Source organism: Oculina patagonica, chromosome 2, assembly GCF_052425735.1.
Source record: "Oculina patagonica isolate OP01 chromosome 2, crgOcupat, whole genome shotgun sequence".
Taxonomy (NCBI): domain Eukaryota; kingdom Metazoa; phylum Cnidaria; class Anthozoa; order Scleractinia; family Oculinidae; genus Oculina; species Oculina patagonica.
Window position 1 is genome coordinate 31,836,962 of NC_135759.1, and position 141,023 is coordinate 31,977,984.

Genomic DNA, 141,023 nt, shown 5'->3' on the forward strand with positions numbered 1-141,023 from the left:
TTACTTTCTCTTCATCTGCGGGGAAAAAAGGATGAGTTAAGGTTAAAATGAAAGCAGTCTATGGTCAAGAAAATATGACTTAGGCTAATATACCAATTCAACAATATTACTAGAAAGTTGTATATTTCATCTCGAACAGGAAGTTTTTGTCACCAAAAAGAAATGGCACTAAAAGTACCTCCTCAGCCAAATAGATCTTGATGTGCGAATAAGAGAAAAACAAAATGGGCTTCTTGCCCCCAACTTTGAATCTCTCCCATAACATCACTCAGAACTATCACAAGAACATAATGCTCCCTCGAAAGTCTACTCTCGGCACAAGCATAGCAACGTCGCAAACGGCGGCAAAAGTCGCCTGGATACGAAGTGTTGAACAATTCCACTTAAAAACTGATATAAAAGCCAGACACACTTGTAAATTAGGAGTTGTGGCACAAACCGTGACAACTCGCTCGGCTCGCCCAGGCTCGCCTCGCTCCTTGTCACAATTTGTGTCCACAACTCCTAATTTACAAGTGTGCGCGGAACGCAAGACGCCTTTCTTACCCCCCTCGCGAAACTAGTTGCAAAAAAAGACGTTTAATCCCAGAAAACTTAAGAAAAAGAAAGCTGCAATCGTTATGCAAAGCATGGTTAAAACTAACAAAAAAATCGGGAAAGCAGGCGTGGAAATGGTAAAAAAAAGGAGGAAAATGTGAGTGGCTTTCACATTCCTAACTTCCTGAAGCAGATTCGCCGGACCCGACAGTGTACCAATCGTTGTATGGCGCCATGTATTAAATTACAACCAACCTTTAATTCTGCCAGAAACAACCAATACAATGCTCTTATTGAGTAAACGAAGATGGGAAGAGGGAGAATGGAGAAATAATTGTTGTAAAGAAATAAAAGATCTCGTGGAAAAGCTTTACAACATACAAAAAAACTAAGGAAAATGAAAAACAAATAACAATCTTTTTAACAGACGAGCTGATTGAAAAATTAAAAAAATTAGACAGCAGTTTGTCGCAAACGTTTTAACAAGCTAAACAAGACTTGCACGCTCCGGTGAGTGCATAAATTATTGCAGCAACACAGAAAGTCACAACAATGACTTTGATTGCGTGGGTGTATTGCTGTCAAGAAACGGAAAACCCCCTTGACGTAATCTAATTTTTTTTTTTAGGAGTTTTTAGAGGACAGAGCTAGTTTAGAAATGCCGTCATGGGTGCATTTTTAGAATATAAACGATAAATAGAAATGGCGTCAGGGATGTATTTTTTAAGCAAACACCATAACAAATGAACCAAAAGCCAAAAAAATAATATTTTATAAGATAGATCATATTAAATTGAACTTTTTAACAACCAGAAATGAAAAAAAAATCCTGCGTAAAATTATTTTTGCTTATACAGCACATTCCAAATCGCACAATAGAAGGCATTCCAAATCGCACCACACATTCCTGTTCGCTTGTGATTTTTTTTTCACGAAAAAAAATTTTTTTTAAAAACGCTGAAAATCAATGGCGAATCGGCATGTTTGGCATGTGTGTGTGACGTACCGGAAGTCCAGAATATTCTAAAGCGACATGATTGTAAACAAGCCGATGTGTTAATCAAGCTTTAAACGGCTAAAGCAAAAAATTCGATAATCAACTTGCAAAAGATCAGAAATTGAAAGAAAAGACTCCTGATTAAAACAGTCGTAGAGAGGGAATTTGACAAAAACCACAGCCGGTGTTTGTCATTGGCGATGAGTCATGATATTACACCGTCTAAAAATATCATTCGGGTAATACCCCGACTTTGTACACCCACGCACGCAAACACAAAAAAAAAATTTCTGCCGCTGTGGTCCGCAATTTCTCGCTGTTCGCTTCAACTTAATTGTATTTTTTGCACACTCAGATTTAATCCTTTCGACTCGGCTAAATCATTAACACTTAACCTTTATTTTCCTCGTTCAGGCAAACAACAACCTCTCTTGTATGTCTCGAAATTTTTCAACTCGAACGAAAGCTCCACAAAAGTACGAAAGATGAGCGAGACAAATTTTATAAAATGAAAAAATTTTTATTGGACTAAATTTTTTTCAAATTCGGTGGCACTTCGAAGTTTTTTTTCAATCTTTTGCGTTCTTCTCTCTTGATTTCTTCCCATTTTCCGATTCTGGCGAATATTTTTTGTTTTTTTGCAAATTTGAGCGTAAAGTATCTTTAAGTTGGCGATATTTTTGCATTTCTCGTGTGATCAGTTGAAACTCTTTGTCAGAAACAAGATTATCATTCAGAGCTTGTGAGACAGAGCTGTTTATCGAGTCATGTTTTGCAACAGCCAGAGCGAGGATTCTTGAGTGCTTATTAACTTACGTTCAAGCTTTTTTTGATAACTGACAGGCCAGTGGAAGCTGCGCCAGATATACCTGCTACTGCTGCAACAGGAACGCCGATAACAATTCCAACACCAGTAAGTGAAGTGGCACAGCCCAGAGACAGAGCTGCCGTACGGCGCCAAGACAGACAGGGTTCTTCCGACTTTTTTATATTTTTTTAACACAAGCCTGTAATGCTCAGCTTCAGCGGATTTTCTTTTTCAATTTTACTTATTTCAGTCAGCCGAAATCTCGGATTTTTGGGAGGCTTGGATAAAGTTTTTTCTTCGCGATCACCATAAGCAGGGGCACTCGGGAGAAAACAGTGACATGTCTCGTATACATAAAAGTTATTTTTTATTAATTTAATCAATCAACTCAATTAAATTGCCGTTAAAATCGAAGCTCCATCTCATCTTAATCGAAAGAGTAGAGATGATACATTCTTCAGCAGAAACGTCGCGCAAGACGTTAAAATTGTATTTGGTAATAAACTTTTTCATACGGTTTTCCACGTATGTCAAAAAACGCTAAAAGGCTTGATGGCTTACCATTTAGCAAGCTTTGTTGCTTGTCGATAAGGTCACAGTTGATGAAGTAATTTTTAGGATTTGAAACATTATTTACCTCAATTGTTTCAAAAAATTCCTTTTCAATACTTGCGTAATTCTCAAACCCAGGCAAATTAAAGAACTTAATAAGACTTTCATTCAGTCCAAAAGTTTTTAAATTGGGCTCTTTTGCTTTTATTATCAATGAACGGCCTGCAATGCCTTTTGTTACAGAAAACATGTTTTTCTCTGGAAATATTTTCAAAAATACTCCCAATGTCATCGAGTGAGAAGTTTCCTTGCCGTATATAACGCGCCTTCTCTTCCTTGTTCACTTGTTTATAAAAAACTATTCCATCCTTTTCCAAACTATTCCAGCTGTTGTAAAGAGAACAACTTAAAAGCCGGATATAGCTTGGTTTTGGAATAGGCTGGTCAAAATAAACAGTGTTCGGATTTTCTTTTGTGGTAACAGTCAGCACAACCATTTTTATATTAAATAAAAATAAAAAATTTTAATATAAAAGAGGACCATGGATGCAAAAACAAGAGGTTTTATGAAGTGGATGAAAATCCCAGAAGCAACTACAATTTCTAAAGCGGCAAAAGACAATGCATGGAAACCTTTTCTTGCAAAATATCCAAACGCTGACCGAACAAAATTGTTGCACAGGTTGAGTTCGCGTACAACCACACGCAACGGCAGACATTTATTACAAGGCAGGGCAAGGCCATTTGATAAATGTTTTTGGCTCTGACAGCAAATATTGGAGCCCAGAGATGAAAAAAGCACTGGGGGTGAATCAAATTTCAGGCGGTTTTCCACAACAGCTGTCACCAAGCGGCGCAAAAGGCTCATCTTTGCCAATTCCCGCGGTTGGATTTCACGAAGCCGCACCGAGTTTGAAAAAAATATTTAACAGCCAAATCAACATCTACGTCACACCAGATCAATATTCACAACGAAATTAAGAGATTTTTCAAAAAACAAAACTGAAGCATACATCAGGAAAAGAGTCAAAAAGGTGGCTTGCTAGCCAAAATATGGGCTATTGGCCACAGCAACTTAACTTTGCGGTATGGTGCGCGACAACAGGCTGCGGTATAAGTCGAGATATTTTCGATGAAGAGCACTCAGCTCTTAGCTTGCCACCGATTGTGCGTAATTTTTATCTTTTTCACGTTTATTTCACGATAAGGCGAATATTGTTTCAGATGGGGGAATTCAGAGCGTAAGCGCCTTGCCAGGCGACCCCACTTTTAGCCAGTTCGACAACAAGTACGACGTGGCTTCTTACAAAAGAATATGCGCTGAGTTCGGTGTCGACCCGTCAAGCGATTTCCGTTTCACAACAGGCGCAAACCACGGACTTGGTAACGTTTATATCTGGATTACTAACATTGGACCAAACAAAACTGGAGCAAAATACCCCGATTACGATAAATTTTCGGACGAAGGGGGAGCTGCAAGCAAAGGTAACTTGATTCAATACATCGAGCCAGACGACGCTGCATATGCACAGGCAGACTGGTTTTGTCCTAACGGCACTGAAGGGCTTACTCAGGCAGGTTTGTCGAGAGTAAACCAGTCGATAGAGGCTTTTGTCTACTGTATTCTCGGTTCGCAGGTGAACGTTCGAAGTAGCATACTTGGAACAGGCGGCCGTGCAAAGGAAGCGCAAAGTGAGTTCCTCGTGTTGGTTGAAGACGCTATAAGGCAACCTGATCTGGCAAAGTCGGTCCAAAGATACCAATTAGCCATCGACGAAGCTAAGGTTCGGCTTAACCTTGCAGTCTGCCCAGGTGCCTGGCTGATGCCCGCTCGTATGGTGATAAACACAGAAAGCGTTGTTGGTTACAATAACCAGCTTAAGCAGGCTGTTGTTGGGATGAAATTAGGAGTGAATGATGAGGTTAATAAAGCTACAAAAAAAGCAGCTCTTAAACTGATGGCGGGAGGAAAATCAAAAATCAACCCACCAAACAGCCACCCTTCAAATCCTATACACAAGAGCGCCACAGCAAAAAAAAATCAGGCACCTGCAGCAAGCGCTGCTGAAACACAAGCTAGGGACCTTTACGGTCCCCGTCCAAAGGACGGCAACGCGCAAAGCGCTAAACCTACGAAGGCCGTAGCCAATGATTCACACGAAATAAACAAAGCAACTGTCGCTGTTGGCGCGGTTGGAGCAGCAGCTTTGCTCTACACCCTTATGCGCTAACGTCTCTTTTTGATGTATTTTTCAACAAGAAAAGCAACCACAGCAAGGATAAGCAGCCAGGTGTGCTCTGCAAGAAATCCAATTACTTGACCAGCGGTTTTGAAAAGAAATTTCGCAATCGAGCCAATGAGACCAGGCAGAGCTGATGCTACCTTTGAGCCAATATCACTTAGGCCTTTCCCCAACGCTTTGCCGGTTGCCTTCAACGCGTTTGTAATGGCTCCAATAACAGAACCAATCGTGACACCAGCAGCCAGAAGTATTGCTGTTAATGTCACGCCATGTTTTTTGAAGATCTCTTTGATCCTCTCACGAAGTGGAAGCGCCCTTTCTCTTTCTGCAATCTGCGTTTGTAAACGCCCGAGCTCCTCGGTTCTTTCCGCAACTCTTTCTTCCGCGGCTTGTTTGTCAGTGGGGGAGGCATTCTCATCCTCTATAACAGCTTGATCTTCCTCGTTTTGTTGCTTCAGCTCGGCTTCTTTCTCTTTTAGATCATCCAACGCTCTTGTGTCGTTGAGCCTTTCTTGCAAAGTGTTTCTTCTGCTCTCTATGGCAGCGAGGCTTGCCCTTAGTTGGTCGACTCGTGTTTGTTCTTCTGCCTTCTGCTTAGCTTGTTTTTCAAGAGCAGCAACTTCTTTTTTTTGTTTTCAAAATCCTTTTCAAGATTTTTTTTCAGTTGCTTAAGTCTGCGCAATTCTGATTCATTTTCAACATTTGACCCAAGTTGTTCCATCTTGGCATCTATTCGCTCGATTCTTATTCTGAAATCTTCTACTTCTTGGGTGGCTTTTTCTTTCTGCATGTCAATTGTTTCTGCCTGTTGTATTTGACTTTCAGCTTCTCTTAATCTTGTCTCATTTCTCTTATTTCTTCATTGTCTTGAGCAATCAGAGATTCCGCTTCTGGCCCAAGGGGGGCTTTAAACTTGTTTGTGAATTTTTTGAGAAGGCCAGTTCCGTCTTTTTTGAAAATTTCGGTCTCGCCACCTTTTGATCCAAAGGATACAATTGTAGTTTCATTGCCACTCTTTTTGCTAAAACCTATTGGGCCTAATTTTGCGAAGTTCACTTTGGGGAATTTTCTTTTGATAAAATCTTTAGCTCTGTCAATCATTGCCGGTTTGTCATCTTGATGAATAAAGCTTCCCAAAAAAGGTGTTTCTTCGTAGGATGTGTCTGGCAGCCCGCTCTGTTCGTGCTGCATCGTTTGCATTTCATGTTGTTCACCCCCATGGTAGGGTGTGGATGCCTCCCCGGGCTGAAATGGTCGGGTTGTGTCGACCTCTTGTTCCTCTTCATCATCGTTATCACTGTTGTGGTCAAGATCTTGGTCCAAATCAGGGTCCTCGTATCCAAAATCACCACCACCTGTTGCCATCGCTTAATTTATATATATATATTTTTAAATTAAACTTTTCAATTTAACAATAAAACCAATCGAGAGATGGCTGCTGTTCAAGAAAACCTTCGACCGGGACGCACAGAGAAAATACTCGGCGCACTGAAAGCCGAGCGCGCGGTAAAACGAATCACTTTTGACCGCACAGAAGCCAATCCAGAGGAAACGTTGTATGTTTCAGTGCCCAAGCTGAACGAAAACGAGGTCATTGTGCCCGGCTCGCTGGCGCTGCGCTTCAACATCGACTTGAGCGGAGGCCATGCCAACAACTTTCTGGTTGACAACGTCAGCCGAGCTCTGGTCGACGATTTTGTTGTAAAGTACGAAGGCACCGTCGTGCAGGACACGGTTGGCTATGACATCTACAAAATATTTGAGGATTTTTTCCTTTCGCAGGAGGAGCGCGACGACAGGGTGCCAGAGGGCATTCAGAGCGAGGACCTTAACAAAATTCGCTCAAATGCTGGCGATAAGAAAACTTCAGGTGTGGACGCAGAAAAAAAGCTGAATGAGATATATGGAAATAAATACCGCATCCGCCTGGATCACCAGATTTTAACTGACCATGGGGCATTTTATCCTCAGGCACTATACAACGATCTTGTGTTCGAACTGAAGCTCGCGGCAGCCGAACATGTGGTCAGAGGCTCAGATACAACAAAACTAAAATACAAGTTGACAAACATCCAGCTGGAGTACGAGATGATAAGAAGCGAGGAAATTGCAGATGAAGCGTTCAGCGCTTATTCGGGCGGCAAAGAGTTCGCTTACGACCACATCCAGCGTGTTAAAGTGGTGACTTTTGCAAAAGGCTCCGACACACGTCTGAATCTAAGGGTCAACCCGCAGAGGAGGTCCATGAAAGGTATCTTGCTCCTATTTATTGAGCAATATAACAAAGGTGCAAGGAGCTCGGAAAAGTACATTAACCCGGACCTTACAAAAGTAAGCATCACTGTCAACGGCTCGCCAAACATGCTGTACAACAACGGCATCGAAGGAATGGACATTTGGGGAGAAGTTAAAAGATTCTACATGAAAGAAAAAAATAAAACGCAGCACATGACTCTGCAAAAGTTTTACACAGAAGACAAGTTTGGCCTTCTTATTGATCTGCGTTCCATGGCTGACCACTCGATGCACGGAAGCGGCACGCGCCTTGTGAACACAAAGGACGGTGTCCAGCTTGAGCTAGAGAGGAAAGCAAGCGGCTCAGGTAATTTGAACTGCCACATTTACGTAATCAGCGACGCCCAAATGAATATACTTGGCAGGCAGTTAGAATCTGTGCTTTTATAATTTTTTCTTTGAAAAAGTGTACCTTAGGTACATATACGAACGAAGATGGATCCTGCCAATATACCCTTCAACGCCCTCATTGTGGGACCAACGAACTCAGGAAAAACAAGATACGTGGTCAATCAGCTTTGTGGCCCTTTCCGAGGCAAGTTTGACTACATCGTGCTCATCTGCCCGACTTTCGAGCACAACAAGACTATTATCGCTTTGCTGAGGAAGATATCGATTTTTTTTTTCATTTGCGAGCAGCACGACGTGGAATTTGGTTAAGGCTTTCAAGATTTCTTTTTGAGGGTACGAACACGCTTATCATCCTCGACGACTGTGCTGCTTCGAAAGATGTAAAAGGAAGAACAGGGGAGTTGGTGAATCTTGCTTTCTCTGCTCGCCACGCAGGCTTGAGCATATGGGTGTTAACTCAAAAATTGACAAGCATAACATCCTCATTCCGCGAAAATGTTGCGGCAATCGTTTTCTTTTACACCCCCTCTGCCAAGACCACGAAGGCAATCTTTGAGGATTACGCTGGCGAACTTGCCAATGAGGATTACAAAGAAATCATTTTAAAGCTAAAAAAAAATAAGTTTTCGCATCTTGTCATTTCTCATCGCCACCCTTACGGCACAAAATTTTCTTATTGAACATATTTTTTAGAGTAATAAATGGCTGACCCGTTCGCAACTTCTCCTCCCGAGAGCGTCAAGGGCGCTGCAAGTGAACAAGAATTAGCTTCCGTAATGGAACTGCTAGGAGCTGAACCAGAAAGTACAGAAAGCGCTATGGCACTCATTCAAGGCCCTGACATTCCTGCTTTGCGTGAACAGCTTGCAATCCTTGTTTCAACAGGAAAAGCCAAAGAAGCAATCGGTGTGCAACTGACACACGAGCAGGTGAAGCGCTTGACAGATAAAGAAGTTGAAAAGTACTTAAAGAGATATGAGGCATACGTGGATCCAAAACAACCGACAGCTTGATTGACAGCTTTATTTTTCTTGTTACTAAAGTCGTTGGTATGGCCGTAAATATCAAGGACGTCAAATACAGAAGGAACTCAAAAACGACTACATCATCAGCAAAGAGCTGTCCACTTTGGCAGGCGGTCTGGCTTTGAAATGCGGCCGCTTTCTTGCCGTTGCAAATGCTGCGCTCATCACAACAAAGCACATTGTTTTAAACGAAGCTACAAAGTCGCACACTCGCTGGGAAAAAGTGCCCAAGAGCGGACAAAAAAGAAGATACAATGCAAAAATGCTAAGTAATGAACATGCTAGCAATTGCTTAGCAAAAAATCTTGCGAGCATTTTCTATTTAAATATTATTTTTTTTTATTATAAATGGCCGAGCTCGAACAAACTCCGATCGCTCAAGAAGAACAGAAACAAGTTACTTCAACAACTCCAGCAACAAAGCCTGCCAAAAATCCAAAGCGAGTTGCTGCTGGCAAGCTTGCAGCTGAAAAAACAAAACAGGCTCGTGAAGCACAGAAAAAAGCTGCTGTCGAGGCTGCTGCAATAATTGCAAAAGAAAAGGAAAAGAAATCTGCTGCTGCAAAGCGAAATGCAACACCACCGGACGTAACGGAACCAGCTCCGCCCGAGGCTCAGCCGCAATCAAGCGGTCTCACCACAAATCAATGGATATTTTGCTTGGTATCGGCGGTGCAATCGTTACAACTTAGTGAAACGCGAAGACATAAAAGGTTTATAAACGAAAAAAGAAGTCCAACATTTAAAGCTCCGCCAACTCTTATAACTGATGACACACCAGTCAGCAGAAAGTATTGAAGGGGCAACGCGTTCTTCAGACACGCCTTCGACAATCCAAAATGCCATAGACCTCGCAAACAAAGAGGAATCCGTCCGATGGATTAAAAAATTCATTTATTTTTCATTTATATACCGACAATGTCCTTTTTTTGACAACCTTGAAAGGTCATAGCTGTATGATATTTTTGAATTTTCCAAAACTTGCGTTAAAACCGCTATCGGGTGCAAAAGGATGAGGATACAATTTTTAAAAGAGGTATAAAAAAAACAAAAGAAGTTGAATCTGGTGAAGAAGTTGCAAACTTTGCTTCGCAAAACGGTGAAGAATAAACAAAAAAATTTTTCAATTGAATATTTTTTATTATTTTATACTGAACCGCCATGTCCGACAACAAGCTCGTGAAAACGCTCAGGATGCCGCCACCATTACAGGTCTCGCCGCGGAATCGGTGGGCTGCCAAAAAAGTTGTAAAAGAAAACTTCACATCCGACCCAAGCAGCAGTTTTATGAACTATGTAAAGTTCACAGCCGTCATGGCGGCAGCGGCACTAAACAGACCGAGGACAGAAAATCTCCCCACCAATAAAAAAAAATAGAAAATATAAGGCAAGCGAGGAAGGTGGGGAGACGGCGATGGGGATACTGTCGAGTTTGGGTGGGGAGATGACGCCGCTTGAAAGAAAAAGAAAGACACGACAAAGCCAGACGCAGCGGTACCCGCGACCGCACGAAGCCCGAGACGAAACCAAGAGAAAACACGCAACTACGCTCAACTCTACAACCAGGCACACCGACAAACAAAGATCAAGACCCAAGTCAACAGCAAGGAGAGAGAAAAAGGTGAATATGTGGGCTGGGCGTTGCACTTGGGTACGTGCCGCTTAAATTTCTCATACACATGGATGCAAAGACGAAAGTCACTATAGCCCCCAGGGTACTGGAGGAAGAGGAAAAAAAAACCGAGCGCCAAGCGAAGATGCAAAAAGTGGTAGTTAAGCAGGCCGAGACACCTTCCGGCACCAGATACGTTCCCGCCAAAAGATTCTTCCCTAACGCGGTCCACCAGGCGGACCTCTCTGCCACACGACACTGCCGCGAGGGGAAAAGACAAATACGCGTGACGGGACGTGCCAGCGAGGAGACCCAAAGAGAGGGAGAAACAGCAGTGAGAGAGGAGGAGGAGCAAAAAGGAACACAAAACAATAGACGCGGGCGACAAAGAGAAGAGCAACATGGAGGGCGCGTGATCAGTACGGTCGAGAGAACCTGCCACGGCCAGCGGTCGACAGCGGGGTAAAAAGGCCCCGAAGTGTACGCCCGAAGACAGAAAAACCTGCCTGAACAAAGAAAGACCGCAAAAAAACGGAAAAAAAAACTCCCCTCTCTCGTTAGTGCGCCCTACCAACGGCGAGGGAGGGGCGAAAAAGGGCACAGATCCGAGCAAAAAGTCTACAGAGAAAGCGACTAAACCAATCAGCCAGTCAACTTGCACGATGGTCAGCGCGGCGGCGGAAGAATGTGCCCAAAACACAGTTACCACCAAGCAAGTGTGAGCCGGGAGAAAGGACCGTAAGATGACCCCACATATCGCAGTCAAAGGGGACAGCGAGTAAATGAAAACATGAGCTAGCTCAAGATGTGCAAAGCTTAAAAAGGCAAGTCAGATCATATCCACACACTTACCCCCTTGTTATTTTTTGTCTTCAATAATAATTTTGGCCTCAAACAAACACACTCTAAATAGTTCCTCGCATCGTCTTTCATTCCCAACACCTTTTGTTTCGTTTGAAAAAGTGAAGCCTGGTAGTCGCTTGTGCTACTTGTAATGTTTTCAGTCCGCGTAAACGTCTTCGCATCTCAAGCAAAAGGCTGTCTCTGATACAAAAGCTCGCAACGCTCCCGTACTCCCAGATGGTTGTAAAAGAAGTCATACAGATAGCGCGTCAAGGATGTCATGCGAGACCGGATAAGAAAAAGCTCCGAGCATCCAACAGACGTGAAAACAACAGCCGAATACAATGGGCGCAACTAATCTTTCTTTCGTCGCTCGCGCTACAGTCTACACGGTCTCAGTTTTCCATTGCCAAAAACGAGAAAGCGTAAAAGCCAAAGTCGTGCGAATTCTGTGTTCATCCGGATGTAGGCTCCATCCAGCTCTGTCAACCTAAGACCCGTGACTTGAGCATTCCCTAAATAAAACTGAAGTTCGGTAATGCACGACGTAATTGCCAAGAGTAAACAAGCTTTCGGTCTGCAGAAATCAAGAATTATTTTGGTAAGGGAAAACACTTTGATCTTCTCTGGGTAATGGATAGCTGTGTGGGCGTCATGCAGCCGGACAAGTCCACCCTAAAATCCATCCAGCTTTGCAACTCTTTTGTCATATTTCTTTCTGGCATACCTTTCCACTAAAACCACTTTTGGAAGCGGCTGCTCAGCCCACCCGTAAAGGTCGACGAGAAATGATTTTTGGCTGGCCGGGCAAATCCCCAACATAAGGGCGCCTGAACCTGCACCACGAAATTCGCCCAACCCCAACAAAAAGATGCACATAGTCCGTAAGTAACTCAAGCTCCACGCCTGTCTCAAAAGTGCGTCCCAAGAAAGGCCGGCGTCGTGTAATAATTCGCGGGACAACCCGACCCAAGACAGATCGGAAGCAAAAACGCACAACAGAGAAAGTCTGCAACGTACAAATCGTGGTAGTCGCCCAGGGCTGCAGCCAAAGGTTTCCCACACGTTTTGCGCGTGTTTGTACTCTTCATCCGTTACCATCATAAGTTGAAAACTTCCAGCAAACTTCGAATCTCCCATGAGTCAGATCGTAAGGAAGATTCCCGAAAGAAGAAAACTAAATTGACTTTTGTGCGAGTGAACAAGAAGTTTGAATAAAACGCAGTCCGAAAGAAAATGTGAGTATGTTTTTGCGACAATTTACCTCTTCTGTTGTGAATGTGGATAGTAGGGAAATAAATGTATTTGAATTGATCAAAGTAAATTGTGCGCGGCCGAAATTCCTGTATGTGGAGTGTCTTACCACATTTGTAGTTGGTGGATAAGCGGTGTGATAAACATTTTTGGTTTGGGATATGTTGTGTTTGTGTAGTTAGTATAGTGTGTCGACCAAGGTTCTGTTTTGTGCGAATAACATTTGTGAAGTGCAAAGTAATAAGTTCACAATACCCATCAAACCGGCAACGAGTTAAAAAGGATAGCGCGAAATGTGGAATCGGTTGATTTGAATTCCAGTCTTCGAAGTCATCAAAGGGGTGTGACAATAAATCTTTTTTCTCATTAAAAGGAGTAAAAACACTTCAACGGCGTTCACCCCTGTAAACGTAAGGTTGTGTTTGCCGTCGCTCCTTACAACTGTGTAAGCAAATCCACATGCTTGTGCTGTTGTTTTTCTGTGTAGTTTTCTCAAGTCTTCTAGTTCTCTCCTTTATCTTTCCTCTTCTGCGGTCCTCGGGTTTCGCGTTTACATCCTTGCATTTTTAACAATGCCTAAAGTCGGCGTAAATTACAAAAGGCGCTTATTTGTTTGATAGTTTAAAAGAAAGAGTGTTTTCCCCTCTCCGGATTTCGATTCTTGTTGGCCTGCCGTAACTCCATTGAGTTTTGTGTTTTCGAGCAAGTCTGCTTTGTAAAACCGGTCAAGCACATCATGCAAAAGTGTTTGTTGTGTGATTAGTCTGATCGTAGAGAATGCGCTTACTCATAAAAAGTAGTGTGAATTATCCTGACTCAATTAACATAAGGTACGGGAAATGCTATTTTGTTGTTGAGAGGTATCACACAGTCGTCTCCCATCCAAACACATTATTGCAAGGTTGCGCCTCAAGGTAATTGCTAGAGGCGTTGGAAAATCGATCCATTGTAGTTATTCCGTCGTCAACTGGGTATCTGCTTGTTTTGCGGATTCCCATCTCTTGGCGGAAAAAGAGCTCTCAAAGCCCATCAAACATTCGTATCCCTGTTTGACGTTAATAACTGCTTGTTTGCCAATTTTGGTGGTAAAGGCAGATAACTCCCCCTCTCAATGGCTGATAACGCGCGACATTGATAACGCCATTTCTATTCTTCAATTTTCCACCCGAGCCCTTCTCTGACCAAGCCTCAATTTCTCCCTTTGCTCGATAAATCTGACAAACTCTTTTCGATTTCTTCTTTGGTGAGAAAACACGTGCGGTTCCTCACGAAATAGTGGTATGTGTTGCGTAACTCCGTCTCTTTGATCGAAAATTACTCAAGTCAAAGCTTGCTTAAGCTTCGTAAGTCATCAATTTCGCTACAAAAGATCAAAAACTGCTGCAAAAATGAAAGATCTTGTGTTCGTAGCTCGGTATGTCATTTCAACACGGAGCCACGTAAAATCGTGGAAAAAAAAGAAAATTGGGGGTGAAATACGGAGGCCCCACATAGCGAAAACTGACGAAACTGCGGAGATCTGGAACTAAAGAAAAAATTGCAAGAAAAAAAACAGCACACAGGTGGCGCTCTCTGTTGCTGCGGGCGTTAGAGGTGCCGCCAACGCCTTGAACTCGCGGAGTGGGGAAGAAAGGGTCTGCGTCCGCGCACACTTGTAAATTAGGAGTTGTGGACACAAATTGTGACAAGGAGCGAGGCGAGCCGGGCGAGCCGAGCGAGTTGTCACGGTTTGTGCCACAACTCCGCGGCGAGGGGGGCGGCGGGGGGGAGGAGGGGAGGCGAGCCGGGGAGCGAGCGAGGCGGGGCACTGGGCCAGTCTAGATTTAAATCTACAACATGGAGCCATACACACCAGCAGGTTCCTCTTGCATCTTGTATAACAGTTGATCATAGTGAAGATGACACAGGAAGTGTCCCTTGTCCTGATCTGAGGAGGGACTGATGTAAGAGTATGTTCCCAGTCTCAGAGTACAGCCACAGTTCTCACACAGGAAACACTCGCGATGGAAAAAATGCCCCTCGGCTGATAGCCTCTCCATTAGATAAACACGCCGATTACAAAAGAAGCAATGCTCGCTGGAGTCCTTCACTGAAGGAATATTGTTCTGAAAAGAAACAAATACGACTTCACTAAATGTTTCATCAGAGTGAAAAAAAGTTCATTTGAGTCAAAATAGGGCGCAAATACTCAAAAAGTCAAATGAAAACAAAGCGCGTAAAATACTCGCATGATTTGTAAATGTAAACTTGTATTGTCCAGTTTCCCAAACTAATTCTTGCGTTTGTAAACACAATACGGTAGGGATTTTTTAATTTCTTAGTTTATAAACTAGCTTAAAACTTGCTACGAAGGAGCTACGTCACGGACAACACAACTTTTTTCAAGTTTGTTGTTCGTAATCCGTCTAAATCTTTATCAGTTGAAATCATCCTTGTTTTTTTTTTTTTTTTGCATTTTTATTACTCCATTGATGTTCTTCTGTTATGAAAATACTATTTTGAGGTTGAAGATGAAGTATTCAACATGACACGAGCATGAGACAGAAAAAATATCTAGAGCGCCCAACCGGTATCTGGGAGGCCATGGGTTCGATTCCCGTCGGGGACTCAGATTTTTTCTTTGTCTCATGCTCGTGTCATGTTGAATACTTCATCTTCATTATTTATTACCGAGCTTAAAATTTACCATCTTTATTATTTACTATTTTGAGGTTTTCACCAATTCGGAAATAATCAGAAAAATGACTTAAAATCTTTAACAAAAACGACATTACTTTCCAAAGTTATTGCAATACACTGCACCGCTCTACATTCCTAGGGTTTTATAAAGATCTACAAGAAAAATAAAGAATTAAAGTGAAAAGCGTTACTCACTTTCTTTCCATCTGTACCAGGCCCAAACACTTGAGCTGCCAGAGCGCTGATTCGATTACTCGCCTTACCAGTAGTGACAACGGGGGCCTGGATCGAGTCCTTGACGGGAGCAGAGGTATCCATGGGAACCTCATTCTCCTTAAAAAAAATAATCGCACAGCAATGCAGTGAGTAAACTTTGTTAACTTTGGGGTTGTAAAGGTTTAACAGGCCTCCTAAACATGTTACGAAAGAAAACACGTTTGAGAAAAAAAAGCAGCACATATATTTTACACTACACCCGGCTAATCGAACGATAAGTGAAACAAGGCAGTGCAGAAAAGCAGCCAATTTTTTCACATAATAAAACTAGCGACTGCACACAATCTAAAATACCGGAGTCTTAATTTTTTCATTTTATGTTTTTGTTCTGTTTTGCTTTGTTCTTTGTTTGTTTGTTTTTAGGGGGAAAGACAGAAATTGTTTTGTCTACATTCAAGTAGAAAATGTTTTTACAAGCACATTCTTGAAACGTTTGTTAGTTTCATCTCGGCATACATGTAACTATTGATGCTGTTTCTCTAACGTTATAAAGCCTTCACCTTTGACACTGATGGCCTTCTTCGTTTAGTAACTGCGTCATATGTTTCTTCACTTCGTCTTTTTTCCTACAAAGAACAAAACAACATCAGCTTGCACAAAAATCAAACAAATAGATAGTAACAAGTACACACGTTCACTTAGACTTTCTAAAAGTCGTTCGCTTCTCGTTTCCGGTTTGGTCTAACGTCCACTTCACTTAGCATTCAAATATTGTAACAAATAAAGTAAAGCGCCCTAATTAATACAGCCCTATTGTTGACTTATTTAATTCCTAGGGGGCGGAATGATAAGTTAATTATCTAGTATAATGGACATGTGATGCATGCCAAGGGCTGCAGCAGCATACCTGTTTGCATGCATTGCATACCTATAGTGGTAGACAATAAAAACACTCATGTATGCCACCTGCAGTAAACAGTTTTTTCCTCTAACCTTGTGAGTCCGGCGGGACACTCTTGTTAACACTGACAGCTTGGACAGTGGAGACTTGGCTCTAAACTCACGATGCTCAGCTGGCGTCTTTTCAGCTGTTGGTCAATACAGAACAATTAGAAACTTAGGATACTAGTGCATATAGCAAATCAGAATAGTCAATTTCAACTAAATCCCAACTTAAGACGTTCTACTGCACTGGAAACTAATTGGTTCTAACAAGTGAAGTTGGAATTCTGTGTTTTCACTCTGCAAGGTGGTCTCGTTTTCATTGTCTTATTAGCCCCAGTTAAAGACGTTGCATTGTAACGACAAGGACTGCTGGGAAAGAGCTGGCATCAGATCATTTATCATGGGGTGAGGCCCAAAAGATGACTGGTCCAACTGGCAGAATACTGTGGAGGCCTTATGCCTCATGAATTTGGTGCTGAAAAGGCTGATGATGACGACGATGACGACGACGACGATGATGATGATGATGATTGTAATGACAAAAGTCTACTGTTGTTACCTTTTAGCATTTTGTCAGGTAACGCTTCAACAATTAGCCAACATGCCCACTAGTCGACTGTACATGCCTTGCCCTGATTTTTCTTTACATAAATAATCACCTGGAGTCTCATTCTTGAAGACTTCATGATACTGTGACACATAACTGACTATCATAAGTGTGTCAGGAACTTCCTTCATTGCCATTTCACTGGCAGAGATTTGTGGAGGAATTCCCAGATGCTCCTCGGCAACATCAAATGCCTGAAAAATACATGCATAAACTGTGAAACTGGACCATAACAAAGCATGTATTGTGAGCTTGAAATCTCAGTGAGTAAGCAAATCCACCAAATACCAGCAGCAGGTTTTGATGTCAGCTGTTTAATCAATAAACAGGACTCCAAATCCTTTACAAATACTTTGATCTTGTAATTATCTGTTTCGTTTTGAAGTTATTTACAATTAATCTAAATTACAATAATGCACAGCAGGTACAGCCGACCTAAAATAATGAAAACCATTTTGCATTTATATCTACAGTAATGCTTAGCTCAGGTAACAAATACATAAATTTTCCTTGGGTAAGGTCATACCATTGGGTTTTTTAAAGGTAATTGCCCTAAAAATAGTCTTACCAACTGATTGTTTGCCAAATGATCTTTAGGTGACAGGGAAGGGTAATCACTGAAAAAAAAGAATGTATATTTTTATTTAGTTCACTATTATCAATTATAAAAAGTAGCCCTGAGAACAAAAAGGTGTAACAATGAAATCCCAATGAACTCTGGTAAATTAATATAACAGACAACATTCAGTTGGGAACCCAGTGGATCACCAAAAAATCACCAAATTAACTGGGTCAAAAGTCTACATTCAAACCTAGTGGCCCATCAGGCTGGAGCTTATCCCTGTGTTTCTATAGCATGAAGCAAAAGAAGTATTTCTACTTCTACCTGGATGGAATGCTAGTCCCTTGCAGAGTTACCCCCCAGCATTAAATTTTCTGGTACCCATATATACACCTGGCCATGGTGGAGAGAGGCACCCTGAGAGTAGTGCCTCAGTGCATTAACATTGGGCAACCATGCCTCCCTACTCCCTATTAACTGGGTCTCCAAATTTAAGGGATTTTAAAAATAAGTAAATAAAAAACAAACAAACAAATAATTAAATGACAGAACTTTTGTTCACAAGATTCAAGTGGTCAGTGTAATGAGGTGACAACAAAACCAAGATGATCATAAATTATGCAGGTATCCACTTTTACAGAAAAAAGAATTAATAAGAGAAGAGTCCCTTAAGCCCCCCCACTTCAAGTCACTAGTCAGCCCCCCCAGTTGGAAAACTGCTCTGCCGTCCATGTGTTGTAAGGTTAAACTTGGTTGTTATAGAAATCATGCCACTTACATCAGATCAGGCCTGTAGCGATGGATAATGGCACAGAAACCAAGCCCATTTCGCCAAGATGTTGACATGTCATTGATCTTGACATTCTTGTACTTCTTTGTTTGTTCCTGACACCATTTCAGCAACATTCGTGCATTTACTGAAACAAAAACATATGGAAATGGTAACATTAAGTGTACACCCTACTTAAATAAGGTTTTACAGTGACTCTGCATGCCTTGCATATATCTTTAATACCAGGTTATATTACCTAGCACCAAATACCTTCAGGGTATGAAAAATAACACTATGAAGAGTCCTCTTTTTTGTTAGTCCTTTGAATGTTATGTACACATCACTCAAAGATTTTGCACAGCTATTATCCTATCACACATTCTTTTTGTGTGTGTGTGTGTGTGCTTCATGCTCTTGAAACAGACTGAAGAAGCTAAGGAATGGCTGCTTTAGATCTTTGCATGCTTTGTTTTGTTGGCTGCAAAGATCTACAGCTACAAAGCCCTCTGCACATATTGCATACCTATAATGCTACATTATATTGTTAATAGTGTGCAAAAAGACCTTTTGTTTTACACAGTTTAAGAATACAGCTATTTTCATTTGAAACTATATGTAAATGCAAGTTTAAAGCACATGGCATATTGTGATGAGCAGATTCCCACTGGAAAATGCCAAACTACTCAGTATATATATGTCCCTCTCCAAACAGGCTGCTATTTGCTAATTAATTTTACTCTTTGCTCCAAACATAGCCAACCATTTCATGGTAAGCCAGCTTGCTTATTTCTGATAAGATAAGCCATATATAATGTATTATTTAAAATACCCACCCTCCCTTCCCCCACAAGTTCATTTGCATCGACATCAATAGTACCCATCCCCCCCCCTCCTTACCTCCTCCCTCAATGGCAGTAAGGTCCTTGCTAGTGTCCATTGGCTCTGATCCATCCTTGTGGTCAATTGGTCCATCCTTGTTATCATACAAGTGTTTCACTCTGTTTGGGGGGACACTTGACTTGTTTAAGTTAGGGTATCGGGTGGCTGGATTAATGCTGTACTCGTCAAAGTTCTTGGAAATATTCTCTGGGGTTGTCTGAGCAAGAAGTCGGAAAATGCTGTCTCTTTCCGCAAGCAAGTCAAGTGGTTCTCGTCCCAGTCCCCAGCCTCTCATTGTCCAGGCAGCATCAAAACAACCCAGGAAGCCTCTTGCACAACCAGAGCCTGTTGGCCAAAATGGCTGAAAAAGACATCTACTGTTTTCTCCTTACTGTTTTCAAGTATTTTTTTTACTTCATTTTCATCATCATCATCATTGCCATCACTTATTCACGCCTTCAGAAGAATTATTAATACAAATTAAACAGTGAGGTAGGGCAAGCTAGAGGAGACCTCCAGGAAACCATTAGGCTTATGGGGAAAGCCACTTTCTTCTTGTTTCACGAATCTGGTTTTAAGGTCACATTTCTGCCAGAATGATGTGGTCTTCCATGCCGACAAAAAGGAACATAAAACCCTCAGTTTATTTAGACTGTGGATTTATCAGTCCATCATTGCCAGTGCGAAATATACAAATATTAAAATAAAATTCTTAGTACAACGGAACCCCAATATAATGAAACCCTTAACAATGAAGTCCCCGGGATATGACAATCGATAACTGGCAACCTGGCATTTTTAACCCCATGTTTATTTTAGGTTGCCAGTACCCTTTCGTTTTCAAGTGTATAATGTTCTTAATGTAAATAACTATAGAAAAGGGCAATAAAGTTGTTGTTGTTTTTGTTACCTCAAGTAAGCTGTCTCCCACCACTAATGCAAGAAGGCGTCGCCCTCTTCTTTCGTAGATCTTAGCAGCATGCTGTGAATGATACAAGGAGGTGAAATCAAACATTGCTACATCTTCCTTGTCGTAGTGATTCAAAGCAAAGTCTAATTTGGGAAGCTGGTAGCTTGTGGAGAAGTTTGCTGCTTCTCTGGAATAGGACAGTAGTTTCTCGTGGTTCACATTGTTTGTTTGTAGAAGATCATATGCATCTTGGAAATCCTACACACAAGAGAGGCAAAAAAAAACAAGTGAGCATGCATGCAAATTATCTGACAAAAATGCTGTCAGAGTTCCCACTAGTTGTGAAAGTTAAGGGTCCTTGGGACCCCTAGTTCCAAAAAGTTGGGGGTCCTTTTTGCTTTTCAGGGGTCCCCTGCCTATTACTAATTTTATTGTTTTAAACACACAGAGACAAAACCCAAGACCGGGTGATAACATAATTAATAAAGTTTTATTTTTGGAATAAAAGTGTGCCCTTCGTGTTTCTTAATACTAACATACTTATTACATTACTAGAGCATCACCTTATGTTAGTTTATAATATAAAAATTACATTAAACTAAAAGTTGCAATGTGACGTACAAGTCACTCAAGTTTCAAGTTTGTGATGGTTTAGGTTTATGGCCATACGCATCGAGGCAAACTTTGCACTTCATTTGTTTTTCAGTCGACTCATACTTTGACCATTGAAACTCCTCCAGCCATTTAGGACAAAACTTACGTTTCTTCAGCTGGGCATCATCCCGGAGATCTTTATCACTTTCAGGTTTCCTTTTTTTAGGTTTCCTCGATGTTGAATGCTGAACAATTTCGAATAAAGTCTGTTGTGTTGACATGACGAGTGACAAAATGGCGGCTCACTGAAGCACATGCTAAGATGATCGCAAAAAACAGGACGAGGCTCCGGAGACAAAACTATAGAGTTTGTGGGGTTTATTCCCCGGAGCCTCGTTGTGATGTCTATTGTTTTAGGCTGAATTTTAAAATATCGAAATTGGGCTATTTTTTGACACTTCTCGATTTTTTTACTATGATCGCAAAGATGTTTGGGTAGGGCCTACTAGACCCAGTCTCCTAACTTGTCCGGACTTGTTTTTCCTGTGTCCCAAGGACGCACTTTGGCAAAAAACTGTGCGTCCTTTTCATTTTTTGTACGTATATGACGCACACCTGTGCGTTAATGGGAACTCTGGCTGTGATGTACTCACATCCCATTCAGTAAGAAGTGATAAAACTCCCAGCTAATTCTAGCCTGCAAGCTGGCTCACCTTAAGGTCTTACATACAAGTGGTGAAGCAGCACAAAGGATCAAAGCAGGCTCACTTTCCTGATGGATGACCCTGCTGGCTTGCTGTAACTAAACTCATTTCATTCACACATGTGACCCAAAGGTGAATCTGCTCACAGGCTAAACTAACTTACCGTAAACACCCGCGGATAAGCCGCACCCGCAAATAAGCCGCACCCTGAGTTTAACAACTCAAATGTTGGAAAAAAAGTTTTTTGAAAGTAAATCAAAGAAAATCCAAAGTCGAGTCAAAAATCCAAAGTTGAGTCTTTAGGAAGTCTACTCCATTGAACGTAAACTCAGTGAAAATTGAAACAGATTTAATACTTCAGTCTTACCCACAATTTGAGCTCTTTAATATAATGAAAACCAACTTTGACATATTATGGGTCAAACTTGCAAAAGCAATTACCAGTACTCTCTTGTAGTTTTATGTTATATTAATTTACATAATTTTCCATAAATTAGTGTCAGTTCACGAAAATTTACGGCACCTTTTCCGAATGTTACCGCAGATAAGCCGCACCCCCGATTTCGAGCGAAAATTTTTGGAAAAAAGGTGCGGCTTATCTGAGGGTTTTTACGGTACACTATCGTTCATGCAATCAGTGATAATGTGACTGGTTCCAGAAAATGTCCATGGAAATTCCCAAAGGCCAAAACCGCAAAGGACAGCCTGTATGGATAATTTATGGAACTACACAACCCCCCAGAAAATTGAGTTGTTCACAAGTTTTTAAACAGGCAATAATTCTAATATTATTGAAAGTCTAAACACAGGGTAATGCTCACCTTCTTGATGACTCCTTTCATAAGCAAGCTTTTCTTCTTTGCACACATAACAAAGTAATGTGTCTCATCTTTGTAGTAAACAATGTTCTCCAAGTCAATACCAGTGCTTTCTTTTAAGTCTTGAAAAAACTGCTGATTGAAGATGAATGCGACACCACTAATCTCCTCCACTCTAGCTTCTTCTTTTGAATTTCTGTTAACAAAGTTGACAGTGATACCAATAGCCAGTTTACCACGGAATTCCTTTCCTTTGAAACCTTTAAGTGCTGCTCGTCGGCCATCTGCTCCCACAACAATGTCAAAATCAAATTTATTGAGGGGATGGGAAGGTGGGTCAAAGGTTCCTCTCCACCCATGAGCTACAAACAAAATTTGAAAACAAATAAGCACAAACTTAATTAACCGTAAATGAAATGTACTTTCCTAAAAAAGCTGGGTCTTCCACTAACACTGGGTCTCCAGATTAGAGTTCTAAAAAAGCCCCTCGAGCATTCATTTGACGGGCTTGTAGTAAACTGAGGTAAAATGGAAAGCAAATAAAAATCCTTACTTAATAACTACTGGGCTCAAATAAACTGCAGGAGTCAAATAAACTCTGGGCCCACCATGCCAAGTTTGAAATGAATGCTGGGAGTGTTTACCAAGGAAAATACTTGATATTGATACCGTAGAATTCTGGTTATAAGCCCTGGGCTTATACAACTTCGTAAGGGTTTTTCGGTGGGCTTATAAGCGGAGGGGCTTATATCCGGGAGGGCTTATAAGCGGAATGAATAAAACGTTTCGAAACGCACCTCGGGAGTGTTGATCAAAATACGTTTTTAAGTTAAAAACGCATAATAAAGCAACATTGAGCCCCGTTCAGTACTGTCATCCGGTAGAGGGGGCTTATATCCGGGGGGGCTTATAATCGGATGTATTTTTTTGTTTTCAGGTAGATGGGCCTATAACCGGGGGGCTTATAAGCGGGGGGGGGCTTATAACCGGAATTCTACGGTTTATCATCATTAGGAACTAAACCTTTAAAAAAATCTCCATTTCTTTCACTTTTGGGGTACTATTTCTGAGATTTGACTATGATTAATATCAGTGACATAGCTCCTTAATGATTGATGTAGCATCTTTGACTGGTTGAGAAGATGCTAATATACGGCAGGAGACTAGCCTATAAACAGAAGAAGTAGGAGGTAGAGAACCTACCATCAGTGGGCTCCACTAAGTTTATAAATCCACACTTGGGATAAACTTGGACTCCTAGCAGAAGAGACACCTTGAGAAGAATAAGCTGAAGTCTGCGGATACCTGAATAAATTGACATTCACCAACAAAGACAAGTTTAGCACAATAAAAAGGTATTGCATAACAGAAGTCAATTTTCAATTGTCATGTCATCTTTAGTGCTTTTTCTACTGCTTGTTATAGTAAGCTTGACATTGAATAAATGCTATTTGTTTGGGATACTCTTCAAATATACAACTTTGCTTAATAAGAACTTTATATGATGGGTAGTCAAGAAGAAAACACTTAAGATTGAAATCATTCATACATGTAATTTACATGAGTAAACAATTTCCATCAAAGCAGAGTTAAGTACCATTAGACATGATTTTATCGAGTATTATGAACCTTTTTTTATTCATTTGTTTTTTTTATAATGATACTCCAAGAGGGCTAGAAACATGTTTGACTGTGGGCAAACTGCCAGCACACTGGTAAAAATTCTTCATCTTTTTATTGCATGTTGCAAATTAATAAGTTCCCTTTAAATTAGCATGCTGCTAAATGTGGTGTGTTTAAAATTGTTTAAATAGCTGAGCAGGCAAAATTTATGCTTGATGTGGATTTCCGTCTTAAAATAAAAGTGAATAGATTCCTTATATTATAATATTATATGTTGCATAACAACAAATATGATATGGACGAATATTCTTTTTTACTTGCGCGCGATGCGTTCGACACAAATACAAACACCCGCTGTCGCAATCCCGTAACACAAAAACATCAGATGACTGTGATACTTTATTATCACCTTCTCCTCGTCCGATCGTACAAGGTTTCAACCGAATTAAACAAGCTATATTTTTCCGTGTGGATCATATGATGTGCGCCATATTTAAATCACATGGGCTGTGTTTTTATGGTATTTAAAAAGCCTCCCAGGCGTTGTGTATGCTTCTTTGGAGTAAATGTTTCCACGGAATAAAAGCCACCTGTGTTTTGGTTCTTTGCAATCGGTAAAAGTTAATTTTTTATCATATTTTGTTCTTTTTGCTAATTTTTACCCGAACGTATCGCTCACACTGTGAGTCCAGCAGAGTACAAAATGTACTTTTAAACGTCATGCGACGTTCGATTAAAAAATAGGCATGATTTGAGCAAAAAGGAATCAAAATTCGATCGCTTCCCGTTAAACGACTTTAAAATATTTTGGACTTGGCGATTGCGCTCGCGATATCTGGGAAAATGCTCTGTTCAATATATTTACAAAACGCAACCTAAACTGAGAAGTCGGGAGTTCATCTCGAGTTACGTCTGCAATTATTTCCGGAAGTACCACATATTCGAACAGCAAATATAGAAACAGGATTTAGGATGAAGTACTTACTTATATGATCGATAGCTCCTGCACAAAACTGTCCAAAGAACTTCTTGGCCCCTAGATTTTTCAGGTCCACGATTAAGAAAGGCCACAGATGCAAGACATTATTGCGGGAAAAGCGATCTCGCTTTTCGATTACAACGACGTAGGCACCTAGCAAAGCGGATTCAATGGCGCTTCTCAGTCCACATGGCCCCGAACCAATAATCAGCACTTTGTTTTTGACACACGGCTTGTTTTTGTACTCCTTGTGTTCGACTCGTTTGTCCAGTTTAGTCCACAGCGACTTGCACTTCCAAGAAGTTAATTTAGACTTGAGCGAAGCGTACAACGTCTTGTGATTGCGAGGGTTAACATTGACACTCGAGCAAAGTTTTCGGAAAACGTCAAGGGTGTCTAGAAGATCTGTAGATTGAAGAAAGGCGTCGAATAACTCATCTGGCGTAAGCGTACAAATTTCTTCCTTGAAAAAACCATCTTCTACATCCATGACGAGGGAAATAATTGACTTCCAAGGTGAATTAGAAGGTCGCTTAGGGCACTCGGAGGAGTGGTTCGTCGAAATAGCTGCAGCTTGTCAATGCGCTGAATTGTTCGAATGATTCACCTTTAGCGCTTCAACAATCGTTTTGACGAGACCTTGTTCAATCAAGTTTGTCACTTGACCCATTTTCACCTTCGTCCAAGTCTAACAGAATGAAATGAATTTGGATTTAGGCATAATTTCCAAGTCAAACAAACTTTCAAGCTGATGTTCTAAACAAACCCGAAAGCAGAGAACTTGTCAGCGGTTTCCTCGTGAGAGACTTCCTACTTTATTTACATTTGTACTTCTTTGTTCCTTGCTTTGTTCTTGGTAAACCGGAAGTGACGGACTGTCAAACCTCTTTGTCAGCGAGGAATCTTTGTGCCGCTCCTGTTCGGACTAAAAGCGAACCGTTCTACGTTATTGTTACTTATTTTCGCGATTTTTAAATCGCGAAATTAAAGACCCGCAAAAATTAATTCTAAACGATTTCTATTGTATTTTTTATGCTAATTACGTATTTTTGGCCAAATCGCGAAAATTAAGTCTCGCGAAATATTCCTGTTCCATTTTCGCGAAATTAAGTGCCCGCGAAAATAAGTAACAATAAGGTAACTTGAAACACAACCGATCAATGCTTTAGGTGCCCAGAACAGAGGGATTTCTGAAGACTCGAATATTGGACTCGAATATTTTATCATTTGTTTTTAGAACAGTCGTTTATAATTTATTTAGATACACATAATTTCGTCATCACGTCAGGCTTGCATGGTCACGTTTATTCCTTTGACCATATTTTAATTCACTTCTAGCCTGTTCCAGGCTTTCAGTTTGTGGGGAAGAGCCCGCTTTTTTCGCTCTTCCCCACAAACCGAGAGCCTGGAACAGGCTAATTCACCTCCTGCTGTAGCGTTCCATGAATTGAATAAATTGATTTGAGAAGCAAAAAAAAAAAAAAATGATTTCTCGGCTTCCAGTTAGAAACAAGTTATGTTCAAACCAGAACACTTGCAATGTTGTAAAGGTCACCGTTTTAAGGGACAACATCGAAAGCACACGTTTATTTTAATTTTTTTACATAGATTTTAACAGTAATACAACCAAAACAAGAAAATGTCCGCCCATGTATGTATGTTAGAGCTAATCTAGCTGGGTGGCTGATGTGATCCATTGAAGAAAAAAAAGGTCAATGTATATTAAGAAATACTCATACAAACAAACATGGATACAGAGAAGAAGAAGAAGAAAATAAATTTTATTTTTAATGTAAAATATAAAGATAAATAAGGTCACGCAGTCAAAAAGTAAATTAAAAACTATTGAGTCAAAAAAAATCAAGAATATCACAGGTTGTAGAAAATTACTAGATAGTCTACTTGTTCAAGTCTCAGGTCCGTATAGCATTCCGTAATCGAGTTATCACCGGTGTCAAAAAATTCCACACAAATTTTGTTGGTGCCCATACGGATGGGCACCAACATGGCGGCCGGAAATCAATAAAAAATAAAGTACAGTACAAATGTTATTGACTGTCCCCAACTAGCTTGCGCCGCAGACAAAACTAAACCCTTTGTTACTAGCCGGGGTTAGATTGCGTCTGCGACGCAAGCTATCCCCAACGTACTTTTGTCGGATAGATGATGTGGGACACCTTAAAGATGAATTCCAGTCCGTACTGCGCAATCTCGGCTGCAATGTTTATCGGAGCCCAACACGAAGGAATGTTTACAAGCAAAACTAAAAATTCCGCCACAAACTTACCTTTTTCTTCATTATTAACGCCAGAAATCCTTGCAGAACAAAAAATAACGAGTAGAGGAACCTTGACGCTATTTCAAACCGACGTTTCAGCTCATCGGAAATTCTTGAAGTAAACGAACTGTAATGGCGGACTAAAAAACTTCATGTATGCTGTCACCGAAGTGTAACGTTTCAACGAATTCAAAACAAAAACGAAAACAAACCCCGAGTCTGCGCAGTACGGACTGGAAATCAGCTTTAACTGCGCGTGCTCCAGTTGACAAATAAATTCACGTCGTGGCAAGAGCCACGTACCCCTCCCCGGTGATGTTTAAAACGTGCTGCTTCGTAACATTGGATTTTTTGTAGAACCCTGTAGTCTGTAATTGTCATTTTCCTCAACATTTTTTCTAGATAATGAATATATATCAAATACGAAAATTGATCAAGAACTTTGATCTAACGTGGCGCAAGTTCGGTCGTACACGGTTTTTGCAGTTTGTCAAATATGATATCATCAAATCATGTCAAATCATGTCAAATATGATATCATCAACATCATGCGTTGCTGCGTGTGAGCTACTTGTGAAAGGCTGGGAAAGAAGAGATCTTCGTAGTTATACAGACTATTGAGCAGTTTACAAATAAAGGTTTCAAAAGGAATCTAACCAAAGCATTAGTGATGTTGGCGCAAGCGTTCTGCTTTTGAGCTATGAAATCACTATTAACTGGGTAAATTGCGATTGAAATGATGAATATGTGGCACTGAACGTATGAAATGAACGTGTATATGAACCGCAGTCTAAAAAAGGAGATGTAAACAGAAGGACTTCTTCTCAGCTACATAGAAAGTAGAGGAGCAGTAAAGTAAGGCTGAAAAAAATTCAGGCATCTCTTTAGCTTTAATTTATTTTCACACATGACATGGTGGAGAAGGATCCATCCAGAATGTATCTGCATGGGGAAAACCTCACTGATCCGCATTTGATTATCTCTCCACAGATTGCACCTCAACAATTCATTTCTACTGATATGATGATCTGATGGGTCCGTGTTAGGTATTTTAATATTCCGGCATTGTTTTTCCATTTAAATCTCTTTTTCCAGATTAGAAATTAAAATATCGGAAAATTAATATCATTTCATATGCAATGTATGGACTGAGCTATTCCCTCTACAACGTGCCAAAACTTTTCGGATTCCTTTTCCAATTTATCTTCAAACTGAAAGTGTTTTTAAAAACTATCAATGGTCCAAGTTGTTTAATTTATGGCAGACTCTTTTCCCGCTTGCGTGTTTTTAAATAGACATAACTTTGCCTGAGTTCAGGCAAAACAGTGAAATTATTTTTGGCAGGTTTTGGCAGCTGTAGCTGTGGTCAATTTCACGGCCATTTCACACAGGGAAGTTCATTTTCCGTGAAGTTAATCAATTTAATCCTCTAATACAAACCAACCCGCAGAGCGTTCACTTACCATGTTTATGTCATTTTATTTTTAAACAAAGTTCAAATATAACTCACAGTTGTTTATGTAGGAAAAACGTCGAAAAGAATTCAGTGGCGGACCCTGTTGCCGTGACTTTTTGAAACGGTAAGGAAGTGTTTTCAATATATTTTTAAAACTGATAACCATTAATAAACAAATTTGTTCAAATTAACCGAATCACTTTTGATCATTTATGCACAGCTGTGCTTACCCTTAAATGTTTTTTAACCAAAAAAAAGCAGCACTTGATAAACGAAAAATGATTTAACTCCTTGTCAGAAATGTTTTTTTTGGTTTCTTCAATTTTAACAACGTCGTCTACCTAAAATGCATATTTTTCTTCATTGCGTGATGAATGTTTATAGACATAACTCTACTTCAGGAAATCTGCTGAGGGGTATGATTTGAAGAGTTGTGGTTGAATTTATTTAACACCTCCACAAGTGCTCCCCATGATGAATTTAATCACAGACCTTCACATGCAATCTTCTGGTGTAGAAGCATAGAAGGATGTCGTCTGCTCTGATGTCCATACTGGGTGTCCCATTTTGCTGCTTTCCTTGTTTCGGGAAAGGGAAAAAGACCCCTGGACAAGGCAATTCCATGTTTGATGACCTGTGCGGTGGTAATGCACAGAATTGTCCCTTGTCGATTTTTACCGGGTCCTCCACAGGGTAAGCATATTTAACTCTGTTCAGTAGTGCTGACCAGGGGCTCGTTTCTTGAAGGTCCCGAAAAGTTTTCGCCCCCGGAAAGCCATAGCAAAATCTCAAGTTATTTATTCCATGATATTTTTTTAATATATAAAAAATATATATAATATATAAAAAAGTTCCCTTTATACAAAGTTTTCGGCCTATACACTTCTCTGTTTTTAAGATACAGATAACTAAAATGGCTTTGCGGGCCCGAAAAGTTCCGGGGCTTTCGAGCAACGTGTCGCAGGCTCGAAATATTGACTCTCCCTACTGGGTGGTATACATATCTAGTAAGGTTTGTTTGGAGAATTTGGAGATACATCAAGACGATATATTGTAGCTGATGATCGTCTTTATTCTCACCACTTGTCTGCTTCACAATGTATCGCTATTGTAAGGAGAAATTAATATTTGATCGAGATAAGGGAACTAAACAACGTCTCGACATTTACGAAGCAAACCAAACAAGTCTTCTTTAATGAAGCCAACTATGTTATATAAAATCAAACTTTCATGTCTGCATTTATCCTTCTTATGTTCTCCTTTGTAAACTATTTAAAAACTAGGGGCTGCCTGATCGCCAACTGCGATTTCAAACAAAATATGTGCTGTTATTTTACATCAGTACATATTTAAAGTGCATGTTCTCCATTTTATAAGGTTTTAGTTATTTTTTATACAAAGGTTTGGGTATATCAATGCTATGCTGTGCAACAAGACAGAGAAAGACTGCATGGTTTATTCAATCGGACAAAATTATCTTGGCAATATTTCAGTATCAAAATAAGTCTATTGAAAGGGGCAGACAGATGCCACTAAATCCAGGAAAAGCACTGACTTTACTTTACTACATGATTTGTTTTGTTTAAAAGGTATAATAAGCAGGGTCAGAATTCGTGCGTGTTTTTTTTTTTTCGTTTTTTTTTTTCGAGATTTAATTATGATACAAGTTATCCTCAAATTGCAGAAATTGGAAAGGAAGAATTGTTTATCTCAGTGCTACAATTTGATTTCATTTAAAATTCATCGTCTTCAGGGGAAGAGATAAACGTTATTCATTAAATTTTTACGGTTCTTGTGGGGTCGGAAATTTATCAGTTGGCACGGCATAAATCAAGATACCACAAGATAGCTAAAAAGACGGTCATTCCTGAATTAAAACTAGCCGATTATCAATTTATGATTTAAGCGCTTTTGAAAGAGTTCTTCCAATACCAAATCGACCACTGTTTCACTAGATAAGATGCCAACGATGTAACATCCTCAAAGCGTGTTTGCTCGAGCTTCGCTTGCTTTGCGCGAGAGACCGACAGCTATACAGATCTAGAGGCCGTGCAAACCACGAGTACTCAGATACCTATTTCTGTATTGAGCTTTACTACCTTTAATTGATTAACACGGCCTGACTAGTGATGTCATTTGTTCCTCAGCTCAACTAGTCAAAACAAAGTTCCAACGAGTAAGAAAAAGAAGACCATTCGGGATTTTTGAAAGGTATTAGATCCCATTAATGAAACAATTAGATAACAATGTCTTACTGGACGGCGCATATGTTGTTTAGCAGGAATTTACATAGTATTTCATGAAAAACTACTACTGGAAGTATCTATTATCTACTGTGGGACTGGATTCTTGCAATTCTAGCTTATCCAATCGGCACTTTATAAGCGGACAACCTTGGGACTAGAAATTGTCCACTTAGAATAGAGGGTCTCAATGGGGTGGTGGCTTTTACGGTTAACGCTTAAAATTTTGGATTTTTTACGGCTAACGTTTAATTTATTTTCATTATGGTTTACAGAAGTTAAAAACTACTTTCCATTATTTTTTAAAGTTAAAAATTAATTTCCATTATTGAAAAACATATTTTATGTCTCAGAGCCATTCTGGTACGATGAAGTGAACTATTCTCTATTATTTAAAATTACTGACCGATTTTTACGGTTGACATATTTTACGGCTAACGGTTAAAATTATCCAATTTTTACGCCTAACGGCTAAATTATCGGGCGTTTTACGGCTAATTTACGGCCATTGAGACCCTCAGAATAGGTATCACGATCAGGGGATACCGAAGCGGGGGGGGGGGGGGGAGAGATAAGTAAATAAAATCATGCGAGGAGGCTCCGCCCCGAGGTCCAAACCCTTACCCTTTCATTTACCATTTTTGACAGAAAAAGTTACCCTTTAGTATAGCTCCGATAGAAAATGGCACCCCTTAAAGGTTATCCCTCCCCAGGGGCGGATACAGGGGGGGTGGATAGGGTGGATATCCACCCCCCATTTTTCAGTAAAAAAAATTAGAAATGTCACTTTATTTGAAATAGAAAAGAAAGAAAGAAAGAAAAATTAGCTCTCGCTCATGTCTGGTTGTTGTTACGCCACGTTTCGCCGTCTGCCGCCACTTAGGGTTAGGGTTATGGTTAGGGTTAGGATTAGGGTTAGGGTTAGGCCCTTATGGTCTGCCGTCCACCCCCCCTTTTAAAATCCAGGATCCGCCCCTGCTCCCTTAATGTATCTTATTGTGAAAATGGAATCTTATCTCTTCGAGTTTGATTGATAGGAAGTGAGACTTCATAAAGCGCTGCTTAGCACGGTGACAGTGAACCGCGGCCAGCTACTATCTTAAGAGTCTTTGCCTGTATATATAACACCAAAGTTGCTTCAGCAAGAGCATGTATGACCAAAAATATATTTCGCAGATTCTAACTTTTTCATTTCCATAACTATTTTACTCTTACTCCAGGTAACCCAGTATGCCGGCACCACCGGTACCTGATTAAGGAAGACTAACGGTTGTTCTGAAGCACAGTTACTGTTTTTTTTTTAACATCATTCTTTTTCTTTCCTCTACAGGCGAACGTGGAATGGACTCATTTGTTTTAGTTATTTGTAAACAGCGTTCCAGATATCTGTCGAAGGACTGACTCCCGTTCATTTACTATAAGGAAAGAAGTTTAAGGTTGTCATTAAAATAAAGTTTCTGGAAACTATTCTCTTGAGCAGCTTACAAAAATGTGGCCTTGCCTTACTGTAGTTACCAAGATCAAATCAAACTAAGCACATTAGCCCCTCATATAACAAATATTAAACCAGCATCTACTTCTCCTTGCAATATTCGCAGTACAAAAAAGTGTTCCTGTTCAAAATCTCAGAACTAGCAGGAAAAGAAATGTATCCCATTTATTAATTAGAATTGTGCCCTTGTAAAAGTTCCCGGTGCCATTTGGATAAGTAGGGTTATAGACTAGCCTGTGTACAGCTGTCCCCCACCACTCAAAAAAACGGGGAGGGGGACAGCTGTACACAGGCTATCATAGACCTGTCAACCAGCACAACTGGTCGCGTAAACCATGTGATCTTTGGATTGTCTTATTTCCGCGTTTAGCTTGAGCTTGTTTACGTAATAAGACTCGTAATAAATCTTACTAGGAGTTCATATTTATTGAAAGCTATTAAATTTCTGTCTGGCGTCTTTTCCTTTAACTAAAAAAATATTTCGTTCACAGTCTAATTTATACCTCCTGGCCCGATTGTTCAAATGCCGACTAACCCTACGCTAGGATTGATCATAAAAGTTCACGAAGGCGCAAGGTGAAAGAAAATACTCCCCAGACTTACTCCACCCTATAATATTCTCTACAGACCCTTCTTATAATCACTCATAAAGGGTTGGAAAGCTACACAACTTTGTCAGTTGTCCCCTCTCCCTCCCCAGCCCGGGGGGGGGGGGGGGGGGTACTTGGGTCAGTTTTTGTTGGGTATGTGCCGCTGGCCTCTCAGAACCCCTACCCCATTATAGTCACATTCTATGGCCAATTATAGACCCTATCTTAGTCACTTTTGGGTAAATGTAATTTTCACGACCCCAACTTAGTCACTTTCTGTTTTTGCGTCTACCGTATAAATCCTTTTAACTAAGTCATTCTAAGCAAAAGAAGATCCAAGTTATCTTAACTTCGATGGACGCAGAATAGCAATTAAATATCGTAACACAAATGTGGACTTTGTTCTGGACTATTGTGCAACTGGTTAATGTTTAAGTTGTGATTTCAAGGCCGGAAATTTAATGGAAGCCGTTTGTCAAATATTAAACAACAGCAATAAATACGGTAACATTTTTTTTCGGCGAATCTTTCCGTTTAAAAATCACAACTTGTCAGAATTTTCTTACTCTCAAAATCACGGAAAAGTGTGACCCCATTCTAGTCACCCTATAAAAAATGCTTGAAAAGGCGACCCCATTATAGTCAGTCCAGTCGTGAAAATGCGACCCCATCCAGCGGCACATCCCCATTAGCCCATTTATAGGAAGTGCCCCCCCCCCCCCCCGGGCCCCTCTCCCGTTCAATTTCGAGCCACTACCAAATTTACCAAAGCAACTGGGTTGTCTAGTTGGGTGTATCTACCAGACTCGCTGAGTTGAAATACAGTTCTTTACAACATTCCAAACTGCTTTACTCTCTAGTGGGTATTTAAAGCTTACAGAGTGTTGTTGTTGCTTTAGAATTGATTGAAAGAGCTTCTTTCACTCTTTTAAGAAGATTGACCACAAGACAGTGTGCACTGAAAATGTATTATTTACATCTGGATTACAAAATAATTATCGTCTACACTAAAACAAGGCATCTTGTGTGTTTACTAAAAGATTTATATCTATTTTTTCTCGTTTTCATGTATATATGTTATTTTTCTAGCATGTTTTGATTCTGGAAAAACAGCTTGTTTAGCTAATTTAAATAAGCGAATTTCTACATCTATATAGAGTATGTTGATTATTTAAGTCCACATGGACATCACAACAAACGTATGAAATGTAAATCTTGGTAATTTAAGTAAGGAAAATAAAGATCATAACAATTAATAAATAAGTGTTGCCGAAATAGTTATTATCTAACTTAAACAGAGGCAGCAGTAATTTAATTCGAAAAATTTTTGGAATTTTGGTGAGTTTTTTCCCTTCACTTTTCTATATCTATGAACCAAATGGTAACACTTCGTCTTAGAGTTTGAGAACTTTTTAAGGCTAACAATAAGCTGGAATTCTCTGTGGGTTTTCATTTTGTTTTGATGCAAACGCATAGGTACTGCTCTTGAGTGGTGAGCTAAATTGTCCGCCGTGTTAAGTTCTTGTGGTTACTTTAAACGATTCAACTAGAATCAACTTGTTTGAAAACAAATATATCAAGTTCTTCCACAGTTGCAGCATGAACATTTTATCCAGATGGAAAATGTTTTGTTGTTCTTGACGTATCTTTTCCTCTGATGCATATTGTCAAGTTCAAGCCAATCAGCCTTGATAGCGATTCATGTTTTGATAGTTCCGCCAGTTTCCATACGATCTCCTGTATGCCTGATATCTTGCATAAAGATTTGGGTATTGCGACCTTGCTTGAGCGTATTGCCTGTACTGCTTGTAATAGTTATTGGGTTGAGCAGCTGGGTAATAATTGCGGTATCTGTAAGCCGCCGGTGCCACACGAGGCGCCGAGTAAGACAGTGGCCTCATACTATTCAGCTCGGCACTCTTACCGATACAGCATCTTACTGAACACACCGGTGCGCATGTGCTCGGGCATGATCCAGGGCAAGTCGGGGGAGCGGGTAGTGCTGGTGGTGGCATGGGATAATACACTGGCGCAGGAGGAGGGGGTGGGTGTGGACTGCAGCAGGTTTGTGAGCATGCTGGGAAGCATTTGGCTGGGCATGCTCCGGGACATGTTGGTGGGAGCTGCGGAGGAGGAGGAGGTGGTGGGGGAGGGGGAGGTGGGGGAGTACAGCAGCTGATGTCACATCTTGGAAAACATTTGTAGGGTTTGTGGCAAGGTAGGGAGCAGACCTGAAGACAAAAAAAAATCGAAAATTAAAATCGTTCAAATATCAGAGGCATAGTAATTCATAGACCAGTAATTAAGGAAACTATGATACCAAACTCCACACCAGCCACTCCACTTTTTGTCAACATGAACATGAACCGTGAAATGAATGCTGAAGAATGTATATAGTCAAAGTACTCAAAATCTAAAAGGGTTTTTCCAAGAATTGCCTTCTAGTGAATAAAAATATGCGGGACCCGATGATACAGTTTTTGTATTGTATTTCCTTGTGTGTAAACACTTTCTCCACTGATTTCAAAATGATCTCAGCAAATGACTTTAAATTGGCCCGCAACGTTTAAAATCATTTTATATAGTCAGGAGAACAAATGTCCCATCTTACGCGTAATTTGTGACTATACCGTTTTATAAATCAACTCACCGGCACAATTTTAGGGTGCTGTATGCATCGGTAGACAACTCTGGCATACTTATATACATCTGGGCAAATAACATTGTTCTTTTTACCCAGAAAAGCATTAGTAGCAGCCACAGAGCACTTAGTTTCTCCTTGACACAAGTCAAATAACTTCTTATTTACTCGGTGTTCGTCCTTCACGCAATGTCCCTTGGAAGGAAGAACTTTGTGTTGGCATGTCTTGTTTTCATCTCTGCCGTAAAATGTACTGTACAATGCGATTCGGTCATACCTAGGAAAGAATTTAGATTAAGCGCAGATTATCAGTAAAAAACTAATGCGATTTGAAGAAGTTAACCAGAAGCTCTGTGTTGGTAACTCAGTATATTTAACAATTGTTCCACGAGCGCGCATTGGATATGAGATGGTAGCGCGAGTAGAATAATTGTTTTATTAAAAAAACATAAAGAATTGCAATATTTGAGCTCCCGGCTGTTCTCGTTAACGCGTTTCGGCTACCATATTTGTGGTCAGTAGTATATGAGCTCATAAACTATTGCCTGTTAACCAATCAAAGCTCAGGCATTGCAATATACTATGTTTATAAAAGCACTTTATGACTGAGTTATAGTCACAGCCGTGCACATTAAAAAATTAATATTCGGCACCTTTAGCTAAAAAGCAAAATACTAGGAACGCTAGTAGCTTACAGGTTAAAATCCCCCTTATATGTCTGGTGGAATTTTTTAGATGTTCAAGACTAACAAGAATTGATTGTTCTAAAACTTTGACTATGTGGTGAAAACCTCTTACTTGTTAGGACATTTAATCTTCAGTTTATGTCCTTCACAAGCCACTGCCACTTGCTGTTTTCTCTTCAAATACAAAGGCATCGGAGGAGGCTTGGGCTGACAACATGATGTAGAACACTGCGGATAGCATTCCTTTGGACAGTACGACGCACAGGGAGGGGGTGGGGCAGGAGGAGAGGGGGCAGGAGCAGGAGCGGGAGAGGGTGAAGGAGTGAACGCAAATGCTGAAGGAGGAGGAGCGACGGGAGCTTGAACGCGACGGGAGCTTGATGGAGTAAGCGAGAATGCTGCAGGAGGAGGCGCGACAGGGGCTTGAATGTAGGCGGCTGGAGCTGGAGCCGACTGAGCTGGCGGCTGGTAATAATACTGCAGTTGCTGCTGTTGCTTTTGCTGTTGTAGCAGTCGCTGTTGTTGATATATTGACGACTGTTGAGCTGTGTAACAACACATTGGGTTACACGCTGGGTAACATTGTGGAGAGCAGCTACCCGGACAGCTTCCTGAAAACGAACGCTAAGAGTGAGTCAAGTACTACTTGCGTTCATTAAAAGCCTACATCCATTAAACAATTAGACAACGAGCCCAGGTTTTGTACCGCACACAGGAAACGAGGGCAAGTTCAGCCTAGTCCCTTAGGGTTCTCGGTTCAGTCAAACCTGGACCCTATTGTGAGCAATGACGTCACCGAGAGAGACTCGCCGAGACCTCGCCCGCTCAGGACAAGAGAGAACGCCTAGGGACTAAGCTTAGGACTAGACAGGGGCAAGTTGTCTATCTGTTCCTGCAGAACGGTCAGAAACCTACAATTTTATTACCTATTTTAAGGCAAAAAAATCAAGGATAAATTTTCCCTTTCAAAAGAGGATACAATAAGCAATTCAAAATTTTGTGAGTACTATAAAAACATTGATAGAGATTGTGTTTTTTGGTGATATGAACCCTTCACTTACCTAGCAAGGTTGCTTGTACCGTAGCACTTAACAAGACAACTGCACAGACACCAACCAGCCACATCCTGATGAACTACGATTAAAAAGTTCTACAGGAAAAAAAAAACAAGACGGTTCCTAAAATTAACTCTTCACTCGATTAACCCGTCAAATAGGAGTTTATCCTGAGTGAGTGTGATTTTTTGACTGGGTAGGCTTGAGATCTAGCTTGCGTAAAGGAAGCTGTTTTAGCTTAAAATGTATTGAGGTAAATTTGATTTCAAACTAGCTTGATTGTTGATTCGTATTTTCTTTCTTCTAGGTTTATTACCATAATTCTTAAACAAAGAAAATGCAATTCAAACTAGTCTGAAATCATTTCAGTTTGAAATTCATTTCAAACTAGATCAGAGCGATTGTTACAATATTTTATACGTGAGGAAAGTTTTTTAATTTCGAGATATAAAAAAGCAAACAAATTCGTGATTGTGTTTGCTAAACTTTTCGACGGACCACTCACTCGCCCCTAAAAACGACTGCGTGGGAGGCTAACTCACTGGATGCACGTAAAGAAATTTAGGAAAATAGTAAAGGGATTTTAAACTTGATAAAAAACATACTGGTATTTTGCTAAGGAGCCAGCTTCAGCTGATAGACAGTTGTTTGCCACCAAATGTTTTCCTTAAATGTTTATATTTACCTGCCAAGTATCAATCGCGCTTGAGAAGTAGATCAACAACAAGCAACAAGACTCCACCCCTGAGTCAAATGTGTTGTTTTAGTTACTTCGCTCCATGTTTGAGCGAAATAAACTTGATAAAGCTACCATAGTATCTGGTATATTTAGAGAATGACGGTTTTCTTTTAATTTCTACCATTTTTGTTTCACGTCTTTCAACGGTGCGTGAAACAACAAGCGAATTAAACAATCACATCGGTGTGAAACATTTCGTCAGTATTTTAAGCAATAAATTGGTGCGTCAATTTCCACGTTCAAACGAAAAAGAATTTATGTATCCACTGAACCTGGGTTATACTATCACTAATCCAATATGTTTTCATCCTATTTCCCCTCACCACACCCTGGTTAAGATATAAAAATTAGCTCCTTGAGGTTAAAGTTGACGATGCACCACTGGCAACAGGCAACTCTCGAGAGAATACATACAATGCTTTTAACTAAACGCAAAACTGGCCGCGGGAAACGTTTATTACAATTCCTTCAGTTTCCTTTTTTTTTTGCTTAACAACTAGCTGGTGGACTGATCGGTCAGTACTGCAACGCCATTTTATATTCCTGGACCCGATCTTGAACGACAGCCATGCAAGACAAAGACGGTCACAATATTACCAAACCTGTCACTATCAACTCTCTTGCATTCAAATATGAATCTTAACTACAAGTGGATACTTTTCCTTCTAATCGCCTTATTAACCAGCCTTTTGAAGCGATGTTTATGTTCAATTGCCGTAACGTTGCTCGTTCACCAAATCGTCTGGTACCTGTTAAAGTTCTCCACCGTAACTTACGCCAAGTAAAAAAAACTTCAAGACCAGGCAAACATATAACTGTAATTAACCTTCAGATAAAATAAGAACTCCTAAAATTGTTTCTATCCAAACGGTGAAAATTATTCACCGCATAGAAAAGCGGATTGATTTTATAATGTTTATAAGAAGTGCCAGTGATCTTATAAGAAACTTGACATGCTGTGGCTTTAGACAAACAATTTACGGTTTTAGACATAAAATAATTTAAACAAGAAACTAGGACTTTGTTTCGATCAAGTTCTTTGAAAATACTTACGAATGTTTGTAATTGAATTTAAGAGATATCACTTACCGCCTTATTCTTTAGATTCTGGACTCGTCAGACCCACGAATTGTTCTAAAACGGGAACAACAGTTACAAACCTCACCGCACGTCAAGAATGACAAAATATGTCGTTACTCAATTCACACTTAAATGGTTTCCAATCAATACGATCTGCAAGGAGAAACGTCTTTCGCTGATTTGAAAAACCGGGCACTTGAGATAATAAAATCTAAATATTTGGGTAAATTACCATTCATTAAAACTGTCGTCCATTTTCCGGTCCATCATGGTGGTGGGGTCAGAAAGTTCGTAATGGTCGTGGAATTCCAAAAATACTCTAGTGATGTCATATCGACACCCGTCGCTATGACAATCTAGGACTGGTTTGTAGACTTAAGGGAATGACCGCCATGAAAGAAAACAGGACGTTACTGTCCTAGATTCCACTTGTAAAATGTTCCTCGTAGTAAGAAAATGTCGAATATTCCTCAACTAACGTAAAAAAAATTCAAACAGAATTTCAAATTGTCTGAACAAAAAATTTGACTTTCCACAATACTTTTCGATTTGTTATTGTCGATCTCGACCAGTTTTTAAACTAGTAGAGCAATATTAGTAAAAGTTTGGATAAGAGGCAACAATTCCTTTTTCTTTTTGTGCGAATGTCGGTTATTGCAGAAATGAAGGCTATATCGCTGCTGTTGAAATTAAAAGTAACAGAACAAAAGTAAACAAAAACTGTCGCGAAAAAGTGTTGAAGAATCGTTCTGTTTGAACTAGTCGAACTTCCAAAACAGTCAAAACAATATGCAATAACTTAAAGCATTGCACAGGAATCCCTTACCTTAAAAATGTTTTCCGACACGGTTTTTTCTGTCAAAAAGAATGGCTTTTGACTTTTGAACAGGAAAGTCAATCTCTGCAAACTAAAATGACCATGAGACCATGAGGTCAATGTGATATGTCATTTATATAATAGGCAGCGCATCAAGTGCATAAGGTTATTGCATACACAGAGAAATCATCCAGTTTACAGGCATGCCATAAGAATGAATAAGCGTTGACATTGAAATGACATATAAATACAAATAAACTCATCTCTTCTGAAGGATCTCACCTTAGGTACTCACCTCTCATCATAGAGTTGAAGAGTTGAAATAAAAACCTGTACTTGGTTGTAACCCCAGCTGGTTGTCAAAAACTGAGGCAGATTTGAACCGGCCAGGATGTCTGAATTTTTAAGTTCAATGTCCTCTCTGTGCACCTAGCTACGATCCCTTCTAGTTATTAACTATTTGAGGGGTGCTCTAGCGCTAAGAATAAGAGTAACTTATTCATGGTGGCTAGGAACTACACCTTTTTACATCACCCTTTTAATAAGAATGTTAAAGCTCTCCTGAGAAAGCCCATGCTTAAACCATGTAGGCAAAACGTACCCATGATTAAAATTTTGGTAAGAACTTTAATTTATTTCTTGTCAACATGACAAATACCTGTAGAATTTAAATTAAGCTTTGTTCACCTAAACTTGGAACCAACTTTGTCATCACTTGACAGTGACGTAGGCGCGTACATGTGCAATTTGAACGCTGTTGGTCAGTTAGTGACTTACAGTTATACTGCCTGCTTTTCAAAATTGAAACATTTACAGACTTATATCCGGCTTTAGAAAATTAAAGACGCTTTTAGCCTTAGCTGAAAAATTACACTTATAAAGTTACTAGAAAGTAAAATACTTCCAACAGGTGCAAAATAATTATCATGATAAAGATATTACCAAAATAACAACCAACGAAAACTTATTTTGTGCATGAAATACAATAACAATTTTATCTCCATCCCGTCTCAGGCAACATTATTTATACCTCAGATGTGATTGTGTTATGTTCTTTTCTAATAATGTTAAGACAAACATGTATTTCACTAAGCCAGTTTTTTTTTATAATTTCGAATTTAAGCTTAACTGTCATGTAGCACAGCAAACGCTGTTTAAAACTTGACAACTGTAAAATAGCACAAGCCCACGCAAGAACCGGTCACGTGAGAATGACCTATTTTTGACAGACAGTTTTTATGCCAGCCTGTTTTCAAACGTCTTAGTGTCAACAACTTCCCAGTTAGAAACAAACAGTATAGTCCTCCGTTCATCTTCTGTCCGCATCGTACACAACATCGCGTTGTTCTTCAAATTCACCCCCTTCCCCTGAGGCACTCTCGTCCTCGCTTGGCTCGTCCCCAGATTCCGCTGGTCGCGTAGGAGTCTCTGACTTTTTAAACGTTTCGTTCACTTCCGCCGGTTCTGATGACGCTGTGTTGGCTGGGAAGGTCTCTGTTATGACGTCAGTTGGGCCTTCCGGTTGGGAGAATTCCTCAGTGATGTCATTTCCGGGTGTCTTGCCATTGTGGGTATCGATTGGTGTAACCGATGCTTGTGACGTAGCAGTTGTGACTGGTTGAGTATTTTCGTGTTCTTGAACAGTAATTTCCGGTACAGAAGTAGAAGAGGACGATGACGATGTTACCGTGGAAACCGAAGAAGATGAGCCCAGGCCTCCCGCGCCAGCAGTTATGACTTCACTAACTGATTGGCTGTTATCTGGTCCACCGTCTACATTTGGGTAATATGTTCGTGGTGTGCACCTATCAATACACAAGAAAAACGCGTGATGTGATTGGTTGAAGACATTTACCCGCAACCCAAAGTTTATATGAAGCGATCATTTCGTCAACGAAATAGAAAACGTATTTCCTTGTTTCGATGACTTGAAAAAACTCGCGAAAGCTTGGAAAAGAAAAAACTCGTTCTCCCATTGGACCTACTGAACTTTTGGAAATCGGTTTGTGGTACCATAAAACTATGGAAGCAAAATTAAACAAATTGTGCTCTAATCCTAATCTCTCCTAAGCTAATATCTCCAAGCATTTCAGCAGTACACAGCACGATGGGCAAAGACCAGACCACAACACCGGGAACTCCATGCCCTACTCTTTACAATCTGTAAATCAAGTTTCATTTCACAACACAATCCAAATGATATCCTGCTGCTGAAAATCTTCAGGTAAATAAAAACGGGAACCATTTAAGTATCACTCTATTGTGAAGCCGGAACATATGCATTCAGCCGGGAATAGGTCATCAAGTCTCTCCTCTCACCAAAAATTCACCAAACGCTCCAAAATAGATTGCCACCAAAAACCATCTGTAGCAATTCCTTAGCAACTGCCCTAGATCTGTAAAGAAGGAACCCCCTTAAAATGGGTTACCCATAGACCCCTGTTTCCCTCAGATGAATGCAACATGACATTTTCCCACGTCAAGAAATACATCTATAGCCAGGATTTTAATGTGCAAATACTTCATGGAAACAGAAACTGACCTGTATTTTATTTCCAAGTATTTGTACACATTAGGACAGATTGTTGTTCCAGCCTTCGCCATAAACTCATTGTTTGCTGCTACTTCACAAGTGTGTTCTCCTTCACACAGACCTTTGATCTGAGCGTTAATCTGCGTCTCTTGTTCCTGGCAGACTGTACTTGAAGGAATGCTCGGGTGCACGCAGATGGATGGATTTTTACGGCCGTACATCGTTTCCATGACTGTGATTTCATCGAAAATGCTCGAACATGACACGTATGCTTTCTGACCTTCACACACAATTATATTTTGCTGAGAACAAAAGCGACAAAATAATAGTAAAAGTTTAACTGTATCACCCTTACGTACGATAACATGCAAACAAGATCTTCCATTAATTATTTTTTTCCTTTCGTAAAAACTAGTAGTCTCATATCAAGGAAATAGCTTCATTTAATTCGCAGCAGAATAAGCTTCCCGCTTCTGCTGCAGTTCGAATATTTTTGGTATCTAAACAATGGATTCCCTTTTTGAAACACATGATACAGGCTGGTAAAAACGTGAAACAATACTGATATCTACTAACTATGATACTGAGAATTGTCGATGACCAGCAAATAACAGGCATTACATATCTAACCTCTCCTTACGGACACCTATATAATACGGAAATTGGTCGATCAGTCGGCGATCAGTCGGCGATTTGAGGTGATCTTTAACTAAAATCCGAACTAAGCTTCAAGGTTCACATAACACAATTGCAACTTTGCCAAATTTCTTCTGGTTCTAATTCTCAGGACGAGCATCCATTGGAAACAAGACGAAAGACTTAAGTTGGTCTTGTTAATCTCAGAACCAAGAACCGTTTGGTTGACTGCGTTGGATGCGCTCACGTGGTCTGGTACAGTGGAGTGGGAAAAGAAAATTGTTTCGAGAAATCGTGGATCGTGTTCGACAATGTGAAGAAATCTAAGAGAAACGACGTTTGGTTCGGGGAGTTCGAGAAATCGAGATTCCACAGTAGTAATTATAATTAAAGTCTGAGATGTTTTGCTGGGCTTTTCTTGGTTTGCAACAAGTACGTTGCATTTGATATCCACAATTGGTATAAATCTCTTCAAATCTAACGTACTTTTTGCTAACGTTGTATTTTTCTCGATATCAGTTTTGTCCAAACTCGCCATTTAGATAGGCTCTAGGGGACATGGAAGTAAGTAGGTGTGAGGTGAGATTGTTTCGATAACAACGGTCGTAGAAATAAGGAGTTTTTAAGTTTATAGCGATTGCGCACCTGCCTGGTACGTCGATCTTTGCATAGCTTTTTCCTTTTTCTTATTTGTTAGATACCGCACACTTGTAAACTTAGAAAAGAGTAAATATTATCTTACCACTTTCATAGCCCCCGGTGGTTCGGCGCTATTAGACGAGCTGGGGTATGGAGCTCCATGGATACCTCGAGAGGGACATACATTGGTTAAAAGTAGCAACTAACAGTTTACAAGTACCCGGGGCCATACAAGAGTGTCGCATCAGCTAGATCGATTCCCCTACGTATGTTTTCTCCCGTTTACTCTTTAGCCCGGTCATTGCACTTAAATTCGACCGTTTTTTACAATTTATTATTTGTTGACCCTGAATACTTTTTGAGTCTAATGCTTGCGTGCGCTTTGCGCATGCGCATTATTGAGTCTAATGCTTGCGTGCGCTTTGCGCATGCGCATTAGACTCTTTGTTATATGGAAAAAGCTGTTAGCAATCCCAAGGGAATGGTTCGGGATCGATAATCGTTCGCTGTAATGTAGAAAACAATGATCAGCTGCAAGAACGGACTCCGTACGGACACGCACGATTAGTTTCAATTAAAAACAGCCAATCAGCGACACGTGTTCCCACGCATAATTAAAAGTTCTTTCTCAAGTCACGATTATTCAACACTTGAACAGGACGAAATAATTTTCCAGTTAAGACATTTGTAAGCTTTTTGTGAAAATAAATCTTCGTTTTCAGTTCAGTTAAGCACTTGTGTTTTCGTCTTGCTTAAAAAGCAAGACGTCTTTGAGAAAAAATATTTCGACGGCGACTCGCGTTTATTTACACAATGCGACCAAATATTTATTTTGTTTTAAAAAATAGAAAACTTTACCTCGGTTTTTGTATTTAAGTCATTCGAATTTTGACCAATTTTTTCTTTACAGTGCAAACAAAAACCTTCAAAAAATAAAAGATGTACATGGATAAATGTAAATCAAGTTACGCGACTAAATCAAAATGCGTTTGTTTGGCCGCTTTGCAGTATTAGGGCCTGTTTACATGGAGGGAGGGTGCCCCGGCTAACCGAGTTACCCGGCTAGAAGGGATAAAACCTAGCCCGCCTTTACATGTAGAATTCACAACCCTTCTACCCGAGATGAGACAGCGTCATTGAAGCGTGTCACGGCGTGGGAAAACAATGTAGCTCCAAATGATTGAAGAAAAATATGACTTTTTACTGAATAATCAAGGCTTTTCGTCTTCAAACCTATTTTAATTTGATGTGCAAGTTCTCAGAAATTTACTGCGTTCATTTTTGGCGAAATTCAATCGAAATTCAACCGTATTTAGCCGCCAAATTGAAATTAAATTTGTTGTGTCGTGAAGTAGGATAATCATTCCCACGAAAATTTCGAATTAATTAGCTGTTGCTCAAAGAAATATTTCCAGCCGACCGATAAAACTAATTTTGATCAAATAGCACTGTTTGGGTCCAGAATTTATACATTTTATGCCATTAACTTCAAATTTAGTTTAAAAACACGCGCGAAAACTTATCCCGGCAAGCCGGGATAGCTCGGGCATAACCGTTTACATGGCAAAAAGCTATCCCGCCTAGAAGGGTGCCCCGGGCAAGTAGACCGAGTGCCCCGGCAAGGCGGGTTGCCCTTCTAGCATGTAAAGGCTTCAATACGTTTTCTTAAGAAACGTATGAAAAGTTAGCTCGCCCAGGGTAGCTCGGTTAGCCGGGTAACTCGGTTAGCCGGGGCACCCGCCTTCCATGTAAACAGGCCCTTACACTGTCCCGCCGGCCTTTGCCATACACTGAAATCGAATTTCATGCTTTTACGACTCTCAGAGATCTTAAGTTCTTCTTACAGCTAGAAAAATCATAAAATGGTTACATTGATATGGAAGTGATGATTCGCGAAATTTGTACATCATGATAAACAGTCTTCGCTCCTGTGTATGGTAGCTCGATAATAATTGCCTAGTTTCCAGCGTTCAAAAGGTCATATTATATTGACGTGAGCATTTACACCCGTTTTTAGGAAAATCTGTCACTAAGTGCTTACAGTACAATGGAGTAACAGTCACTATTTCAAGTGCTTTTATTGCAAAATCTGTTTCAAGAGTCATCATCAAAATGGTGAAAAATCTGAAAGAAAACGATGTGAAGTTCTTCAACCCTTGTTGTAATGAACATGCTTTTTGTAAATCGTCACGCAATCTTGTCCAAATGTTTAATCGTTTCTGCTTTTACGGACAATACGGAAGAAGTAACATCAACTCCTGTTCATACTTTAAATTTTGTGAAGCATATAACATTTATGACTGTTTCGTTTTCATCCATAATCATCCACGATGCCCCTAGCTTGCTATAAGCATTTTAAATTAAACTCACGAACACAAACCTCTAACCAATTTTAACCGGCTTACGAAAACCGCGCAATCTGTATCACTATGCCATACGGCATTAGACTCATGTCACCCTTGGTGACCTATTTTTTGTCTTTTCAAGCGCAACCCAGTTTGACACTACAATTCAGTCCACCAGCAGTTAACGACAAGCCAAGCTAGCAAGGAGTCTATCAAGCGTAAAAAGACAAGTTTGTGTTCAAATATAGATCTTAGAGCTACGGTAGAACGGCAAAATTGGTTAACTTGGCGATACATATTTGCCTATCGATTCACTAGGAGGTAGGGTAGCCAAAAATTGCGTTTGTTTACAAAAGCAACGGTACATGGAAAAATATTTATGGTTAAGAATTTCTTACCATGCAAACAGCAAATCCACAGGACCAATAAGCAAATTGTTGACCAAGTATCATCCATTACGGATTAAAGCCGATTTATGCCGAGCTTTCTCGGCAATGAAACAGAGAAGAGAAGTTTCAGAAGCGGTAGCAAGAAGTTTTCTCAGTACGGGCAGAATCCGGAGTTGGATTACATCAGTTAACTCGATAGTGAAGAAAACGAATCTACAACTGGTATAATGCATTATTAAACGATTTCAAAACATTTTTCTTTCACGAGAGGAATCAAATCTTTAATACAACGATACAACGAATTCAAACATTAATCCGGCCTGTATTTTAATGCTATCGCGGCTTAAACAAATAGCTACAAATCAAAAACATGTCAGTTCACATACATGACCCGCCCAAAGTGCCATAAGTTAATATCGTTCGGCTGTTGTGCAATAAGACAGGTAAAACACTCGAAAAAGCAGTCAAAGATTATTCCTTGCTTTCCTTAAAATTAAAACAACAAGTTCCCGAAGCTATTTTAAAACGACAAGGGCAATATGCTCTTCTATTTACTTCTTCATGTTAAATGAGCAGTTTGGTGAAGCAACATACTTCCAACCATCGGTTTCAAAGGTAAATTTAATGCAGTAAAATGATGAGTCGTTTTTGTCGGTTGTCTGTTATTCATCCAAATTTTGAAATGAAGTTTAGCAGCTGTCAGGCACAATTGTCGCTGATAAGTAGTTTCCTTCAAAGAAGGCCAGGGAAAGACAGGTCAGCAAAATTGTGAGGTATTCAGTGTTACATGAAAGTCAAACTGATTTTATCAAATTGTAAAATATACCCGATCTGGCAAGAATTACGCACATGCAGTTATTGTTGTTTCAAGCAATACAAACAAATTAAAAAAACATGCCCATATTGAGTTATTCATCTTTGTTTGTGCCTCTCTATCCTGTCAAACTCCACCTTTCTTTCTGGTTTTCTCCGAACACCCCTCCCCTAGTTTTCGCTAAACACCTCCCCCTCCTACACCTCCTGTTAGTTATTGCACAGTCCCTAAGTAAGTAGGAAAGACATGACAGCGCTTTGTTTGTCTTCCTCACAGTTGAAATGCCTAACTGAAACAGGCCACTGCTGAGTGAGTTTTAAAGGAGCTGCACCCTCGAGGGGTGAGGCACTGTTAGGGGTTTTTGGGATAAGGGATAACAGAAAAAAATAATTTTAGGGATAAGGGATAACGGGAAAAATAATTTTAGGGATAAGGGATAACGGGAAAAATAGTTAAGGGATAAGGGATAACGGGAAAAATAATTTTAGGGATAAGGGATAACAGGAAAAATAATTTTAGGGATAAGGGATAACGGGAAAAATAATTTTAGGGATAAGGGATAACGGGAAAAATAGTTAAGGGATAAGGGATAACAGGATTAGTTTAAGGGATAATTGAAAACAAGCTAGGGGTATAAATGTGTAAAAGAAGTGGATCATGATGTACATGCCTTGTGTCTGTTTCACTGTATCTGGTTTGTCAGTGCACCGAAAGGACTTCCTTATAAAATAATGGCATTAACGTGGAGGTAGAAAGGCGCAGAAACAAGTTTAAGTTGTTCTTGGGGTTGAAAATTAATTTGAGCCACACCAACTAAACACGATTCTAGAAATTTTCGAATGACCTGAGGCACAGCGAGTCTTCGATAGCTCAATGACAGAGCATCCGAAGTACTTATCGGCATGTGATAGGTTTGACTCATGTTTGGGGAGATTAAATAAAGAGATTAAATAAAATTTATGATGATGATGATGATGGGGCACTTGCATTCGTAATATGAATGCAATGGACTCCACTGATGACTCCACCGGCGCCTTTCAAATAACGGGATATTGTGGCTAAGGGAAGGACACCCTGACCGAAAACCCTGGTCCTCCAGGTTGAGGGTTGGGCATGGGGCCAATCCCCCCATCCCGTAAAAAATTATTGATTATGGAAACCGGAAATTCTAATAAGCAATGTTACATGGGGAGCAGCCTGACTCCAAATGATTTTTCCGGCCCTATACCCACATAGGGTTATGGCAATAAGTCAAGTAAGTCTACTGCCAAAGAAAAATATAGGTCGGCATGTGAGACATGTTGACTTTATATTACGAGAAAGTACTGCACGATCATCTCATCCCACGACTCTTCCATATTCAGATAACTTGCACAAATAACTTAAAAACTTTGTAATGATCGGCCCGGGTTCGGTCCAACGTTTCCGATAGGTCTGCCGATGACTTCAGAGGATTTTAGGAAAATGTTTGACCATATAGCCAAGGACGTCTCAGGAACGGCTGGAGGAGGTTCGTGGACGACGCGGTGAGTAAGGCAGCAGATCGAGATGGCGGGTGGTTTCCATGGACCTATGCTCCACGAGGAGTGGAGTGGAAGGGAATATGTCAAGTCAAGTTTGACTATATCCCAACTGTGCAAGTCAAGATTAAAGGAGTCAGCAGGGAGTTCATGAAGAAAGCAGAGGTGCCGCAGTTGACTCTGTGGAACCCAAACTGCCGCTTTGCATGCTGCCAAATATGCAATGTATTTCCAGCCTTGGTACAGAAAAAGTCACTTGTGGGATATTTTAAGGTATTCCATTCCAAAACATTGCGTTATATAGCATGCTCCGATTGTCTGACCTTTTTCAAGCGTTTATTGCGCTTAAAAGAATCCTTATATTCCAGTAGTTTTTATACAATAGAATACCCGAACAAACAATCAAATGTGGCAGGTATTGTCACGGAGTTTGTGTTCAAGTTATCAATAATGAATGTTTTCCTTTCGTCGTTCCTTCACCAATGGGGTTTTCTCATTTAGATCAGAAATGAAGATAGAATTTCTTGTGAGCGTTTTATTGTGTGTATCTAAAGGTAAGTTCTCTACGTTGTAACTTGTTGAAACTCACGATATTTGCCATTCGTTGTGATTCGTACGAATTGGGTTGGTGTAAAGAATTCTAATGACCTGCCAGTTAGAGTACTAAAAACAAACCTACAAATTGTGTATTCATTTAAAACAATAATATTTAGAAACAGAAAGGGGTGGACACAAAGAATAACAGCGACATCCAGTGTCTGCGATTTTTCTACGTAAATACAACCTATGAAATTGGAAATGCTTTCACATGGATACGACCAACGTACCCCTTAACCTATTTCAGTAAATATTAGTAATAGTTCACAAGTGGAGTTTAAGGTACTCTAAGCTGGAAATCGGGCATAACAGAGATCAATTAAACTGTTTTACTGAAACTAAGTAATTTTACAGAAATTCCCTAACTGGATCACTTCAGCTAAAAAGTATATTGCATCAGAAATTTATCGGGGTGTTCATGTATATTTCTATAATGGGTAATCTCAAAATGGCGTTGTAGCCATAGGGCTATTGCATGTTGTCTGCTTCCTATTCAGATACATCGAGAATTCTGATTATAACTATGAAGCCAAATTATTCGTATTCGAGATCATTTTAAATTGCTTACTTGACGAAAGTTGCAAATAAAGATTTTTTCAATTCGATAACCAAAAATTTCTAAACAGTGGCCACGGTGCTGTATCCTGATTGACCGTCAGCAAGGTCAGCGTTCAGAGATAGGCGTTGTCGAATTTTGCTAATTTTCGGCCTGGAATGCAAGAAAGAAGTTTATTATCCTCTAGTTCTTGCTTATCATTTTTTGTTTTTGTTGTTCCCAGTCTATTCTTTTCAGAGTTCTTTCATACAGGACTGCTTGGACGCTCATAACGAGTACCGAGCCCGTCATGGAGTTCCAGCCCTTAGCTGGTCAGCAGACATCGCTGTAAACGCACAAAAATGGGCCAATCACCTTGCAGCAATAGACCAACTCCAGCACGACTCCACAACGCCTGATGGGGAAAACCTGTTTTACATGTACGGTGGTGACCCCGAGCAAGCTTGTGGTCGAGCTGTTAAGAATTGGTACCAAGAAGGCAAAAATTATGACTTTAGGTCTCCACATCTAGATGAAAGTACCAGTGAGTAACTTTAGTACACAGGGTCCCAAAGGGGTTTAGGTCTCCAGGGTTCCGGACCAAAATGGGCGGGCTCCAGATCTGGACCTGTGGTTGGAGTTCAACTTTAAGTGGTATTATGTTCGGCCTGGGTGTATAAATGGGTACCAGTGAATTTAATGTTGGGGGTAACCCTGCGATGGACTAGCATCCCAGCCAGAGGGGAATTGAAATACTCCTAGTCACTTCATTCTACGGGAACTGGGATAAGTTTTAGCCTGATTTGGGCCACTAGGTTTCTATGCAGAGTTCACCTATGTTAGGCCTGGCTGTTTCAAAACTTACAAACGGTCAGGTTAAATAAGCATGTTGATTTTCAGCTACATATACGCTAATAAAAACAACTACCCATCGATGTATCTCTTCACAGATCATTTTAGCCAGTTAGTTTGGCGGGACTCTAAGGAGGTTGGAATTGGTACAGCTCAGAGTAAATCCGGGAACTTCTTTCTGGTGGCTCGCTACAGTCCCCGCGGGAACGTCGACGGTAAATTCAACGACAATGTCCCGGATATCACAGAACAACATTCTGACGTGGGCAGTCAGGAGGCTAAGGACAATAATCAACCTAACACCACTCCTGGTAAGAAAGTCCTAGTTAAGAATTGCCGAATAGTTAATAATTAAAGCAGGAAATGTTCGCGTTTCGCACCAAAACATCCTAAATAATGGAAAGGGAGTCGTGCCATACTGTAACTAAATGTTTGTAAATTTTCGAGTCAAACGTCGATGTGTAACAACGTTAGACACATTTGACACCGCCGTACCGTTTAGAGGCCTATCGTCCTAATAATGACAAAAATATTCTTGTTATAAGCTCTCCCCCATCCATCTTTTCCACATAAACGCAATAATGTCCTCATAGAACATTGCACTTCGAACAAAGATTGGCAATAAATAAAATTGTAAATACGGTCCTGATTAAAACGTTTGGTCGGTGTGGATTTTCCCCTCCCCAAATCCCCACCAATTCCACATACGGGTAAAGATGATGATGATGATGATGATGATGATGATGATGATGATGATGATGATGATGATGATGATAATGATGATAAACAACTGGATTCTGCAGCTTCTAATGCAAAGGAAATCCTTAATTTTAACTTTAATATACTTTAATTGACACTTTCTTTCAGTTCAAGGCGAATCGTCAAACACACAGCCCAGTAAAGACCAAAACCAGGTGTTTTTTAAGGAGGTTAAGTACGATCCAAGTACCACTGGTTTGGAGAGCACGACAGCACCAAACCTCCCTCCTCCTCAACAGGCTGATGCGGAGTCTGGAACGAATCAGAGTCCACCTTTGGAAAGCGGCAGAGAGCCTGAGACGAGCTTCTCAAGTTCACGACCTGAAACGCATGAGTCAGAGAACATACAACCAAATCCAAATGATGGAGTTAATGAAATGAAACAAGCGCCAAGCTCTTTGCAAGAAGGTTTAACTGAGCCAGGATCCATTATTAACAACGCGGATGCGGGTTCGACTGGCCTAAATGAAGGACCAAGCTCTGAGATTAGTGAGCCAAACAGAAAGCTAAGTTCTTCAGAGCCAAAGAACAGTAACATCGAAGCTGTACAAGCTGCACCATTATATGAAGGGTCTGACGTCAATTCCATGAATTTTAGACCACATCTAAATCCAGGATCTGAGTTTAGTGATTCAAATCCTAGTTATGCAAGTTCCAGTCCCCTTGAGGCAAAAGTGAGGCCGGGAATCGAGGAGAGCAGTAGCGCTAAGGAGGCGACAAGTTATGAACGCCAGGAAGAAAAAGATGCGAGACTTGAGACCTTTGCGAAGTTGCCAATGAATGATGAACTGCCGACAAAGAGTGAAGAACCACCAAGCCTGACAGACAAAGCGCTATTGAATGCTAACGTTCCCATGAAGAAACCTAAAAATGATGGACCACCTAAGAGCGATAAACCACCCAGCCTGACATACGTTTTACCTGAGATTGCTAAAATTTCCGGGAAGAAACCTGTACCAACCCTGATAAAGCTGCCTCCTGCGATTGCTCTACTCACACCAAAGCGAGGTAACAGCGCATTCTTTGTTTATGGCTTCTCCTTAGAAAAATATACACGCAACAACCTACTTAGGGTATCGAACATGAGCCTGTGACTACGGCGTTTCCACAAATGGAGATTATAAGAACTTAAAACATTGAAAAGACAATTGAAAAGGCCAATTAGCGTTCATTGGCTGTAAAACGAATTCTTCATTGCCGACAAATTGAAGAGAGAGGGTAAGAGCCGACATAGTCTTACTAGCTATGGTCACACTTGGCGACTCTTTATCTGTTATCTACACTAAGTAGAGTGACTTCTAATGATCGTCATAAAACAAAAACCAAGACGATCATTTAAGCCAATCATCGCAAGTGCAATAAACGCATTGAACTAATCAGAAGTCGAAGAAAAAGCACATAGAATCGAACCTGTTTGGTTGAAAGAAGTTCATGGGCCATTAAGCCAAATATTTCGGAAATTTCGGTCGGAAGTCAAATTGAAAGGTCCATTTCGGTTTGGTCTGACCGGAATATTCGGGCATAGGCGTACGGGCACCTTCGGACCTGGGGGGGCGGAGACCTTGTTGCCCGAAAAAAAAAAATGGCATGGGTTGAAAGCCGAATAAACAGGCATAAGAAAAGGACAACAGAACGTGCGTTAAATTAATCTTGTGACGTGCACTGAATACTTTTTCTTCGGAAATTTTTATTTATTCACTTTAGTTCAGCAAAAATAAAAGTATTTTTGGGAGGCAATTTACATTGTTTTTCCCCCACTTGAAAGTTATTTAAAATGCGTGAAACATTTAGAAGATGAACGTGTTGAAACATATTGTTGAAAGTTTTGAGCTCATTTGAGTCAAAAGCATTAGCTTCCTTACATTTGTAACCGTATCGCAGCTTTGTTTTTGGGTCCACCGCTCGCAAACGTTCAAACTATGGAAAAGCTGATTGCAGCTGAATCGTGCAGAATTTGCGAGAAAACCGAGTATGATTATAGCAATTGCAAAAGGAAACGAAAGCAGATTAATGAGAAATTTGGACTTTTGAACCACAAAGTTCGGTATATTTCCAATATTTTTTTCTGTTGATATAATTCGTTTTGATTGTAATTTTGAGATTTGTCTGCTTATTTTCTATTTTTTTCTCTGGCTTGTTGCCCGAATTTTTAGCGTTTTGCCCGAAAAATTTTGGCACTGGGGGGGCTGCAGCCCCCCCTCGCCCCCCCGCCTCGTACGCCTATGTATTCGGGGCAACCTCTGGAGGTGGTCCACTTTCAGTTGACCGGTTGGACCGAAATTAACCGTTCCATTCTGAAAAATTGTTCAGTTGTCTTACTTTTGTTCAATAGCTTCCCACAGATGCGACAAACTGGGGAAAGGAATGCAAAATGGAAAGGACCGTTCCACTCGGTTAGCCCGGCCGGATTAAACGGAAAATGTCGTTCCATTTTACAATGGTCAGTTCCTGCTGGTTCGATCGGTCGCACTTTGAAAATGGAAAGCATTGTTCAGTCGAAGAGTTCTTTTAACCAAAGCTCTGAAAATACATAACCAAAGAAAATACATGACGGTCAACAATCAATCGATTTAAGGCAATCAGCAATTGACAATGTTGTCTTACAAGATCATTAGTTCAGGCATAAGCATGGGAAAAAACTGGACAATACTGGACTGAATATTCCATCAAAGTTTGCTTACATTCAAAGTCTCCAACGCGCTTTCCATGCTTTAATGAAATACTTACTCAGTAATAAATTAAATACCATTTACTTTGCAGGTAAAGATTTTCGAATAGAGATTCGTTTCACCAAAATTCGCTACACTGACCAGATGAGGGTTCCAGGAAGTTTGGCTTTTGAAGAAGTCAAAAGAAACGTGACCAGATCTGTAAGTATAATGGTTCGTGTGTTTAGCTAGAGATTCAGAAGTTGAGATCCGAGCCTGTCCTCCAGTGTGTTCTTTGTCAAGGTACCTTACTTCCTTGTTAAAAAAACATTGACTTATCAGAGACTTGCCATATTTGTTTCGATTGAATTGTAGCAAAGGGCTTGTGCTTCTCACTGAAAAAAATTGGCTGCTCAATGTCAGTGTAAATGTTAGATTTCCCCTCACAACGCTTTCATGTACGTCCCAGGCTAAATTAATGCTAACAGTATCTTTATGCAGGATATAGTTTTTAGAGAGTTGGGTCCAGTTAAAGGATTTTTGTGGTGTTTCATTTACCATAAAGGGTGTTACTGGCATAGAAACCACCCTGTTAATGCCCTGTTTTTGTTGTTTGTGCTAATGGTTCTGTCTTAGATTCTCGATCTGTTCGATGATGATGACGAATTCGAAGAAGTTCAACTTATATCGCTGAGGTAAGACATTAGACTTGAAAAATGTTTCAGACACTTTTTCAAACGTAAAAACAATCAAATCCTTGTGATTTTTCGTTCAGTGGTGACAAATACCCACATGAGTTATTTAATATTCCCGCTTACATGATATGTTTGTGTACAGAAAGCCAAAACGTACAAAAATATATCTGCTATTGGATGAACACCCAGTATATACGTGGACGGGTTGTTAAACTAAAGTTTTCTATCTACAAATGTAGAAATGGCAGTGTGATTGCCACGCTAGGACTGCTTTTCAAGAAAGACACACCAGGCCATCTCAACCGGCTGTCATTGGCACTGCTCTCAGGAAAACTCGGGAGCATGGCTGTCGCACCCAGATACCTAACGGCTGGTAAGATACTTATGCCTCGCTGTTATCCAGGGTTTCAGTAAACACCATTACATTCAGTTACTTGCAATTTATCACTTGCATTACATTACTTACAAGTAAGTCTGCGCGCAGCCGTCTCCTATTTCCTTTGTTGCTCAGGATGCATGCAGGACCGTGAGGGATGACTGATGACTGGGTACATTGCTTGTGACTTAAAAGCGCGGCATTTTTGCAAAAAGCAGAGTCGATAGCATGAACGGATTTACTTTTCCTGCTATCAGGCTCCCTAGAGGGGTAAGGAGAGAAAAAAATCGGAGCGAGGAGCAAGCCGAGCGCGGTCTGGGTAGAAATATCTAGCAGGTTAGCTACCTTCCGAGAACTCGGCTTTCCGATTTCATTTTCCGGTTCGCTCTGCTCGCCAATTTCTTTTCGCCCTTTACCCATAAGGGATCTTGTTCGGAGCTATAGATTTACTTTTGCCGTTATTAAATATAAATTCTACCGTTTACTGTTATCGTAGATAACGCCATGAAATTTAAACAAACTAACGAAACAACATAAAATGTATCAGCAAGCTTGTTTCTAATTTCAGTTGCTCTTCCCGCGGGATATCTGAGACCCAACAGACCAATACAAGAAAGACCAAACGTCGGAGTGTGTGCACAACCCTGCTCCAAACCGAACATCTGTTTCCCTACAGGGTGCTCTGTGACATGCTGTGCTTTCCACCCTCACAAGTACCACCCCCCTGCCCGTGTCCTACCATCCGTGCTCCCATCATGCCCTGGGACCTGTGACGACGACTGCTTCCCGGACTGCGATGCCGACTGTTGTTCTGGTATGATGGATGCAGACGACGCTGCTCCAGCCTTCGTGTCTCCGGTGTCTGCTGCTCCAGCCGCCGTGGCTCCAGTGTCTGCTAGTCCCAGCATCACATGCCCGGGATCGTGTCATTTTTCGTGTTACCCGCAGTGCAGCCCACAGTGCTGTGCAACACAATACGTGCAGAATCCTTGTCATCCCTCGTGCCCAGCTTACTGCGCGCCAAGTTGTGACAACGCCTGCTGCGCGGCTAGGAAATCAGTAGTGAATAGGTAAGCTACACATTGTGTGACAAATCAATGCTGCGTCACGGACAAAGCATCTTGAAAAAATTGGCAAATTTTTTACATTTCTTCGTCAGTCGAAGCCATCTTCGTTTTTTTTCGGCTTAAAATACCGTGACATAGTTGACATTGTCATCAAACGTTGAAGGAGCCATGTACTAGCTAGTTCTCCCGCTATGCTCACTATGTGACTGTGTTTTTAGCCTCTCTAGACAATACAGCAGATACAGGAGTGCCCAGCGAGCTTTAGCACGTCAGCTTTACTTGAAGAAACATCTCAGACTACCATTCAGACGTCCGAAGCCAGTAAAACTGGCTCGTCCAGTGCGTCCAAGACAGAGGTCCTATTACTTGAGACGGGTAAAACCGGAGAGCCTGGGACTAGAAGAATATGATCGAAGCACCATTCACTCAGGCACCAAAGCTCAATAGGGACCTAGGACCTTAGTTAACGATCAAAAAGGAAAGGTTATTTGTGAGTTGTTGTTGATTATGCGGAAAAGCAGGACATAAAAAGATCATTCCTTCCAAAGTGGAAGACGTTAAACACTTTGTTTCTGATTTAGAAGTATGAAAGCAATATTAAAATTCTTCATAGGATGGTACTAATGGCAGGCATAACAAAAAAGTAATTCTGCAAAATTTACAGAAGCAGTTACAATTGCTCTGGCTAAATAAACAACAACGTTAAAGAGAATCAGAAATAAAACAAAATGCAATCCTGGCAGTGATATAAACAGATTATGGATTATGTAGTGAAATGATCTTGTCATAGACACGTGTGGAAACAAAATTTAATTGTAATTTTTTTAATTCACAAAGAAAAATAGATTATATCATATATTATACTTCTTTCCTTGAAGTGCAAGTTCTTTTAAAAACATTTCAATAAAATGTCCTTAATTTTCAGTATCCCTCTAGTGTCTACGCCTCGTTGTTCCCATTTCACTTTTTACACCTACGCCAGAGCAAGAAAAGTGCCATAAATTACGTTGTTGAAAGTATAATGAGATTACAGTCCATTTCCTAAACTCGGTAAATCTCGGGGGCACACTTTGGGCATGAGTTTGGCACTCAGTCTTCCTAGGTTCAGACCCAGTCCTCAGACACTTGCTTAGCCTCTTTTGACTTGTCACGCGATCTCTTTCAGGAAAGAATGCGTGACAAGGCTAACAAATGTTCAAGGAGGCAATCGCTCGCTCGGAGGAAATAAATTACGGAACGCTCTAAGAAAGATGGGAAACGGCATCAAAATACACCGATGCGGCTGTAGCAGTAAAAGGGTTACTTCAGCCAGTAACGATAAAAGGTTTTATTTATTACTCTTCTAGAACAGGTTAATAAAACTGATTTATTCATCTTCGTCGTCATCATCATCATCATCATCACTTTCTTCCTCTGCTTCTTGTAGCCACGTGATAAAGCGAGAAATCTGTCAGAAAAAAACAAGACCAATAAAAAGACACGCTAGAGTTCTTTCAGGTTCTTTGGTCGGGCTTAGTAAAATGAAGCCGAAGAAAGCTGACAGAACAGTGGTTCTGCTACAATGTATTCACTTTTTTCACTATCCCATAATACACCTTGTTTACCCCCAAAATTTTTGCATAAGCATTGTTTTTAATTTCTCTTGGGACGATTGTACGTCATTGTAAATCCCAGCGAATAGAATGGAAAATTCGAGTTAGCGTCATCGAGAGGCGGTAACACAAACGGGAATATTAGAATTTTGGGGGAAAAGTAGGCGTAGTAACAACGTTTGGCAATAAACTATCAAGAAATACTGCTCAATAAGAACTGAGAGTTCGCTTTACGATGGTACAAGAACACAGGAACCTACAGGACAAGGGGTGGCTTGGCCTAGTGATTTAGAACGCTGGACTCAAACCCTCCTCCCTACCACTAGATGGGTTTGCGTTCGGTGCTCCTAAATTCATCTCCTCCACGCTTTTTTAAATCGACAGCTGGACAGCCTCCTGTCAGTAGGGATTCTTAACCTTGCTATGTTTGTTTAATATTTGTTTTATACAAGGGTCCACAAGCTTCCAACTTTAAATATTGCTGTGTATAAATAGACGTTGAAAAGAAGATGGGTGGGGAGGGGTAAAGGTAAATTGTACATGGACCAGCCTTCGAAGAATACGAGACACGCATCACGTGACAAGTGACATACCTGTTGTCGTAACTGTTTCCGCTGTGGCTCAAAGCCGCTGTCCTCTCCTCCCGCGGGCTTGCGGGAGTACCACTGCAGAATCATTGGTTCCTCGAGGATTTCTTTGTCATACAAAAGGTGAAGAAAGGTTTGACACAGTGGAGCCGCCCACATGGCTTGCACGAAAAACTCCTGATCGAAAGTAAAAAAGAACGGCAGTTTTGCTTTTACTACTCTTTCACGAAAAAAGAGGAGCGAAACACCAGAATCCAAAACCATCGGTAATTTTACATTTTCACATTTAAAACTGTTTTTTAAAAAGGGAATTTTCACTTATGTTACTCCGAGTCTGTGATTCCCATCTCTTACTATAGGGAACCCTTCTTACAACTCGGCCACAAAGCCTCTTCCTTTGCAGCCTTGGAGATGTTCGTTAGGGAAAGCAAATAAACGAAATAGCAACCGTAAGACAATAAGCAACAAAAGTAATTAAAAAACTAACCTCTGCGGCGTTCAACGCGTCTCTTTGACCATCAGACGTCTTAATGTAGTTAGAAATGATGGGCAGTAAATGATCTACAGCCTGGAAACAAATGGAATTCTAGCATTAGTGAAGTGAAGTAAAGCTTTCATGAACCAAGGATATCAATCTATGGACCACCGAATCGACATGCGAAGCATCAACGGGAAGATGGCGCAAAACAAGTTCAAACGAATCGACATGCGAAGCATCAACGGGAAGATGGCGCAAAACAAGTTCAAACGAAGACTCCTTTAATCTCTCGGGAAACTGTCAACAAGAACATTTGTTTTCCCGACTACAACAACTGATTGGCAATTAACGCACTCAAACACATCCTTCGATTTAATGGATAAACACTTTACCTTTTTAAGATCCTTGGACATGTCTTGTTTTGATAAAGAAGCGTCATGAAGAGAAGATTCCAGTAAAGACCTCACTACAGCCTGGTTCAGCTCATGGAACGTCACGTTATACGCAAACCTGTAGTAAAAATAATTTCCTCGATAAATAAATATTTTAGATAGTGCGAGGGATATTATTCAGCCAGTGACACGAGCTACGGGGGAAAAGAATTCCGGGTTCTCCCAACGGGAGTCGAACTTATGAACTTCCGCACGTCGATCGGACGCTACAGGAGACTCGTGCGCCGGAGCCTGAATTACTAGCTTCAAATGTAACCAAGTCCCCGCATTCTGCTTGTACAAAAAGTTTATATAATAGCAAAGTTTTACAAAAAGGTGTACGAGATAGTATAATGTGATCAGTCAAAAAACTGCGAGTATGTGCTGTACATCTAACTTACTTTGAAGCATTTATTTCCAGTATAATGTTTTCAGGGTCTACAAGATCAGCCACTCCGTGTCTTATAGACTCCAGTACTTCAGTGTAGAATACTGCAAACAAACAAACATGCAAAAAAAATAAACACCACTGTCTGCGAATCTTCATATGTATGCAATACACAACATAGCATTTAACATTCCTCGGTGGATCGGCGAGCTCAAAAGAAACAAGAAAACAGTTTTGGCATCACCAATTTTACTCTTCGCTTTGCATCTCCTTTGACTTTTATTTGAGCAAAAGGAACACTGATCTCAGTTAAATGCAAATAAAGAGAAGAGACGTAAACATCTTTGTTACAAGATCATGAAGAAGAAAAATGGGAATTTACAGTGGCATCTTCCACATAGTGGCTCTTCCGATTCCACTGATTCCAGATCGAATTGGAATTTAGTAGTGTTGGTTTTTGTGGAGAAAGGAAAACTGGAGAACCCGGAGAAAAACCCTCGGAGCAAGGACGAGAACCAACGACAAACTCAACCCACATATGACGCCTGGGGGGCGGGCACTCACACTGCGCCATCCCTGCTCCCCCGCTAAGGTAAGATGAATGGTCCCTCATATTAGTCGCTACGTCCTACCTTTTTTGCCTACCCCCATAACCGCCACACCCCTTACCCTTTCACCTCCCACTTGTCACTACACCCTACACCTCCTCATGTCGCGTCCTTAGTTTCAGGGCAACATATGCACGCTATCGCTGTCCACTGTCCACTACTTACATCTGCTGTCCTCAGGTGGCGGGCTGCCAGGAGGAGTCTCTTCTTCACTGGATACTGAACTCACGTCCTCTTCACTTGAACTTATCCTGTCCACACCTAAACGAAAACAGCATTCTTCCTTGAGCTATACTCGCATACATATCAGTTGCACTGTGCTTCAAATAATCTTAACTTGACCTTTTTACCAAAGCAAATTTGTCATACATATTTTCTTGGTTTTACAAGAAAAGAATCTGAAATGCAAGGAACCGTCCAATTTATCATCAGTTTAGTTCTCAAGTCGATAAATCACTGAAACATAAGCTAGTTACAAACAGCCAGTACCACTGTTGTGACGTTCTGTTTTCAGGCAACATCCTTCACTCTCACATAAAATTTTTTCCGACAAAGTTTATAAATGGGTTCTGTCCAATTGTTGGGACAACCCGACCGAATGCTGGCGGGTAACTTGTAAAGGCTAGCATCAGACGGTGATACCACTCAGGTAGAGTAGCAATTTTATCCCTAGTCTCTTCACGCTACAGAAACTGAAGTCAAGCGCTTGGTAGCGAGTCCTAGCACTTCAAAAACAGACTGGTTTTCTTCCAATTAGTCTTGAACGATGGTATCTGTATCAAACAGTTGATATTTTTTCTCTTACCCCAGACGTCTTGCGCTAGTTCCAGTTCATCACCAGAGTCAGCTTCAGGTCTCCATACATATCCTTCTCCTTCAACGCCTACTTCGTCTGGAACGAACTCTGCAAACAAATAATGTACGAAAACAATTTCAGTGATTGCGCACATAAGTGTTCTCTTTTGTCATAAGGAACAGCATGTAGCAAAACCCGAAGTTAAGCCCCGCTGCAATGAAGAGCCTTTAAGGCACATCCAATCCTAAGAACAACCCTTTACGTTTTTTTAGCTATCAAGACAAAGGTACCGAAACAAAAACAACTAACCATCGCGTTGCTCAGCTGTGGGTTTCTCTTCAAGAGATAGTTCATCCATTCCAAAGTCTGAGTCATCATCTGTTTGTTTCTTGAGTGTGATTTTCACTCCTGGGGGAAGGATTATGTCAGGACCAACCACAACCTGAATGAATTATCAATAACAATTGAGTTAGCAATAAAAGAGACTGTTTTTAATTTTAATGCATTCACTTGGAATGACTTTCATTATAAAGACAGAACAATAAATCTAAACAAAATACAATGAGAAGGGGCAAAGACGACAGTTGTACTTAATGTATGGTGTTAAAAGTAAAAAAGGTGTAGACAGCAATATTATGAATAGAACATGTAACTTCACTTTACATAGAAATAAACCATGAGTAACTATTACTGAGTGTGAGCCTGCACAAAAAAGCTGCAAATACGTTGAACCATCTTTTGATTAGAATAAAACTTGAGAAATAAAGAAAGATGGTAAATTTAAAACTTGGTGAATAAATGATAACGATGAAATGTTCATTTGTCACGAGCAAGGGACAAAGAAAAAATCTGAGTACCGACAGGAATTGAACCCATGACCTCCCAGTAGGGCTCTTATCACTGAGCTGTAAAACTTTCACAATACTTACATTAAATGAAATGATCGATCCGGCTGTGATTGTTACATTCCTGCGACAAAAAAAACGAGAATTCCAACAAGCATTTACAACAAATGTATAGAGCACAGCAAGTAAAGCCACTTCTCTCATAGCCTCCCATGCAGTCCTTTTTAGGGGCAATTACACGATCGTCCCTAAAAACGACTGCGTGGAGGCTGCTACAATCATGATGCCTTATGCATCATTTTGTACAAAGGAGTTAGGTAACAGGCAACAGGGTACCAAGAGATTATTGACTTTTGTAAAATGTTCCTGTAAGTCCTAACAAAGATTGCGTTATAAACAAGGCGGAAAAAAACTGTTCTGTACCTTTTGACATGAACATTTTTGCAGAGGATTGATTTGGAAATGTTACATCCATCATCTATTTTTACATTGTCCCAGAGATGGACACCATCAAGTCGAACAAAATCACCTGGAAAAGGTAAAAGAAACAAAGAAATGTGGAATTTACAGGTAAAGTACTTTAACTTTACTAAACGTTTTGGTTTAGAATGAGAAATGAATGAAAGTCAAGCCAGTTAATTAAAATTTACCACACACCACTAGAAAGTCATGAGGAATGGGCGAAAGATAAAGTGCATGATTTCTTAGTTGAGCAGCTGATTTGGACAGGCTTTCCTGTTATCTCAGCTTGCATCAGTGGGGCAGAACAAATAATTAAAGTTTATAAAAGAAATAACACGTGGCAATAAAGTGTCACAACACATTTTGTCCTCACCTATAACACAGTTTCTACCTATAACAGAATTAGTGATGACTGTTCCAGCACCTACTGAAGTTCCTTTACTTATTAAAAGATTTTCCTCTAACTTGCAGTCCCTGAATTAGAAAAAAAATAAACAATTCCCAATTAATACCAAATACAGTCCATGAGTCAACTGTAATGGATTACAAAATCTTTTGTTTGAATTCATATTAATTTAATTAAGGTTTGCAAAACAATAAGAAAAAACATTGTTGTCAAATCAAATTGTCAACCTAATTTTTCTTGCAAACAAAGTGAGCCAAAAGAAAATTTTAAAAAATTTCTAAGTCTATCATAATACCAGTCAAAGTACAAACCTGTGTGCTACATTGTTACTACACTCACCTAGCAAGTGAGAGTTCACTGTCAAGGTAGACATTGTGTCTTGTGAATGAATAGGAGTAATCCATAAAGAATACACTGTTATCTGGAACTATTGGATATGCCCATCTACTGAGAATGTCTTTGCTGTAAAAAGGAAATAAATAATGAGCACAGATAGTTTAATGTTATCCTGGATCAGTAATATGAAGCAAATTGTGCAGTTAAAAAGATAACACCAACTTTAACAGGATCCAAAACCATGACCTTTGTGGTAATGTTGATGACTACACTAGTGATGAATCAAACAATTATGTTCCTGGAGGATCAAACTCTTTGCTAAGCTTTGTAACTGTGGGAGATGCAGTTACCTTATGGTAAGTGCACTGGACTACATCTACATCTACATAGTGGAGGGTCTTGCAAAAGGAGACATGCTCCCATCACTGCAAGACTATAATTAAAAAATAATAACATGGGGGGGGGGGGGTAAAGCCTTTTTTTTGTGGTTTTTTTTGGGATTTTTTTTTTCCCCTTTGGGAAAATTTTTTTTTGGAATTTTTTTTTTTTTTTTTATTAAAAAAGTTACAGAGCACTAGTAATTTGCCCACATACCTGATCGTGTCATACATATAAGGATTAGAAACTCTGGCAGCATACTTGTCACTTATTATAAACGAATGAATTTGGTTGCCCATTATCTGAAAGAATGGAAAAAGAAACAACCAACAAATAACATAATAAGTCCTTTTTTTTTTGCACTGTAAATAAATTTAACAACATCGTGATAATTTTTTGTATACTACCATCCCAACCTAACCTTAATAAATATGCAAAGGATGCCAAGGGCTGTCATTACAAATGTGGTATAATAACATTATTTTGGTGACACCTTAAGGCATTCAAATTTGTACATGTTGTAATTCTCTAGGTAAGTGTATTAAATCATGGATTTATGGATTTAGCGGGGGCGAGGGGGACGTAGCCTCCTGTTTTCCTTGGATTTGTTTAAAAACATGTAACCAACCGTTTTTCGAGAGTTTGTTGTAGGCATGGGACTAGTCTTCTGCCTTGCCGAAATGTTTTTGCCTCCCCCCCCTTCTGAAATTACTAGATCCACCCCTGTTTACCTCCTCATTGACCAGGATTCCTCTTACAAAGTCATCTCTAGTTTGATAATCAAAATTATCTGTAAACAATTGTGGCACCTGAAATTGAAATGAAAGAGAACAAAACAAATAAACAATCTGGTTTTTTTTCTCTAAGTTAGAAAAAAAAGTCCACTTATTTTATATATACAGTCCGACCTCTATTAAGCGGCCACCTATTAAGCGCCCACCCTCCATTAAGCGGCCACTTTCCAAAGTCCTGATTTATTTCTCACTAAGCTTATGTATTTGATACCTCTATTCAGCGGTCACGGCCACCTTTTTGCTGTCGCAAGTGTATTATTTATATGGCTTTTTACCTCCATTAAGCGGCCAGCAAATTATCTTACCAAGCGAAATGGTGACAGATGATACATATCGGCCATGAAATATTTTGATTAATTTTTTTCACATACTTACTCTAGATGCAAAAAGTCCTAAGAAACTTGTCAACTATTTTTTTTTGGCATATTTTTCTGTACATTATCAACCCAAAGAAATACGGTACTGTACATTTCAACTATGTGCCCTCTGTATTAGAGCTAGATTAACTATGCATGGGCTGGAAATGCACTTGATGTTTTGTTACAATGAATTTTGGATTTATCCCCATGGATATAATATTTATGTTCACTTTTTCAAAGCATTTTGCTATATCATCAATCCTTATCGCGCCATTGGACGCATAAGGCCTCGATTTTGCTATATAGAGTCAATAAAATCATGTTTACTGCCATTCCTATCCAATTTAATATACTGTACCTCTATTAAGCGGCCAACCTCTATTAAGCAGCCACTTTTCAAAGTCCCAAGGGTGGTCGCTTAATAGAGGTTCGACTGTATTACAATTTTTGCAATTGAATAATAGGAAGACCATGCTGAAGTATAAAATTTGATTGACTCACTGTTGTTGAACATATACAGATGTTGCAGTCCAGGAGATCATATCTTATCTGAATATTATTGTTGTCTGAAAATAGACTCTGAAAATAAAACATTGAATTAAAAATGAGCACAACTCAACTTGAACAATACAAGGTTGATAAATCGTATAGACGGCAAGGCCGTAGCCACTTTGAGGCAAACTAAGGCACTTGCCTCAGACATTTTTTTGTTGTTATTTTTTTTTTTTTGAAGGGGGAAAGTTAATACCTAGGAAGAGAATTTAACCATGGACATTGCCTCAGTCAATTTATTTTCTGGCTATGGCCCTGGACAATGTTTGAACAGAACCATGAAATGATGACGGTCATCCCAGAAACTTATTCTGAGCATTTCTACAATTATTACAAAATCAATGCAATTATAATTAATTTTGTTTTCTTTGTGTGGTTTTATCCTCAATATGTCTTGTGCCAGGTCTTTCTGGAACCCGAATGCAGAATGCTTTATTCTGTTACACAAATTAAAGTAGAGATCAACTGAACTGAAAGAATTAACATTAAATTTATTAAAGTAAGATGAAACATGACTAGAAAAAACATCTTACCAGTGGAAATGAAAATCGTTTTTTGTTAGCTGTCCTCTCACACTGCAGAATCCTTCCTGTTGTTGAGTCCATAGCAACTATGAGGTCCTCTTCCTGGCATCTACAATAAATTAATCAATCAATGAAATTCTATTTATACACACAGCACAAAAATGTACAAGTTAGAAATCTTGTTTAAATGGTACATGTGTCTACAGGCAAATTGGCTGACGTTTATTGCATACAGACTGGTAAACACTTCATAATACCTTGTTCTATGTCCAGGATTAGCAACTTTAAACACCATTGTCATCAACGATGCTTTGTCCTTTTTCCGTCTGTTTCTGTAAATGTAAGACAGGTTATATATGTTGTGGTTCATTTTATATTTGGTTTAAAATTTTTCAAACCAGCTTGATTTTTATTTTTCATTGTCTTATGTTCATTATCATAATCTGAAACAAAGGGAAATAAAAATCAAACTGGTTTCAAAAATTTTAAACCATAGATAAAATTAAACCACAACATATACGGTAGTGTCTAATGTAATCCTTTGTGTCCAACAACATTTATTTTGAAGATGAATTTTTCAACAATGACACAAGCGTGGGAAAAGAAAAATTCTGAATCCTCAACGGCAATTGAACCCATGGCCTCCCAGATACCGGTTGGGTGCTCTAACCAACTGAGCTATGAGAGACTCGTGGAAAGCTGGGCTATGTAATAGGTTTACCATTTATTGCACAGTGTTTTGACTTCATGTCAACTTTCCATCATGCAAGGTCAGACTTCATACACATGCGAGAGAAGGGGAGAAATATGGAGTGAATGGAATGGGACACTTTAGAGGCAGCATGGCCTTGTTTTTAGGGTGCTGGAGTTCCCTGGTTCAAATCCTCCTCTCTTTCACTAAGTATATTTCTGTTTGATGCTCACAAATCCAACTCCCCCATACTTTGTTTGAAGCCAACTTTTTAAACAGGTTTCTGACTATTTTCAATATTTTATTTGTTTATTGGTGTCCTCATTTAGCACAGTAGTGCTAAATACCTTGACACCTAATAAAGGGATTTTTTTATTTACAAACCTTTCAAACATTTCACTATCTGGCCTATCACAGCAAGCCATTTCCAAGTTGCCTTTTACCTCTATAAAAATGACTCTTAAAGTACTTGTACATTTAATATGGAAATGGTTTTACTTGATGTATATTCATTGTCTTGCAAAACAAACTTATTTCCATATGAAAGGTTATGCACTAGGACTCAATTTGAAAGAGAGGTAAAAGGCAAATCAGTAATTGACGTATTCAGTCAATAACAAAGCCAAGAGAAATCTATAATAATTAAGTTATAATAATTTATTATACAATAGTCATTAAACTTACTTGTGTTCTTGCAAGACTTGTTCTAATTTCATATTTGATACCACATCACCACTAACCAGCACAAAATCATTCTTAAGGAAAGACTGTAAAAATGAAATGGAGTTTACATTCAGTATGATACTCCTCATCATAACACTAGCACATTATGTCAAATAAAAGACTGTAGCACAGCTCATCATCTTTATACATACAATTACACAATCACATTCAGCTATTTTCAGTCACTTAAGTTTATTGAATCAGCATATGAGAATCCTGTCCAGGCACACACTGGATTTTAGTCACAAAATGCATGAAATTAATTTTGGAAAATCTCAGTTTAATGTCCAAGTTTGACCATCATTATAATATTATTATGAAATATGAAACATTTGTTACCATAAGTAACTACATGTATAATAAATGTAAGAATAAATTCCTTTATTCTTTGTGTGAGAAAAATTATTCCAGAATGCTTCTTTTAACAAACAAATCCATGCCAGTCAATTTTTACATAAAATATTAATTCAAACCTGTCTGTCAATTTCTCGCAGAGCATCGCCCAATGACAAACAGTCTTCAATGACGATAGTTTTTACATCACATGGTGACCTTGAACTTGTCCATTTTGATTGGCTGTTATTGTAAAAAACAAAAGAAGATGCAATTATTATTTTAACGAAGTTGAGCAGATTATTGTGATACAGCAAAATGCTACAATTTTGTCAGTGTTCAACGATCATTTTGATTGAAATATTCAAGTTAAGTATTTTAAAACAAAAAGAATAACACAACTCTCTCCAAACCTTAGATGTTTCTTGATCTGATCAGCATGAGCACAGCAGAATACAAAGATTTCTTGGACTCCAGCCTCAACAAGGAATTCAATGGTATAGTCCAGAAGTGGAACATTCACCAATGGCAGTAAGGCCTGTGCATAGAATCAAGTGGATTAATAATACAAAGGATGTACAACAGAGAATATGATAGTCAAAGAGTTGTGTAATATAACGTTAGATTGCATGTTCACCACAATTACAACAGCAAGTTTGTTTAATAGTTAAAGCCTGGGCCAAATGACGATGAGAGTTGATGAGAGTTGACCCTCATGAGAGTTTTTGTCAACTCTCATCGACTATCGCCAACTCGAGCCAAACAAGAACGAGAGTCCATCAAATTCTCATTGACTCTCGTGAAAGATTTGAGCACATTCAAAGTTGATGAGAGCACACGAGAGTTGATGAGAGTGCATGAGAGTCCTATGCCAAACGGAATGAGAGTGGCCCGGTTTTAAAGCCCGGGCCAAACAAGGATGAGAGCTGATGAGAGTTGACTCTCATGAGAGTTTTCCTCAACTCTCATCGACTCTCATGAAAATTTTGTGCATGTTCAATGTCGATGAGAGCGCATGAGAGTGCATGAGAGTTCCATGCCAAACGAGAGTGAGAGTTTGAACTCTCATCAACTCTCATCCTCATTTGGCCCGGGCTTAAGAGTCGGATCAAGAATAAAATTAATGGTGACCTATTTCCTAAATGAGTGCCAAAGGTGCATGCTTCTAGGGGGTCCGAAAGCATGCTCCCCCAGGAATTTTTTGGTATTTTAATTCCCTGAAGTGTCCTTTCTTGTTGCTGTTTTTTCTGTTTGTTTGTTTTTTTATTATTTTTTTTTTCAATTCTACCGCTGACCATAATGACCAAGCTATGCAATTCACACAAACAAAATTCACGATTCTTGTCTTAGCTTGATTTGGCCAAACTTTACCGTGTTCAACGTGAAGTGATCATGAAAAAGTAAAGAAGGCTAACAAAACTGTAAAAAAAAAAACTTTAAAAATTGAAGACGACCAAATCGAAAGACGGAATACACACGTGATTTTCAATAAAGGAATCCACTTACCCTGGGCGTTTCAAGAGTTATTGGTAAAAATCTGAAGTTAAAACTATCTGAAAGAATAACGCCTTGAAAGATCTCCTCTCCTTTCTCCCATGACTCGCCTGATTTTCCCTCTCCTTTCTTCTTTTTCGAACTCATGACTTTATATTTGAAACAAACATGGCGCCTTCGAAAGTTAAATTAGTTTCCAGACTTCTCTCCCAAAACCAAAGCAAAGACTTCCGAAGTGATTTCCGAAGTAAGTTCGGAAGTCCGGATAATTATCGATCAAACGCCGACTGCTGAAACTCGCAGTAAACAAAGCAGCGGTTTTACCCAATTCTTTCCTTCCACGTCTCCTCTTTGTTTAGTTCCAAGATGGTGAGTAACTTTTTCGTAGAATCTGTGGAATATCAGAGCCATCTTTACGTTATTACTGTAGTTAATAGTTGAAACGAAAACTTGAATCATTCGTTTACATGATGTATTTGTTTCTATCTTGTTAACTTTCTTATATAAACCCTCAATTTGTATTTTTCAGGAGGGATTATCGGTAGAACAGATGAGCCGATATGCCAGTCCAATCAATCCTGCCGTATTTCCTCATCTGACCATTGTGCTGCTTTCTATTGGAATATTCTTTATGGCTTGGTTCTTTGTGTATCCTTTTATTTGTGGTTTTGGTGATCTGTTAGTAATGTTTTGTATTCTAAGATTGAAGATCGAAAGATGAGTAGATGAGTATATGTATGTTCTTTCATCTTGTTTTGCATTCACTTGATGGTTAATTTTGTCTATAAACTTTTTATTCGTAAGGGAAATCGAGTGAACAGTTATCCAATACGAACTCTATTCACTTACATTTTGCATTTTAAAACAGCTCGACAATAGAGCAGATGATGTGATAATTTTTTTGCTACTGGAAGTTCTTTGTCACGCAATGTGAAAAAAAGTTCTCATTAAAAGGAACAGGATTTTTCGTGCGCAGACAGTAGTAGTGACTAAAGACAAATTGTTTCCTTTCTCAATTTGTGTAGAAATACTTAAGCTTTTACCAATTCCCAATCATTCTCATCGCAAGAGGTCACAATCCTTTTGGTTAATGCAAAGAATCCTGACCTCTGGCCAGCCTCAATGTTTGTAAAATCTTCTGCTAAAATAGCCTTCTTGGCCCCATAAGCCGCACTCTATTGGTCAGTGCAAAGACTAAAGCTGTCTGGCCAGTTTCATTGTGAGCATGCACAGAGAGCTCATTTTCTTTGGTGAACCAATCAGATTTGAACAGAAGTGCCTCAATGGTGGACTTTCAATTTGGAACTGGCCACTGATAGTTATTTTACATGAAAGATGTGGGTGGCTTATTTTCAGAGGGTGATCCCTTTGCTATTGGTCATCAGAAATGCGGTTTTCTTTCGCCTATGAGGGGATTCGCTAATGACCAGTTCGCTAACGTCTTAGGTCGATTTGCCTACCTCTAAAGTCAATCGCTAACGGGATGTAGTCACGCTTTGCTCACGCTTGAAGAACAAGAAATATTCTAGGTCGTACTTTAAAGGGTGACTACAGCTCATTAGCGAAAACCACTTTAGACAAAGGCGAATCGACCTAATACTCTAGCGAACTGGTCATTAGCAAATTGGTTCATAGGCGAAACGACCGGTTACCGGTCATCAACATCTGAGGAGAGCTCAAGGTTGGAAAGGTCTTCTAGTCATGTAAAGAGTCTATAGTGTCAATGTCAAATTCAGTTGTATGATTTTTAGTAGCAAAATACATGTATCTTTCTCTTTAAATTTACCTTTAATTAATCTCAAGCTGTGACTAAAATGGGCAAAATGCACTTGAAAGCAGGGGATAAAGCCTGAGTGAGCTTTTTTATATAATCCCAGTTACACATTCAAATAGCCAGGCCAAAGGACAACACTTTTTCCTAGACTTTGTTAACTCCTTGCCCTCAGTGGAGCAGTGTTTTACTACAGGGTTAAGCTGGAGTTCTAAAAACAGAAAACGCATGTTGAAGATTGTTATGAAGAAATGCAATTCTTGTAATACTTTCCTTAACGGTTACCATAGCTACGAGGTCACATCCACCAAGTACAGTAGAGACATCTACAAGGAGCTGCTAGTGTCATTAGTCGCATCTCTTTTCATGGGATTTGGAGTACTCTTCCTGTTACTGTGGGTCGGAATTTATGTATGACAAAGAAACTTTACAACTATAGAGAGAAACTGTCTGCATGAACAATGAACTATTCTAAAACATCTCGACAAGAACAGTCTTGCTAAGCATGACATAATTTTTACGTGGACACTTGTGTTTTAACAGAGAGGAATTCCTTTAATGTAATAGCAATAAAAAATTTAGTTGTCTTTGCTAATTCTGCTTATCTTGGCTTGGTTATTTATGTTTCTAACTTGGAAATCGACACATTTAGTTTGTGCTTGAATCAGTAAATTTGAATGGAAATCGGAGAGAGGGTAATCAAAGGGAAAGGGACCCAAAGAAACAATGGGTAAACGTAGCTTTATTTTCATTCTATATAGGAAACGTCTTTTGATGCATAATCAGTCTGACTAGCCTACAAAAACAAACAATGTGTCATACTCCACTTCAAGTTTGATGTTTTCACAGCTCAGTGGTGGAGTCTCAAACAATGCCTGTTTATTCAGTTTATGTTCGGTCGTCATTCAGGTTGTTGTCTTGATTATGTTTTATGCCAAAGGTATCCCAACAAAAGTGACTGCTATGCAATGGCTTTCAAGTCTTGATTGGAATGGAATCAAAACTTGTTTTGCAATTATTCCAAGAGGTATACAATTCACCACTTAAGCAAAGAGGAAATCTGGGACAAGCCTTGTCTCCCAGTTGCTTGTGAAACTATTACTGGGGACTTATGGCTCCTCATCTTTTGTTTTGTCCCCAAATACCATCCCACAAGTGACTACAACTTGAGACTCGCCCCAGAGTTGTAATCTTTTCTAAAGTGGCAAATAAAGATAACTTTTTTCTTTTCAACAAGAGAAATGAAACATTCTTTTATTTGTATATGTACAATAGAGTGCATCTTTCTGTACTACGGCACATGAAGTGATGAATAAAATATTATAAGGGTAGATGTGCAGTGTAAACACCTTGACACCTACATTATGTACATTATCTTAGTTTATTTCAAAAGAAGTTCTGAATGATTAACCCTTGGGTTGTTTTTCAGAGCTCGTGGGTAACATTTTAGATTTATTCCTTTGGGAGTTACTTGTAGCTACCTGTTTGTAGCAATAGAAAGAGTCGCTGAATCAAATTAATTGATAAGCTACAGAGAAATTTCCTTAATTGATTTTCAAGTGTCTGATTTAAGATCAAAAGAGTCAACTTCCATTATTTATTGTTCTCAATAGTTGGTAGCCGACAGGAACTTAACCCGATTTGTGTTTCGTCAACCAAGAACGTGTTTGAGATTCCATCACTGTCTTTACGGATGTTCGTTTCTTGTGTCGTATTAGGACCAAAATTTTCTCTCGATTCGTTGGTCGAGGTAAATAAAGGAAAAGTTGCCGATCTATGAAGTCTCCGATCTGGGCTCGTTGATATGGTGGGGGATCGACGCACTCTGTATCCCGTGTAACAACATCGGCAGTCAGGACTCGGGTATTGCGTTACAGCAGTGGACTGCGTGACATGGGAGGGAGGGTAACTAAGTATAGACGGTGGTTGGGCGGAATGAGCCCGTTTCTGGACGGAATGAATCACGTTGCCTGCCTTGTGAAATAAAACAGGATTACCAGCATTGGCCTGTAGTTGTTTTCGTCTTTCTAGTCCTATTTGTGGCGTTTCCCGCACCGTATGGATTCCGTTTAACTGCTTCTCAACCGTTTTCTGCTCCTTGTATAAATGACGATTTTTAATCTTGTGTTCCAAATGTATCGATCGTAACTTGTCCTGAAGTCGCCTGTCTTCTAAAGTATTCGATCGGCGTACTCTGGCCACTCGATTAGAGAAACATGAAGGTGGATCTCTGTTAAAAAGAGTCAAATCTCCCTTTCGCGTGACAGACATTCTTCAAGGTCCGCTTTGTCGGAAAATCTTTCCAGTGTAGATTGTCGAAAAATAATCTCAAATATTCCAACTCTAAAGCAGTGTAATAGAAGTTTCGGTTTTGAAAAAGATCACTGACAAACCTTTCCGTGTTGAAAGGAAAGGTTCGATCCAATAGAATGTCTTCCGGTGTGCTGAAACTGTGTTCCTCGACCCGTGAACACAAATGCTCAGTTGAACTCCAGCATTTGACGCCGCATTTCAGTAGGACATGAAATATTATCAGTATCGATCAAGTAGGTGTAGCGATCACAAATAATCTAAATATTGACTTCTTCAATTAGATTGTTTCATTACTGTTCCTGGTCTGCTTGGTTAAACGTGTGCCTTGACAAGATCCTCGACAAAATCTGTCATGTACTCCAACAAATTCTTCCAATGTTATCGTATAACTGCGTCAGTGCGATCTATCAATCATTTAGCTTTAATTTTATGGCTTTGGACTCTTGAGAGAAATGATGCGTAGAATAGGCAAAAGCTTCCGTGTTAAACATCAATTACTCGTATATTTAGATCTCGGCGTGTTAAAAGGGTGCAAAATTTTCCGGTAATGATCTCGGCAATGCCAGTAACGGATTAGAAAGTGGAATTGCGATTAAAACGCAATCACGAGAAACTTGAGATGACCACAAACTGCCAAGAATTAAAAACATCACCAAAGATATACAATATCATGAGTCTATTGTCGACTTTTTATCATCTTTTAATCTCGAGTAATTCTGCTTAATTAAAATTCTTAAAATTCTCACCGTAGGCTTCTGCTTACCGTGATCGATCAGGCATTGATTTGCCTTTGCTGGCTTGCCACTGAAAACAAGATAATGTGTATCCAAGCTTGGCGTGTCAAATGAAGATTGTTTTATTCATAGCAGTAGAGTCAGTGTTATTCAATATTTTCGATGACTCTCAATGCTCAAGTTTGTTTGCAAGTCTAGTATAGTACCGCCAAAGATATCTTAACTCAAACCAGCCAATCAGAAAGCTTGAAAGCCCGGTCAAGTTTGGCCTTTGCCGTCCGGTGTTTTTATAATAAATAATAATAAAAAGTATTTTTATAGCGCCAAAATCCACTAATTGCCCATGGCGCTTTACAATAAAAATATAATTAACAATAAAAATATAAATTAGATAGCGTACTTTTATAAGGGAGACTACTTTGTAAAAGCCCGCGATGGTTTCCTTTATAGTCTTTCTCCCTAATGCAGATTGTAACAGACAAATATACATGCTGTATTATTCTATTATGGGAAATAAAGTCAATCAAAATAAATAAAACGATGTTAAAAAGTTAAAAACTCTAAAAATTTTAAAAACGGATATTTACAAATATAAGTTCAAATGCACCTAAAAAATAAAATAATAAAAAAGCCGGTTTTTCCACCGTATGCGCTATCAGAGGCTCGCAGCTTCCATTTTTGCGGAAGTTTAATTTCTAGAGCTTTGCCTCCGAAAACTTCGATATACAGGATATACGGACCAAACAAAAGCCATAAAGCATTGCAAAGCAGGCCCCTGCTGTTCAAAGGATGGATAACGCTATTCACTAGGTTCGATTTCCACCGCTCTTTAGCTCGAGTCGGTGGCGGGCTCATTTTCCGAGCGGCTGGTAATTGGGCCCAGCTATTCACCGGATAACTACTATCTCCGGTGCATAGCGTTATCCATCCTCTGAATAGCCTGGCATCGTACTTTATGGTTTCAGTGCTGTCTGCCATGTCTTAATCGGACGATAACAAATAATGTACATTTTTTTTTAAATTTTATTTGCCTTGTTTATCAAACATCCGCCGCGGATTAAGTATCCGGTATCTTCTTTACTCTTTCCGATCGTATGACGTCAGTTGCGACCCTCTGACCTGGTGTGAGTCCCTCGACCTCGTTCCCGAGACGTTTGGTTGTTGGCACCAAGGGTAAAATTCATGAAAATTAAACCAAAGCATATACACGAGCTTGACATGTTTGTTTATCCTTTCAAATTTCAAATTTTAACGTTTTTGTCTTTCTACCATTGTTATTTACGCGTTGTATCGTATTTCCCACATTTTATATCTGTAACGTTTAACCTTTAGAGTCATTCTTTGTAAGACCCTGAAGAAGGAAGGCCGTGCCTTCCGAAATATTGGAATTTCAATACAGTCCCAAACCGTTCAATCGGCCTTGCAATTTTTTCTTTATCAGAAAGGGGCCCGTTCACAGGTTAACATCTAGTCCCAAACCGCGCGTTTGAATACAACTCGAAAAAAGAAATAATTCAACCTTTTACTTTATTATCTTTTAATACATTTTAACGTTTGCACAAACAACAGAGACAAACTTGCTGTAGTAACTGTTCATGCCTAAATATGTGTCTTTTAAGACATCTGAACTTTTCTGAAAATATGAATCCAACATATCCTTACAATGCTTTTTGTATCTGAACGTTCCATTGGCATTGTTTCATTTGTGAAACAGGGTAACTCGTTTCAGTGTCGGCGTTTTTCTGTTCTGTTCACGTGACTGGCCAAATATCGTGATTCGAAAAGATTACTTAGAGCTTCGATGGGATTAAACATGGTCAGTTTGTCAGTGCAAGTTCGGAACAAGCATTTCTTAGCAACTTAAAAAAGTACAAGCCGGTTTATACATGCATGCACAGAATTATAAAACAACTTTTACCACAGTGGTGAAAAGATTGAGCCCTTTAGCCAGCCCTCGCTGCATCCAATATAAAAATAAAAAACTGATATAAATAATCGTTTACAATTGTGGGAGGGGAATTTTGTTCTCCTGAACTTGTCCCGTCTCGTCTCTCGTTTCAACTGTAGAAATATTCTGGCAGCTTTTACCATGAAAGTCAACACCGTTTATGGCATGTTTACTGAATGTGTTTTCCTCTTCAATTTCACTACTCGCCGAAGTATTTGTTTCTTTATCGTCGTTGCTTGCGGCATTTTCTCCTTCTAAAATTGCGGGTGGACAGGTAGTGCTCAAGCTTCTCTCTCTCCGGGTTAACTGCACAAAATCGCCCTGATGCTCGCTGCTTCTGTTTGTGCTCTTCTCACCAGGTATATCGACCACCACTCCGTCAACCACCTTTGGTCTGCAATTCGTGCTGTAACGCCTCCGCCTTGGGCCTGCAGAGCCAACACACTGACCAGGGCTTACTGTGCTTGTTTTGCTGGGTTCCTCTTTGCACACTTCAAGTACTCTTCCTTTTGAAATAGTTGGTGCACTGTTGGTGCTATAGCTGCGCTGCCTTCGTTCTCTACGCGTTAATGCAAGCTCTCTACTCTTGCTACCGACCACGTTTTCTTCCTCCTTCTGCTCTCGATTTATCTTAACGTCAGACAACGCTGTTGCACTGTTTTTTTCCGCAATGCATCTTCTCGCTCCTTTCCAAGCCCAGCTCGGACTCTGTCTTAGTTCAAGATTTAGAAGGTCCTGCGGACTATGTCCGCGATTAGACCCTGATTTCTCAGACTCAAATGTAGTAGATGCGACTATGTCATCTCTCTTAAGACCAGTAACTCCGTCATTCCTATCAATTCCTTCCCAAACGGAAATTCGAGGGTTTGTCCCGGTGCTAAGGCTTCTCTGGCGTGGCTTCGTTTTAGTTGTGACAAACGTAGAGATGTCTGGCCAGGCTTTCGAACTTGGCGAGTTATTGATTCTCTCGTTAGGACCCCCTGACAACTTGCGGAAGACATTGAACTGAAGCTGTTCCTTATGAGGTGGCGTGCAGCTACTCCGGCTTCTTGTTCTTCCATTTACCAATGGAAGCTGTGTTAAAGGTGCTCCCTTGTCATGTTCACCGGCTGAAAATGAGCGATATCTTTGCTGTGCCCCCGGCGTCTCACCTGATAAGCCATGGTCGAGTCGATGGCTTTCCTTACAAGGAAACTGCTGAAGTAGTTTTCTCCTTTCGACACCGACAGTAGGATTCTCTTTCACTTCTCGTATTTGAGTTAGTTGCCTCCTCAGCTCCTTTTGTTCCTGTGATATGAGAGATCTGGCCTGCTGTACTTCCGCGTCCAGGCCATCAAGCCGAGTACTTAGGCGCTGGGATTCCATCTTGTTCAGACGACGAATCATGAATACTCGATTTGATACAACTGAGGGACTATCTTCCCTCGGGGGAAACCACCCTGATGTCATCTTCAAGTTTTCCTGCCTGTATTGTGTTAAAGTTCTTGTTTTGTTAATTTGCGTCAGCCTCTCATCTTGAGTGCGTTTCAATGTCTCCGTTTACCAAGCATCAGTTTGCTTGACACTGTCCTGTGCAGTTTGTGCGTCGTCGTTTCAGTGTTGTCAAAACAAGTCGTGCAGGAAGTCGTGCAATTAATTAGAGGCGCAAATTCAATCCCAACCGCAAACAACCCGACGTTGTTGTGACTAATGCCTCTTAACATAAAAAAAATTCGCCCGCAAATTAAGAAAATTGACGCCGACAAAAGAAAGATGTCAAACCCAGTTTCCTCTAGAAGCATTTCGTGAAGCTTGCGCACAGGTCTGAAATGGATGGAAGCTAAGTTGTTTATGTCAGAACATGTCGGAAGTCCATCACTTGAGTGCAATTTGAACGAGTCAAGTGGCAGTTCCGTTTAAACAAGAGAGACCTCTCAGTCAAAATAAATTTGCCGTCACTTTTATTACTTAACAACGAAGTGTTAAAAGTTTCACGTAGTTCTAAAAGAGTAGATGCGATCAAATGCAGTGACGGCGTCACTTTTGTACATTTTCGTTGATGCACTCGGATTTCAGAGTGATGCTAAAATTTCAAGTGTATTTACTAAACTTTTGACAGTGTTTGAAAGCGTACTAAATCGTAATCCCAGCGCACAATCCCAACAGAATGCTAAGCAGATTTTCTGAATACGTAAGTTAATTTAGTTCTGTCAGTTATCTGCACTGTAAACTTGTTTAAATTCCTCTGTAGTCATTTAATCAAATAGGCATTAAAAGTACAGTACTTCTTTTGAAGCGTGCGCGCGCCCTCGCGCGGAGTTGAAAGAGCAGGAGACTGGGTACCAAAGATATTTGGCACAGGACATGCGCAGTCGTTGCACGTTCAACATGTCAACATGGCGGACCCTTTCTTTGGTTTCAATCCAGAGATTCCGGTACGTTTTCATTTAATTTATTTCTCGGGCGAAATAGTTTCTAATTGAAGGTTATTCGTATTCGAGAAGCAACATTCTACTAAACTGTTACTTTGTTTTTGTCATATTGTAGGCCTTTGAAGACGAAGACTTGTCCGAATTGGACCCGACGCTGACGAATCTCGAGGAAGGAGACCACTATGATCAGCTAAATGACGATACATTTGGTGCAGGAGCTTTGGGTAAGTTGACATTTGAAGTGCTGTGACGTTAAATTTACGCTGAATTTACAAAAGATGCGCTTGCAGTTGAGTAACCGACAGAACCACGTGGTAAATTTAGTTAAAACTAGAAACTGGGTTGCGTGATTTTATACTTCCTCCTGGTTTTTACGCAAAACTAAGGCAAAACAAGCGGTATGAATGTGTTTCGTGTTGTTGATATTTAATATCCCTTGCAGTAGTGTTGAAGTAATTGCATCATTTTTTTTCTGTTTACTTCTATAAATTCCTTTCTATTACGTCATGCAACGTAAGGAAATTTCAAGTGAACAATATTTAGAATAAGGCAAAAATTGCTAAAGTAATTTCAAGGATAGTAGTAGCAAACATTGGTGAAATAATTACTTTACTTCTATAAATTCCTTTCTATTACGTCATGCAGCGTAAGGAAGTTTCAAGTGAACAATATTTAGAATAAGGCAAAAATTGCTAAAGTAATTTCAAGGATAGTAGTAGCAAACATTGGTGAAATAATTTAAGTGTTGGCAGAAGAGACAGTTAGTAGAACTGTTGGAACAGCATGCATTAAAGCCCCAAGACATGTTTAACTCCAGATATAATGGCTGTGTAGTGTTAAGTTCCAGTAAGGTAAAAGTGAACACTTCTCATTTAAACCAGAAATGGAGATCTCAACATAAACCCCAGGAACCATTAAAAATAGCCATTTAGTTCACTTGTGAGCTTAAACTGTTTTTCAGCCAACATTCCCTTTAAGAAAGAAATGAGACTGTGGGACAGTTTCGTCCTTGTTTTAACATCCATCTTTCAGAGAGAATAGTAAGACACATTATTAGTTACTTGAAATCCCCCACCGTTTGGCAATTTTTAAAGAGCCTGGCAAAGTGTGGACGTGTGGAATGTGACTGAATGTGACAAAAAATAACTTACAAGTACAGTTGTCTTTACACACAATATATGCGTAGGGAGTCAGACTGGGCCTGTGGGTATGCTAGTATATGCACAAAAAGCTCAGTGGCATTTATCAATTAAACTCGACAGTGATGTATCAAAGATGTAAAACAAAATTGTTTTAAATGCTAATTGTAATTTAAAAATGGTTGCTTTTTTATTACTGACTGTGTACATGTATTTTTTACTTTATTTACAGAGGATGATTGGGAAATTGCTCACAGAAAACTAGCAGGCATACACGATGAAAGCACACCTGGAACACAATTTGATGACTGGCTCAGGAAAAAGGGGCTTGGATTAGAGCATGAGGATTCTAAAACAAAGCCACCAAGAACTGAGGAAACTACTCATAGTGATGATTCTGAGAATGAGCTCGATCGAGAAGAGGTACATTTGTACAACATACACATGTATATTATTGTAAACTACAGTAAAAACCCGCGTGTAAGAACCTACTTTTTTCAGCGTTTGGCAAAACAGGTATCTTTATTATGGGGTACTTATTGACAGTTTAGGCTAAGTAGGTTCTTAATAAGGTTCTTAATTTCTACAGGGTAGACATTGTTGTTATTATCAGAAATAGTATAAAATCTGTCTTTCTTCATTATAAATATTTTATAATGTACCCATTGCACCAAAAATTTTATAGTTGTTTTTTTTTTTACCCTATAAGAATTTGTTTTTGCTAAACAGGTTTTTTTTTGTTTAAGATGGAGGCCTTATCTCTAGTTTTTTTTTTTTTTCACTGTTTTTTTCTTACACGCTAACCCTAACCCTAAGGTTTTTACTGTACTGTGGGAGCAGCTGAAAATGTTGGTTACTGTTGAAATATCTTTCTGTAGACCCTTAAGGACTGGCTAAGCAAGGAAATGTTTCCCCTGTTAAGCCAAGCCAGTAATAAATGCTTCAAATGCAATTTTTTTTTTTTTTTTTTTTTTTTTTGCTTCAGAAACATTTTTTTTTAAAACAGAACAGATTTGGTAATTATTTGGTGCCTATGTGCCTGTAATTAGCTGTGTAGCTGCTATTGTTTTTGTGATCTCCAACATTGTTTTTTTGTTTGTCTATAGTTTCCTTAGCCAGTAACAAAGCAGGAATTTGTGTATGTATCCTACATACACAAATTCCACTTCCACAAAGATACACATGTTTTCTGTGTATTAAGAGAGGGGGAAAATTAATAATCATTTGTTTTGTTACTAGATAGACAGTTGTTTTGTATTTACAGCAATTATGTAACCTCTTTTAACAGGAAATTCTTGAACAAAACCTGACCAAACTAGTTGATGATGATGAAAGTGATTCTATACCCATCCCTAAAGTATCATCAAAGTACAAGGTATTAGAAAAGTTACTTTAATGCCATTAACTATCAACAAAATGCACATTCACTAGAGCTATTATACATGTACTGTAAACTGAATAATTGTTACAAATAGAATGTATTATTCTACCTGTAACAATTGCTAAGTTCACATGTACAACAAAGGGCTCTGTTTCCTCTTAAGCATACATTAATTTTCCAAGTCCTTTTAAGAAATGGTGTACATGCATATTTTTCGCTTTGCTGTATATGTTGAGGTTATTTTTTCTTTGTTTAAAATTTTTCAAACCAGTTTGATTTTTATTTCCCTTTGTTTCAGATTATGGTAATGAACATAAGACAATGAAAAATAAAAATCAAACTGGTTTGAAAAATTTTGAACCAAATGTAAAATTGAACCACAACATATACATGTACAATAATTATGTGGGTGGTACATAATACACTACGCTTCTCATCTTGCACTAGAGCTTCCTTTTTCAGTCATTAACCATGCATATTATTCATAGGAAAGTTGTATAATAGGACTGTTTTTTATTGCTCAGGACATCAAGCACCCGTCAGGTATTAACCCAGTATGGGATGGCACATCACCTCTTTCCAGTCCAACTTCATCAACGTCATTACATGATCTGGTGAGTTTTATATGAACACTGCACAAACATTTACATTTTGTACTGTTTATCACAATATGGTATATGTAACTCTAAACACAAGATACATATACCACATGTACCTGTATACAGAGGAAAAAAATCAACTTTAGTTACAAACATATACTGTACAATGCCCGGGGGGCACCTTGTATATTTTTGGGTGGTGGTGTGCCGCTGGGACTCTGAAACCCTTACCCTATACCAGACCATCTTCAGCTGGTATTGCAACCCTATACTAGACTAGATACCGAAAATCCCTACCCTATCCCAGACTTGCATCTTTTTAGAACTGCATCACTATAAGTGTTTTTAATGGAAAAACCATCTGTCAACAACGTTGTCACAAAGATGTTATTCACGTCTAGGGGAGCCTCTTTCTCTTCCGAGGTTCTATTCCCATTCTGGACTTAAATCTTCATACCACTGATCAGTTTCTTGGCAAGTGATACCCTATTCGAAACCAAAAACTCTCTGATTTCTATATCCTATCCCAGACTAAACTGCTTGTAAACCATACCCTTCACAATGGCACATACCTATATAGCTCATATATGGGAGTGCTTCCCCCCCCCAGGGGGGGGGGTACAACATACCTGTAAGTAATATATTGAACACAAGAGAGGGAGCACGTTTCATCACATTTCCAAACACCCAGAATAGAGTGACAAACTTTGAGGTGTTTAGAAATGTGATAAAACACTGTCAAGTATTTGATATAATTCCTCGCGGGGGGCCGAGCGAGGTTTGTCCCTCAAAGGGCCAGGCGGAGAAATCTGTGTGGAGTACGGTGTGAGCGGTGGGAAATGACGTCACACGGCCGCGCGCTGGTGGCGTGTGAGCGCGAACCCAGATCTCGGGACTGAGGGCAGGGTTCGAATCCGGCTAAGGATTTTTTCTTTTTTTACTTTTTTTGTAGGTTCGAATCCTGAGCCTCTTTATCCTTTTTTTCGATAAAATAACACTGATTTCCACATAATACTCCCCAACGCCTATTCAGGCTATAAACCCGGCCATCAGGGGGGGGGGGGGTTCGAATCCTCCTGCCGTTCGCTTCTTTTAATGCCCTGAAATAAATGTCCAAAATGCGAATATCCAATGATCGAATTTGAAAATAGCCTGCGCTTCCCAACGCTTTATACCTCTTTACGAACCAGAAAGAGCCGCCATTTCAAAGCGGGTAGACCCTGGGAACGAGGGTGCGCGGCCATGTCCGACAGGCAACAATAACAAATCACCGGTTAAAACCGGTTATCACTCCTTATTTATAAGACCCCCCTCCCTCCCCAACCCAGAGCTCGCGAGGCCCTGCGAGTCACGTATTACTAGTTATCTTTTAATCAAAACTAAAACTACATAAGGGTTGCTTGGTATCATCTGTTCAGTTATGAAACTACAAATTAATTTTTTTTTAAGATATCACCATCTTCCAATATATGGGGATCGCCTTCTAAACTTGATAAAGAAAACACTAACAAAGGACCAGTGAATACTCAGCAATCACCACTGGCAGAGCTGCTGAAGGCAGAGGGAGAGAGGAAACGCACACCAAGGAGACCGTTCTCACCAGCATTTGAGGTAAATACAATGTGAATACGTTCTTTGTAGTGGCCAGCATCCAAGAATTGGGAAGGTTGAACTTGTTCACATGTACAATAATTGTAGTACAGATGTGGCTTTCAGAACAATGAAAACTTGGCCTTTCCCTATTACAAATTTTCAACTGAATTGTTGTTTGTAAGCAACAGTTATGCAAAAATGAAGTTTGAGATTTATGTTATGCTTTGTTGATGCTTTGCACAAGACTGTACAGGTCTTTTCAAGAACAGCACTGGATGTTTTTTACCGTGTCCTGATTGTCAACTATTGTTGTCTTTGCAGGATGACTCATCAATTGTGCAAGCAGTGCCGCGTCAAGGTCTTGTACCACCAAGTCGTTTTATGAAGAAGCCCCAGCCTGTTAATGCAATCAAATTGGAAGACTTAGAGAAGGAACTTACAGGCCCTGAGGATGCTCTGCAACAGGTGCCTGAAGGGCCAAAGCAGACACCTCGCAAATTAATGATTGGACAGCCCCCTCCTGGTATTCCAAGACCTATGATGACACCTCCAGGCTTGCATTCTCCTGCAGCAAGGATGGTTAGTACCTGAGTTATAGCAAAAACTAATGCTAAGCAGCGACACAAATGCGATAAAAATATTAATATGTACAGTAGGTACTGATTAGAAGATGCATTGTGTATATGATCAAGTTCTAGTTGAAAACTGGCTTTAACTTTGCCAGACCTTGATAACACTTACAGTTTTACAAACAGTTAAAAATAATCAATGCCCTTGGTCAATGCTAATGGGAACAACACTAGGTCTCTCATTACATGACTGGTTGGACCAACCATCTAACTTGATAAGGATATGTGTTTGTGCCAAAATAATATTTTTACTAATAAAGTAGCACTATAAAGATCGAGACAGTGTTTCTGATTGGTTTGTTCTTGTGTACAACAGAGTGTATCATAGTAGTACACTATGTAGTACTGCAGACAATTTAAATGGGGATTTTTCAGCTTGAATCACAGATATCTTTCTCACAAAGGATGAATAAAAAGGGAAACTGATTCAAATTGTGTTTAAATTGGATGATTGTTGTTTGCAGCACACTCCACCAGTACCTCCGCAGATGTTTCAGCACAGACCCAGTCCATCCAAACACCCCATACCAAGTATGCCTGGTACTCCTGGAATGCATGGTACCCCTGGAATGCCTGGTACTCCTGGAATGCCTGGTACTCCTGGAATGCCTGGTACTCCTGGAATGCATGGTACTCATGGAATGCATGGTACTCATGGAATGCGTGGTACACCTGGAATGCGTGGAATGCCTGGTATGCCAGGCCCAGGTCCTCACATGATGCGAACACCAAGAACACCACCTTTTCCAAGACATCCATATCCCATGATGCACTCAGATCCTGGTGGGTACTAAACTAACTTCTTGTTAAAGCTGATTTCCAGTCCGTACTGCGCAGACTCGGGGTTTGTTTACGTTTTTGTTTTGAATTCGTTGAAACGTTACACTTCGGTGACAGCATACATGACGTTTTTAGTCCGCCATTTCGTTCAAGAGTTTCCGATGAGCTGAAACGTCGGTTTGAAATAGCGTCAAGGTTCTTCTACTCGTTTTTTGTTCTGCAAGGATACCTGGCGTTAATAATGAAGAAAAAGGTAAGTTTGTCGCGGAATTTTTAGTTTTGCTTGTAAACATTCCCTTCGTGTGGGCTCACATAAACATTGCAGCCGAGATTGCGCAGTACGGACTGGAATTCATCTTTAAGCCCATTGATGCTTGTTTTGGAGTGAATATTTTGTGAAGATTGGCAATTTTGCTGCATTTAGTCAGCTCTCCATACATGTACTGTACTTCTTTTTGAAAAACGTATTTATAAAAGTATAATAATACCTAATTAGAGATCTTTTGATGCATTTGATATATATGCTGATGTACATGCTGCAGTGGAACCCTGATACTGTATAACAATCCTCAATATAATTATATTTCCGGTATAACAGTGAATATTCTATGTCCCGCCAAAAGTTACAGTAAAATGTATGGGACAGACAGAACTCCAATATAACAACCTTCAAAATAACAATATTCCCAATATAAGAATGAGAATTTAGCAAACCTAACGTAAAATCTTTCCCAATATAATGATATTATCAGTAGACAGTCACACTTAAAGCAAAATAATATTGAATTTAATCCAATAACATAACAGTAATTGAGTAATCTCTAATGTTTCTGACAACAGCTTTGTACGATGATATACAAAAATGATACTGTATTCAGTTACTTTACAACCATATCATTATATCGGTAATTTTGATATAACGATTCCTTGATATGATATCGGGGTTCTACTGTATTTGCTGTTTAAAAACACTAAATCCACCTTGATTGTCCAATAAAGGTCACATGATGCTGCGAGGGGGCATGATGAACTTTCCAATGAGTCCACATCACCCAAGGTTTGCCAGCCCACAGCTTCCTAACCGACGCTATCCAGACCCACGACAGAATTATCCAAGACAACAGTATGACAACAGATTTTCCAATGACAACCGCTCACCCAGACAGCAGGACAGAGGTGAACACCATCACCAGTTTACTGATTTAGAGAGGAAAATTCACAGTATACTGAATACAGTTGAGAGTGGCCCAAGACGTGATGATCCGTATGCTGGTCTCATGACAAGAAGAGAGAAGGAATGGTTGATCAAGATTCAACTCCTTCAACTTACCAGCAATGAACCTGAACTTGATGATTATTACTTTCAGGTTAGTATTATACTTTATTTATCACTCACAAAAAAGGAAATGCCATTACAATACATTTTTTAGGAGGTTTTGGTCCCCAATCAGTGTTTAAAAAACATAATCTTTGCAAGGAACATGTACAAAGCATCATTATCAATCAACCACTTTTTTGAGTAATTTCATTCCACCATGCAAGCAAAAAAATAGTAAATAATAGTGTTTTTTATTTTACTTCTGTTTCTCATTTTGCTCTCTTGTTAGTTTTAAAAGGTAATGCATGTGCTGTAACCAAAATGGGCATGTGTTTCCGTTTCTTCAGCTGATCCAAAGCGAGCAAAACTGATCATAACTTGGCTGTAATACACTGTACATGTACCCAATCCCGCATGTAATTTCCCGTACATGTACTTCGCATGAGTTACATACATGTTTAGTTCTCTTTTATTGTTTGTTGTTTCATCATATTGTATGAGTGTCATTTTAGTTATGATCATTATAAAAAATACTTGTTGTTTTGTGCCTGAACATTTCCAGACATACACCAGAAGAAAGGCTGCCAAAGAACGAGCAAAGCAAACAGAGGGTGTACAGCATAATGTTCAAGATAACAAAACAAGTAGAGAAACAACAAAGATGGCCTTGCCACAGTTTGAACGAGAGAAAAAGAACTACACTCCAAGTAAGTAAAATCTAGCCTATTATACAGATACAAACAGTATACCTTGGGTATTAATTTTGTAGGCTTCTCTTTTGTCATGAACTGTGCCTGTTATTGTAATCTTCCACATGAGACTTTAACCAAGTTCCCAATGCAATTAGGTAAAGATGTTCAGGGTTTGTTGTTGTTGTTTATCACTTTAAATGCAAAGAGCTCTACTGTGTGTGTTCTTCAGTAGTTGAACTTTTATACTCTAGTTGACAAAGATTGTTTTCTTTATTAAAGTGGACTTTCAAGGTACTTTAGGAAAGGTGTCATCATCATCTGTACAGCATCCCAGACAAATGGTGGATTTAATGCACATCAGTAAAGGATCAGAACAGGTAATTAGCTACCTCAAACATTTTCAGTTTATACCATGTTAATATATAAAAGGTTGTCAGTGCAAGTAAGCAAGTGCAAGTAAGCAAGAACTGCCTAACACGTGGAAAATGGGAGAATGGACTCCTGTTTTCAAGAAAGGAGATAAAACCGATCCGGGAAATTACCGACCTATAACAGTACTGAACTCTGTTGAAAAAGTATTTGAGTCATTACTTTCCAAGCAAATCATGGAAACCATGAATCCACACCTATATCAGAAAATGTCTGCCTACAGAAAGACACATAGCTGTGAAACTACGTTGATAAGGCTAACTGAGGACTGGAAAATGGCTGCTGATAATAAGGAGTACGTGACTGTTCTATCCACCGATATGAGCAAAGCTTTTGACTCATTGCACCCTGCACTAATGATCCAGAAACTTAAAGCATACGGCTTCTCTGAAAGAGCACTAAATCTTTTGCGATCCTTTCTTTAGCGTAGAAGAAACAGAGTCAAACTACAAGAAGCGCACAGCGCATGGAAAGAACAAAAAAGGGGGTGTCCACAAGGCTCCTCCTTCGGGCCTCTTCTCTGGAATCTGTTCCAAAATGATCTCTCGCTACATAGGCAGTCTGCTAGTCTATTTATGTATGCTGATGATCACCAAATATACGCCAATGATAATGATATACAGAAGGCCGCCCAAACTCTTAGGAGAGAAACAGAGGCAGTGTCACAGTGGTACAAGGAGAACCTACTGCAAGCCAACCCTCAGAAATACCAGATCCTTACCCTTGATCCACAACCTTCCAAGAGAACCCCTGAATATGCACTGAAGATGGAATTCGATGGTCATGAAGTCAAATCATCGGAGTATCTTAAAATTCTTGGTGTAACCATCGACAACAAACTGACATTTAGTGAACACATTAGTGATATTTGCAAGAAAACGAGTTGTAAGGTTGGGGTGTTAATGAGACTACGTAATCTAATTCCATGGTCTGCAAAGTTACAGCTGTACAAATCTAGTATTTTGCCTCACCTTACATATTGTGATATTGTATGGCACTTTTGCAAATCATCTGATAAGAAGAAAATGGAGAGAGTTCAAGAGCGCGCACTCAGGGCAGTCTTTAAATCCCAATCGGAGACCTACAGTGAGCTACTGAAAAGAGCAGGTCTGCCAAGTCTGTACCAAAGAAACGATATAATCTGAGGAACGCTGATTTTAATATTCCACGTTTTCGCACAGTACATTATGGAAAACATTCTTTACGATATTTCGGGCCTTATCTATGGAGCAAACTAGACCACAGTGATAGAGAAAAACATAATGTCACGAGTTTTAAAAACAGTATTTTAAAAAAAGGCCTCACCCGTCTTATACAAACTGAGTGTCAATGTGACATATGCAGCTAGCCGATATACATTTTTAAATTTTTAATTTTTAACTCTTAACTGCAATTTTTATCTTTCACCTACTTTTATGATAAAATTTTATATTCTATTGTAATTTATTGATTTATTTATTTATTAATGTATGTAGTACGATTCTTCAGTTTTTCTTCTTCTTAGAATTTAAGTGTAAATATTTTAACTTTAAATAGCTTAGATATATAACAATGTAAATAGTGTCCACAATTAGTTTTTTTAAGCTAAATACTTCAGACACTTTAATAAAGTATTTCATTTCATGGAGTTTTGGAAACACAAGTGGAAGTTAAGGGGACAGGAAATACAGTACTGCTTGTTATTCATTAATGTTGGTTTTTCCCTTACCCAGGAAAAACAAGGCAGCTCAACCCCTATGAAAGACACAAAGCGACGCAGCAAGCTGCTACTTGCTATAGAAAAGGTACACTGGTTTGTTATCACTTAAGACTGATGGATATGTAAATGGTTATAATTATATTTTCAAGTACAACAAAAATTTCATATGGATATATGATGTGTTTCACTTTCCCCTTTGTACAAATTGGTGTTGTCCTTTGTTTTGTTGCTTAGTAATAACTAATCTTGACAGTGACCAGCGGATTGCGTATTACGCGTGCGCGCCACGTTTATAAAGACTATCTGCAAACTGGAAGTTGAAAATTTTGTTCTTCCACTAAGAACGATCGGAATGCAAAAAATGTGTCAATCACGACAGTTTGTTGTAGCACCGGAAGAGAAAAATCTTGTCTCCAAGAGCGATAAGAATGCGAAAAATCAACAGTTTGGCACATTAGATCGAGGCTTCTGTCTTGCAGACATTACGTTTTGCAGACGTTGTTTTATAGGTGTTGCTTTGGAGAAGATCTGCTGTGATTGTATCACAGATAAACTACGGCAAAGCGAATGATTCCAACAATGGTTATTCTCGAGAAATTCCTTATAACACTGACAACAAAGCGAGTTTGCCGACGGAGAAAAATCACATCTCAATTCACACCGCGTGCTCGACTACACTTCGCAAAACTGTCAATCAAAAAAACAACTCTGATTGGTTCGCGGCAATAGGAAACGATAAAAAACATTCGTGACTTAAGCGTGACGCGTTACTCGACCTGACTTGGAATAATTTTCTTTTGTCCAGTGATTTATCGACACTGTCTAAAATACTTCCCTCCCAGTACCTTCTCTTAACTGCATCGAGGCCCGCACTTTCTAACCTGTGGTTACCACTAGTTAAAGGAATGATTGTGACAAGGGTAAAACTGAACCACAACAAATACACTGATTGATTATTTATTAATAATGGTTTACAATGTACAAGTTCATTGTATTGTATCTGCATTATGACATTCTCATCACATCATTGTCATCTGACAAGAAAAGGGGTGGTGAATGGTCCTTCAAAAGAATATGTGTGTCTTGCAAGATTTTAGCCAAATTTCAGGGGTCTCATAGTACTTATCGAATTTTCCTTTGATGCCTTCTCTGTGTCTCGATTTTTCTTTTGCAAGGCTAAAAGGGTCTTGGGCTCGCAGAAAAGATATCAGTCTCAGCTTTTCATAACCGCCTTACTTTGAAGTAGAGGCAAAAGGCAGGGCAGAAATGTCTTACTGTAATTAGAGCAATGCACCATTTTCACAGAAGTCACTTGAAATTTAGGCCTTTTGAAGTCTTTGTATTGCTGTTAGAGTTGATATCAAACCATGTCTAGCTGAGTGAATTATTTAAACCTCGAGTTGAGTAATTAAATAACAATGAATATTTTTACAAATGCTAGTGACTTGTTTCTTATTTACAGAGCTATGATTGTCTTTTGAATGTTGAAAGTTTAGAGAAAAAGTTAATTCATGTGGAAGAACAAGAAAGGTATGTACAGTACATGTAATACTATTAACACTACTAAGAATTTAGAAGTTTGGGCTATAATATTACATTTTTTCCAAGTCCTTTTGCAAGATATTTACATGTTTTTGGCACCCAAAAAATTAATTAATTTATAAAGCCTTAAACTGCTGGGCAATTACATGTACATGTTCCACTCCTAAGCAACAGTGCATGTAATGAAACACACGGTGAGAAGTACACCTACATGTAATATACCATAGGGCAACATATGTATTTAATGTGTATACATGTATGTTGTACTTTTGTTTCAGGAATGAACTCTTTGAAACCAGGCAACTCACTGTTACAAAGCTGTTCAACCTCTTGAAACTGTCTGTTGAAGATTCTGCAAAGTATGTCAACTAAATTCACTTTTTTTCATTTAATAGTGCTTGTTATTTTTTATTTAACTACTTAGATTTGTAGGGGTACTATGCCTCAACAGAATTATCTGCTGTAGACATTGTCTAGGTGAGACACAAATGCTACAACTGACGACATACATATGTGTGTATTTTTCCTTCATGTATCATAACATCTTATAAAGGTACAAGGAGGCACTTGATTTTGCAGATGTTGTTGCTACAGCATGCTCTTCAATCTTTGCCCTTAACTTGATTACCTTTCCTTGCATTATCTCAGGTGTGATGATGAATTCTTTGTGCAATTTCTATCAGTGCATAAAGGCAAACTTCTTCTCAGTAGGGCTCTACCCATGTTTAACACGGTAAGACTTGTATCTTTAAGTCACAATGTTAAATACATTTTTTATATTATTTAGTAACACATACCTGCTTATCTACACCACAGTTGAGTCTTTTTTATGAGTTTAGTGGTTTGCTCACATGTGCAAATGAAACTCAATCAGGGTTCTTTTACATGATTGCAGAAAAAGCAATGTGAGAGATTCATTTGTCTTTCTTTTTGTACAAATGAATATTGACAAATCATTTGAGCAACCCAGTAAAATGCCAGGTAGCAACCTGCAATGGACTCAGTTCGACTGTGAGAGCATTTAATTAAATATATCTTGAAAACGCCACATTGTATGAATAAAATCATTAAAACTTGGGGTTATGTCATTGCTTGATACACCATTGAATTCTCAACACAGATATTAAAAGAGAAATATAACAATAAGTAACAGGCTTTGGACTTTGGTTTAGTTCCAGTGGATAAATAGATTGCTAAGCACTTTTGATTAAAACAAATTACCGTGAAACATGCTGTATCACTGCAATTTGATAAAGCTCAAGATTAAGCTTACCATTCCTACAGTACATTCTCCATGTTTGTAGTATTTTTTCCTTTTTTTGAAGTAATGAATGAACATTTAATGTGTAATTCTAGGCTCAAGTTGAAGCAGTGTTAATGGCAATTACCAGGAATATTTCATCGCTGATTAAAAAGGACATTAGTGGAGAGGTAAGAATGGCATTTTACAACACAGCACTATATGCATCTTCCTATAAAGTGCAAAGAAAATTATCCTTTACATACGCTATAATACTCTAAGTAATAACATAACACAAAACCCTCTTTCAAATTTTATTTTCTTTGTCACGTCAAAAAGGAACAAAAAATCGGGGCAGCACAGTGATTTTGTACTATACCTACTCACTGATAGTTTTGAAATGCAGGGAACTTTGTAACAGCTCTTTTGCAGTTTACAGAGCAACAATTTAAAGAAAAACCTTCTACTCCCACATGTTCCCCCTCCCAAAACAAAAATGGCACTCTTTATCAACCTTTTGTTGTGGTTGTTCTCTGGTAGGCTATGAAAAACATTCAAGGTGACCTTCTGTACTTAGAGTGTCATTTGTCATTTCTTCTCACCACAGAGCTTGCATCATTTAATGGTTCCCCTAAATCGTGTGTCTGAACTGGTGTCTCCATCAGTTGTGATCCAGTGTCTGCAAGGCATGGTGTCTGCACCAAGCAGTCAAGGATCACCGCTGAGAGTAGTTCTACTTAATCAGGTGTGTTTGAAGTGCAAAATACATCTTGAACATTTCTATGGAAAGTAAACCGAGAATCATTTTGGGAGTTACTGTATTGTCTTTTTTTTAAGGGGGGGGGGGGGGGGGGCTGAAGGCCATCGCCATGAGTGGCGAAGCAATGAGAAAAAAAACCTCAGAGTGGTCACAATAGAGACATGACCGACACCAGAAACTGAAAGAAAAACCTCGGGTGGCACCCACCCAGGCCCTTTGAAGGAGACTATTATACTTATTTACTACTGGAGACTGTTATATCTGTCAACAAACCATGAGGTTGACAAAAAAAAATTGAAAAAATTTCAGAGGGCAATGTTGTAGCCAAGGGATTTATTATCCAGTAATCACATTTTATTCATGTTATGATCCTCCAAGAATTACTTTTAAATCAACCTATTACATCAACACCATTGAAACAAACTTTGGTCAATTCAACATTCGATTTGCAGCTGTAAAAGTTTGGAATCATCTAGACGAAAACATTAAACACATCCCCCTTAAAGCTTCAAATACAAAGTCAAACCCAAAATCCTACAAAGTTACTGTCTATCAGTTTTTAACTGGTACATATTGTTTGCTTATTTATTTATTAAATTATTTATGTATTTTATTATTTATTTCATTATTCATTGCTTTATTTAAAAGGCCAAAATTTACACAGTATTTTATTACGTAAAATAGTGGCAATACCTGACAAACTTGTAAACACGGCACGCGCCTTAATTTCACTTGTCTGCTTTCAGTTTGGTGTAGGAATTTTGAGCATACTTCTAGGACGGGCAGCTGTCATATCAAACGGTTTAACTGAGTCAGATGACGACATACGGAAATCTTGGTAAGACAATATTTCCCTTTCAAAATCAATCATGCTGGGTTTTATTTGAAAACCTCCAAAAAAGTTTGCATATTGTTTCCGTTACATTTTCATTGAGTAATTTTTGAACAGAAATAACCGGGTAATATGCTCATTTGACAACAGAAGTTGATCTTTTGATGTTTATATTTATTAGAATAATTTTATTGTTACAATTTATTTATTACAATCTAATAGCAAGTACTGCTATGACAATCTATTACAATTTTCAAGACAAATTAAAAAAAGAAACAGCCATTTGAATAGTTTTTTGAATATGACGTAAACCAATGGTTATGCAATTGAAAAATGCGATTAATAAAAAGTAAATTGTTACATGTAAATGAAGAAACATAATCTCCATTTGTAATAGCTAGCAGAAGAAAGGTGTCGATGAAAAGGTTATCTGCGAACAGAGACCGATTCCACCTGTTAGTGTTTTACACCATTGTAGCAGTGTGCGGTGTTTGCAGGCTAGTAGAGCGGTTTTCACTTGAGTGTCGAAAGTAAATTGTGTTTGTTTTGGTTTTGAATTACTACGCTTAGTGATTGGCTTAAAAATCTCGCACCACTTTCTTAGCCAATCAGAGGGAAAACCAAAACCAATCGTGACTAGCTCGCGCACGTTTTCCCGCGCTTCGTGCCAGCTACATGTATTTGCTTCGAGTTTTGATTGGTTTACTGGATTGTCTGTGTCCTTTGTGATTGGCCGGAGTTATTACTTTGGTTTTGGTTTTACGACACTCAATTAAAAACTGCTCTAAAAAAGTTGTTAGAAGGTCTAAGTAGGCATTGTAAAAGGTAAGGGACCCTTTTACGGATAACGGGACTAAAAAACAACAAATCAATCAAACTTGTCGTCACCAGCTGTCCGGGATTTAACAGTATTGAGATGCACGCTCTTCATGATAGGCATTACAAAGTGTCCTCATTGATAAAAGTTGACCAAACCGCACCTAATTCTGTCAAATATGAAGTAATATGAATATGTCAAATAAACCAGTCAAACATGTAGTCCTTATTAAACAATACTTGCGTTCAATCCTGGACATAAGTGACCAGCTGTACGTTATTCTCTGCTTTTCCAGGTTAAACATTGTATCTCAAGTAGCGAGTGAGTTCCAAGACGTACCGGTGAAACAGCTGGGAAGGAACCTTGAGGCAGCCGACAGATTAGTGGCTTTACTCTCAACTTGTACTGATGTCCAAACCAAAGCACTGTTACAGGAACACTTAAGGTCTGCCACTGCACACATCTGAGTTTTACATGAATCACGATTTCTTTTTGCTGATATTAGCTTGAATAGTATGAAGTTAGTCTCCTACAAAGACTTTCTTTAGTTAATCACCATCGAAAGATGTGCAATCACCAATGATCTAAAGAACGTCTACAAATGGGGGCTTACGACTCTTCTTCAGTCTCCGTACGTTTTTGTGATACTACATTTACATGTATATTTACATATTGCACTTAAAGACGATCCTTGATGGTGAACACATTTGGCTTTGTATTGGTATTTACTCTACTAATGCATATTTTGTTGTTATTATTTTAGGCTGGCTACTTCTGCCAAGTCAGAAATCACAGCGTAGAAAACAGCACGAATTTTCATTTGCAGTTGATGAACCAAAGTCAGTCTACCACAGAAATTATATATTAGGAAATGAGCGATAAAGCAATTGCAAAATAGTTTGACGGAAAAGCTCTTTAAAGGATGCTTGTTATTTGTTGTAACTCTAGATGTTTTTCCTAATTTAAATAGTGTACATACAACTCAGTTTGTCACGCTTGGAACTCTCTATTCGATTTTCGTTAAGGGTACTTATCATACTAGAAATAATAACCAGTGTAGGTAATGACGAGAAATAGAATATGGCAACGAAATAAGTTTTATAAATCAGGAATTTGTTACTGGATTACGAGACGTGCAAAGTAGTCAATTTTGCTGTGTATACAGATTTCATCTAGACTTTCGTTATTATTTTCCTAAAGTAGTGCTGTACACAGCAGTTGTAATCAGTTTGTAAGTTTCTCATGGAGGGTTTCTCAAGTTCAAATATAAATGATATTGAAGAGTGATAAGAAACTAGAAGCTTAATAGTCTTTTGGCTGTTTTGGTGACACATTTAAGAAGTTAAAATTTGCATTCTATGTACTTGGCCACAACGAATACCTCTTATTTTGCACTGAAATGTGTTAGTATGGCAACTGTATAAAAAATCCCCTAACTTTTCTATTTCAAGTATGATTTTTGCATAGTACTGAATGGAAAGATTTATAGAAACAATTTTCCAAACTGCTACCGAAATACCGAGCAGTGTTTCTGCATTGCTCTTTGTTTTTTTTTTAGTTCTTTGACAATTCAAGAAGGTAAATAAGATTGAGGAATTTGACCATGTCAGGAAAGATGCCTTATTTTGTACAACCATAATTCGTTTTCCCAAGGAGAATGGTAGAAAATGTTTGATGGTGACTTACATTTTGATATTACTGCTATTACCAGATGTGTTGTTTTCAGGACTGTAGTAGTGGAGTTAAGAAGTAGAAGTTGTTTGTATTGTCAATGCAAAACTTTCTTGAAAAACATGGCGAACCCGGAAAAAGGTTGGGTTGTCCAAGGATTCTCCACACCAAATTTGTCTTCAAATGGAAAGAGCCCAACTTTTGTAGCAATTGAGCGGGAAAAACACTAAAACCTCTCAAGAAAATAAATTTTTGATGAACTCGTGCATTTGAGACATCATGAATTGGTTTGCAGACTATCTATTGGAATGCGATCATTTTTGAGTGCAGTTTGTAGCAGAGCTTGAATGACATTTGAAATCGCTTCGCCGCTCTTAAGCGAGATGGACCTTAATGTTATTGTCCGGGTCCAATGGCGAAGCTGGTTTGTGCTCAAATTATTTATTACATGTACATGTACTTTTAATATTATGGCAAGTGATCCGTTGTAGCTTCAGTCATTTCGTGGTGTAGGGGAATTGCGACTAACGCAAGTAAGTTCTTCGTGTATGCGTGTTGAGAATTGTGAAATGTTTGTGCTATTGTCTTTAGTTTAAGTATTTAAACGTGAAATGAGGGTGGCTACATTACATGTAATACTGAATTGCCACAATAAACTTATTGACTTTGAAACAAACTTTGATATTGAGAACAAATAAAAATAATGAACTAATGATGTATCAATCATCCTGTTTCTCGTTACTTTTCATGTTTATTGAGTTGGAGCGACTTGGCTTACCCCTTGAATCCATAAAATGTCCAAAACTTTGCAGGGAAACCACTCGCCTACGGCTCGTGGTTCCACTTGAGTTTTGAACATTTTCTGACGTCATTTCTATGGTCTATAAAAGAGTGTAGACCATGGAAAAATGTGGTCGATTTGTTTTAAATGTTTAATAAAAGCTGATACGTTAGGTGCATTTTTTTTTTTACTGTTCGAAATATATGAAAAAAAGATTAAGAAATACATGATAATATATAGATTTAGGCAAGCCTAAAAGCGGAGCTCCCCAGTTAATTATTTTGCACTTTATTGAAACCTGAATTCAAGCCATTGTACAATTGTAAGGCTAAGAATATAATATCGGGGGGGGGGGGGGGGGGGGGGGGGGAAAGAGGTACTACCTAAAATTTACTAAAGGGGTGTGCCACTGAGTCGCTGAGACTCTGGACCTGTTCCAGAGAAAAACAGCTCAATTTGCGACCCTGTTCCAGACAAACAGTGCAAAATAGGTACCCTGTTCCAGACAATATCCACAATGAAAAATATATGAAGATAGATATAAAAACACTAGCGTACATCACAAAGCGCTCACTTGACTTTGTCTGTGGCTTGGAGAAAAACCAATGAGAGGAGCGGAGTTTCATAGCTAAACTTGATAGTGTTCCACAGTCAAAAGGGTGATTTGTATACCCTGTTTCAGAGTCAGAGAGGCAAAAGGCACACCCTGTTGAGCAGCACATACCCGTATAGCCCTTATATGGGAGTACCGTATACAGCAACACCAAATAAGCCGAGAACAAACAAAATCAATCAAAACGTTTTAATTCCACCGACAGCATTATGATCCAGAAGTCTGGATGGGAAATTATGCTGCAAAACGGGTAATTATGTAACCTTCGTGTAGATAAGGAGGGGGTAGTAGGGCTGCATGTTGGGGTAGATAGGCATATCACGTGGTAAATTAGCAAATCACTTAACATTTAGAGTATAAAGGAAATAATATACATCTAAATTAAGAATATGGTTAATTTTCTTTTTTTCATTCATTCGTTTTTATTTTCACTATTTGCCTATATTTTAATTTTGAATGGAAATGGCAGAGGTCATACATGTAGCAAAGGGTTTACAGCATATTGCCATAAGCTAATGCCAAGCAAACCGGAGTGAAAGCTAACCACAAGCAAACTAGAGTAAAAGCTAATCCCAAGCACACCGGATGAATTAAGCTAACTGCAAGCAAACAGGGGTGAACCTAACTACAAGCAAACCGGAGTGAAACTAACTGGAAGCAAAGAAGGGACATTCTGTAACCCCATCCCACCCCCCCCCCCCGCCCCCCAAAAAAAGGATGATAGCACCTTTTTTACTTTTACATGTCTTTTTGAGTCCCCTTCCTCTTAAGGGGTTTCACTTCACTTACAGAAATAAAAAAAAAAAAATTCTGGGAAGATAGAATATTGTTTGTGAGTCTCAAACTCAGTTTTGTTCTTTGATTACGCAGAAAAAATAGAATCATGTTTGCTTGTGTATAAAACTATGCAAGAAAAAAATATAGCATCAATACTTTAACTGCTCTTTTAAAAATTTGTATGCTTTATTGTACACATTTTTGTGGAGTCATGTTGCCCATTCGTCATGGAGTTCACAAAGTAAGCAAATGAGTCACAATTTGGTTGCTTCATGGTACCTAATGGATACTGCAAATTTTATCTGGCTTTAGAATATTTCACTAATTTTAACATTATAGCTGTTCTTATAAATTGTACACAGCATACAACACATAAGAATGAAATTGGTATTGCATATTGCTTGCAATCACGATTTTAACGTCTATACTTTAGAATTACAGTACCACCAGTTTCAGCATGACCAATCCAAATTCAAATTATTACATTGCTTTTTAACTCCACTACCTCCCCCAAGATCAACCAAAGATCTTATGATATACAGTAATTAGACAACTACATGTAAGTCCTGTGTAGTCGAGGGCTCAAAATATTTGGACACTTACAGGTCATGTTAACCGGCCAAAGAGATTTTAGCTTGGTCACATGTGGTTTCTTACCAGCCAAAACATTGAAAATAGAAATTTTAAACTCCCATTCATTTCTGCTGTTACTGTTTTGGCTGCATATTCTTAAAAAGATCACTTTATAATGCCCTTGTTACATCTAAAAAGATGTGAAAGAGACAAGTCAATCAAGAAGTTGTTTTCTGAAGTACACTGTAAATACGTTAACATTTAAAATATAAACTTTGCTCATTTGCAGCTTTTCTTGATTTCAATTTACATGTAATTTACTAGTCTCTTGAAAATGGCATCATGAAGACACCCAAACATCAAGCTGGATAATCTTAATCCTTCCTGTTTTCTTTTGATGTCCTTGTCCACATTCTGTTTTTGTGTCTCTGAAACTCATGTTAACCCTGGAAAAAGTCAAATGCCACAGATTAAATTAAAATTGATTAATTGGCATGAATATCAATAATTTATAAAACAAAGCTTGTATAAAGTGAAGCAAAACTACTGGATGCGAAAGGATACCTTATATATTTAACAGAGATGTATCAGCACAGACTATTTTTTTTTTACTGATAACTGCGAAGTCAACTACAGAAAAAAACCCCGGTAACTCGAACTCGGATAACTCGAACAACCTTGCTAACTCGAATTCACTTCCATTTCCCTTGGATTTGACCCCACTTTTCAGTCATTTTTACTCGGTTAACTCGAACTCGGATAACTCGAAAACCACGCTAACTCGAACTAAATTTTGTTTCCCTTGAACAAAATTTGGGTCAAACTTTTTACCCTGATAACTCGAATTCCGGAACTTGCAACTCGCAACGGTTGCCCATTGATTATAGCAATGAACAGATCATGTATTTGACAGTCATTTTCCACTCTTAACAAAAGAATGTGTGGTCGCTTTAGAGTTTCTGGCAAGATAAGTTCAATTTGCACAGTACTGTATACTGAAGTGCTTAAAAATCAGTAAACTATCAATTATTAACTTGGCAAATAAAATATTCAATCAACCCCGCTAACTCGAAAAACCCCGCTAACTCGAACTCATTTTCGTTTCCCTTCAGAGTTCGAGTTAGCAGGGTTCTACTGTAAATATTTTAATAAACTCAAAGCACCACTGCAAACCCTTACACTCCCTCTTAATTAAAAGGTTTGGCCTTTAAATACTCCCCCTCCCCTCTACCCCTATATATACATGTACATGCATAGGAAAAACATTGCCACATCTTAAAAGCTTTTCTCTTAACAGTAATACTAAGATTTTTAAAGATACACATTTAATTAATAATAAGTTTGCATGCACAGCTGCATACAGTGTCTAAAATGGCATGAATTTACTCACAAAGATTCCAGTTTTCCAGTAGTCATTAACCTTTGTTGTGTGCATTTTCCAAATTCCACAACAAGATTGTGATTTTTTTATGACAAATATAACATTTACTGTTGACATTCTGAATGAAACCAGCAAAACAGACCTCAAAATCTCAAAATTGGTGACATTGTTATGTAATCCACATGAACGCTCAATAGTGAACAGAACTACATGACAAGTGGATTATTTAATATATTTGGGAACGAAAGAGCTAAGTAATGAAGCTGAAGTTTATTTACTCTGACTAAATGAACAGTAATTTTACCTCCATCATGAATATCAATAAACTGCATACACTGAATCGATCTATTTCACTCGAAACGAAACGAAATTCCAGGTGCTTCGTGCAAACTGACATCACTTTCATTCTCATCTCAGCTGCTCTTCCAGCACTGTAAAACAAAATAATCATATCACAAGCATTTAAAAATCGTAAGCTTTATTTTCTTCGAGATGTGTTGAAGTAATATTCTTTGTGAATTCGTTATTCGAAGGCCCAACAATTATTTGTTTACATAATCAAATCCTCCTATTTGATCAGTAAAACCTGGTAAAACTGAATTTTAACGAATAGTATTTTTCAACATTGTTCATGTCACAAGCAAATGCTTAGTGGCGAAAGCAAGTAAAATGTGCCGTAAATATAAGCTTACAGCTTTGCGTATAAATGACGGAAACACTGCAGTTTTGTACTCACCTTCACCAGTTGGCCGCAGTAGGTGTTTTGCACTTCGTTGACAGTGTTTATTTTTAGCTAAGCATTTTGTTTGTTTTTATTAGCGAAAGAACCGATCACGCGATCACACGATATTCCCGCCATTTTTGGGCTTAGCAGCCAATCAGATATTAGCTCTCGCTCGTGGATTGGAGCGAGTTGGAGAATAAAAGACCATAGAGAAAAATAATTCCTTATCGCAAACAGCGTGTTTTTACCTTGGACACAAAAGTAGGAAAATAGCGTGTTTTAAACGGGATTATGCCTTACAGAATTGTAAGTATATCGACCATTTGTTAGAGAAAGCTTTTTTTTGTTGTTTCAATTTGTATTTTATCCGATTTTAAAGATGTTATAGTCGACCCACATGTATACCTTTACTTTCAGTTGACTAGCTAGCGTGTGCAAGTTGGAATTTGTACCAATAAACTAGTTCAAAACAACCGGTAGATCCCGTGGACCTTATTTTCCTTGTGAATCTTCAACTCAAGTAGTACCCTAACGCGTGGTGCGAAACAGTAGGTACACTCGTCTGCTCGTTTTATCTCCGTTCCCTTGTTCTCCGCTATTTCTTTGCCTGTTTTCTCGGCACCTCTCTTGCTATTTTAGTCGCTTTTCTTCGCTACTTTGCTACCAGGTTCGACAGGCGCTTTGCTATACTTTTTCGCCTGCTTTCTGTCCGGGTTTTCTGGATCTCTCGCGATCTCTTTCCCGTCGCAAATCGCTTAAACCCTGTTTCCTCGAAGTTAAATTTACCCTGCTCTCGTTTGTAGTCATCGGCATAACAAGGAGCCAAAATAAATATGTTTGTCTCAAGTTCTAACTTTCAGACTAGCTGAATAGGATTTAAAAATACGTAGTAATTTTGAAAATTTCTTTGCCAAGAGACCTCACACTGCAAAATTATTTCGCGCCAGTACTGCGCGAGTTGTCAAGACCTTTCAAGATCCCGGATGTGCGCAACACCGTACGCCGTACGCGCCCGCGAGGCATGCCGCTAGCCATGATGACCATGAAAACTCGGATGCATAGGTTACCTATTTTATTTCATGTGTTTTTTTTTTTTCATGTGTTTTTTTTTTTATGGGTATGGTGCTCCGCTCTGCGGCCCTTACGGGCCGCTAAGGAGCTCCGCTAATATCGAAAGGGTTTTATTGTCGTAAAAGTACTTCGAGTAATGAACATAACTCTACGTCATTCCTTTGATGACACAGTGCTACTCGCGCGTAAAGCAGCACGTCCCACCATAGATGTATTGACGTCATCGCCCTAAAATGTAGAACATACAAAATTATTTAAAACAGTTAAAATTCAGCACATGCCGCTTACTATTCGGAAATAGTTTTGATTAGCGACAAACGGACTGCATTATCTGTTTCAAACTTGTATTTTGTGTGATCATCCGGTCCCCAGCCCGAGTGTGACCTCATTTGAAATGTCGATTCTTGATTGGATCAATTTGGACATGTTCACATGCGAAGTTCGGTGACATTCGGCATTCACTCTGTTGTTATATGACCAGAAACCCTGTTTCTGATATGACTCAATTCCTCAGTCATTTCAGCATGGTTTTTATCGAAATTTTCGGTAAACAGAAGCTAGCTCTTCTTGATAAAAGGGTGACAACTTTCTAGATTGGACATTTTCAGATTGGCGGAAGGAAATTAACTCAGAAATCAGTGGTGAACTGTTCATGCTACCAAATGACGTTTTATTTGAGGAAGTCCGCTCTCGAACATACAAGAATTGGTTATCAAGAAGTATGCTGTAGAAATTCACAAGGGGGGAACTGCCTCAAATACGTGCACTGTCACACGAAGATTTATCTACTTCCACAGTTTAATAGCAACAGTCGATACTTCAATAACTCATGATGTCACACTCGGGATACGGTAGGATGATTACAATATTCAAATCAAATTTACAAAATATAAAAAGTTTGAAACGAATTATGCAGTCCGTTCGCCGTTAAGATGCCGACTACATATTCTGGAATACTAGGCGGAACGCGCTGAGTAATTTTGACTGTAAACGTACCAAAAAAAAAATAACATGTCAGCCAACACGTTGGTAGCGTGACGGCCGACACGTTTAATAGTAGCGTGACGACCGGCACGGTAACGTGTTGGTGGTCGGATATTTCCTTAACCCACATTTACTTCCTTCATAGTTGTGAAGCTTTTGATCAACTTGCTGTTGTGTGCAGTACTGTTGTTTTGTATACATGGAGCGAAACGTGAATATAATTAGAAACTTAAATTCCGGAATGGAAGCAAACATAAGAGACACCGGTTCTACTCCACAGAACGAAACTCGGCGTAACCAACGAGAAATTCGTGAAATGCAACAAGTCATAGACGGACATGTTCAACGGGATAATGGGAACGTATTGGAAAGAGAGCAGCTTCAACGACATCGCAGTAAGGGACTTGAAATTGCGATCGGATTGTTTATTGGGGGGACTGTGATGCTGGTCATGTTTGTTTTTCTAATAATTAAGCCTACCCTAAAAGACAGCCAGCTTAAGACCGCTCAGTGTAGAGTCATCTCCAGTGATACAACAGATGAGCGTGTAATTTGTGATTGTGGTTCTTCAAATCATCAATATGATTGCACTTCATCTTATCCCTGTCTCAAGATTAAAGTCACTTATGTCATCGATGGTGAGAAACACACAGCTTACCTGTATAAGGACACTTCCTCTGTAAACAAAAAAAAGGTGAGGATTATATTCTCTTTCTTAAGCAGGGTCTCTCAACTACCAATCTTTTACAATTTGTTGGTATTCTCCCCAAAGCCACTTGTCCCTCTTAGCCGGCATAGCCTGGGCATGTTCCTTGTGCCCCAGGCTATGGGGACAAGAATGGGAAACCAAACCTCCTATAGATAAGTTTTTTGCACAACTGGATCCTTTAGAGTTTGAAATTACGGCCATAGTTGACTAGGCACATGACTTTAAGTTTTAGGGATTTTAATTTTAACTTCTTATGCACAGTTTGAGACTGGCACTAGTAAGGTGCGTACACTATCAAGTTTTTTTAACGCAAGTGTTCTCCCTACCAAAAAAAAAACACTGTTTAGTATTACCAAACACTTCAACATGGCTTGCCACCAAAAGCCATTTTTAGAAATTCCTTAGCAACAGCTCTAGATCTAGTAAATAATAAAGATGGTAAATTTTAGATCTCTTGATCTGTAGTTAAGAAGGACCCCCCCCCCCCCCACCTGGGTTGGTTGTGAGGGCAACAGTGTAATATTTAATAATTAGATGGCAAGGTTCAGGTTTCTGTCAAATGTTCTATCTGCTGAAAACGATAACGAGAGAAACTAAAAGCAAACTTTCTGATTGCTTTATTATATAAGTTGTATTAAGTTCGGTAAAAGTGGTATATTTACAGTTTTGGTTTGTGAATTTGGCAATTTGACATGCCCTCCTCCCCGCATGTGCATGTACTTTCTTAGCCAATGTGAGATTGCCTAATAGTCAGTCACAAGATTATGCTTATAGTCCGGCGGCTTTGCTCCTGGATTGTGTGATTTTTGATACAAGCACCAAACTTTGCGGGATTACAAGCATTCGCATACTAATCAATTCCTGATATAGTGCCAATGCCAATTTCCTTTTTTCAGCTAGTAAACAGCAATGAAATTTTCAGCCGAGAAGCCCCTCTCCCACGAAGTACTTCTTCTTGTAGTTTATAAACCTTTTATTGTAGATTTTTATTCATAAATACAGATATGAATACTTTAAATTTTTTTTACCATCTGTTTATACCAATAATTTACTTGGAAATTATTGCATGGGAAAAGATTTTTCGTTCCCCGCCCTCTGCTCCCTTGCGTCTTTCGTTTCGCGCTAGCGTCCAGGTCTCTCGCAATCGGTGAACCATTCGCTAACAGAAGAAAAATAGGAAAATATAGGGCTGTAAACAGTCTAAATTACAGCATTTCATTCTAAATTTTGTAGGTGCGACTTGGTATCACTACCTGACATAATAGTATTTGTCTGTAAACCAGGACAAACAAATATTTCACGAAATTTCTTTGATTTTAATAAATTACGGTTTCCATGGAAAGCGGTGTTTTTCTGACTTGGCACTTTATCTGAAAAAACTTCTGTTGGTGACCACTTTCAATTGTGCCAAGTTTCATGCTTGTATCAAAAAGTGCACAATTCAACTAAAACTTCGAGCTAAGCCGCCGGACTATTATCTGAGATATACCTGGAAGCCAGGAAGGCGGGGTTTATGATTTAACAGATTTTTTGTTATTTTTTTCTCTCATGAACTAAGAGGCTTTATCAGTTTATCCATCCACCTTATAGTGAGGATAAATACATATTAACAGCTTTACCCAAATATTATTATATTTCAACTTAATAAGGCTGATCATCAGCGTTTACAGTGTTGTTAACCTTGCATGCTAACAGTAAAGATGACAAAAAGTCTTTTCTGTTTTGACAACTTGTCTTGCAGTGCAGTACTCGGCGCTGTAATGGAAAGAAAGCATTGAACGATAAGTATGTGGAAGATTTCCGTCTTGGTTATGGCCTAATTGGTGATGAGTTTACCTGCTACTACAACCCTGAACGTCTTGATAAGGTGTTCGCAACCAAACCCTCTGCAAAGGATGTTAAGATGACATTGGTGCACTTCATTTTGTGGCCATCGCTTGTCATTTTGCTTAGTGTCTGCATCTTTATAATGTATTGTTGGGCCAAGGATTACTGCTGCTTCAAGAAGAAGAACAACGCAGCTGTCATGATCCCATAACAAGAACAAAACTGAGCCAATTAACTCTGTGTGTGATTAAAGGCTTGTATGGCCTGCACTGTTTTATCATGATATCCGATACCATAAAATCTGGTTATAAGCCCCCCCCCCCGGTTATAGGCTCATCTACTTGGAAACAAAAAAATAAGAACCCCCCCCCCCCCCGCCTCTGAATAAGCCCCCCTCTGCTGGATGACAGTACTGAACAGGGCTAAATGCTGCATTAATATGACTTTTTAACTTAAGAATGTATTTCGCTCAACGCTACGTGGCTCGTTTTGAAACGTTTCTCTTAATCTGCTTATACTTAAGCCCCCCCCCGGATTTAAGCGCCTCCGTTAAAAATCCTACCCAAAACCCTTAACAAAGTTGTTGGGCTAATAAACAGAATTTTATGGTACGACTTAGATCATCGCTAGCAATTTCTGGACCGTAGCTAGCAACGTGACTGAGGCACAAGCATGCAATTTTAAATAGTTAATTTTTCCATGTTCCTTTTAGAGGCTAATGCATTAATAGTAGGTTAATTTAAAAAAAGTGTTTCTTTTTCTGATATTGTCTAAGAGGGTAGCAAAGGGTTTATGCGCGACAAGTGAAAAGAGCAAAAATTAGTCTGTGACGCGTGAAAATAGGGCAACAATTATGCTGTGACGCGTGAAAATAGCTGGAAAAGACGTGATTCTTGAATTCTGCTGTTTGACGTATTCTTGGTTTTCACATGACGTCATCAAAATTCTAAAGGCTATCACGTATGCTTAAAAAAATGCCCCATCCTGTTATTGTTAACAATCTAAACAGTTGAGGTTTTACAAGAAGTGTTTTTGTGAATGTTTACGTGTTCAACCGCTTTTTATAGCAGAAGTAAATGCCAGATGTTGTCATTGATTTCCGGCGGACATGTTGGAGCCCCTTAACTTCACACGGACTCCAACATGGCGTTTCCATACTGCGCTCTCTAATTCTGTGTCGAACATTTTGACGAATAACCCAAGTACGGAATACCGTACAGACCTGACACTTGGTCACCTTGACTGTCTAGTAATTTTCTATAACCTGTAATATTCTTAATTTTTTGGACTCAATAGCTTTGAATTTGGATTTATGGCTGCGGGCCTGTATTTAGCACTCGTAGGTTTATTGTCTATTTGAAAAACATACCTCACAGCCTATCAAATGAACTACATAACTTTGTATGTTACAATTCTTACAATCGAAGATCGAAGAAAAATCAAAAAAATAATTTAGTACTAAATACCAGGTATATTTTATTAAGCTTTTAGAAAAAGAAAAAAATGTTAGTCCCCAGTGTGGGGGAACTCCCTATCATGGCCTTTACAAGGAGGCTCCGCTTGAAAAAGGTACCTTTCTTCAGGCTTCAGGTATATAAAACTTCACGTGTTTAGGTATTAGTGGACTCGTCATGTAGGTTTATGAAAGGGGACAACCTCTTTCGAGAAAAGGTATAGGAAAGAGGAACCTTTTCTGTCAAAATGGTATATAAAATTGTAAGCCGGATTGGACCTTGAGCCTCCTGGTATAAAACGTTTTTGAGTACTCCCCCACGCCCACACCCTGAAAACTAAATGATATGAACTGAAGAACACAATACATGTACAACTATAAGATAGGCATCTAAAATTAGCTGGATGTAGCAAATTAAATGGCTGTTTGCATAATGGATAATGAAAGGCTTTGTTAATCCATCCATCCAACAGACGGGGATATTAAAAGATTTCTAATACTCTACTAAGACTGTATGTGGAATCATTTTAAGAAGGCAATATACAAATAAGCAATTGCACACTTGATTCACTTAACTGCGAGAGAGCCGCTTTTCGCAAGGAATGTTAACCTGTAATTATGGGAACAAATCTGATTTGGGTATGTTTTGGGTGGGTATGTGCTTTCCGGCTCTCCAAAATAGGACCCCGTTTAATACCGCTTTTCGCTCCAGCCGGAGCATAGGGCTTTCACTACCGCCTTCCATCGAACACGATTTTTTGCTTTCCGTTTCAATTGTTCCCACGGCATCCGCAATTCCTCATATTCTTGCTGGATTGTAGGTCTGTCCCGATTGTACTCGTTAAAGGCTGGAAAGTTGCTCACTGGAATTCCAAAAAGTTGCTACCTTAATTTCAAACATTGCTACCTAAATTTTGTGATATTTTTATGTAAACGTTAATTAAAGCTCTATTTTTTGTTCTTCATAATAATTGCTAACATCGGTCAAGGAAAATAGCTTGAAACGTAGCTTTAAAGAGTTGTTCGGAAATATGGGCGAAATTTAAGGATACTCTTAGGTCTAACGAATGGGGAAAACGCTGTCAAGTGACAGGTTATGTGTTTAAAAGGTTGATATTTTAAACATTCAAGAAGTTCGCATAACTTTACGTTTTCTATGAAATCGTTGACTTTTTGAGCTTGATGTGTGCTCTAAACACCGATATATTTGGCTCAAAATTTGCTCAGCAAGGCAAAACTTGTTCGAGGATGCTAGAATCGCAAAAAGTTGCTCCAAACGCCAAAAGTTGCTCAAAAGTTACCGAGCACAATCGGGACGGATCCCCCTCCAACGTTTCTTTCTTCGGTCTGCGCTTCCTCCTGACCCCTTGAGGGTTCCACTCAAGGTACAGGCGGGTGGTGTTACTAGAAGGCCATAAAAAAGGCATCTAGTAATAGGCCAACTTTGAATACTCCGTTCCAGAAATTTCAGTAGTAAATTTCAATAGTCCGTTTCAACATAACGTATTCGCCGAAGTGGAGGTGAATAGTACTTATTAGCTAATCAGACACCTCCGAGTTAACCAATCAGCGCGCGCGAAAAGCACTATTCACTTGTGTGGTATATACTAATTTCAAAATGGCTGCTGATAATTTGAAACCAGTTTCGAATCCTCGAAATATATTACCCCGTTCTAGAAAATGGATACCCCACTGTAGATCAGGAGTCTAAAAAATCACGCCCCGTTGGGTGATACATACCTGTATAGGTATTTTAGGGGAGTACTCACTCCCACTGTGTAAAAATATAAGAGTTTGTATGGGTTTTAAACGGGGAACGTTTGAGCAATTAATAAAAGCGAAATTGGCGAAACAAAACATGATGTTGTTTGCTATCGATGCAACGCGTATGCAAGCAATTTGGAGCTATTATACGTCTGTTTACTATACCATGTATAATATTAGTAGAATTCCAACTGTTCGAGAATAGTTTAAATTAGCGGCGAACGGACTGCATTATTCGTTTCAAACTTGAACATCCAACCCTCAGCCCGAGTGTGACCTCATTTGAAATGTCGATTCTTGATTGGATTATTTGGGGCATGTTCACGAGCAAAGTTTGGCGCCTTTCGGCATTATACGATACGATATTGATACGATATTTTGTCTTTTTTCTCGATCGATATTACGACATCATTTCCGTCCTGACGTCATTGGTATGTCACGTGATTTGACGGACTAACGGCAAAAGACAGTCCTGGCATTATAAATGTTAGCCATGAATGTTGATTTTTCTTTGAGGAAGTCCGCTCTCGAACACACAAGAATTCGGGTAGAATTGGTTAACACGATCAGGAAGTATGCCGTGGAAATTCAAGAGGGGATGACTGCTTCAAATTCGTGCTCTGTCACTCAAAGATTTATCTACTTCCACAGTTAGCAACAGTCGATACTTCAAATAACTAATGATGTCACACTCGGGCTACGGTAGGATGATTACAATATTCAAATTTTGAATATTGTAATCATCCTACCGTAGCCGCGTGGAAATCAAATTTAAAAGTTCAAAAGGAATAATACAGTCCGTTCGCTGTTAATATGCTGACTATTCTTAAATACTAGGCGGAACGCACTGGGTAGCTGGACTGTAAACGCACCAAAGAAATATAACATGTCAGCCAACACGTTGGTAGCATGACAGCCGACACGGTAACGTGTCGGTGGTCGAATACTTACTTAACCCGCTTTAACTTCCTTCATAGTTGCGAAGCTTTTGATCAACTTGCTGTTGTGTGCAGTACTGTTGTTTTGTATTCATGGAGCGAAACGTGGATATAATTAGAAACTTAAATTCAAGACTGGAAGCAAACATAAGAGACATTGGTTCCACTGTACAGAACGAAACTCGGCGTAACCAACGAGAAATTCGTCGAATGCAACAAGTGATAGACGGACATGTTCAACGCGATAATGGGAACGTAGAGGAAAGAGAGCAGCTTCAACGACATCGCAGTAAGGGACTTGACAATGCCTGTGGCATTGCCATCGTATTGTTTTTTGCGGGGATTGTGATGCAAGTCGTGTTGGTTTTTGTGAAGATTAAGCCAACCCTAAAAGACACCCAGCTAAAGACTGCTCAGTGTAGAGTCATCTCCAGTGATATAACAGATGAGCGTGTAAGTTGTGATTGTAGTGACAGTAGTTTGAGTGGCGGAAACCGTGATTGCACTTCATCTTATCCCTGTCTCGAGATTCAAGTTACTTATGTCATCGATGGTGAGAAACACACAGCTTATCTGTATAAAGACACTTCCTCTGTAAACAAAAAAAAGGTGAGGTATTTACAGTTTTGATTTGTGAGTTTGGCAATTTGACATGCCCTCCTCCCTGCATGTGCAACAGTGCAAGTGTTTTCTTAGCCAATCAGATTGTGAGATTGCCTTATAGTCAGTCACAAGGTTATGCTAATCTCTGATATATTATCTACAAGCCAGGAAGGGGTTTATTGATTTTTCTGATTTTTTTTTTCTCAAGAACTGAAAGGCTTTATCCGTCTTGTATTATCCACCTTATAGTGAGGATAAATACATATTGACAGCATTACTTTAATTATATTTCAACTTAGTTTGAAGGTTGATCATCAGCCTTCACTATGTTGTTAACCTTGCATGCTATCGGTGAAAATGGAAAAAAGTCTTTTCTGTTTTGACAACTTGTGAGTTTTTTAATCTTTGCAGTGCAGTACTGACCGCTGTAATTCAAAGAAGGCAAAGAATGATAAGTATGTTGAAGATTTCGATCTTCGTTATGGCCTAATTGGTGATGAGTTCACCTGCCACTACGATCCTGAACATCTTGATGAGGTGTTCACAACCAAACCTTCTGCAGGAGATGTTAAGATGACATTGGTGCACAGCATTTTGTGGCCGTCGCTTGTCATTTTGTTTTGTGTCGGCATCTTTACAATGTATTGTGGGGCCGAAGGTTACGGCTGCTGTAAGAAGAAGAACAGCTCAGCTGTCTGAATCCCATAACAAGACCTTAACAGGCCATTTCCAAGTTAACCTTTGCCTCTGTATCAAAAAGAGGTCTGCGTGCGAAACCATTCAAATGAAAATGAGTTTGATTTGCATAAAAATGGACCTGAAGGTGAAACTCATTTTCATATTAATGGTTTCGCATGTAGAAAACATAGGACACTGAGGCAAAGGATAACTCAGAAATGGCCTACTGGGCCAATCACTTAATCCTGTGTCATTGAACATGATATCAGATCATTCTCGTCCCCATAGCCCTTTCGTTTCTCTTAGCCGGCTGGGCCTTGGCACGAGGAAACAAAGGGCTCTGGGGACACAGGATTTCCAGTCCTAGATTTTAGGACTTCCGGTCTTCATGTATGCAGTCACGACGTTTCAAAAGAATGTATGAGAGAGTCGTTACGTTTTCGACTTCCGTTTAGGAATTCTTTGTTCCAAACAGCCAATCAAAAAACTTCGAATTAATTCAAAAATCCTATGTCCCCAGAGCCCTCCGTTTTCTCGTGCCAAGCCGGCTAAGAGAAACGAAAGGGCTATGGGGACGAGAGTGGATATCAGATACCCTAAAATTCCTGACTCGTCCCCAGTCGTCTTAATGCTCTACCACTGAGCTATCAAAGCCACATGAGAGCGGTCGTATATGGGTAATCCCTTTACTAGTGGTGGACATGATACTCGGCCCAAGTATATGTGAAATAAATGAATGTGTGTCCAGCAGTAGCAGTGTGAAATATATATATGATAAATGCAAATGCGGCCTTACACTACTGAAGACCTGAAAAAAATTTTCAGGCTCTGAACGGGAGTCGAACCCACGACCTTTGCGTTGCCAGTGCAATGCTCTACCACTGAGCTATCAAAGCCACATGAGAGCGGTCGTATATGGGTAATCCCTTTACTAGTGGTGGACATGATACTCGGCCCAAGTATATGTGAAATAAATGAATGTGTGTCCAGCAGTAGCAGTGTGAAATATATATATGATAAATGCAAATGCGGCCTTACACTACTGAAGACCTGAAAAAAATTTTTCAGGCTCTGAGCGGGAGCGAACCCACGACCTTTGCGTTGCCAGTGCAATGCTCTACCACTGAGCTATCAAAGCCACATGAGAGCGGTCGTCTTACACTACTGAAGACCTGTGGGTCTTCGACTCCCGCTCAGAGCCTGAAAAATTTTTTAGGTCTTCAGTAGTGTAAGCCGATCATAATATAATATAATCATGCTGGAAATATTTGGGCATCCACAATGGACCCCGTTGAAGCGGAGCCACTGAAGTGTGGGTTCGACTCCCGCTCAGAGCCTGAAAAATTTTTTTCAGGTCTTCAGTAGTGTAAGGCCGCATTTGCATTTATCATATATATATTTCACACTGCTACTGCTGGACACACATTCATTTATTTCACATATACTTGGGCCGAGTATATGTCCACCACTAGTAAAGGGATTACCCATATACGACCGCTCTCATGTGGCTTTGATAGCTCAGTGGTAGAGCATTGCACTGGCAACGCAAAGGTCGTGGGTTTGACTCCCTCTCAGAGCCTGAAAAATTTTTTTCAGGTCTTCAGTAGTGTAAGGCCGCATTTGCATTTATCATATATATACAACAGAAGTGTATTTACGTTTACAGTTGTTTTGTGTACTTCACCCTTTCAGTGCTACCATGGCATCATTATTCAGCCCAAAAAGGACGCAATGATAAGTGCGGTGCGGTGCGGTGCGGTGCGGTGCGGTGCGGTGCGGTGCGGTGCGGTGCGGTGCGGTGCGGTGCGGTGCGGTGCGGTGCGGTGCGGTGCGGCGCGGCGCGGCGCGGTGCGGTCAGGTCATGTCAGGTCAGGTAAGGGTTAGGTGGGGTGAGAAGACAACACAATACAAGAGCAGAGAAGATACATGTTTATGGTGTAAATACGCTTCAACGCTTCGTTAGGCGTCTACCTTCTTAGTTTTAAGACAGCAAAACCTTCCAATTATTATTTCTTTAGAAAAAAATAATTAGATCTCTCCTTGTGTGGGAATAACCTGATTTTCACCTTTAAAGTACTTGAAGTTGATATTTTTTTCTATTTTAATTATTACCCGCTTTTAATAATAATAATAATGATAATTATGACTTTAGTTAACTGTGTCAATTACATCAAGCAGTAATACAGACAATAACCAGTTAAACTCAAAAGAGGCAATCTTTTCACTTCGCTAGGCCTCTGTCTTCTTAGATTTTTGTCGCAGCAAGAGAAAAATAGATAATACTTCCCCCAATTATGATTTATTTTATTAGTAAAAAAAGAATATGGTGGACCAACCTTATGGCGTGTTCCTTGTGTAAAGATTCGTCTGATAAAAAAACGCTGATTTAACCCTACCTTTTCACCGTTGGTGATGATTGACTTGTAGGATAAAAATCTGTGTTTTTATTGGTCCTTTTGGGAATAACCTGATACGACCTTTGATAATGTTCTAAATGCTTAAATATGACAAAGAGCTATCATGGAATACGAAACAGTCGAATTACCCGCAACTGTCAGTAGAGAAGTGACTTACACTTTGACGCGCTTTACCATGGCCACCAAACAAACTTTTGTACAAGTAAGCCAATAAGGTTGCACGGTTATGATTGACGGCCACGCCTCCTTAGTCGCAAATTTTTAAAAATATTTTACGCACAAACGGGGATCGTTTAACAGAAAAGACGGAAAGTTCACCTTCGATCTACTAATATAGTACATGATTTACTTTTTAAACGTATCCGTAGTTGCGGAAATAGTTGTAAGCAGTTAGCTGCTGAAATTTACAAAACACCCTCGGGTTTAGCAATTTTGGTCTCTTCCATCGATGACGTTGCCATCTCCGAAAAAAATTCCTTTATTTGATGAAAACAGTTTTCGCATGTATTGAGATGTGGAAAGTATGGTGGCTGGTTAATAAGCTGAACGCCATAGTCATTCAAAAGACCTCTGAGAACTGGCTCAACAAAGAGGCCACGATGAAAGCCACAATTGTCCATAATGACGCAATCATCGCGTTCAAAAACAACGCCTCCGTCCGGTCGTTGTATTTCGACAGCGTCTATAAAATAGTTTAGCAATTCAAATCCATTCGACGGGCCGTCAATTATATTAAAATAGTCTACTTCAAGGACAGAGTGGAGCAAGTTGATGGTGAAATTGGCGTTTGAAGCGTTAACTCGATTGCCTTCTCGCCAACTGTGGCGTTTCCGTAGGTACGATTTCCAGGATTTTTTATCACACTTTCCACATCAAAGAAATGAATTTGGTTTGGTTGAAAAGTAGATATGGCATTGAGATACTCATTTTGGCGGGCGATATTTTCAGGAGTATCGTTTTCTAACGGTGCAACTGCAAGCTTCATGATCAGTCACGTCTTAATCTTTTATTTATTTTAGAGGCGCTCGGCAAGTTTACGGCGTCTACAACTTCGTACTAACAAGAGTCTTTCCTGGATTTCAGAAGCAGGACTTCTTGGTTCCATAATTTTCTCGATAGACATAAATTCAAGGACTTCGGTAGTAACTTTCGGCACCAAAAAACTAGTGCGGGAAATTCGCGTTGAAATGTCTTTATCGTCGTATTGTTGAAGGACTTTTTGGACGTAGCCCCGGCTAATTCGAAGCTCTGTTGCGATCTGACGTCGGCTTGTACCTGAATGTGCTGAGTCTTATACTCTCTCCCTTGTAACGTCAGGATACGCTAGACATTCCAACGTTTATCTAAGCTTGGAACTTTGGCCTTATGGTAGGAGCGCCTGCTTGAGAGAGTTGACCAGCGTACATGTCCAATTGACTTGGAGGAGCATGCGCAACACGCGTGATTATCCGAGCTTCGTTCCCAGGGAGGCGGGGAGAGAGAGAGGCGCTGTAGTCTATCCTGGTCTTGTTTTGCCTTATTAACTTGTAATTTTGGCGGCACGTTAATTTAGCGATTTTGAAAAAATCGTATTAAGCGACACTTAAATTTTGGAACATAAGTCACATAATTTTCCAAAACTTCATGAAAATCCGTATTTAGCGACATTTTAATTTAGCGATCTTTTGAAAAACCGCTAAATTTGCTTAGTGTCGCCAAAATTTCCAGACATGTCCGGGATTGAACGCTAATGAGATGCACGTTCCTCATGACAGGCATCACAAAGTGTCCTCATTAATAAAAGTTCACCAAAACACACCAAAATCTGTCAAATATGAAGTAATATGGAAATGTCAAACACACAGTCAAACATGAAGTACTCATAAAACAATACTTGCGTTCAATCCTGGACATAAGTGAAAATTTCATGTAATAAGGTAGTACACTGCTCCATGTGATATCACAATAATCAAATAAGGGAAGAATTATTGTATTATAAACAAGTGTTGATGCCTCTTCTGTCACAAAACCTCTAACGTGTCCCAGAATACTAACTCTAATAGCTTCCTTTTTACATACAAAGTCGGCGTGAGCCTTCCGGCCAAGTCATTAAGTTTTCAAACACTACGCCTAGGAACTTAAAAGTAGTACGCAAGATATCTGTACCCTTCCCGAGAAGATTCAGGCTTAAGCAACTATCGCGCTCTTTGTGCCTTTGAGATGTAAATAACAAGCATTTAGTTTTTGAAACATTCAGAGCCTGGACATTGGCCTCTAGCCACTCAGATAAGCACTTAAGGTCTTGGTTCGTGAAATCCCTACCATTCTATATACCTTATTACATGAATTTCGCGACCGTTTTCGATTTGCGATTGTATTCTCTTTCGCGTTTGAGTAGACACTTGACTTTCCAGATATTACAACCCGTTATACGACTCAAAGGGAACAACACGTCATCACGAAGAGCGGATCATCGCAAGAACAACAGAGAGTCTCACAATGTCAAAGTAGGTTGTGTACTGATGAGTGATCTGAGTATGACACATCCATACACTGAAAATCCTTCCTCAGGGACTCTTGTGAATAAGTGAGTCACTTAATGTATGTTCGCGACACTATGTCGCGTCACTTCGCGATTTAGAACGCGAATGGCGCGAAAATTTCATGTAATAAGGTACCTTGAGCATGTAAAAGATATTCTTTTAGGGCAGAGCTTCCCGTATATAGCATCCGTTATAGGGAGAAGCCTCATTCCTCCTGGGGGGAGGAGACGTCTAGAGCTGACTGGGAATGTTTGGAGGCAAAGATGAAGAACAAAAGTGACACGAAAGCACTGGTTATTGTAGCTTTCCAATGAAGACGAAGCTTTGTAGTTTTCCGGGAAAACTTTGTGACGATTGCTTGATATTCTTCATCCGCAGTTCAAATATACGACTTCATATGTTCATTATTTCATCTTTACCTTTCCCGGGTATATTACGAAGCAATTTAATGACCAGCTCCCAAAATGGCTTGTTAGCTCAATTGGTTAGAGCGCTGCACCGGTATCGCAGAGGTCAGGGTTCGAGTCCCGGGCAAGTCTGAATTTTTCAGGTTAATTTTCGCAGCTGCTTAAGTTGTGTTCATAACTGCGAGGATCTTCTCTTCATTTGTATTTCTGTTGTGTTAGAGATCATATGTGTAACTCGTAGTCATCTCAACAAAAATAGACAGATCCGAACCCTCTCGCCCTTCAATTACCTTTGACGATCCAAAACCCATGTTATTGAGCAATAATTTAAACTCTAGCCGTAACGACATATGTGATTTCTTTAACATAGGACGCTAAATTAGTTTATAATAATATATACTACCATACCAAACCTGATTGTAAATAGAAAATACCATATTAGTTAGGCTCGGGGGCTCTTGTATAAAAGCCCGAAAGGGTTTCCTTATCCCCCAGCATATTGATGTAAATTGATGAATGAGTTATATACAATAAAGTGTTCCTCTTGTTGTTCCTCTTGTTGTTCATTGAGTAGGATTCATAACAGTTTTTATTTAAAATAAATTTATAATCGTTTAAATGAAGACCTTCCGCTAAAACGTTAAAGACGACTGTTCAATGATCTAGTGCCAGTGTCAGTCACATCAGTATTTTCTCCTGGCCTGTTGTTTAAATTGTACAGGTTCTTACAATTAACTGCCCTTGAACTTGAAGAAGTATGTGACTTAAAGTAACACAACAATGCTTTCTTAAACTTAGGTAGTCTCCAGGTGTAAAGAAATGGATGAATAAGCGGAGAAACGTAGAGTAAAATGCCTGATATGGCATATGCATACATCAATGCTTTCAAATTACATATGCTGCACGTTAACGCCAATATCAAGGTTACGAACCAGGGAAGATAACACATTACAAACACACCAAGAACAAGAAAAACAAGTTTGACAACCTTGCGTTCCCTCTTCTCGAAAACTTTGGACTGTTCTTTAATGACATTGGAGTTGAGTTCTCTTGATGTTCTTCGCATCTTGATAACAATTCTGGTGTTGAGGTAAGTCATGCAACCGCATGGAATGACAATATGAAATGCGAACAACGTTCCGCTTGAGATGATTTTCTCCAGAACGACAGAAATACATCCAACTACCAAGGCATAACCCCAGACGCACGCGACAGCGATGTACGTTCGATTCTTGGTTACAGTAGATGCGTACTTCAAAGGTGTAACTATGGCTAGAAATCTGTCAACAGATAAAGCCAACAGGTGCAATATTGAAACAATTCCTATAAATCCATTAATAGATAAGAGGTATGTGAATGAAAATGGAAACCTCTTTGCAATAAAACTGTCAATCCAATAATAAGCAGTCAGTGGCGTCTGGACGGCTCCAACAATAAAATCAGACAGAGCAAGACTGGTAAGCAGAATGTATGACGGCGCGGAACGAAGGTCTTTGTTCGGGTCTTTGTAAAAAGCGGAAATTACGAGAAAATTGCCGAGAATTGTTATCGGTGCAATGAACAGAACGGCTACAGCTGCAGTCACTGATCCGAAATAATAATCGAAACCAAGCTGAACTCGTATTGCCTCAACGACATCGTGAAACGAAGCTTCCCAGAGACTCGCTGATCCTGGAAGAATTACCATGGCCTTCTTGGAGGGTGAAAAATATGTCTGTGTAATCTGAAAAGAGAAATTCAACTTGTATTGACGTTTGACGCTTGATTGCTTTTTTAAAGGTCTTGATATTGATATGCCGGCATTAATGTGTTGCCCCCCCCCCCCGGGATGTGTTGTAACGAAAGGGAAACGAAATAACTGTCACGGTAGCGGTTCGCAAAGGAACCATAACCTTTCCAACCGTGCTTTCGCTGTTTATCATTCTTACTTTACACGAGACATTTCTGAAAGGTAGTTTCTTTTCGTTATGATAAAAAAGCAAATAATGCTATGTGCCTATATTTTTAATGTACTTGATTCAGTATCGTTCATTGCCTGTTTTGTCCCGTCACTGGTATTGGGAGAACAAAATTCAAATGAGATCCACAGACCTTTGAAATCAATTTGCATAATTGTGACATATGCGATGCTATTAGACAAAAAGAAATAGATCTTTCAATCGATTATTCGACACATTGGTCTGTTAACCGTCTTAATCTTAGTTTGCAATTTCTGTGTTAGCTGGTTTATCAGTCTAGTATTGTAATAAATTGCACCAAAAATGTCCAAAGCTGAAGAAGCCGATGAGATGGGGTGTTTTAGTCGTAACATAAATGAATAGCAGAACGCCTAGTAAATGATGAATGGGTCACACAACGAAAAGAGCTCTCATGATAATATAAACTTAATTTTTCTAACCTCGACGACCTTAGAGAAGGTTACGACAAACCATGGAAACCGGTTAAAATGCGAGGAGCTACACCTCTAAAGGACAATACAAACCCTCCTTAAATGTTCCGCAAAGCTTGTGTTTTTTCTTTCTACCAAGCTATGGCAGTCGGCTTTCCTTCTTCGAATGGGCCGTCTTCATAGTAAATATAGCACAATGCAAAGGAGATGGCGATTTTAACCTGTCTGTCATACGATCCGACCAAAAGATCATGTTTAAGTGAGTGCACTTACTTAAACACTTCTGATTGGCCGAAGATCATTCATGTTTTTTCCCTGCTGAGTGCGTTCCAGGTGTCACGAATATTATTTGTTTTGCATTATATTTAATGAACCTCAAAGTAAATGTTAGGTGATTGCCAAAAGAGAACTTCTCCCACCTGTTAACTCTTTAGGAATCTGAAGCGAGGTTTTTGGTTTGTGTTAACTTTATTTGTGACAATATATGAGCAGTCGTGAATTTTATATAATTTGATGTAAGCAATGCATTCGTCGTGTAATAGCATAAACTTTTTAACAATGTAACGTGATGTTAAAAATATTGTGAAAGTGTTGACTTTCTTTCTGCAAACGCAGCTTGATGTATACAACTTGTGTGGGCACAGAAGTTAATCAAACAATGTAAAATTTAAACATTCAACGCGCTTTCACAGAAGTGAAAATCGTAAAAGACAGGCAAAAGCTATCCTTTTGAAAAAGATGGAGCTCAAGTTTTTTGTTTAGCTCAAGATCTACTCCCCTGTGCTCGATTTGAAGACGAATGAAAGGTGGTTCCCAACTGATCTACAAGAAAAGTTAGAACGCAAAACCTTCCATTCGTGGGTGGGTGAGGCTTTATGAGGAAATACCTCAGTTAGCTATGTTTAGATTATGATATGTTCAACGATAGCCTGTGAATACAGCCGCCTCCCATAGACTTAGACCAGCCGGGTGAGATGAGAAGAGGCTTTTTTTCGTAGACTAGGTCAAGAAATCCCGGATCATTTTAGGTTTTGGGAACTCCCCTTTTCTCCTCCCCAAACCTATTTTACTTTTTTTTTTTATTTTTTTTTGGGGGGGGGGAGGGGACGCAAAAAAAAGAAATCCCATTCGTTTGTCAAATAAACCAAACAGATACATTGGATCCTAAGTAGCAGTTGTACAAAGCTTTTTTTTTAAATAATATTTCGTAATTCGAAAGTAAACAACTTAGGGTTTTTTCCGCATGGAAAGCAGCACTGTGGCTTTAACTTACTCTTTAAACTATTATAGCTTTGTATTACAAACGTCAGGTTCGCTGTCGGTTCGTTCTTCACGATGGCGGCCCAGGCCTGCAGCTATTTGCTTCCAGAAGTACTTGAACGTCTCTTTATATTTTGGAAGTCGCCATGCATACAACATCGGGTTTAAACCCGAGTTTGCGTACGTTAAACTGCCTGAAAATCTAAAAGATATCATAAGTAGCGATAAATTCGGATGGCATGGTCGGCAAATGTATATCAAAACCTGAACGATGAACCACGGCATGTAGCAGATGAGAAATGCGGAAATCACGACAGTGATGGCCTTGAAAAGATTTCTTTCTCTTTGAAGGATGATTCGACGATGTTTTGATGATTGCGGGTCTTTTACTCTTTTCTTCGAGTATCTGTGAAAGCGGAACATAATTACAATGTACATAATTAACATACTGAAAAGAATGAAAAGAAGTTGCACGTTGTAGACTGCCCCCATTATGGCAAAGTAGTCCCGCAACATGAGAAATGCGCATCCAAATGCTACGAAATACATCCAGCAAATACAGTTGGCGACGAGCACTCTTTTATTAGTAACTATTACTCGATAGTGAAGTGGAGTCACCACAGCGAAAACTCTGTCCACTGTCAGCAGGAACATATGACCAAAACTCACGTTGACAGAGAAAACGTTGATGGCAAATATCACAGACAGATCAAACGGCGATTTATCTTCGCGGTAAATCACCCAGCCCCAGTAGGCCGTTATTGGGCAAACTGCTAAACCAACGAGTAGATCTGCGATGGCCATGGATGTCAAAATGAAGTTGGAGGGTGATGATCGAAGTTTCTTAAGAGGATCTTTCCAAACTGCTAATAAGACCAATACATTCCCAAACACGATTATCGGAGACATTAATATCGATAGAACGGCGCTAGTCACTGAAAGCGGCTTCACATTTTCTAGGCCCAACCATGCTTCTTGTAAAGCTTGTTCGCTTGTTATGTTCCAGAAGTTGTAGTGGCCCACGACAGCTGCCATTTTAACTCAAAGTCTAGCTGTGCACCGTTCTGGAATGCTCAGGTTGACTCTGATGTTTGTCTTAATATCAAGCCCTTAAATAATGCTCGTGATATTTGGTTATATATAAAGCCGCATAATAACACTTAATGATATGGAAAGTAACTTCAATATCACAACATATATTGGGTGCTTTCAAGTAGCACGTTCAAACATTTTATGGTTACTTTGGTCTTCCGAATCTTAATTTTAACGGTGCATGGAACATGCATATTTCTTGCTGTGGCATTGTTTAGGTAAATACTGTTTAGAGTTCGTTATGGAGAATCATTCGAAGAAAGAAGGAAGCTCTTGCATTTAAATGCAATAATTAAAATATTTGTTGTTTTTCATTAGTATTACTTAATTGAAACCGGAGATAAGCGTCAACCCGATGGGCCACTACGTTCGAAAGCAGACTTTGCCTTACCTTATTTGATTTAAACAGCTTTTCTTAAGTGATATGTGTACGATCAAAGAACACTAAAAACTGCAGGCTTTTAAAGACATTGCGATAACTTTTATGCCTCAAAAACTTGTTTGCGTGAGCGGCACACTTATTCCTCAAAACAAAGACAGAAAGAAGAAAGGAAGCTTTTAAGGGATGTTGATTGTAGTTTGTTATTCAACTAGCGTGAGTACCGCATTCAGTGGAAAATATTGGTCGAGAACTAGCGAGTGCCTGCAGGGATAGTAACGGAAGAAAGTCCCGCTGGAAATACAACAAACTTCACACTGCTTAGAAAACACTAGTTTTTGAAGCAGGAGCGACCAGAAATATTGTTACACTCCTTTGATGAAATCAGCAAGGCCATAACAGAGGCGCTTCTTCCAACATCTTGATGGAGCGAAGAACTGGGAGAGTAAAGAAAAAATCCCGAAGAATTCAAGACGGCAGCATCCTGAGGGCTCGGTCAATGTAATTTTCGTCGTCTGAAATTTGCCTTTTTTCAACTTTGACTTCAACTTTATTGCTTCCATCATTAACAGCGTATTAGTTATAGTTGCCTTTTATCTTTCGATCCGGCCCATTTCCCCCATCGAGCTTAAGGCCACAAGTGAAGTTTATGTTTCGATATCTGCTGCAGTTTTGCACCGAAACAGTTGCTAACGTAAACATTTCTTGCGCCAAAGGCATTGTAAGGCCCTGGACCTTTCACCCTTTCACTCTTTCCACTCACTCTGAGCAAGACCAAAGGCCCACAGGCCTGTCGGGAAGATAGTCGTGCCGTTTCGGTCACGCAACCAGCTTTAAAGCGTATAAGTCGTATAACAATGTTCCCGGGAGGTTTTAACTATGCTATGCTATGCTATTTGTGGGTGTTATCCAGAGGATATTCAGAGAAAATTTATCCATTTCAGCTAATAATAATTTGAACTGAATTTTTCAGCTGTCAGTTAAAAAACCGGAAGCATTTCTAAGCTATCAATTAAAAATTAGCACTCCATCCACACCCTCTTATTTAAGGTAGTCCTGGAGGTTAATTTAACAAAAAAACTGTACGAGGTCCTGGTATTGGGATAATATTGATCGGGCTGCTTTTCTTGTTTGTTTTTGGACCGAACCGAAGACGAGGTCAATAGACTTGCAAAAAATGAGAGAACGAGCTTTTGTTGCCTCAGTATTTATTTATCCCACTGGTCTAATCAGTTTAAACAACATGATGATAAGCGATGTTAATAGATTAATATCAGATTTTGTTGTAAAGGAAATGTCTGCTTTTGTTAACAAATACATCCCAAAAATAAAGATGAACATGAACTATTGTAGTTGCGAAAGATTATGATGAGACAGTTATAGAAGACCAGAGGCTAGTTCCAAATCTACCTGAAGAATTTAAGGATTGCAGAGGCAGACCTCCGGGCTCTAAGGTTCTCAACCTTAAATGGAACTGAAACAGGCTCAGGGGCTTGCAAAGAATCAGCAGTATTGGAGAGATCAGGTAAAGACCGATGCCCTACTGAGAGACTCATTTCTGCACACTTGTCTTTTCTTGTGAATCTCTTGCAGTACATGGCTCTCTGTGTCTCACTGTCTACTCCTAGTGCAAAACTTTGAGCATCACTGATTACTGAAAAACGTAGACAAATACGTTTTTTTTTCTAGAAACACATTAACGGGATTTTAGACCTTTTTTAAGGAAAGCAAACTGATTTAAAAATTGGTTTGCTTGTCCTGGCAGATTATTTGTTTCAGGCATAAAGCGTGGCTTTCACTCCTTTCTGACTGAGTGAAATTTGTCACAAGCGTGGTTTTGTTCAAATTGTCCAATGGAAAAGCGCGGCGTCAAGTAATTAGCATTTATGAGCATGTAAGTCGCGCGGCACACGCATGATGATATTGACAAGAACGAGAAACAGTGCCGTTTTTGTAGTTGAATGTGTTGAAAAAATGGAACTTTTTTGGTGCCTAGTTATGGGATGTCTATTGATGTATAAAAGCCTGCAAAAGGTTGAAGTGGATGTGGCATATTTCATGAGCTACAGCTGATTCACTGAGGCATCCCAGTGAAACAATGTAGGGCCTGTGCAACATTTGCTTCGCTTAATATCAGTTGAGGTATGAAAAACTAGAATGCTTATTCTCGCTCAAATCACAGCAAATGAGTTCCCAAACCCCGTCAATGACAATAAAAACAACATACAATTTAACTAAATCATTTTTATTGTGAATTATTTGGAATGTTTAGTAATTCAAACGTACTTGTTGCATTCCATACAAACTCATATATTTTCTCAAGATTACAATATATGCAAAAAATAGGAACAAGGCTCATGTATTAAGCTTGGGCGACCCGTGCTAACAACCGTGAAACATTGTTGCTTTTTTTCCGTTTTTTTTTTTTCTATGGTATACAGGTCGTGTCTGGGTCTCAATACGTACCACTAAACTAAAATCATGCGATTAATCAAAGTAAAAGTAAAACGCTTTTGACCAGACGGCCGGAGAATGAGATCAAAGAGCTCTTCGAGCCACGACTGAATTTTTGTCACCAAGTTTTACGTTTGGTTCCCATACCATAAGGGACGGACCATTATTTTTTTAGAGGGGGGGGGGGGGGGATGAAAAATATTGAAAAAAATTGTTTGCAGGGCTTGGAAAGACAAAATAAATTGTTTGCAAACACGATATGTATAACAAAAAATAGTAAGAATTTCGAAAAAAAAATGTTGCATGCCGAGGTGCATAAACTAAAAAAAAAAGTTTGCAGAGGAAAATTTTTCATCCCCCCCCCCCCCCCTCCAAGAAAATAATGGTCCGTCCCTAAGAATATATGAGCAGCATTTAATTAAAATTTTCTTTGATGCAATCAAAAAGCAGAAATGAGGAAACATGCGTGACAACTGCAGCTAATCAGCGGTTAATAAAACTCACGATGTCTATTACATTTTTATGATTTTTATTCGTCGTGCAAGACTGCGTATGTCGGATTAGCTCGAGTGGTTGTCAGGATGGGGTGCGAGATGTTGGAAGTTTAAACCCCGGAGGGGTCAGGGTTTTTTTTTCCTTTTTTTTTTTTTTTAATCCGTGGTGCTAAAAAGGTTTGTATATTATATCGCTTTGTAGGTATGCATTAGAAAATAAAAGCATTTAAGCCGTGAGGTAATTATGCCGTTAATAAATATATCAATTAAGACATATAGACTTATTCAGGTGAAAATGTACATTTGCTGTTACATCTATAAAGCTTTTATCTTCTTGCGAACAAGCAGCCACGCACTCGATTTTAGCCAACACTCTAGTTTCTAGATAGCTCCATCTTTGATAAAGTGTATGAGAAAGCCGATTCAATTTTCAAATGCTCCTTCATGTACCGCACTAGCTCGACAGATAGACACGAAAGACATCGATCGATTTATCGCCCTAAATGTCTACTTTTTCGGCGTTCGATTACTTTCTACCCGTAACTGTCGGCCACATATTGTTTCTTTTTTTCTTGTTATTCTTATTAAACCCCTTTAAATTTAAAAAGCCGTCTTTATACGGCTGCCTTGTTACTCTGTTTCTACTATTATATCCGCTGGTCAGCGGAAATGCAAAAAATGTTTACAGACAATGGACCAACCATCCAACCGACCAACCAGCCAACCGAGTGAGTGCAACTGGGCTAGCAACTATACTTCCTGAATTAAAAAATTCAGCCGTAAAAAAGACATTTATAACCTATCCCTGTGGCACTTTGCAGTTGGATGTTTCATAACCTTTTCAGTTTTGCTCAAAGCAGGATCTATACTGTACTCAATTTGAAGACAAATGAGATATGGATAGTTAGCGTGAGACGTGAAGAGAGGAAAGAGCTCCAATATCAATATTAAGGTCATGACGTGTTTTGATAAAACTGTCACATCAACCGAATGCACAAAAACAAATGTACTGGATTGTCCAGTTATACACAATTTTAAACACCATTAATTAATTCAAGAAATAACTCATTTCAATATGTTATTAGGGCGATCAGTGTTTGACATAATAAAAATTTTGGTTTGCATCTGATCTAAAAATGTTGGTAAAAACGTATAAAACTGAATTTTCGGTAACTCTCTGCTACCTTCATCAGAGTTAAAATTGGTTCAGTTTTTGCATAATCAGTTTTTATACGCCACCGGTCTCTAGGAATGTTCCCAATGTTAAATAAACTTGTGGGAAATGCACATGCTCATTCACGCAGTTAATGTCCTGGATAGAATGCAGCGCTTCTAGGAATAGGCGTTGTTGCCTATTGTTGACATTTCTTTCTAAAATTTCTACATAATCCGGATGAATGTCATGGTCTGTTGTTTCCGCGTGAAATCGTATTGCGCTTTCGTTATTAGATCTTGTGCCTGGCTTGTGCTCTGCGCCGCGCGATTTCCATGATCTTTTTGCTCTCTCCCACATAGGCAAAATCACATGTTTTGCATTTGACTTTTTACACAATTCCCTTACTGTGGCCTTAAATATAATAGCAGCTGAAATTACTATTTAACGTTCGGTTCGCAGTCGTCTCTCTATTCACAAAAAAGGCCTTCGGCTATTTGTTTCCAAAAATACTTGAACGTCTCTTGGTACTTTGGAAGTCGCCATGCATACAACATTGGATTTAATCCCGAGTTTGCGTACGTTAAACTGCCAGAAAATCCAAAAGATATCATAAGTAACGATAAATGCGGGTGGCATGGTCGACAGACGTATATCAACATCTGAACGATAAACCACGGCATGTAGCAGATGAGAAATGCACAAATGACGATGGTGATGGCTTTGAAGAGATTCTTTTCTCTTTGAAGGACAAATCGACGATCTTTTAAGGATTTGTCTTTTACCCTTCTCTTCGAGTATCTGTGAAAGCGGAACATGATCACAGCATACATGACTAACATACTCAAAAAAATGAGATGAAGTTGCACGTTGTAGACAGCTCCTATGATGGCAAAGTAGTCCCGCAACATAAGAAACGCGCATCCAAACATAACGAAATAGATCCAGCAAACACAGTTGGCGACGATCACTCTTTTATTTGTAACTCTAACTCGATAGTGAAGTGGAGTCACCACAGCGAAAACTCTGTCAACTGTCAACAGGAACATATGGCCAAAACTTACGTTAACGGAGAAAACGTTGATGGCAAATATCACAGACAGATCAAAAGGCGATTCTTCCTCGATGCAAATCACCCAACCCCAGTAGGCCGTTATTGGGCAAACTACTAAACCAACGAGTAGATCTGCAATGGCCATGGAAGTTAATATTAAGTTGGAAGGCGATGATCGAAGTTTCTTGAGAGGATCTTTCCAAACTGCTAATAAGACCAATACATTTCCAAACACGATGATCGGTGACATCACTATCGATAAAAAGACACTTATCCCCGAAAGAATCTGCACGTTTTCTAGGCTCAGCCATGCTTCTTCTAAGGCTTGCTCACTTGTTATGTTCCAAAATTTGTAGTGTCCTACGACAGCTGCCATTTCAACTGGAGCTCTTTTTTCTTCAAATGGAATACTTGGCTTGACTATGATGTCAATTGTCTCAACGGCGAGCTCTTGTTTGAGGTTGATGATGTTCAGTTCTTTTTAACTGAGCCACATAATGACACCTAATGATACAGAAGGGGAAATGATAAAATATATTGGGAGCTGTCTACGTGGATTGACGTTTTGCGTTTGTTTGGACCTTACGCTTTTTTATTAGTGAGGGGCTGCCTCTAGCACCATTTTTAGCAATATAAATGAAAGAGCGCGTTCAAGAAGAATGGAAGAATGGAAGAATGTACTTGTATTTCAAGTACATTAATTGTCTTGTTTGTTGTTTTCAGTCTTATTTGATTTAAACCACTTTTTAAGTGAGATGTGTACAGTCAAACAAAACATGAAAACTGTAGGATTTTTTTAAAAGGCCACTTTGAAACTCCTGAGCCGAAAATAAACTCAAACTACCAGAGACGGAGTGCCTGCAGTCTGCCTCTTACAATGGAATAATGTGTTTCAAAACTTAAGACAATGTACCTCCCTGGGCTCTTCAAAAAGAATGTCAAAGTCCATTTTCTTTATTGGGCTCCCACGCGGCAATGATGTAAACCAAAGTGTTTTATTATAAATTATATTATTATGTTAACATTGTACTGACGATTTTTCGTGTCTAAACGAAGTGCGTTTACGTATGTAATATTGGCACGCCTTGAGCCGAATTTAACCCTGAAATTAAGACACAAAGAAGAAAGGAAGTGCTTAAGGGATATTGATTGCAGTTACGAAATAGATGTCATTGAACCAGCGTGTGGTCTGTATTGAAAAATATTGGTTGAGTGAGTGACTCTGGAAGAGTGACTCTGGAAAAGTAAGTCCGTCTAGAGGACTACGTCATTTCAGAACTACCCCTTCCACCCTGAGTATTTTGTCAATTAACACAATTTCGTGGAAAGAGGAACATAGGGAGTTAACAATATTTCTCAAGAATACAACTAAAGGACTGAATCGGTCTTGTTTGAAGCTACACTAGGCTTGATGTCATGGAACTGGTAGTCATAGTATATATTGAGAGCTTTAAAGTACATTCACCACTTTAGAAAAGAGAAAAAAGCTGGGGCAAGTCTAATCTTGCAGTAACTTGTGGGATCATTGCTGGGGACAAAACAAAAGACGAGGAGCCATATTAATTGTAACGGTCCCACAAGAGACTGCGCGCGTGATGAGGTTCGTCCCAGATTTCTTCTCGTTTCTAAATTGCCTCTAAATTGGCAAATTGAAATTTTGATGCTACTTTGGGCTCAAAGCTTTTTATTTTCAAAAAAAAAATATGAAAACGAATTATCGTATCATTAGCAGGCAATGCATTATTCAGCAGTTCAAATGATAGAGTCGGTTATGAATAATTAACCCTGAGGGAGAGGCCACCGGGAGCCCCAGCTTGTTTTTTTTTATTATTATTTTATTATTATACGACAAAAGAAAGGCCTTGTTAAGTGCAGTTTTTGTCTTATTTGTTGCTTTTTCTTTATCGTATGTGATTTGAAATACTTTCTTTGAGTGGTTTGTGTATATTCAAAGAAATTGACAACTGTGAGACGTTAAGCAATTTTTATAGCTCCCATGTACCTCCACTGGCATGTTAGTTGTAGTTAAGAAATTGATATTACTAACGGAACGAGCTTGGGGTCCGTATTGAGAAATATTGGACGAGTTCCTTTGTTTGCACGTTTATGGACCAAGCCGACGGCTCGGCGGCATACGAATTAGGAAAAAGGCACGTTATTTCGTTTGGAAGAGAAGTAATTCTGTCAGGTTGCCCAAAAATTCATCACTTCTCGCTTACACATCGGATAGTGAGAGACATAGCGAGAGATAACGGTGATTTCCAAGAATACAACACGAGCACAATGTGGTAGGCTTGGACTCTGAATTTGGAGTTCACCAAGAAGATAATGCTTGGCGTATGAACTTTGCGTTAATAAATTTACAGCATGTTAGTGATGTAGTTATTCAAGTTTGGATATCACCTGGAGTTTTATGACTACATTAGCTTAACGACTTACTCGCTAATATTGTTTGTGCGTAATACATGTGCAATGTCACGCTACGTCATGCATCGAGCGGGTGCACCGCGGAAGAAACTGCACTGGCGGCCGTCAATGACTGAAATAAATTAACGAATTTTCTTTTCTTTCGATAAATCACTTTCTCTGCCGATTTTTGAAAGATTAATAATTAAAGTATTTCCATTTATCTTCTCACGCACCATCAAGTTTTTCTTATACAGTCGAACCTCCCTATGCGACCATCTTTCGCAAGCGATCACCTTTCGTTAGCAAACACGTTCCAAAATACCAAAACGTTTCCAGTCAAATCACTATAGTTAAAACCTCTCCCAAGCGGCCACCACTCGTGTGCAATCACCGGACCACCTTTAAGGCTGATGATCTGAAAATATCTCATAAGTTTATAAACCTGCGCGCGGTAAGCGACCACTTCAATTTGTCATAGAACTCTCTGAAAATAGCCATACTGATTTACGAGGACCGATTTTCAAAATTGGTTAGCCTGTTCTTCCATACACCTTGTGGCAAAGCGACTGTGGCTCCCGTCTTCCCAGCCCCATTTATTTTTGGACATCGAGCATCTTTTGCTCATTTTGTAACTGAAGTACAAAATTTAAAACAGTCTTAGTTTTGCAAGTTTTCGTACAAACGTAGTCAATAAACTGCCTCGTCCCCTAAGATTAATACTGCAACAGTCCCTCAACTCAAAGCGCGAACACGTGCCAGTACCAACCAAGAAATACATGAACAGACATGGAGAAAATTCGCAATCTAAAAGCTCAGTACTGTGTTTCGTTTTGGTAACACTTAAAAGCAGAGAAAGTGCACAGTATTCGATATTTAGGTCACCACATGTTCAAGGAAAACTCTAGCATTGGTGACATAAAAAAATATATGTATACAAATACGTGTATGATGGATGCTAAGTCCAACGAGTTATACATATTTCAAAACAATTCATTCTCCATTTGAAACTTTCAATCTTCACATTCCAAACTTTAATGTTATTTTTTTAATATAAAGAGCACACCTGTGCCTTAGCATCTTAAATCGCTGTTACAGCCTTGTGTTAAAAACGTTAGGTTTGTTGTCGTCTCTTTGTGCACGATGGAGGCCTTTGGATACTTGATTCCAGAAGTGCTTGAACGTCTCTTTATATTTTGGAAGTCGCCACGCATACAACATGGGGTTTAAACCTGAGTTTGCGCACATTAAACTGCCTGAAACTCCAAAACATATCATAAGTAACGGTAAATGCGGGTGGCAGGGCCGACAAACGTATATCAACATCTGAACGATGAACCACGGCATGTAGAAGATGAGAAACGCACAAATGACGATGGTGATGGCCTTGAAGAGATTTCTTTCTCTTTGAAGGATAACTCGACCATGTTTCAATGATTGGTCTTTTACTCTCCTCTTAGCATATCTGTGAAAGTAGAACATAATCACAATGTACATGATTACCATACTCAAAAGAATGAAAAGAAGTTGCACGTTGTAGACAGCTCCCATTATGGCAAAGTAGTCCCGCAACATGAGAAATGCGCATCCAAATACTATGAAATACATCCAGCAAGTACAGTTGGCGACGAGCACTCTTTTATTTGTAACTCTAGCTCGGTAGTAAAGTGGAGTCACCACAGCGAAAACTCTGTCCACTGTCAGCAGGAACATATGACCAAAACTCACGTCGACGGAGAAAACATTGATGGCAAATATCACAGACAGATCAAAGGGCGATTTAAATTTGGTGTAAATCGCCCAAGCCCAATAGGCCGTTATTGGGCAAACTGCTAAACCAACTAGAAGATCTGCGAGCGCCAAAGATATCAAAATTAAGTTGGAAGGCGATGATCGCAGTTTCTTGAGAGGATCTTTCCAAATTGCCAGCAAGACCAATACATTTCCAAACACGATTATCGGAGACATTGCTATCGATAGAACAGCACTAATCCCTGATAGAAGCTTCACGTTTTCTAGGCTCAACCATGCTTCTTGTAAAGCTTGTTCGCTTCTTATGTTCCAGAAGTTGTAGTGGCCTAAGACGGCTGCCATTTATACTAGAGATCTTTATACAAACAAAATGCTAAGCTTGACTCGTGTATTTGTCTCAATTTCGAGATCACTTTGGAAAGTTTGTTTGAGGCTTATGATATTCGGTTCACTTTAAAGCCACATAATGGAACTAAATGACATCAAGGTAGTGATAAAATATATTGGAAGCTTTTATAGTAATATTGGGATTCCACGATTATTTTTGCTTGAAACCTTTTTCTTTAACAGTGCACGGAAAATTATAATTTTTCTTTAGCAGTAAAGATTGAGAAATTTTTTTTTGTCTTTTTCAGCAATGTTAATGAAAGAATGTGTTATGAAAAATCTTCTTAAAACGAAATTGCGTTAGCGTACGATGAGTGTATTTATTGTCTTGTTGTTTATCATTAATTTCCTTTTGTCTAAACCACTTTTGTAAAGTAGCTTGTGCACATTCAAAGAGACACAAAAACTGTAGAACGTTTCAGTAAGTTTGAAAATATGTCCTTAAATATATTTCCAGCCTCAAAACAAAGACGCGAAGAACAAAAGAACTGCAGTTACGTTAATTGTAGTTAGAAAATGGATGATGTCAACTAGCGTGAGGTCCGTACTCCTTAAATATTGGTCGAGTTTTTTTTATTTTAATTTGCAAAACAATAAAGACGACTAAGTCCCCGTGGAAGAGGTTGAGAATTGTAATTCAAGCAATAGCGAAAAGGACAATCATAATACCCCTAACTGGTCGTGAACGCATCACAAGACCCGACTTCAAACTGTATTACTTTCTAGGACAAGCGGGAAAAAGAGAGCGCGGGCCTAGATGGTTTGGAACAGTCCCACAACTCCCGCACGAGCCTAGTACGATCAAGAAGGGAGATCTGGGGATTAAGCAGCTTAACATATCGAACAAGAAACTGTTAGTAGCGATAGTGTGATCGTCCGGGTGAGGAGGAGAAGAATGTGTGGTGACGACGCGACACGAGCGGAAGTCATCTAGGAGTGATGTGTGTCAGCGAGAGAAGTCGGTCCGGAAGGAAGAGGCGGATGATGGCGAGACTCGTGAATGTGTCTAGATGGTAGCGATCCGCAGCTAAGTCGTCTGTCCGCTGAGTATAAGTCGTGTTGCGGTGTCGCTCGACGTCGTGAAGCAGGGCCGAGGGACACTGGAAGGCGTCGCAGGTGAGAGAGTAGTCGGAAGAGACGAGGAAGCAAGAGAGTCCAGTCGAGTGGGTGGGGCGAAAGTGAGGAATCACCATCCGTCGCTCGTGGCAGTAGCCGTGGCAAGCACGGCCTCGATGAGGAGGCCTGGCAGTCGGAGCATTGATCTTATAAATACATAAAAAGGCAGTTGGGTGGGTTTGGAGTGCTTTTCGAGCAGCTTGCTGAGCTCTGACTTATCCAAAGTTGGGAAACAAACATAATAAATAAAGTCGTAATCTAGGAGTTCCCTGTAATTCGTACACCAATTCTTTGTCAAGCTCGCGATCGTCGTTCTGGTGATCGCTGCTAATTCCGTTATTTTCAGCCTTTTATTAGCCATAAAAAGACAATTGAGACCGCTAAACCGCGTGTTTCAAAAGGTTATTGAACAACGCTGACCTTTGTTTGACTTGTCTTCACAAGAAATTCCAAGATATATTTCCCCCAATCAGTGCGTGTTATATCTTGGTAGTTTTATAATGCGATAAGAGCGCTTTTTTGTGTTCAAATTTTGAAAACTACAAACATCACAAGACAACCCTATGGTTGTTAAAGTGAATATTCGCTTTCTGCTTACACAGTTTAACTAAACTAAAGTAATATAAAAATCAGAGCCAGCTTTATCAATTCTTGCATTTCGTCTCCTAAACGAAAATAAAAGTGTGAAATAATTGACTGCGGATAATCTTTTGGGTATAAAATTGGGTGTTAGATTGGTAATGCATCAGCAAGGCTGATAATCCGACTGAATTGTCTATCTTCACCTAATGGTAAAAAATCAAAGAACGTTTCGTTGTCAGACTTGTTTATGGTAACTTTCGATTTCTTCCAACAAGTATTTGATGAAGAAAAGTCTAGTCGATTTCCACCTAATATATAGATTTAGGCGTTTATCAAAACCTCCGTTTTGCCATTTTGTCCAAACAGACCTATTTTAATGACAACGAAGTCAAATTATTTGTTTACCATTTTGTAGGGAAACGAACAGCTGAGAAAGTTCACCTTTCTTTATCTGACAGAATTAACTAAAGAAAACGTGACCGGGGATTTCTTCTAACACAAACTGACTGAAATTACTGAATATATCTCACTGCTTCGGGAAAATTAAGCCTAAAAACACCATTTGTCACTTCAAGCTGATTCTTGGTTTTGGAGAAGTTTCCTAAACCAAATGTTCTAATGAATTATGTTGCTTATTATACATTGCTCTAAGGGCAATCTTATCATTTCTTTTAGCAAACATTTCATTATTTACGGGTTTGGGGTATGCAATAAGGCTTTATATCTTTCCATTTTTGTTCTATCAAATGAAGTCAAGGCAGTGTTCTTAAACCCTTCTGCCATGAATACAATTTTCGTTGCTTCGTCTGTTTTCACTGCCACGGCAACAAGTTCTCTTCTTCATCAAGTGCTTGAATGTTTCTCGATACTTTGGAAGCCTCCATGCATACAAAAAAGGATTCAATCCGGAGTTTACATACATTAAACTGACTGAAAATGCGTTAGAAAGCAGTAGCAACCATAAATTACGATGACATGATATGCAGAATAATGTAATTAACTGGGATATCAACCACGGTAAAAAGCAGAGGAGAAATGCACAGATGACGATGGCAATGCCCTTCCAGAGACTTCTCTCCCTCTGAAAAATCCTCTGACGATTTGCTGCCGATTGGTCCTTCAGTTCCGTTTTCTTAGAGAATCTGTGAAAGCCACACAAGATCACCACGTACAAGATCAATATTGCAGCGACGATGCAAAACATTTGTATGTTGTAGATAGCTCCCATAATGGTGTAATATCTCTGTAACAGGCCAAACGCACATCCAAACAGAAGAAAATAGCTCCAGCAAGCAACAGCGGCGATGCTGACACGTTTATTTGTTACTTTGTCTTTGTAGTGAAGTGGAGTCTCCAAAGCAAAAAATCTGTCGACTGTCAGCAGGAAAATGTGACTAACACTAAAAATCAGTAAGGTAGCACTGAATAACAGTGGTAGATGTGATCGATCGTCACTGTGAAATACAGCCCAATGCCAGTACACAGTTGTTGGACACGCCACAAAACCAACTAAAAGATCGGCAATCGCCATTGATAACAGAATAAAGTTAGAAGGCGATGACCGGAGTTTTTTTAAAGGGTCTTTCCAAACTGATAAAATGACCAGTGAGTTTCCAAACACGATGAACGGGAACGCTATCATCGCGACAGCAACGACTGCTACAGACATTTTCTTCGAATTTTCGTCGTGCAGCCATACTGTTCGTAGAGCCTTCTCGCTTGTTGCATTCCAAAAATTAAAATGACTCGCGATGGCAGCCATTTCCGAAGTGAGAGGTTTTGAGCGTTGCGCGAATTCTGTTCGTGATTCTACCTGTATAGTGTTCCTGTATAGTGTACCTCGTGATGCGTGATTGACGCCAGGTTTTTTCACTGATTACACATTACATCAGAAGAAAGTGACCTATCATCAACGCGCAAATGTATTAGGCGTTTACCTTGGTTTCCTTTTTAATTAAGCTCTCAAAAGAAAAAAAGCTAGAAGTTGGCATTTCTTCCGCTCGAAGTGTTCTATATTGTCCGTTTTTTTTTATAATTGCTAAGCCGTATTATTTTAAAAAACCACGCACTTTATTCGCCTTTGAGGCACACTATGAACGATGAGGCTTTATTTGCCCCTAAATTTTGGATCTTTCCTAGTCTTTTATATAAAATATTTGAATTAACCTGATAATACGGCTCTGGCCTTCTAAGTTACGTTTATTGACTATACTTTAATCAAATTCGAAAAGCGTTTTTAGCCGAACACGGTAGCATTAAGTGTAAGTAGCGTTGCTGTAACGACGCCTTTTATACTTAGCTTCAGTTCAATGATAAATGAAAAGATTTACGATTGCAATCTGTAGTTACCAGCATGTAATGCCGGGGCGCATAATAATTTTTTTTTCTGATTGTTTCTTATGTCAATTAATTGAATAGCGTTTCTAAATCTACTTATGCATAATGTCGCTCTAATATAAAGCTGCATAAGCAGAAAAGTAGCTTTGAAGTAAAACTTGATACTGATTCTATGATCTTACATTTGAGAATATACTTGTCCTTATTTTGCATTTGAAATGCCGTTGAACGATTATAATCTTTAAAGCTTCATATTTTATCTTTCCATTAATCAATAAGTTTAAAGTTTGATAGTAGTTGTCATGGCAACAAACATTTGTTGGAAGGGGTTCGAACTACAGTACGAAAATCTCGTCAATTTGATCCCCTCGTTTCTACATGCGGACAAACGTTTTCCTGTACATTTGAAGTTGCACAATTTGGTGATGTCGTGAATTAGATGTTTATTTGGAGATAATGAAATAGGGTGGGAAACGTGTATAAATAAGGCAATATGCATTTGTCACGACGTGGAAGTCAATATTCACTTCAATTCTTTGAATTTATACCAAAAACACGTCGGAAACCTTCGTTGATTGACTCTCACGATTAAGACCCTAAAAAGAAAGTCCAAACTTCGTAGCATGAATTTACAGTAGCTGTGCCCTTAAACATGTTTTGGATTAAAGAAATCTAAAAATCAATATATACTGCAAAAATCCTGTTACCTTTGTAACTATCGTCCTGTTTTAAATCGAGGGTGCGGCTTATCTGCAAGAACAGGTCATATTTTTTTACTTTAATCTATGAAAGCCACGATCTACAGTTTAATGCAGCTGCATGCTTGTAAAATCAACATCCACTCCACTTTCTGATTTCTATTCATGTAGCTTATGATATAAGAAGACTTGGAAACGCCTCTCAAATTGAATGCACAAAAATAAGAAGAGTTTGCTATTATTTATGTACTACAATACACACCTAACACGAAATGATAAAAACCTGGCATATACAAAATGATCGACGATTGTATTCTCACCAGTGTATAATTGTAAATGTGCAGTAAAAAATGGGTTTGAAATTTTAGGTGGTGTTTAGGTTATACCATGCCGAAACAGTGGGTTAAACGTCGTGATTTTAGTTTGCCGTTAATGAAATCCCCGCTCACGTTTTTTTTTAATTATTCTGTCAGGTTTAGAAAGCTATACTTACTCAGCAGTTAGTTTTCCTAAGCATTTGTAAACAAGAAATTTGCCTGTGTTTGAACAAAGCTTGAAAAGTGAAGTTTTAGACAAGGGCCAAAAGTTATGTTTATTGTTCTTAAAAATCTTTGTTTGAACAAAACTGGAAATGTGATCGATGGTTTAGACAAGATCCGAAAATTATGTTTATTGTTGTTAAAAGTCTTGGTTGAACAAAACTGAAAAAGTGATGTTTTAGACAACAGCTGAAAGTTATGTTTATTGAAAAGTCTCTTAATGAAAATATAATGATAATTGTTTGAAGATATGCAAAGATACAAGAAAAAAGGACTGATCTTGAAACATCCTTATATTTCTATCCACTCCGCAAAGATAATGGATTTTGGAATTTTTGGCTGTGGTCGAGATCTCACATAGCGTACATGTGTATGAAACTGTGAAGGTAGACCACAATACAAGAAAGTGAAAAGCAACGTGGATAACATAACCCTAGCCGAGGGGGGAGAGGGTACATCGCGTCCCATAAAACAGAGACGAAAGTTTATGTTCGCCAATTCCATAGCCATTCCTTTCTTCGCATGTACCTGCTTGTCAGGTCTATCCTTGTACCCCTCTTTACTAGAAAATGACAACCACCTTCAACATAGGACAAGCCTGAAAAAAAAATTAAAGCGTTCTAAGCGAATATCTGCGAGAATCGGCGTAGGTTAGGAAATCCCCCAGTCCTGCTTGTGGAACCAACGTAAGATTGCGTGAGAACACTAAATTCTGTCCTTCCGACGTTTAAGACAGAAGCAACAGGAGACGTCTTTCTAACACTAAAATGTCCAATAAACCTTTCTGCAAATATAGTAAACTGCGACCTGCATTTGACCACGCAGCGGTCCTTAAATGCTGGTAAACAATGATAACCTTCGAAGCGTCATATTGTTATCTTTTCATTTATCAATCCTGCTAAAGCTTTTAAAGTATCTGTCATGGCATAAGTAATTATTGAATGCCGTTCAGGGTGAGAGCCGAGGATCCCTTTTAAACAAAGATAATGCAGGCTTCACGGCCTTGTGCGTGGACAAGTACGAAGAGGATTATGTCTTAGCCAATGCAGGATCCTCAAATTCACCTTGTTTCTGCTTAAAACTACATTTTGTAAATTTGAAGTTGCATTATTTGGTGCTATCGTGAATAAGATCTTTGTTGGAGATGTTGAGATAGGTGGGAAACGTGTAGAAATAAGAATATGTCATCCTTATGTTCCCTGAGTGTGGAAGTCTACATCCACTTCACTTCTGTACTCGACACGGCGGAAACCATCTTTGTGTAATGACCCTTACAATTTTAATTAAAATACCTTAAATGGAAATTTAAAGTAGATGTTTTTGGCGCATATTCAATAAATACAAATTATACGCCTCCAGTAATTTACACTACTGAAGACTGAACCAATGAATAGCCTACCATTTCATCAAAAACGTGACCTGTCAATGCTTAAGAAAAAACTGTTCTAAAAAGAAAATGAAAGGAGACATTACAAGTTACCGGTAGTTTAAAGCGGAAACTTGGTGCTTTTTATGGAAAAGATAGTTTGGTGCAAACCTTCCACGAGTAGAACAGCTACGCTCTTCATTTTTTAACCAATAATTATATTCATACTAAAGACCAATCGAGGTCGCTTCTCTGTTAATGATTGCATAATATTAGTGTCGAAGTCCTCCTCATCGATCACGTCATACGAGTTCCACCAGAATCGAAGGTAAGAGACAACGGACAGATAACAGAAGCGAAATTTTATTTGAATGGCGCCGAGCAGGCCACTTAATTTGGAACAGTCAAGCAAGGACGCTTTAAACAAAGTATGGTTGCGTGTGGACAATGCAACGACTATATCAGCAGCCGTTTCTGTGGTCGCGATGTTGATGTCTCCGATCATCGTCTTTGGAAATTCACTGGTTATTTTATCTGTTTGGAAAGATCCTCTGAAGAATCTTCGGTCATCGCCTTCTAATTTTATTTTGATATCCATGGCGGTCGCCGATCTTCTAGTTGGTTTAGTAGCGTGCCCGTTAGCTGCATATTGGGGCTGGGCTACGTTCCGTCACGAAGATCCACCATTTTCTCCTTTGCTAGTCAGTTTCTTTTTAGTCAACTTTAGCGTTGGTCATTTGTTTCTGCTGACGGTCGACAGATTCTTTGCTTTGGTGACTCCACTCCAGTATCGAGTTAAAGTTACCAATAAGCGAGTCAGCATCGCCACAGTTACTTGTTGGATCTATTTCCTACTTCTTGGGTTCGTGTTTGGTCTGTTAAAGAAATATTATATCATAACCGGAATAATCTACGACCTTCAAATTCTTTGTTTTCTCGTGTCTATATCGGTCTTATACGTCGTCATATTATGTCGCTTTCACAAATATTCAAAGACACGAGAACTAAACGACCAGTCAACAGCAAATCGTCAAATGATCCTTCAAAGGGAAAGAAAACTCTGGAAGGTCATAACCATTGTCATCTGTGCGTTTCTTCTCTGTTTCATGCCGTGGTTCATAATCCAAATAATAATGTATGTTTGTCTACCATGCCATCGAAATTTATCGTTTCTCATGCTGTTTTACGCACTGGCAGCCGGTTTTTAATGTATGCAAACTCTGGACTAAATCCATTCTTGTATGCATGGAGGCTTCCAAAGTATCGAAATACTTTCAAGCATTTCTTGACAAAGCGCTGCTGTTGCAATCAAAACAGACATTTTGTCGAAAACTGTGTTTATGAAACAAAACTTTAATAATGTCTCTATATATACCATAGCTATAACTTGTACAAAATTGTTAAATACGTTATACAGCAGCGCTATGTACTAGCACTATTAATCGTTTTACAAAGTCACAAAAGTTTACTATAAGTAAAAGTTTGCATATACCAAACCAAGGAATATTCCGCAATAAAAGAAAATTATCTTATAACTTATTCCTATCTTCAGTGTTGACACAGCTTTTTGCCTAACAAAGAGAAGGAGTGGTTTTTAGCCATAGTTTATTGGTACGAATTGAAACGGTTTGGACTCAGTAAATCCATTACCAACAAGCGGGTTTGCTTAATAGACGCATGAGAGTGCAATAAGTTAGAAAAATTCGATATTTGTTATTTTAGTTTGGTGAAGAATTTCAGTAATCCATAAGTCTATTAAGCTTACGTGTTTTCTCGTCCGTTGTTCCTTTCAAAATTGTGTAAACAAATTTGACTTATCAGTCATCCTAATGCTTCATATATTCCCATCTCATGAAATCGACTGGCTTCCAATATGGAGTGTTGGAAGACTATTGTTAAGTCCATTACCGTCTTTGTTATTGGTACAGCTATTTTCCTCACAAAGATGAGAATCTTCTTAGATTAAAGCGTAATTCACTCGTATTGAAAAAATCTTCCAACAATGATATTGTAAGAAAACAAGACTAAATCATAAGGAGGTGCGGCAAAAGGGGACAAAAGTAGGATAAAGTACAGCAAAAACTTAATACCGGGTGCAAACTAATGATATCCAGTTTTCGTAATACACGTCTTCAAAGAAATGTGTTAATTGTTATATTACATATAATAGCTTGGATTGTGACACCAGAGTTTTTCAAAGTTCCATAGCAACTGGTTTTAATAAAGAGTGAAATAAAACATTTTTTGAGCCCATACAACACACTTTGTGGTCTGTTCCTTAATGATTAGTGATATTGTAATGCGGGGACTTGTTTACAGGGTGTACATTTAAATACCTCTTATGGAGAGAAAATGCTTGAAAAACAAAGTTATCTATTTCGAAAAAGCCTACTTCAAAATTCGAAAATAAGAACCCCCGAATAAAACGCAATCATGTTGGCATAATTTCAACAATTTCTGAATTAAGAAAAGTATCAGTATGAGTATGTTAACTCTCACTTTAGGTCAAATACTACTATTTTTTACCAAAGAATAAACGGCCTCTGAGCTGTGGTGTATCTCAAAAGGTACAGAGAAAGCAAAATGCAACTCATTTTGTGTTTATTTGTCTAAGTAAAGTTGATTTTCCTTTTAAAAAACAATGGAACGTTTATCATTATGTCCCATCTAATAAAAATAAATATTAGAAAGCACTAAGCGTTTCTTCTTTTTTTTTAAAAAAAAAAACGACACAAGAAAAGATTCCAACAAGTATATCATAAATACAACTTAACGGTATTTTCTTGACGTTTGCAGCCTTCAGAATAAATCCATTTTTGTATGCATAGAGGCTTAAAAAATATAGAGGTACATTCAAACACTTGCTGAAGAAGCGAGCTAAGTGCTGTGGCAATCAAAATAGACATGTCATGTATGTTTATAACAACAGCAGTGTCCAGATCATTGATTTAATTGCATTTGCGCTTACAAACATGAAAAAAAACCGATCTTTTAATTATGGCCTACACTAACCGAACTGGACAGAAAGCTTGCGTATAACAATAAGTGGTACGATCTTACGTAATATAAGATGCGTTCAAACTAATGCATAAATAGGAAAGCAAAACATTTTGGTAAACGTAACTATTCAGGAAAAAAGTGGTGGCTCAAAGTGAGTGTTGTTATCCGGCTCTACACTTTGCCGTTAAGATTTTTTTATTATTCCATACTAGTGCCGTTCCTTCAACACTGTCAACCTTATGAAAACCCGTTCCGGATCGTTTATCGAAAAGCCCAAACCTACCAACTAAGAGCACTTAATTTTGTCCTTCCTATCTTTTAGATATAAGCATGCAACACGAAGAAGTTTTCCACATAGCGGTCCTTATTTAGGGCGCTCTACATTAGTCATAACTGGCCGGCCAGACCGGTTGATTCGAGATCAGAATTCCGTTGTTTAAAAGTCAGATCTGCCCTGTCAAATCAATCAATCCAAAAATATTATATACTGTTGTGGTGGCTTCGTGACGAAAATCTTGTGGAAAAAACCCATTTCACATTCAAAACCACCGGACCGGCCGGTCAGATTCGACTAATGGAAAGTGGTGATAAACTTAAAAGCGTCATATTGTTATCTTTTCATTTATCAATCCTGCTAAAGCTTTCAAAGTAGCTGTCATAACAGCAAGTGATTATTGGATGACGTTCAGCGTGAGATCCGAGGATCCCTTTTAAACAAAAGTAATGGGCTCTAAGGCCTTATCTGCGGACACGCACGAAAAAGATTGTCTTAAGTAATGCAGGCTGCTCAAACTGACTTCATTTTTACTAATATAAACTACTTTTGACTTTTGTAAGTTTGAAGTTGCATGATTTGGTGCTATCGTGAATAAGATGTTTGTTGGAGATGATGAGATTGGTGGGAAACCTGTATAAATAAAAAAAGTGTCATCAATATGTTCCAGTTTGGAAGCGATATCCACTTCAATTATCTGCTGACAA

The 141,023-nt window shown here is 39.1% G+C and overlaps 14 protein-coding genes and 2 long non-coding RNA genes across 19 annotated transcripts in view; 5 read left to right on the top strand and 11 right to left on the bottom strand.

Moving 5' to 3' along the window:
* Positions 1-25,589, bottom strand: part of LOC144644167 (protein-methionine sulfoxide oxidase mical3b-like) — a 33,466-nt gene extending 7,877 nt beyond the window's left edge. For all 3 annotated transcript variants that reach the window (XR_013569059.1, XM_078503591.1, XM_078503590.1), the window contains exons 1-13: positions 24,812-25,589; positions 23,407-23,508; positions 22,207-22,565; positions 20,088-20,345; positions 19,196-19,538; positions 18,305-18,443; positions 17,533-17,581; positions 17,017-17,158; positions 16,406-16,500; positions 15,973-16,038; positions 15,392-15,529; positions 14,370-14,622; positions 1-15 (exon numbers count right to left, since the gene is read on the bottom strand). The exon at positions 1-15 is cut by the window's left edge and continues 1,386 nt beyond it. Coding sequence is in view for 2 of the 3 variants with exons in the window: in XM_078503591.1 (XP_078359717.1) it covers positions 1-15; positions 14,370-14,622; positions 15,392-15,529; positions 15,973-16,038; positions 16,406-16,500; positions 17,017-17,158; positions 17,533-17,581; positions 18,305-18,443; positions 19,196-19,538; positions 20,088-20,345; positions 22,207-22,565; positions 23,407-23,508; positions 24,812-25,295 (2,443 nt within the window). In the remaining variant the exon portion in view is untranslated. The remainder of the gene's footprint in view (positions 16-14,369; positions 14,623-15,391; positions 15,530-15,972; positions 16,039-16,405; positions 16,501-17,016; positions 17,159-17,532; positions 17,582-18,304; positions 18,444-19,195; positions 19,539-20,087; positions 20,346-22,206; positions 22,566-23,406; positions 23,509-24,811) is intronic.
* Positions 25,590-28,870: 3,281 nt separating this feature from the next.
* On the top strand, positions 28,871-32,249 carry LOC144644169 (uncharacterized). The gene is made up of 3 exons (XR_013569060.1): positions 28,871-29,232; positions 30,687-30,750; positions 32,113-32,249. It is a non-coding gene; the product is annotated as an uncharacterized LOC144644169 (long non-coding RNA).
* A 2,258-nt stretch (positions 32,250-34,507) lies between these two features.
* LOC144644168 (uncharacterized) lies at positions 34,508-39,535 on the bottom strand. The gene is made up of 6 exons (XM_078503592.1): positions 39,298-39,535; positions 39,075-39,119; positions 37,253-37,341; positions 36,304-36,802; positions 35,515-35,782; positions 34,508-35,095 (listed from the first exon to the last, which is right to left on the bottom strand). The coding sequence occupies exons 3-6, from the start codon at positions 37,314-37,316 to the stop codon at positions 34,547-34,549; spliced, it is 1,380 nt and encodes a 459-aa protein (XP_078359718.1). The 5' UTR covers positions 37,317-37,341; positions 39,075-39,119; positions 39,298-39,535; the 3' UTR covers positions 34,508-34,546.
* A 954-nt stretch (positions 39,536-40,489) lies between these two features.
* On the bottom strand, positions 40,490-46,624 carry LOC144641988 (uncharacterized). The gene is made up of 4 exons (XM_078500995.1): positions 46,434-46,624; positions 43,794-43,858; positions 42,425-42,717; positions 40,490-41,687 (listed from the first exon to the last, which is right to left on the bottom strand). The coding sequence occupies exons 1-4, from the start codon at positions 46,489-46,491 to the stop codon at positions 41,192-41,194; spliced, it is 912 nt and encodes a 303-aa protein (XP_078357121.1). The 5' UTR covers positions 46,492-46,624; the 3' UTR covers positions 40,490-41,191.
* A 2,277-nt stretch (positions 46,625-48,901) lies between these two features.
* LOC144644187 (uncharacterized) lies at positions 48,902-56,960 on the top strand. The gene is made up of 9 exons (XM_078503614.1): positions 48,902-49,312; positions 50,135-50,434; positions 50,841-51,053; positions 51,610-52,509; positions 54,262-54,371; positions 54,786-54,844; positions 55,084-55,217; positions 55,789-56,290; positions 56,506-56,960. Exons 1-9 carry the CDS (start codon positions 49,213-49,215, stop codon positions 56,732-56,734), a joined length of 2,547 nt encoding a protein of 848 aa, XP_078359740.1. The 5' UTR covers positions 48,902-49,212; the 3' UTR covers positions 56,735-56,960.
* Positions 56,961-57,599: 639 nt separating this feature from the next.
* LOC144644189 (translation initiation factor eIF2B subunit epsilon-like) lies at positions 57,600-69,241 on the bottom strand. The gene is made up of 21 exons (XM_078503616.1): positions 69,077-69,241; positions 67,984-68,108; positions 67,711-67,813; positions 67,199-67,281; positions 66,081-66,155; positions 65,833-65,932; positions 65,249-65,326; positions 64,326-64,403; positions 63,811-63,896; positions 63,220-63,342; positions 62,848-62,948; positions 62,436-62,541; positions 62,097-62,136; positions 61,477-61,609; positions 61,177-61,275; positions 60,537-60,632; positions 59,777-59,867; positions 59,337-59,454; positions 58,954-59,034; positions 58,473-58,643; positions 57,600-57,734 (listed from the first exon to the last, which is right to left on the bottom strand). The coding sequence occupies exons 1-21, from the start codon at positions 69,209-69,211 to the stop codon at positions 57,654-57,656; spliced, it is 2,103 nt and encodes a 700-aa protein (XP_078359742.1). The 5' UTR covers positions 69,212-69,241; the 3' UTR covers positions 57,600-57,653.
* A 2,336-nt stretch (positions 69,242-71,577) lies between these two features.
* Positions 71,578-73,866, bottom strand: LOC144644171 (uncharacterized). The gene has a single exon (XM_078503593.1). The coding sequence runs from the start codon at positions 73,104-73,106 to the stop codon at positions 72,429-72,431; it is 678 nt and encodes a 225-aa protein (XP_078359719.1). The 5' UTR covers positions 73,107-73,866; the 3' UTR covers positions 71,578-72,428.
* Positions 73,867-78,068: 4,202 nt separating this feature from the next.
* Positions 78,069-96,074, top strand: LOC144644184 (uncharacterized). The gene is made up of 20 exons (XM_078503609.1): positions 78,069-78,244; positions 78,357-78,465; positions 79,613-79,803; positions 80,669-80,755; positions 81,286-81,375; positions 82,810-82,971; positions 83,275-83,532; positions 84,047-84,365; positions 85,362-85,729; positions 86,243-86,387; positions 86,652-86,749; positions 88,514-88,585; positions 89,963-90,030; positions 90,321-90,401; positions 90,691-90,775; positions 91,399-91,473; positions 91,890-92,027; positions 92,789-92,880; positions 93,987-94,136; positions 94,455-96,074. The coding sequence occupies exons 1-20, from the start codon at positions 78,206-78,208 to the stop codon at positions 94,489-94,491; spliced, it is 2,664 nt and encodes an 887-aa protein (XP_078359735.1). The 5' UTR covers positions 78,069-78,205; the 3' UTR covers positions 94,492-96,074.
* An 857-nt stretch (positions 96,075-96,931) lies between these two features.
* Positions 96,932-100,018, bottom strand: LOC144644172 (uncharacterized). Its single transcript, XR_013569061.1, has 2 exons — positions 99,792-100,018; positions 96,932-98,552 (listed from the first exon to the last, which is right to left on the bottom strand). It is a non-coding gene; the product is annotated as an uncharacterized LOC144644172 (long non-coding RNA).
* Positions 100,019-102,015: 1,997 nt separating this feature from the next.
* Positions 102,016-106,858, top strand: LOC144644195 (calcium-activated potassium channel subunit beta-4-like). 2 transcript variants are annotated; one of them, XM_078503623.1, is made up of 3 exons: positions 102,016-102,133; positions 102,547-102,960; positions 104,717-106,858. In XM_078503623.1, the coding sequence occupies exons 2-3, from the start codon at positions 102,583-102,585 to the stop codon at positions 105,011-105,013; spliced, it is 675 nt and encodes a 224-aa protein (XP_078359749.1). In that variant the 5' UTR covers positions 102,016-102,133; positions 102,547-102,582; the 3' UTR covers positions 105,014-106,858. The 2 variants fall into 2 exon arrangements, with proteins under 2 accessions (XP_078359749.1, XP_078359748.1); XM_078503622.1 differs by having other exon boundaries at positions 102,053-102,133; positions 102,412-102,960.
* On the top strand, positions 102,125-110,273 carry LOC144644194 (calcium-activated potassium channel subunit beta-4-like). The gene is made up of 3 exons (XM_078503621.1): positions 102,125-102,338; positions 108,928-109,566; positions 109,972-110,273. The coding sequence occupies exons 2-3, from the start codon at positions 109,051-109,053 to the stop codon at positions 110,257-110,259; spliced, it is 804 nt and encodes a 267-aa protein (XP_078359747.1). The 5' UTR covers positions 102,125-102,338; positions 108,928-109,050; the 3' UTR covers positions 110,260-110,273.
* Positions 110,274-116,224: 5,951 nt separating this feature from the next.
* Positions 116,225-117,271, bottom strand: LOC144642311 (adenosine receptor A1-like). The gene has a single exon (XM_078501277.1). The coding sequence runs from the start codon at positions 117,269-117,271 to the stop codon at positions 116,225-116,227; it is 1,047 nt and encodes a 348-aa protein (XP_078357403.1).
* On the bottom strand, positions 117,150-120,268 carry LOC144644173 (adrenocorticotropic hormone receptor-like). Its single transcript, XM_078503594.1, has 2 exons — positions 119,247-120,268; positions 117,150-117,307 (listed from the first exon to the last, which is right to left on the bottom strand). Exon 1 carries the CDS (start codon positions 120,266-120,268, stop codon positions 119,258-119,260), a length of 1,011 nt encoding a protein of 336 aa, XP_078359720.1. The 3' UTR covers positions 117,150-117,307; positions 119,247-119,257.
* A 4,476-nt stretch (positions 120,269-124,744) lies between these two features.
* On the bottom strand, positions 124,745-126,319 carry LOC144644193 (beta-4C adrenergic receptor-like). The gene has a single exon (XM_078503620.1). It carries the CDS (start codon positions 126,233-126,235, stop codon positions 125,276-125,278), a length of 960 nt encoding a protein of 319 aa, XP_078359746.1. The 5' UTR covers positions 126,236-126,319; the 3' UTR covers positions 124,745-125,275.
* A 2,927-nt stretch (positions 126,320-129,246) lies between these two features.
* On the bottom strand, positions 129,247-130,491 carry LOC144641989 (adenosine receptor A3-like). Its single transcript, XM_078500996.1, has one exon. The coding sequence runs from the start codon at positions 130,357-130,359 to the stop codon at positions 129,358-129,360; it is 1,002 nt and encodes a 333-aa protein (XP_078357122.1). The 5' UTR covers positions 130,360-130,491; the 3' UTR covers positions 129,247-129,357.
* Positions 130,492-132,868: 2,377 nt separating this feature from the next.
* LOC144642312 (adenosine receptor A2a-like) lies at positions 132,869-133,864 on the bottom strand. The gene has a single exon (XM_078501278.1). It carries the CDS (start codon positions 133,862-133,864, stop codon positions 132,869-132,871), a length of 996 nt encoding a protein of 331 aa, XP_078357404.1.
* Positions 133,865-141,023: the final 7,159 nt, after the last annotated feature.

What these genes read in the sequence shown, in the direction of transcription:
- LOC144641989 (XM_078500996.1), bottom strand. Translation starts at nt 130,359, where the DNA reads ATGGCAGCCGTCTTAGGCCACTACAACTTCTGGAACATAAGAAGCGAA.
- LOC144644171 (XM_078503593.1), bottom strand. Translation starts at nt 73,106, where the DNA reads ATGTCTGTCACGCGAAAGGGAGATTTGACTCTTTTTAACAGAGATCCA.
- LOC144644187 (XM_078503614.1), top strand. Translation starts at nt 49,213, where the DNA reads ATGTTTTCCTTTCGTCGTTCCTTCACCAATGGGGTTTTCTCATTTAGA. An exon ending in GTTCAACTTATATCGCTGAG is followed by an intron (nt 54,845 to 55,083) that starts GTAAGACATTAG and finishes CTACAAATGTAG; the next exon opens with AAATGGCAGTGTGATTGCCA. An exon ending in ACCCAGATACCTAACGGCTG is followed by an intron (nt 55,218 to 55,788) that starts GTAAGATACTTA and finishes TTCTAATTTCAG; the next exon opens with TTGCTCTTCCCGCGGGATAT.
- LOC144644184 (XM_078503609.1), top strand. Translation starts at nt 78,206, where the DNA reads ATGGCGGACCCTTTCTTTGGTTTCAATCCAGAGATTCCG. An exon ending in AAGTATCATCAAAGTACAAG is followed by an intron (nt 80,756 to 81,285) that starts GTATTAGAAAAG and finishes TTTATTGCTCAG; the next exon opens with GACATCAAGCACCCGTCAGG. An exon ending in TTGATGATTATTACTTTCAG is followed by an intron (nt 85,730 to 86,242) that starts GTTAGTATTATA and finishes GAACATTTCCAG; the next exon opens with ACATACACCAGAAGAAAGGC.
- LOC144642311 (XM_078501277.1), bottom strand. Translation starts at nt 117,271, where the DNA reads ATGGTAATTCTTCCAGGATCAGCGAGTCTCTGGGAAGCTTCGTTTCAC.
- LOC144644194 (XM_078503621.1), top strand. Translation starts at nt 109,051, where the DNA reads ATGGAGCGAAACGTGGATATAATTAGAAACTTAAATTCAAGACTGGAA. An exon ending in CCTCTGTAAACAAAAAAAAG is followed by an intron (nt 109,567 to 109,971) that starts GTGAGGTATTTA and finishes TAATCTTTGCAG; the next exon opens with TGCAGTACTGACCGCTGTAA.
- LOC144644193 (XM_078503620.1), bottom strand. Translation starts at nt 126,235, where the DNA reads ATGGCAGCTGTCGTAGGACACTACAAATTTTGGAACATAACAAGTGAG.
- LOC144644189 (XM_078503616.1), bottom strand. Translation starts at nt 69,211, where the DNA reads ATGAGTTCGAAAAAGAAGAAAGGAGAGGGAAAATCAGGCGAGTCATGG. An exon ending in TGCGAGAAATTGACAGACAG is followed by an intron (nt 67,282 to 67,710) that starts GTTTGAATTAAT and finishes TCATTTTTACAG; the next exon opens with TCTTTCCTTAAGAATGATTT. An exon ending in CAAGTCTTGCAAGAACACAA is followed by an intron (nt 66,156 to 67,198) that starts GTAAGTTTAATG and finishes TTACATTTACAG; the next exon opens with AAACAGACGGAAAAAGGACA.
- LOC144644173 (XM_078503594.1), bottom strand. Translation starts at nt 120,268, where the DNA reads ATGGCAGCTGTCGTGGGCCACTACAACTTCTGGAACATAACAAGCGAA.
- LOC144644168 (XM_078503592.1), bottom strand. Translation starts at nt 37,316, where the DNA reads ATGTGGCTGGTTGGTGTCTGTGCAGTTGTCTTGTTAAGTGCTACGGTA. An exon ending in GGTACAAGCAACCTTGCTAG is followed by an intron (nt 36,803 to 37,252) that starts GTAAGTGAAGGG and finishes GTTCGTTTTCAG; the next exon opens with GAAGCTGTCCGGGTAGCTGC. An exon ending in AAGATTAAATGTCCTAACAA is followed by an intron (nt 35,783 to 36,303) that starts GTAAGAGGTTTT and finishes ATTCTTTCCTAG; the next exon opens with GTATGACCGAATCGCATTGT.
- LOC144641988 (XM_078500995.1), bottom strand. Translation starts at nt 46,491, where the DNA reads ATGGATGATACTTGGTCAACAATTTGCTTATTGGTCCTGTGGATTTGC. An exon ending in GTGGATTTGCTGTTTGCATG is followed by an intron (nt 43,859 to 46,433) that starts GTAAGAAATTCT and finishes GTCCCTCTCGAG; the next exon opens with GTATCCATGGAGCTCCATAC. An exon ending in TACTTGGAAATAAAATACAG is followed by an intron (nt 41,688 to 42,424) that starts GTCAGTTTCTGT and finishes GTGTATTGATAG; the next exon opens with GTGCACACCACGAACATATT.
- LOC144644195 (XM_078503622.1), top strand. Translation starts at nt 102,466, where the DNA reads ATGGAGCGAAACGTGAATATAATTAGAAACTTAAATTCCGGAATGGAA. An exon ending in CCTCTGTAAACAAAAAAAAG is followed by an intron (nt 102,961 to 104,716) that starts GTGAGGATTATA and finishes CTTGTCTTGCAG; the next exon opens with TGCAGTACTCGGCGCTGTAA.
- LOC144642312 (XM_078501278.1), bottom strand. Translation starts at nt 133,864, where the DNA reads ATGGCTGCCATCGCGAGTCATTTTAATTTTTGGAATGCAACAAGCGAG.